Raw genomic sequence first — 144,179 nt, forward strand, 5'->3', positions numbered from 1 at the left:
TGTAGCTTAGTATGCACAGTCACTTTCTACAACTTATTTGTTAGATGACATTGGTGAGTATGTAATAGGAGATGGGACCAAACTAGCGCTGCAGATCATATTCCAATCCCACACCTCAATCTTTGCAGGGGTTTAGACCAGATCCAGATTGAATTTCTCAGCTCTGGCATATCTCTGAAGTGGGCCAGACTGGAACATCATATCTGATCAGTTTGAACTTTGTAAGAGTTTGTATTTGGCTCTGCATACATATCCTAATTTCAGACCCATCTCTAACAGAAATTTTTCTTTCTCGCACACACATATAGAATACACCAGCTGATTACCACATACATAATATTTATGCTTCCCTGGTCTTGGGCAGATAAAAGCAAATTAAATTTTGCAGTAACCTGCCTGTGGTTGGGAGCACTCCACTAATTTTTACTGAATTCAGATAAAAAAAATAAAAATATGTTAGTGCTAGCCTTGCATGAAAAGCGTTAATGGTGGTTGGTTGGTTCTGAAGCAACTACCTGTAACTGAACCAGTGCATTTTGGAATTTGCCTGACTCCCTACCTTTCTTTCAGTTGACTGACTGACTCAACAACCTTGTCTACACTGGGATTTTTTCCTACAATTTTGCACCGTGGATAGCACTGGTTCAGCTCTGCTGCAGTTAGCAATGAAGGGAGTGATAAGATAGGCGAGGCATGGGTGGACATTGATGTTTTAAGTACCATTTTTTTATCCCTCCACCTGTTAAGCCAGGTGCTTCAGCAAGCATGAGTCCAATGTACTAGACTCAGAGGGAGACATTAAAATGTCTAAAATAACCTAAAATAGCTTTTCTATATTTAACAATTTACATTTTTATGGTTTAAAATGTAGGGACCTTCCTGGGCTGTATGTCCCATTGGGAAACTGTGAATCTTCCCTTTCCTTTGAGATAAAACTCACATTCTAGCCCTATAAGCAGGGCTTAAATTCAGCTGGCGGTGCCTGGAGCAGAGCTTGAGTAAATATTTTCAACCCACCTTGAGTTTTTATATCATGTTGGGGGGGAACCATGGGGGGCTCCAGGAAATACTTTGAGAATGTAAGCCCTGCCTATAAAGTTATGAGAAAAAGGACCTTAAATCCATCAGTGGTTCAGGATTGAATCTGGTGCACACTAGCCCTCAGGCAGACAAAATTTTGGGGAGAAGATCCTCATGTATGAGGGGAGAAGGAAACACTTCTCTGAAAAGTTGCTTTTTAAATATGGCAGCTGTTTGAACTGCTAAGAGGTTTCGAATATTGCAAGTAATCTCAGAGAAGATGGATGAGTGGGCAGAGGGCAAGGTGAGGTAGTCAAAGATGTATAACTTCAGATCTATGTTATGGCTGTGCAAGTTATCATATGCATATCACCACCCGATGTGTTTGGGGGAAATCTGTCTGTCTATCTATCTGTCTGGATAGACAGACATATACATATATCAGCCCCAGGTCAGGAAAGCATCCCTATTCTAGAAAGCATTTTAGGACTTGAAGTCAATGGGACTTAAGCACATGCTTAAAAAGTTAAGCATGTATTTAAGTGTCTTTCCTGAATCAGGGCCATAGTTTGTTAGAGTTTCTCTCTAATCTTTTTAGTGGGACTTCATTATTGCTATTGATTTTATTTGAAGGAGTTCAGATCCTACATTGATTGGTGACAATATAAAACCCTAACATAGATAGTTAGAAAGTAACATTTACAGAATGTATTTTCTCCTTTCACTTCTGGTAAATGCTTTGCCTATGAAAGCAGTTTTTGCCAGCTGACAACATCCACTAGTCAGAGGGAGAACACAGCTTATGTGTTTGTTTACACACTTCCCAAACCCATGATGCTGTAATTCAGACCCATACAAGTGGAATGACATCATCTTTTGCTCTCCTAAGTGATTCCTTAGGAGCAACCACACTTGAGTCCATTTATTCCTGAGGACAGAAGTTAGCATCTTCTGAGCTGGGTACTCTGACTGCTCAAATCAGTTTACTCTCTTTTGCTCTGGGGAGAACAGAAATAATTTCATAATGTCAGAAATGTGGAAAACTTGCTGTTTGTATGAAGTTACCATTGGAAGTCTCAGAATAGCAAGGCAAGAAACATACCAAACCATGTCTACGCTTTATTCATTTTCTCTGAACCTCTGCCAGTCTGCCAATTTGAAACTCATATCACAGTTTACTGTATGGAAACTCAAATAAAATTAGTGTTGTCAGTTAGAAAATAAGCCAGCAGTGTGGAATAATAGAAGAATCTTGAGTCGGTTAGTAAATATTAGACTATTAGTAAAAAGTTCACAACCAGGCAGATTTACAGCACCATGACACTACAGTTACTGCACTGGAGATATTTTAGTTCTAAAATCCCTATTTTCAGGCACATACAACTCTTCCCCTCAGAACAATTGTCTTAGAGCTGAATCTTTTCATGCTCATTCTCAGCTGCAAAAGTGAGGTTTTTGAAATGCTTAGTAAAATTCTGTTATTTTAGAAAATTCTGAGCATGAAAAATTAAAAAAAGATTTTCCCCACCACTTAGGACATTTTTAAACACTTTGTTTTCTTGCACTCTGACACAGATGAAATCTACAAGAGAGTTCTAACAACTGGACTGCCATAGTCCGTTGGGTTTCTATGGCAATGAATGTCAGACCAGTTAAAATAAAGTAAGTGCTTTAAAATAATTACTATATGGTGGTTATTTAAAATAACGTGTCCCATATTTACTGATTCATCCTCCATTTCTATGGAAACAAGAATAAAAAAGGTAACCAGCAACAGAGAACTCTCTTTTGTATATTTCAGCTGTGGCTGTTTTCTGAATGCTGCAAGTTCTACTTTTCATATAGTACTAAAGACTGTAGGATCTAACAAGGTCTTCAAGTCTGCAATAGTTTGACTTTGAAAACAACAGTCCAAATCCTGCATGCTCTAGTCAAGAAAAATTCTTATTGACTTCAGTGAATCTTGACCCAGGGGTTTTTTTAAAAGCAGGGGAAACATCTTAGCATCCCCCCGCCACACCTCCTTCACAGAAGAAATGATCTCCGATGTGACAGAGAAGACAAAGTTATCTAACACAGTGGTTTTCAACCTGTGATCCACAGACTCATGGGGGTCTGCAAACTATGTCTAAGATATCAAAGGGGTCTGCACCTTTATTCAAAAAATTTTAGGCGCCCACAAGTGAAAAAAAAAAAAAAAAGACTGAAAACCACTGATCTAAAAAGTTCTGTGCTTTGTGGTTAAAGCAGTTCCCTGCACTGTCAGCTTCTTGCCCAGCTAATCATAACTTTCTAATGACCATGCCCACTCTGTAAGAAAGCAGTAAGACAGAACAGGGTGTGCGTTCATATCAGTTAGTTAAACCAATCCCCTTCTCTTTGGTTCCCTCTAAATCCCATCTTTACTCCCTCATTGTAGGGAACTTCCCCACCCTCCCATCACACTGCCACCATCACTGGCACCTCTCCTGTAATCGGATTTTTTTTTCTGATAGCACCCACAGCATGCAAGGCACTATACAAAAAGAAAGAAAGGCACAACCACTGTCCTTACAATCTAAAAGAACAAAACAAAAAGGAAGAAAGAAAGGGGTAAAACAGATATAGAGAGGTCAAAGTTTTGATTGTCCATATCTCAATAATTCAGAGCATTGATGGTGTAGATCATCCCCAATTGCTCCTCATTCTAGCTATTATTAGTCAAAGCATCTCTTGTGCCACCGTAGCAGTGTGCGTTCAGGAGGGATCAGAATGCAGGGAAAGTATGTGCCTTGCAGACCAGCTCGGAAGGACATCAGTAGGAGCTGCTGGGACCCAGCACATTTGAAAATCTGCCTACTCGTTGGTGCTCATTGTGTCATTGCTTGTATGTGCACTGATGCTCTTTTCCTCTGGACTGCAAGGGTTCAATGATGAATTTTGAGGAGATAATCAGTTTACAAAGTCAAAGTGGCTAAGGCTTCATGGTAATTTTATATTATTCTATTAAAATAAAGTGGGTTAGATTTTGGTATTTGTGTAAGCTACCCTTTCTCCTTTTCCTTTGTAACTCAACTACTGTGCGGAAGATGCCAGTGGGCAGAGGGGCTTATTCTATTAATTACAAGTGATTCCAATTGCTTCATCTTATACTGCTCCCTGCTCTTCCAGGTTTGCTCACTTCGTTTGCTGGTCCCCTGTCATCTTCCTCTGCTGTCCTGATCTTCCCCCCAGTTTTTGTTTTCTGGGCAAGCAGCCCAATTCCCAAACCATTCTGAGTCCTGGCTTGAAATCCTAGCATGTCCACTGCTGCTGACACTACAGCCAGGTTGGTTGCTTTGATATTGATATGGTTCAAGTGTGACAGTGAGGAAGATAAACCCCCATAAGTCATATTTTAAAATGCAGTTCTTTAGCTATTTAGAAAAGCGCTGCTCCATTTGAAACAGCTAAAAGACTGATTATATTATATTTAAGATTAAAACAAGTGGTGGTTTACCTACATTGCTGCAGCTGCTAATCCTTGTCAATAACAGAAAACCCAGCTTGGCTGCATTGGCTCAGCAGTGGAGACACATTAAAAATGTAATCACAGGCTGGCACTCCCAAAGGGTGAAATTTACCCCAGTTCCTGGGCCCACACAAGACCTATGCACTTCTTAAGCTCTGTGTCAAAGCCAATGTTTTCAGAAATGACTTCTAACTGGGTGCAGGGCAGGGCTAAAATCATCTCAGGCATGATGCTCAGAAGTGCTGAGCACCTACAGCTCTTCTTGGAAATGAAGGTGCTCAGTACCTCTGAAAATCTGCACCTAGGTGACTGATGTGGGCATCCAGAATTGGTGGGCACTTTAAAAAAATGTCAGCTTTAACATAGGGCTTATCCAATGCCTGTGTAGGGCCTCTTCATGGGGGTGAATTTCACCCAGTATGCTACAGGAGCTGGAGAGCTTACCCCAAAGTACAGATGGGAGTGGTGGAAAAAGAGGATAGTGTAGGTGTGAGTGGAGAAAACCAGTGACAGAGGAACAAGAGAGCAGCAAAGGAAAAGGAGGTCTGGGTTGAAAACAACTCTTACAGTTAACAGCATCTGCCTTGCCCCCGTTCTCAATGACTGCAGCAGCTGCTCAGGCACTCAGGGGAAAGATTAGTTAATTAAAAACTATTTTGAATAATATATTTTATAAAATGGCACATTTAGTAGCAGAAATTTTGTAGAATTGTGCACTGATCTAGTGGCAAGGTGATGGGGGCTTATAGTTGTGACGTAACATGAGCTTTTCTCGGAGATACTGTAATGAGGTGGGGTTTGAGCCATCCTAAGACAATTGTTAACTTAAAGTTGAAAGTGTCTCTCATCTCATCCAAAACACCTTAAAAGAATATTATCTATTTTCCACATTGTACACCGCTAAAGCTTTTTTGAGTTAAAATATTTTTTTGAAAATATACTTTCAATTTACTTACAACAAAACTTTAAGGTGGCATTAAGGTTGTTGCCACCCAAAAGAGAGTATTAGCACCAGCTGTTTTACTGAAGAACTGAACAATATACCTTTGAGTAAATATTTGCTCTGCTGCTTCAAATCCTGAATAAAACTGCTAAATATTTTATAAAAAACAAACAGAAAGGGAGGACCGCAAGAGCTCCAGAGCTGCAACTCGGGGGTTTTTGGTAACATTATGACAGTAGAGTTTGAATGGAGAATGAAGGTAAGCATAAGCCACAGGATGCCACTTTAGCCTTGTTTTGCAAAGTTCCTTTTTTTTTTTTTTTAAGTACATAGACCTAACATTTTAATTTATTACCCTACATATTTCCCCTTCTTTTCGCATCCCAAACCTTTCCTTTTTCCTCCTCTTTTCTTTTCTCCTTTTCTTATTCCACCTTGTTCCTTCTTATTTTGCCCCACCAACCATTTTTCAAAATGTTACCAGGCTGTCCTCTATGGAAATTAACTCATATCTCCATCCTAAAATTAAATTTCACTTAAGTAGCTGTTGACATTGCTCTCTTCGTGACCAAATATTTATTTTTATGGGATTATCTAAGGATGACACGACTGGCACAGAAATAAAAAAATATTAGTGCTTTTGGTTTTTATTAGTTACTTTTAAATATAAATCCCCCCATTTTGGACAGAAATGTAACTTAATTTTTGTATTCGCTACAATCATAATGCAACATCACGTCTTCTATATATCTCACCCTTGGTTTAGCTCCCTATGTTTTATATCGACAGTATATTGAACCAGATCTTTCTGTAAAATGGGAGAGCAAAAGCAATAGCTCTCTCAGCAGAAGAAGTGAGAGCAACTGAGAGGGAGTGTCAATGTAAGAGAAATAGAAATATATCCCTACAAGTGGTATGATCAAAAATAATAAATGCCTAGAACTAGAAAATTAAAAATGACCTAAGAACAAATGTCTTATAAAAAAAAGACCAAAGCCACATAGTTATAATCTAGCAGGTATTATGTCACTTATCCCATGCACCAAACTCTCACAATTTCCACCTTCTTTAAGACTGAAGAAATAGGAAGCTCTTTCTTATTTTTTTTTATTGTTTCAATGAAGGGATAATTTTTCCCCCTACACTGCATCCCAGTATCTATAATAAACCTTTTGGGCCTACTCCTGCAGTCCTTGGACAGTCATAACTCCTACTGACTAAGCCACAGAACCTTCAAACAAAAATATGCTTAACTTTAAGCACTAGAAGTGAGTGAGATTTACTGACATGACTGGAGTTAACCACAAGCCTAAGTATTTGCAGGGTTGGGGCCTTAAACAGGTGTTTTGACTACCTCAGCACTACAAGATCTGGCTCTTAATCATCACTCAAAAGCCAGAACACTGGAAGAAGGTTACAATTATTTTAGTCAAAATCTTGGCACGTCAAACAGTCATGTGTAACTTGGCACATCAAACGAACAGTCTCTACTTGTGTAAAATGTTGTTTTATTGAAGCCAATGGAGTTATGGCAATTTACACCCATTGAGGATCTCCGTTGCAGTCTTGTACCCACTGAAGACAATGGGACTTCAATCAACCTCGGTTGGAGCAAGGTTGGGATCTATCTGGAACAGAGGAATAAAAATACTGTCATTTTGCTTGAGGTATTCCTGAAGCAAATATATATGGATAACCGAGTCAGCATGGGGAGGGGAAACAGAGTAGAGAAGCAAAGAGTGAGTTGACTCTTATTTATAGATAAGTCCATGGTCTATATTTCTACATTCTAATGTATTGTGGCCATAGTAGGAATTTACAAAGCCTCCCTTTGAAGTAATTTTGTGTTCTGAACACCATGCAGGCATGATAATTTAACCTTTTCAACCTTAATAAATTTCAAAGAAACAGGTTTGCCATTAAAGAGATTAAAATTTGTGCCAAAATGGCAAAAGGCCCTCCTAGATGTATTTCTTGGAGTAATCCATTGCTTTTAATTGTATTTTAGTCCTGCTGATGTACTGTGGAGGGAACTATAAGGGCATGTATTGTGTATATGACAATGTGTATATAGCCATGTGATCTTTACACATGTTAAAATTCTTAATAGAATACTTCAATAATAAAGTTTATCAGAGCATTTCTACCAAGCACACATAACCCATTTTTTAGATTAACTGTAGAAGAAGGAATGTTGAAAGGGGTATATTCCTAATTGATTCACAGTATGAATGAACCAAATAGTCCTTCACAGACTTTCCAAGATTATAAAATCATATGTTTTAGCACAGGTTTCTAAAGTTGGGTGCAATAGCCCAAGTTTTTAATGTGATATGGTGGCTATTTTTAAGCAATGAGCACTTATGGCCTTGCAGTGTTATATTCTGGGAACTGTGTAGTTCTGCCAGTTTCTGCTTTTATAAAATGCCTAGGACACATGCTGTAAAAATGTTTCTTTGTTTTCTGACTGGATGTGGATTATTTAAAAAATTAACATTCCAATTATTATTATTATTACCGTAGTGTCCAGGAGCCTCAGTCATAGGCCAGCACCCGATAGTGTTTGGTGCTGGACAAATATAGAACAAAAAAGTGATCCCTGTCCCAAAGAGTTTACAGTCTCAGTATAAGACCATAGATAACAGATTGATACAGACTGATAGGGGAGTACAAGGAAACAATGAGACGATATTAGTCAACATGATCAGAAGCGGTATCTGAATCTAGAAGACGTCCTGGAATTGTAACAATGTTTTAAGGGAGTATCCTCACCTGTATTTCTTCATAAACAGACAATAGTACATTTTTTTGCCATCAGATCTTGTATGTTTCTTGATCCTGGACATATGCTGATGACTCACTGGCATTTTTGTTCTCTCCCCTGCAGAGCTCCCAAGCTCCCAACCCTAGCAGCTCAAAAATAATCTTTGGGTGATAACCCAGCACTGGAAATTTCAGGTGCTGCCCTTGCACCCCTCCATCCCCTCGAAAAAAGTAGAGCGTAAGGGGAAAGAGAAGGTGTATTGGAATAGAAATAGATCATCCATTTTAATAGGTTGCTCAGTAGCTTTTATATTCCTTAAAGCAGTGGTTCTCAAACTTTTTTTTCCCCCACAGACCACTTGAAATTTGCTGAGGGTCTCAGCGGACCCCTCAATGATCTTTCCAAATGTTGTTTGTACCATTAGCTAACTATTGTAAAGTGACAGGTTTCAGAGGAACAGCCGTGTTAGTCTGTATTCGCAAAAAGAAAAGGAGTACTTGTGGCACCTTAGAGACTAACCAATTTATTTGAGCATGAGCTTTCGTGAGCTACAGCTCACTTCATCAGATGCATACCATGGAAACTGCAGCAGACTTTATATACACACAGAGAATATGAAAGTGCTTTGGATAAAAGCGCTATATAAAAAAAACTTAATAATAATTAACATTTTTTTGTTCTACAAAAAAAAGCACACAACTCATATTTTAATATCAGTAGTCTTACCTTTCTAATGCGATGGATGTGCCCTCTCTCCCCTGCCACAGCAGCCCCTGAGCTGGGACTGGGAAGGAGAGCCGTCTCTCCCTGACAGCCGCAGCCCTGGAGCTGGGGAAAGTTGCCTCTTTCTCTGGCCAGTGCAGCCCTGAACGTCTAAAATTTCTTCTCATCCCACTGCCCCCTCCCACCTACCCTCTATTCCCCTCAAGGCCACCACCTCACCTAACATGTGTGTCTTCTCCAGTGTCCAGGCACCTAATTAGTGGAGCCACGCCTGCACAGCTCCACTAATTAAGTGGGTGGCTCTTCAGTCTCTCGTGTGCGGCCTCCCAGGTGCATATTTTAGAGGGAACTATCCATGGACCACCTGAATGGAGCTCATTGAGAACCTCTGCCTTAAAGTAACAGTTGGTGTATGTATGGATGCAGTGTGTATACGAACAGGTTGTATGAACAGAGCCTGAACAAAAGTTATCTGCAGACAAAAGTGAAGCCCTTACTTATGAGTCAGAAGTCTTTTTTTTTTTTTTGCCAAGGGCAGCATGCTACCATATACTCTTGTATAGTGTATAACCCTGGGGGGAAATCATTGTTTGGAAGAATCTAATTTGTGCTGCTAATGTTGTTTAACTTAATTATCCTGTAAAGAAGAGAAATGTAAGTATTCTACATTTATCTTGCAAAATTATTATTCCAGACTCACATTCCTTCAGACTGCTCTGATTCATGCTGGCATAACCTGTAGTCCCATGTTCTTGATCAGGGGTTCTCAAACTGGGGGTTGGGACCCCTTGGGGGTCATGAGTTTATTACATGGGGGGGTCGTGAGCTGTCAGCCTCCACCCCAAACCCCACTTTACATCCAACATTTATAATGTCGTTAAATATATTAAAAAGTGTTTTTAATTTATAAGGGGGGTCACACTCAGAGGCTTCCTAAGTGAAAGGGATCACCAACACAAAAGTTTGAGAACTACCGTTCTTGATGAAACCAAGACAAAACCCTGGTTTCAGTATAATTCTGGGAAACAACGAAATCAAGTCACTCTAATTATGGTGTTTCCCATGTTAGACAGGTTCTAAGAACACAACTGGCATAACTGACTTATTATTAGAATAACATCTTACATTTGTAATCATTTTCATTTTTATAATGGCTTCTACGCAGAAAGATCTGAAAGTGTGTTACAGACATTAACAAACTGATATGCATACTATGCAAAGAGATCACTGCAAGCAGCACTGATATGGTTGATCTCTGGGATTGAATGTGGTGACTGACTGACACCAAGCAGTAACTATATACAATAGTCCATGACAGGAAGTAAACAGTATATCTAACTGAGCTGCAGGGGGAATGTTAGGAACAGCAGCAGCATCACCAGTGGTGGACACCTAACTGGGAGGTGGGAGAACGACTCTGAGATGGGGGAATTCCAGGGTGGGGGGAATCCTCAAAAGATAGGAAAGGGGGTTGGAGATCCAGGGATATGGGAAATACCAGGAGAGAGAAGACCAAAGGGATAGAGAATTTGGGAGGAAAGGGAAGTGAGAGTGGAGTTTACAGTGGTTCTCAACCAGGAGTACTGCGTATCCCTGGGCGTACGCAGAGGTCTTCCAGGGGGTACATCAACTCATCTAGATATTTGCCTAGTTTTACAACAGGTTACTCAAAAAGCACTAGCAAAGTTAGTACAAACTAAAATTTCATACAGCAATGACTTGTTTATGCTACTCTATATGCAAATGTACTTACTGAAATGGAAGTACAGTATTCATATGCCAGTTGATGTATTATATAATTATATGGTAAAAACAAGAGTAAGCAACTTTTCAGTAACAGTGGGCAGTGACACTTTTGTATTTTTATGTCTGACTTTGTAAGCAAGTAGTTTTTAAGTGAGTGGAACTTGGGGTACGTAAGACAAATCAGATTCCTTAAAGGAGTACAGTAGTCTGGAAAGGTTAACAGCTACTGGTTTAGGAGACCACAGGGAAGAGGGATAATGAAAATGGAGAACCAAAGGTTGGGGGAGAGGAGTCCCAGAGAAACAACAGTATAAAAGAGGGAAATTCCAGGAGGGAGAGAGACTAGTAAAGATGCAGCTATGTACAATAAATTGGGATGGGGAAAACAGGAGTAGAAGTGCCTACATTCTTCAGGTTTCAGAGGAACAGCCGTGTTAGTCTGTATTCGCAAAAAGAAAAGGAGTACTTGTGGCACCTTAGAGACTGATCTTAGAGATCTGATGAAGTGAGCTGTAGCTCACGAAAGCTCATGCTCAAATAAATCGGTTAGTCTCTAAGGTGCCACAAGTCCTCCTTTTCTTTTTACATTCTTCAGGTTTCTTTAGAGGCTCACATACTACAGTGATGAGGGTTATTAAAACAGATAGATATTTACATGCCAGTGAAGTAGTGATGACAGATGGAATATGCCCCCCGCCCTTCTCGTATGGTTGTACTTAAGAGAAAGAGATGTTCCATCTCCCTGATTTAGGGCCCAATTCTGCTGCCCTTCTCTTGCTGAGTTGTCCAACTGAAATTAGCAGGATTCCTTGAGGAATAAGGCAGTACTCAGTATCAACCCTGCCTTTAGGGATTAAGATTAAAGCAGCCTGTACAAGATGTCTCTCTGATGAAATACCAGACACACATTTTTGTGATAACCTTTCCTGCAAGGATGGCCCTGCACGTCTCACTGAAGAAGAATGAAACAAACAGACACCCACTGGATTCCACTGATTTTTGCTGCTGTTGTTGGATTAGCCAATACCCAGAAAGCAGGATCTTTAGGGGAATTTCCCTTGTGTTCTCAGAGGCTTGTGAGGAACGTTTTCTAAAACTTCCTGCAATTGCTTACCCTGGTGGGAGGTGAGCCCTGGCGGGGCCAGCCCGCTGGTGTTTTAACATCATACCAGAACTGCTCTGACTGCCAGCACACGTTGGGCTCCTGCTGGAATCACAGAATATCAGGGTCGGAAGGGACCTGAGGAGGTCATCTAGTCCAACCCCCTGGATCAAAGCAGGACCGATCCCCAACTTTTGCCCCAGATCCCTAAAGGGCCCCCTCAAGGATTGAGCTCACAACCCCTGGGTTTAGCAGGCCAATGCTCAAACCACTGAGCTATCCCTCCCTCCCCCCAATCAGAGGGCTAGGCACTGAAGGCCGAACGCTGCAGTGGGGGCCTAATTCCCTGCCTCCTCCCGGGCCTAGGTAGATGTGCTTGGACGGGAGGTGGGTGGCCTAGAGGGGGCTTGGGCGTGCAACAGGGGCATGGGGCTGGGTGTCCAAGGGGGTGTAGGGAGGGCAGGGGCGCGGGCCCCTCTGGGGCTGGGAGACAGCCGGGGGCTTCTTCAGCCAGCGCTGGGCGGCCCGGGGCCCGGGCGCTGCCGGGCTGCAGTTTCCAGAGGACCGAGCAGGGAAGCGGACACAAGCCGCTTCCGGGAGAGCACAGGCCGGGCCAGCCCGCCGCGTGTAGCCGCCGTGCGCAGCCTGGAGGCGGCCGCGATGGGCGCCCCCAAGCGAAAGAGCCCCGCGCCCGGCCCGGCGGAGGCCAAGCGAGCCCGCGGCGCGGAGGGGGAGTTCACGGGCACCCACTTCAAATCGCTGCTGCGGGACCCCGAGACCGCGATCCAGGGTGAGCCGGGGCGGGAGCGGGGCTTGGGCTTACACGTGCTTCCCCAGGGGGAGCCTGCCGCCGCCGCCGCCCTTGAACTGGCACTGGCTGGGCTCCAGCGTGGGGCGCCCCCAGGCTGCTCTTTGAGTTGTCCCCGGCCATCGCCCCCTCGTGCTGCTGCCTTGGCACTCTGTGCTGAGGTCCTGCTGCGCTCGCCCCCTGCCCCGCGTTATTTCCCGGGCATCGCTGCTGTGTCCGCGCACCCTGCCCTGCTCTCCTCCCCTCCCCTCCCCGTGCTGCTCCAAGCGCCTTACTGTTCCCATTCATGTTGCTTTTATGCATGATGGGCCGTCCCTGCGGGGAGGGGGGATTGAGACCCACACCTAGGAGCTTGTTTAGTGCTGGTGCCCCAGTGATACATGAATTATTGTTAAAAGAAAAGGAGTACTTGTGGCACCTTAGAGACTAACCAATTTATTTGAGCATGAGCTTTCGTGAATTATTGTTGTATTTGTACTGTGGATCGCTCGCTGTTACTGTTCACAAAGATTTTGCATTTTCTCTCTATATATTACTTTTTCACTAGGCAGTCTTGGATGTAATTGGGTGCATTATGTGTATTTTCTATAGTATACAAGTATTCCTGTACTTTATGCAAAAAACAAAAAAAAAAAAAAGAGAAAGGAAAAAAAAAGGGGGGGGGCCTTTTATTACTCTCCAAAACTATTTTGCAGTTTTTGCATGTTTAAATGAGCTTGAAATGATATGAAGTAATTCAGTGTTCAGGGTAGAAATATTCTTGGATAAATTCTGTCCTTTGTGGGGATTTATTCAGTGAAGTGTAGTTGGTTGCATTGTGCGTTTGTAACTTGCCCATTCTGTATTAGTGGATGTATCTTTGGATTGGCAATAATATGCCTAGCACTCAGGTGAATATACAGGAAGAAAGAAAACGTTAACAAGTAGATGATATTGGTCTAAGTTTCTTCCCACACTGAATGTCACATACTCCGTATCAGGTTTCAGAGTAACAGCCGTGTTAGTCTGTTTTCACAAAAAGAAAAGGAATACTTGTGGCACCTTAGAGACTAACCAATTTATTTGAGCATAAGCTTTTGTGAGCTACAGCTCACTTCATTGGATGCATACTGTGGAAAGTGTAGAAGATCTTTTTGTACACATAAAGCATGAAAAAATACCTCCCCCCACCCCACTATCCTGCTGGTAATAGCTTATCCAAGTGATCACTCTCCTTACAATGTGTATGATAATCAAGTTGGGCCATTTCCAGCACAAATCCAGCAGGAGAGTGGGTTTGTGTGTGTGTGTGTGTGGGGTGTGTGTGTGAGAAAACCTGGATTTGTGCTGAAAATGGCCCAACTTGATTATCATACACATTGTAAGGAGAGTGATCACTTTGGATGAGCTATTACCAGCAGGATAGTGGGGTGGGGGGAGGTATTTTTTCATGCTTTATGTGTATAAAAAGATCTTCTACACTTTCCACAGTATGCATCCGATGAAGTGAGCTGTAGCTCACAAAAGCTTATGCTCAAATAAATTGGTTAGTCTCTAAGGTGCCACAAGTACTTCTTTTCTTACTCCATATCAGACACTTCTCCCATGAACCTGGGCAAATTATAATGCAATGTGCAGAGTTTGTGAAGCTGGAATAAAGGTTATATCTGTCATTTGAAAAGCATGCTTTTGATTACAGATGTAAACGCTTATTTTCTTTCAGGTTTAGAAAACTTCATCTCCACAGCTAAGACATTATCATCTACTGAACTATATGATGTAGTAGAGGGATATATAAAAATTTCTGTGGAGTGTGCTGAAATTTTCAGACTTTTGGATGGTGAAAGAAGGCCTGAAAGTGAAGTAAGTTGTCCACATGCATTGCATTTGTAATGGACAGCAGAGTGTGCATTGAATAGAACATTTAATAATTGTAGTATAAACACAGAATAAAAGCATTTATTTGGAGATCTGAGGAGCAGAAAAATCGGTTGTTAAGTTGGCAGTGGCGTTATAACTTTGTCATAAAACGTAAAGGCGTCCTGCAAAGCCTCTTACATGTGCTAAACCTAATGTATTCTGAATAGTCCCATTGAAGTCAAGCTCTGTAGTATTGGGGCCTTTGAATTTTGTTAAGAAAATCTTTTATAAAACTCAAGACCAACAGAAAAATTTATGCACACTTGCGCACACACAAATCTAATAAAAGCATTTGTTGTTAGATAAATAAGCTTTCCTTTGTAGAGTTTGATACCCAGCTATTGCAGCATTAAGAACCAGAAGGTAAAACTTATTGTCTGAGCTGAGAGAAATGCAAAACATAAACAAGAGTGTAAATAGTGACCAATAAACTGGATTTATAGAGCTCTCTTTCCGCTAATTATCTGAGGCATTATTAGTAATTTAGGTAAAGAAGTGTTTGTTTACAACTGATTAAAGTTGATAGAGCCCCTTTTAACTTTCAATAAACAATCTCTTTAATAAAGTATCCTCTCTGTCTGCATAACAGCAAAACTATGTATACATCATATTTTGCTTTGTTAGCTGCTTGCTGTGTAGATATTCTTCCACTTACTAATAAAACACAGAGTTTGAGATTTGTAAGGCCCTGATGCAGTAGGGTTTCACTGTGTGGAGCTCAGTGCAGTATTGGGCTTAAGTATAGTTTTTGAGCTCTGTATATAATGGCATTACAGTAGTACCTCAGAGTTACGAACACCTCGAGAGTTGAGGTTGTTTGTAACTGAACAAAATGTTATGGTTGTTCTTTCAAAAGTTTACAACTGACCGTTGACTTAATATAGCTTTGAAACTTTACTATGTAGAAGAAAAATGCTGCTTGTAACCATCTTAATTTAAATGAAACAAGCCCAGAGTTTCCTTCCCTTGTCAAATTTTTTTTTTTAAACTTTCCCTTTAGTTTTTAGTAGTTTACATTTAACATAGTACTGTGTTGTATGGTATTTGCCTTTTTTTTGGTCTCTGCTGCCTGATCGTGTACTTCCGATTTCAAACAAGGTGTGTGGTTGACTAGTGAGTTTGTAACTCTGGTGTTCGTAACTCTGAGGTTCTACTGTATATTTGAGTATTATTTTCCATTCTGTCCATGTGTGCATCCTAGTATCTTGTTTCCTTTATTGAATGCTGCTGCACTGTGAGCAGATGTTTTAATTGTGCTGTCCATATTGAGGCCTAGGTCTTAATCTTTACTGGTTACAACTACTTTAGAATACAGTAAGTGTGTGAGTAGTTCAAATGATTCTCTCTGATGTACTTTGTCTTGCTGTTGTCAACACTAAATTTCATGACTTTTGCAGCTGGAAACAAGGAGAAGAGTTGGTACCATGTGACCAGCCACGTCTCTGCTGCTCAGTAGTGACCCATAGACTATAGTATGGAAGCCTCTGTCCAAGCATATTATTTCAGTGTTAACCATCTGGAAGAGAATCAGTGTGTGTTACCTTGAGTTTCACATTTGGAAGCATTTCCTCTTGTTGCACAGTTACTTATTATTTATTATGTTTACTGTTCTAATTTTCTAATTTATATTTGCTTGTATAGGGATATTGGAGGAAAGTAATGGCAACAATATTTTAAAATATCTCTGAACTTTGCAGATGCTGTTAATTTTTCAAGCTTTGGAAGCCATCTTGTTGAGAACAGCAAGTGACCTGTCCCATTTTTCTGTTGTGGGGATGAACATAGTAAAGAAGTTGATTAATAGCTACATGAGATTAATCTATGCTGCTTTGTATTCTGAAAGTCACCGGTAAGCCTACTGCATACCAGAGGGAGAACCTGTGTTGGTTGCTCTGACACAGTTGCAATACGCTGCCTTGGGCCACCATCCTGCAAAAAGACCTAAGCGTGTGCTGAACTATTTGCAATGTGCAGAGTCGCATTGACTTTAGGAGGACTGCTCACAGTGTATAAACTTAGGCACATACATATAAGTGTTTGCAGGAATGCTACAGGGAGTAGTGCTGCGCTTGACTTTAGCTGAGTCTGTAATTTTCCATTCTCTTCCTCTGCTTGCTTTGTTTACCCTAACTACGTCATTTGTGGTATGAAACTGCTTTAGGTGCCAGGGAGGCGCAGAGAGAGGTTTCCTTTTCTATTGCTCACCGAAGCTGAGCAGACTACTGTAACTCCTCGCTTAACATTGTAGTTATGTTCCTGAAAAATGTGACTTTAAGCAAAACAATGTTAAGCGAATCCAATTTCCCCATAAGAATTAATGTAAATGAGGGGGTTAGGTTCCAGGGAAATTTTTTTCACCAGATAGAAGACCTATATATATACACACACACTATAAGTTTTAAACAAACAATTTAATACTGTACGCAGCAATGATGATTGTGAAGCTTGGTTGAGGTGGTGAAGTCAGAGTGTGGAAGAGGGTGGGATATTTCCCAGGGAATGTCTTACTGCTAAATGATGAACTAGAACAGCTGAGCCCTCAAGGGTTAACACATTGGTAATGTAACCTCACACTCTGCAAGGCAGCACAAATGGAGGGAGGGGAGCCAGCATGGCAGGTAGAGACACACACCCTGTTTGTGTGAGAGAGAGAGATGCACATTGCCCCTTTAAGTACGCTGACTCCACTCTAAGTACATTGCCTTTTTAAGTAGATCAGCAAGTGACCCTGACCCTAACCCACAGCCCCTGCTGCCAGCATGCTCCCTCCATCCTGAGCCCTGTCGTGTCCCTCCCCCCCCCCGCCCTATGGAAGATGGGGTAAGCGAGGGGCAGGAACAGGGGGGAGTGGAACACCCTGACATTAGCTCCCCTCTTCCCCAGCCCCTGTACAGCAAGCAGGAGGCTCCTGGGAGCAGCACATGGCAGTTGGGAGGGACAGCTGAACTGCCAGCAATTGATAGCCTGCTGGGTGGCTGCAGCACAGGGAACTTAGGGGAGCGGGGAGATAATAGGGGGGCTGCTGGTCCACCCTGATTTCAAGCCCCCACCTGATTCTAGCTCCAACGGGCTGCTCTTTCTGCAAGCAGTGGACAAAGCAGGCAGCTGCCAAACAACATTATAAGGGAGCATTGGGCAACTTTAAACGAGCATGTTCTCTAATTGATCAGCAACATAACAATGAAACAACGTTAACCGGGATGACTTTAAGTGAGGAGTTACTGTACCATGCTGATGGCAAGAAATGTTGAGTTTGATTGTTGCTTCTTTTTCCTAGTCTTTTCACAAAATATTGTCACATTTGTAATAGAATTTCTCCATCAGCCCAACTTTTCTTAGATACCTTTTCCTGTCTCTTAAATGTGACAACTAATTTTTTTGATTGAATTTATTTCTTAATTTATTTATAACCTAAGTCCACAGGAGGTACTTCAACAACCATTTCTTCTGCCTTGTCCCTCCATGGCAGTTGAGGTTTGGAGGGTGGTTCTTGTTTTACATCCCAGTATGTCATTTGGATGAGGGAAGGTGCTTATTGGTTCAGGGACCCTGTCTGTGGCATTCAGAGCTTTTTGTCAGCTCTGTGTAAGCATGAAAGCTTGTCTCTCTCACCAACCCAAGTTGATCCAATAAAAGATATTACCTCACCCACCTTGTCTCTCCAATATCCTGGGATCAACATGGCTCCAATAACAGTACCAACAAAATAATGTACCCTCATAGTAATGACCCCAAAATACAGCTACTGGAGAAATCCTTCCAGAGCTTGCCTAAGGGAAACTGCTCTGTTGAATTTCAGATAGGGTGTTTTGACTTTTAGTAGCTACATTGGCCAAATGGAAAGGCCCAGGGGTTTGGCAGTCACAAAACAATTATTTTCATGTGCCAGTTGCACCAAACGGGCATAGAATATAATGATTAGAATAATAATGAACATGTGTTGTCCAGCTGAAGCATAAAGAGGTCATGTTGTTGTGGCATATGAAGGCAGGATCTCTGCTTCGTATGCATCTCCTCCTCAAGATTTTTTATGAATGATAACGTTTCAATATTGGAACTTTAGGGCTTGATCCTGCAGCCATTAATAATGACATGTCTTCGCACATCAGTAAGGTCTGCAGAATTAGGCCCTTATGGCCCCAGTTTTGAAGTTAACAGCAAAATCCCGTTGACATCAGTGGATGCAGGGATTGGAGCCTTCATTTCTTGCACTCTCCCCCTTGTTCTGGAAAATCAACATCCAGCCTCCCAGTATATTTGTGTGTGTAAGCTGAGTAGATAGGAACAATGTAGATGTAAATTCCTTTGTGCCTACTCCCTCTACATCAGTACCTCTGACTTTTTCCTTTCATTACTCAGACTTCCACTCGAGTGAGTGAGTAAGGACTGAATATAAAATTTAAATGAAAACTGAGTAAGGACCTCAGGGTTTGATCCAGTGACAGGAACACAGCTCTTTTTCTGCATTCTTTAACAGAAAATAATAATACAAACAATTCTGTAGGAATGAATTAAGGCCCTGATCTTATAAACAGTTACGTTGGTGCTTAACTTTCCTGCCAGGGGTAATTCCAGTGACATTGCTCCCCAGACTAAAGTTAAGCACATGCATAAGAATTTGCAGGCTCAGGGCCTTGATCTGAGAAAAACACATTTTAAAACAGGCAATATGAAAATAAGATTGGCCAGAATTCTGTGTGAATTAGGAAAAAGTCACGTGCATTTTGCCTAAATTAATAACAGTGGTTGCTTTGTAAAGATGCTGGATCTTGCATTCCTTATTGAGCCGCAGCTCCCATGGACTGTGAGAGCTTTGCATGCAGCAAAATACAGGATCAGGTTCAATGTGGTTAGAGCTTAGCTTTCCTCACTGTCTTTGCTTACTCACATTGGGACAGACTCAGAGTGCTGCTCTGTGCCTGCATTTCCCACTGACTTTGGTGGAAGTTGTGGCTGGATGATTTGAGAGGTATAAATTCTCACATTATAACGTCTGTGTAACCATCATTCCTTCAATAACATGCATTTCCCCCCTATTTATTCATGTAGGATGACTCGAGTATGCCTCACCTTGCTGTCGGCCATGGTGGCACAGGGGCCAGACTCTGCAAGGGATGTCTATAGCCATTTTGATTTTAATAATAAATTCCTGCCTGGATTAGTGAAGAAAAGAGATAAGAAGGTAAAGTGAGCAAAGTTTCTGCAGGGGTCAGATGATCTGGCATGGAGGTATCTTCGGTTTACTTTTGCGAATTTTTAAAATAAACTTGCTAATGCGACTCCACTGTATTTTCATGCGCTACTGCTTCTCCACCTCTTCCTTCCCCTTTTCTGTCTGATTGTTTATAATAGGTACTAGCGCTGATCTCTGAAGAGTTTCCCATTCACTTAAATGGGAAACACCCAGGGGTCATGGATGTTTATAAGTGTCTGTCATTATGGGAGATCTTGTATAACATAGTCCTGGCACCTGGGAGTTGCTCATTTCATTTCCATGCCTGCTTGATCTCTGCTACCCTGGTGAAGTGGAGCGCCTGAAGATTATAATGCCATGGGGAAAACAGGTTGAGTTTTGCTGCCATAGTATTGGGTGGCTTAGTTTGTTATGAAACTGCATCATGGCTTATTATGTGGTTTGGTGGCCATAGGACAGAACTGCCATTAGACAAGACCTTTTAAGGCTAGAATGGAATGAAGGCAAAGGCAATGTTTTAATGCTTTTAATTTATGTTTCAGAGGGGTGGAAATTGTCCAGTTCTAAAATTAGCAGGTTAAATCCTGGCTCTGTAGAAGTCAGTGGGAGTTTTGCCATCAGTTTCAGGGGGGCCAGGATTTCACCCAATATTTATGAAAAAGCTACACTCTGCTTTGGAAATTGTAACTAATGGTTTTAGGGGAAAATAGGTTGGGTATTTTTAATGTTAAATTATCAGGAGTGTCAAGTCTGGTGTTCCCTGGTTTTTCTGTCTTTGTGAACTCTCACATCTTAATTGAAGGACTTGGGTGTTAAATCTTTATCCAGGATATTCATTTAACAATGTGTTCATTAGTCATGGGAGTAAATTAGATATTATTAACCAAAACAGAGTTTCAGACATGCCTGAAAATTCCTCCTCGTCTCAGTTGTTCAGATTTCACTCCATTGTGATGTCCTCATTTCACTCGTTCTCTAGTTGTAATAGTGTCTCAGCGTAGACCAGACCTGAATTTCTAATGTAAAAATCAGGCAGAAAACCAACAAACTCCCAAAATCTTTCATGTCCCCACTGCTATTTCTTTTCTTTCCCCCTTTTTGCAAATCACTTTTAAAGGGGAAGTTCTTTCTCATTGTACTCCAGTAATTATATTTTATTTGGGGATTTTTACATATAGTTTAAATGACATACACTAACGCAGTGGCTCTCAACCATTCCAGACTACTGTACCCCTCTCAAGAGTCTGATTTGTCTTGTGTACCCCCAAGTTTCACCTCACTTAAAAGCTTTCAAAATCAGACATCAAAATACAAAAATGTCACAGCACACTGTTACAGAAAAATTGCTTATTTTCTCCTTTTTTACCATTTAATTATGAAATAAATCAATTGGAATATAAATTTTGTACTTATATTTCAGTGTATAGTATACAGAGCAGTATAAACAAATCATTGTCTATGAAATTTTAGTTTGTACTGACTTCATTAGTGCTTTTTATTTAGCCTGCTGTAAAATTAGGCGAATATCTAGATGAGTTGATGTACCCCCTGGAAGACCTCTGAATACCCCCAGGGGTACATGTACCCTTGGTTGAGAAACACTGCACTAACAGGCTAGGGATTTCATTTTCCAGGTGGAAGTTAAATAATTAATCCTTAAAAACAATCATAATTTACAGTCAGATCCTGTGGCCTTTATGGAGACAGAACTCCTGTCGGTTTCAGCAGCATTGCCAATACAAATTGGTCCTGAGCAACAGCACCCTATTAGTCTGGTCCTTGGGTTGTCTTATGAGACAGCCAGTTGTCTTGAATAGCGCAACAATCTGTGGTGGTTTGGTGATATGCGCAAATGGGGATTAGGGTGTGACCACCAAACCACTTATCATTTGTGACCTAGGCCAGCTATTCAAAATTGAAAAATTAGTGAATCAACCAGCCTTTCTAACTAGATGCTAAGATATGAAAGGTTAATAGCCTGTGATTGACAAACTCATGTCGTTTTTCAGATTAATGTACTGCGGATGTGTTTATATAAAACATATCTATACAACTTATTACATATTTTATGATAACCAACTGCTGCTGTAATAATTTTGCAATTGTGTACAAGCTATATGCTAAAAGTGTCTTTTAATTTTCTTTTAGGGGAAACCAGATGTCCGTATGGCATATATTCAGTTTGCTCTCTCCTTTTTAATTGCTGGTGACAACACAATCCTAGTACAAGTGCTAGAGTTAAAAGGTACTTCACAGTTACTGCTTTTGTTAAAGGAGTATCTTTTAAAGGTGATGTTTGAAAATATGAACCAATTACATAGCATTGACAAGACAAAGGAAATTCATTTTTAAAAATTGACTTTAAATAAGCTTATGCTTTCCAAAACACTTGGCTGTACTGGCTGAAAATAATGGTGATGATATTGCTTATGCTGACTGCAAAGAAACTGCAGGATAAATAGGAAGGCCTAGATGACCCAGTTAATGATAAATAAACTTATACTACCTTCAGAACCACAAAGATCAGAAGACAGAGGAGACTTTATGGCTTTAAAAGTTGTTCATAATGTAATAACATTGGATGTGCTGCCTTCTTTTAAGGTTAAATATTTAAAAATCAGGCAAGATCTAGTTTTTGAACACAGTGAAATTAATTCCTGTGTAGACAGCCTGTGCAAGGCCCATGTAAGCCCTCTGAATGGATTGTTCTTGGGTCAAATGGCCACTGTCTCTGGCCGTTGGACCCCTTAAGCCCTTCATTTGGCTTCTGCAGGGAAGTGCCATCAGAGGGTGTTTGTACAACCCCCAGATATTGAGGAAGGGGTGGTTGTTCTAGCCCCACAGAACCGCAATAGAGGCAAAATCAGGGTTTTTAGCTAATTTAGGGTCTACGTCTGAAAAGACTTATCTACGCACTTGACTTAACATACTAAGAACTGGATCCAATGCTCATTGAAGCTAAAGGGAATACGCCTGTTGATTTCAGTGGGCCTTGGATCAGACCCTATAATTAATCCCATTGACTTCAGTGATTGTAGGTCCTTCAGGGCTGGGGCTGTCATTAACTATATATTTACACAGAGCCTAGCACAGTGGGGCTCTGACCTGGTTGAGGTCTCTAGGCGCTAGCTCAATATAAATATTAAATAATAATAACTGAGCTAACTGGCTAATAATTCTTACAATGAGTATTTCATAAAAGGCAATGTCACAGCAGTTTGTTTATCACTGTATTATCTATTCACTATGCATGCTAATACTGGTATTTTTGTTCGTCTTTAAATACAACACAGAGATGAGTGACATGACATTGTAGACAAACAAGTACAAATCCCCTGAAATTAATTTCATATTCAAATGTTGCTTGTCTTCAGATCACGACTCTAACATTTGAAATATGTTCTTAGATTTCATTCCAGATATTCTTAGGACTGGATTAAAGGAAGATAAAGTTTCTGCTATCAATCTTCTGCTTTCCACGCTGGGAACAAAGGTCTGATATGCCCTTGAAATGGCTTTGTCACTTGCTTTCTGTTTCTCTTGCTACTGAAGACAGCTTTACAACGCAATCCCAAAGAATATACACCTATTTATTACTCTGGCACTGTGCTGCAAAGGATCATCAGCATTTCTGTTGCTGAGCTTGTTCATCGGGGGTTTATATGTTGGCCATAAAATTGTCTCAGGGCTAAAGTTTGTAATGTGATATTTTTTAAGTAGAATTTTAAATGAAATAGCCAAGCTGCTGAATTTAAGAGCTAATTACTGCTTGTATGTAACGTTTCTCACACATCCCATCTCATTAACCTCCTGGAGAAGTGGGGTGGCATATCCACAATAAGTTATTACTCTTACTTTGAAAATCTAGCTATTGAACACACTGCCTCACTTCCAGAAGGAGTAGAGATTTTGTTGCTTTCATACTGGGAGCTGTTGGGGCAAATGGGGTGCAGAGAATTGTCCTTGTCTGGTGGGTGAAGCACCTTTACCCATAGGTTCCAATTAAAGACATAGTCTTGATGTGGTTCTGTAGCATCCCTCATCCTGACCTCCTGACTAGAGATAACTGTTGTGGTCTGGATCTGCTTGCTGTTGACACTGGGAGACTTCTGATATGGGGCTAGTGATGTTGTCTGCCAGGCAAAGCTGTTTTTTGATGGAAAGAGGAAAATGGTGGTTTTTATAATGAAGGTTTCCAGTAAAAACCCAGGGCTGCATCCAGGAAAGCTGCTGCAGGGAGGACTACTTTTCATGTGCAACGTAAACCCATTGAAAGAGAAGGGAGAAGTTGGTTCTGTGATGGGGTGTCATGTTGTCTGGTTCTATCATGGGGTGGGGAAAGCAGATTTAAGTTACATCAAGGCTGCTATGGAAGCCTGATAACAGAAGTAATTGAGAATTGCTGTAGAATCAGTTGTCTTCAGCTGCTTTGGCCACATCCCCTTGTGTATCAGCAGTTTCCACATTTTGAGCTCTATTGCCCCGTCTGTCCCTTTTCCATATGGAAGAAACCTAACAGGAAAGGGTAACTGACCATATAAATGAAAACTGTGCTTTTGCTTACATTAAATTAAACTTTAAAAAAGCTAGCATCATGATTGCAAAATCAGGACCTTAGAAATCAGGGAGTTCCAGAAATGAATTTTTCTCCTGCATTGTTAGCTTATCTGTGTTGCATATCTTATTCTGGTATGTATCATGGTTGTGTTAATAACATCATACATGAGGTTTACAATTTAACAAGGAAAACAGGAATAAAAAATGAAGCTACAAACAAGCCTCAGCTATCCAAATCTTGCTTAACCAAAACTCTTGGTTCTCCAAAAGTCAGATGTGTCCCTGAAGGTGTGATTGAAGCTCAGGTCCTGTAGAGCTGCAGAAGAGTCTGATTCTGCAAAGCTTATGTCTTAGCCTGGAACAAACCAGTCGCCATTGCTAACATCTGCTTGGTGCATTCAGTGGATTACTCTGGTAACAACTCTTGCCAGCTTCCCCCAGTGGATTTTGTCAGGTCCTGTATTCAGAGTAGAGCTTCCAACATACACAAACTCCATGTATAGCTAACACTCCCTCCTCTTCAGGTTCCATAGCTAGCAAGCTCTGCCAGTTTTTCTAACAGCTTTCCAGTTCCTTGTCTGGAGCTAATGGGGTTTTGGCATTCCAATGGTTAAGGCAGTTCCTTAATATGCTCTGACTTAAAGTAGATTGAAACAGGAGAGGCTGCTCGCGGTACACTAGCCAAGAAGGAAGAGGAGCAGTGGGAGAGGGCTGCTTCCCCAAGCCAAGGAGAAAAGGGGAAACACTTTTGCTCTAGTAGAGGAGAGGGAGCTGCGCAAAAGCAATACGAGTGCAAGGTGTGATGGAGATGATTATTTTCCATTTTGTTGTAATTTGCAATACACGAAAGACTTTCTTTTTATTGTTTTCAGGTGGTTCAAAATAAAAGTATCAGTAAGACGCAGAAGGTGCGCTTTTTTACTGTGGAAGTATTAGGTCACATTGCGTCTCTTTACCGTTGGAATGGGATTACCGATGTCAGGACTGAGGATGTCAAGGTCTGGTAATTTCTTTTGTGAGATGTTTCTCCTGACTCCCTTTCCTGTACGTCTTTCCTCACTCTCCTTGCTTGAATCTGTGCAGCTCACAAACAGGAGAAATAGACAGGTGGGCTAGGGCTCCCCCTGTTTATGATCCCAAGAAGAGGAGAGCGAACCAGGCTATACGCTGCTTTAAAGAAACCAACAAATGACTTCCCTGGGCTGGACTACTAGTGCTTCAGTTCTAGGATGAGTGGCAGTAGGGCTGCACCTTTTTTCTGATTACCTTCATGCTGCTTTGGGGGCTCTCTTTTCTGTCTCCCAATTTCTGGAGCTCCAGAGCAGAAGTGCTGCCTTTGGGGCATGTTGATACTTCAGCGTTCTTCTCTGCTTGGCTGTCGGGAAGAATTTGCTCCCTGCATTAGGGCAAGATGGAGTAGGAGAGAGCAAAGGCTGGAATGTGCAGTGCCTCTCTCGATACTCTTTCCACGTACCCAGTCTCCATACATCAGACTGGGCTGACTCTGAAATAATGCCCCAGAATAAAGAGCAGTCTCGTCTCTCGGCCCGACTCTGCTCTTGCTTCCGTCAGCAAATGAAGTCACGCTTGTATAAAACTGTCTTTAAGGAGTTAAGAGTCATTCTTCTCAAACCTAATACCTGCTAGCACTGCATTACTGCTGCGTACGTTGCTTTGTTTTTACTCTGCATAACAAGAATTGCACCTGTTGTTATCTTTTAGTTCCACTTTTGTGTAATGGAAATATCTGAGATGTGGGGTGTCTAAATTGTCTTAGTGCCTTATGGGAAGCTTATGGAATGGAATGAAAGACTCCCATTGCTTTTGATGGACTTTGTATCAGGCCTTTAGATCAGTATCCATAGATTTTAAAAGACCAACTCTCTCCATGAAAACTTCTACCATTAATGGGCTGTCGCTTTGTCAGCTCTTATCCTGGTACTTACTGTATATTTAGTTCAGGTTATAAGAAGCCTGTAAACTCCTGGCAAGGACCTGTTTCCATTAAGTGTTTAGTACAGAGCCATGCACACCTATGACTCTACATGCGTTTCAGCTGTGAATTATTCACACTGTTGCTGTGTGGATCAAACTGCTACTTTGTCAGTGATTTCCCAGCTATAACTTGACAATGAATTTTGCATTTGCAGAAGTCTTAAACTCTGCCATATCAAAAGAGTTAAAGTAATAAGTCATTGACCTGGTCTGGTCTCTCATTTTTTTGCTGTATCTGTAATGGAATTCATGCTTTTTTCATCCCTAGAGAGTTAGCATGTGCAGGACATTGGTAGCTATCCATCTTTCATGTGCTGTATTAAAATTGTTCTTGGTGTGGCCAACATCTTGACCCAGAATTGGTCCAAGGAACATGTTCTTTGTTTTGTATGCTTCATGCTGATAGCGTCTGTGATTTCTATGACAGCTTTCTTGCACTGATTCTTAGTAGTAAGGCTGAAAGTAGACGTTTCAAATTAAATTTGAAATCTTAATTTTTATGGTGCCAGCATATTGTTTGGCCATAATCCCTTTATAAAAGTGAGATACTTACAACTCTATTTAGCTTCATTTTTCTCTTTGTTCATCTGGCCTGGTTCTTTTTACTGTCCCTATTTCTTGCCAGAAAGCCCAAGAAATGCCCTGTAATTAATAAAAACATTCCCAAGGTATGCAATTTGAGTCCTATGAATAGAAGGAATCCTATATTATTGAATGTGTTTAATACACAGGTTAAAACTTGCCTTGTTAACGTAACCAAAATATAAAATGAGTGAAGTAGGAGTTGTCTGTGTATAAATCAAGCTGTATAAAATACAGATAAAAGTGAATTTGTTGTAAGATTTTCTTTTCATTAAACTAACAATTAAAATGTTTGTTTTTCACAATTCTCGTGTACTTTGTAGGTTACTCAAGATCCTGAAGAGGCAGGAAAGGTCATGGTAAGAGAACTGGTTCATAACTTCTTAATGGACCTGTGTTGTTCTCTGAAACATGGCATTAATTTCTATGATCGAAGCCTTGGGACGTCTGGCAGGTGAATTACCAGTGCTTTTTTGTCTATATATATATATATATATTTGGGGGGTGTTGGTATTGGGTTTCCAGTCTGTATTTCATAGATTTTTAGAATGGCCAGATTTTTAAGGCCATTCTAGTCGTCTAGTCTGACCACATGATAACACAGGCCATAAATTTTCAGTAATTCCTGGACTGAGCTCAATAACGGGGTGGAACTAAGGCATATGTTTTAGAATGACATCCAATTTCAATTAAAAGATTTCAAGTAATGGAGAATCCACCACATCCCTTAGCTATCTGTTCTAATAATTACCCTCCCTGTTTAAAAATGTTTTCCATTGGAATTTTTTAAGCTTCAATTTCCAGCCATTGGATCTCATTATACTTTTGTCTGCTAAATTAGAGATCCCTCTAGGATCAGGTAAGTATAGACTGTGATTTATATAGACTGCAAGGGTTCTTATAGACTCTGATTAAGTTGCCTCTTAACCATCAGGTATTTGAGAAGTTAAATAGATTAAATACCTTAAGTCTTTCATTGTAAGGTGTTTTTTCCAGACCTCAGATCATTTGTTAGCATAAACTAACAAAGATGAAATTGTTAATGTAGACCTTGCCATGCCGAAGTATCTGTTTTAACTTACTGCTTGTAGAACTACATATACATATCCTTGTCCCCCTAAATGTAATGTGAGTTTTGCTATGGACTTCGGTGGCACCGGCATTTGGTTCATAACACCTGACCAGGTTTTTCATTGGTCTCACAGTCACTGTTGGTTTACTGGATAAAATACTTATACATCCAGTTTATGAACAACAGGGAAAATAATCTAAACTTCTATGTTTCCATGGAGGGAGGCGGGTACAGTGATGTAGTGCTTCATTGTTAGACAAACCAGTGGCTGAAGTCCATTTATAACTCTTATATTCATGCAAATTGTTTTCTTGCTTTGGAGGAGCAAAATTTGAAGAGCTGTTCCCTTGGCATTTACAACATTCTCACTTGGCTCGGGTTCATTTAGAAGAAGTCATCTGCAATGCCACTACTGAACAGATTTTAAAATGAAAACCAGATTTTAAAAGAACCTATCTTCATAAGGGGGGGCTACAGAAAAATATTTTCCAGTTTAATATAATGCTATAATTCTATGTTTTCAAGTTTATGAAATTTGGTTGGAATATTTTTTGGAATGTCTCAGTGATACTGTGTTGATGAGGGTTCTGTTTTAGCTACAGTACATTATGTAAGAGACCTTCAGCTATATTCTGTTCTTAGTTACACCAATATAAATCGAGAGTGACTCTATTAATGTCAGTGGAGTCACTTTGGATTTACACCAGCAAAAATGAGAGGAGAGCAGAATTTGACCTCTTGCATTTTAACATTATTAATACTGGAGTTACCGAACTAGTGGAGTACTTAAAAATATTAAAATTGTGACCCCTCCCGCCCCCCACCAAAATTTGTCTTTGTAGAGGAGGAAATTTGGTGCTTCTGCGCTTTCTGCTGAATTTAAAAACTGCTACAGAGGATGAGATGGTTGCTGATCTTATGGTGAATATTCTTAAAGTGTGCCCAGATTTACTGAATAAATACTTTAAGGAAACCCAGTATTCCTTCATTCCCAGACTGAAGTCCACCTGGTTAGACAATATCAAATTGCTAAAAAAGGTAAGAGAGAGATGAAAAATGTGTGCTTTCTGTATATGGAAAAGCCTGGTTTTGAGGCTTTTTTTTTTTTTTAAAGATAAACAATTTTTTGTTTAAACAAGTACTATTATTTTGTATGATTGTGGAAGACAAATGACAGAAAATTCAAACACTCATGGCCTACCGAAAGCCACTTAACAAGGAAATTCGGTGCTATATTGGATAATTTGCCCTTAACTCCACCTGTTACAGCTGGGTCTTGCAGCACATTCTAAGTACTGTACTGTTAGTCCGGTGCAAAATTCACTGCTCTTGGAGTGCCATGCAATACATGGGCCCAGTCAGTTTTATATTGTGGAAATAATTTTTTGTGTGTGACTTCAGATTGAAGATCTTGGCCTGAGCTGGTGTAAATTGAAGATGCTCTGTTGACTTCAGTAAAGCTAAACTGATTTGCACCAGCTGAGGATCTAGCCTCTTATTTGAAAGAAACAGTAATTTGGTGTCAGAGGAGAATGTGCCTAAAGTGAGGCTCTAGTGGATGAAGGTGTAGTGTGTTCCCAGCTGTGTACACACCCTGGTTAGTGATGTTCCCTCACCAAAAAGGCAGCAAGGCACTTACCTTAAATAATTCATTTATTTTAAAAATCAAACCAGATCCGAAGGCCCAGTTACAGAGAAGGTAAACTTTTGTGGTTTAAATGACCTAAACAGGAAGGACAGGAGGGTTCTGAAATACCTTCAGAGATTGATGTTCTGTGAGGAAAGAAGAGGCAGGGTGCTGTAAAATAAATGTTGAAGATGGTAAAGAAAAAAGTCACACCCTGTTTTCTGGGAACGCTGAGGAAAGTGAACCATGGCCGGAGCCATGGCAGCTCTGAGAGGTGTAGCTGTAAAGTGAGTGAGAAGGTCGTTTGGTAAAAGGCCATTCTGGGAGTAGAAAGAGGTACAAACTTTTAGCTAAATTGGGAACGAGAAGGAGTTGGCATTACAGTCTGTGAGAAAAATCCCAGTGAGGATTTTGGTTTTCAAGACACAACAACAAATGGCTAGAGAATCCTTTTGTACTTGCTGTATACTCCTTTGTATTTTTTTATCTTAAAATAGCTGAGTGGGGTATACAGTGCCATCTGTTGAATAGAGCAGGGCTTCCAAGGATAATAGGCAAATTTTTTGCAGGTTTCCTGTATAACCGAACATAAAGTTGATGTATTCTCTGCAGGATATACTACTACTCCTTAGTAATCCTCATTGCAGAATGACTGTGTTTTAAGTATGTATGCTCTGTGGTTAACTTTCGAGTGCCCTTCTCTTTGTGTGGAACCTGACATTTAGTACTGTTGTTAGTAACATTTGACAAAAAATGTTGTGTTTGTAATGTGTTCTATAGAATTGGCTGCAAATCTGCACGATTACATCAGTCTTGGTTAAACTCTCTCATTTTTATTTCAGATCTATGAGGCTCAACCAGAGATTTCCAACTCTTTTAAAACTGCAGAGTTTATTCCACTCCCTAGATTGCTTTCTATGGTGATGGTAACAACAGTTCCTGTGGTGTGCAATAAAACTATGTTCACCCAGGGATTAAATGTAAGCGTTTTATTGTCTCCGGGTGGCTTTTCCCAAACAACCTCCCTGGGGTTAAGAGTGTGAAAGGTGATCATCCAAGTAACTTAAAATCAAGTAATTATCAGTTTTTATGCCGAATGCTCCAAATAGTGACCCCAATTCAGGAAAGCACTTAAACATGTATTTAAGTCGCACTGATCGTTGCTTCTGTTAACTTCTTGTAAGCTACAGCTGTGCAAATGCTTACTGGTTGTAAGGGCTGGTGTTTTTTCTTCTACTGCGTACAGTGAGAATGCATGCGGTAAAAGAACCCAACCCACGTTTTAAGAAAAAATTATTTTGTTTACAAATTTTGACATATACGCCAAAATAAGTAGTTTGAATACAATGCATAGGGAAGAAGCACTGTAACTTTGTTAATTCAGCTTCTCTTTCTTTTAGTTACCCAGCAAAACAGTGAAACACACCATCTTGTCCCTTATGTCAACTATTTTGAGAAGAGCCCTGAAAAATATTGAGCACTGTTTGAATGAGGAAATATGGCAAAAGTCAGAAATCTACACTCCATTGATGATGCAGGAATTTGTCCAACTGTACAGAGAAGCCCTTAGCAAGGTACAAAATAGAAAGTATTAACAACAAGGGGCCTAGAATTACACATTTGCAGCAGATAACTGCTCCAGTGCACTGGGGTACTCTGCCCCTGATTTATTGTATCCTGGGATCCAAGCACATAAAAGTTCCTTGGTATTTTATAGACATTTTTATTAAGTGTTAATAACCAGTGCTGTAGTACAGCATGGTAGCTAATAAATCTGGTCAGTGGAAATGCCAAAAAAATTCTGTTCTAAAATGAATTAATAACATTGGCAGCTGGTGTGCTAGTACTGAGGAAAACTATTAAAATTAAGAGCAGCTTTTTAATAATTTGGGGCCAAATTCTACACTCCCTTTAAGTAAATTGTAGTCAGTGGAGTTCATCCAGATTTACACCCTGGTGATCTATAGCAGAAACTGGTCCTTGGTTTGAAAATGTTTATTACATTGAAATCCAGACAGCCAAAAAATGCTAAGCACTTGGTAAACTTTTCATATCTGTTTTAATACAGTGTTCTTCTTTCATATGTATGTTCTCTGCAGAGCCGAAAATAAAAATCTGATTTCAGTCTGTATTCAGATTGCATCGTATAAGCAATTCTCCTCCTCAGTGTTAGGAATATTTGCAACATTACAGCATTGTGCAGCACTGAAGAGCTTTTGATTTTTTTCTCACATATATATATATATTGCCTTTAGCTTTTACCCGACATGAACAGCATAGTGGCGGTCTGGCAGTCACTTCTAAAACAAGAGAGAGAACAACATGATGGGGAGAGAAGGGAAGACACCATTTCCATTGAGGAGGAAATGACTGAGATCACAGAAACCAATGAACAGCACGGTAGGAAAATATTTGTAGGCATAACATCCTATATGTATATAAACAGTTGTGGTGAAATCCTGGCCCCATTGAAGTCAATGGAAGTTTTGCCACCATTTCATTGGAGCCTGGATTTTATCCTTGGTATTTGGTATGCAGTCAGTTGGGTCTTTTCGCAAGGACCTTTGTCTATAGCTGTGTTCGAACATTTTTTAAAACTGAGTCCCTCTACAGGAAAATGAAACCAGTCGTGCCCTCTGTAGCCTAGCCAAATATTGCTAATGGCCTACATGTCTTAATTGATATGTCTTCTGTGCACCCATTCTTACTTTGTGCCCTCCCAGGGTGGCATGTCCCATGATGAGAGAAACGCTTGTGTAGCTCTTCACAATATGAAACTTCCTCTCCTTTCATAGCAGTTTTGTGAGCAACGAAACAGTTAATAATATTGACACTTAAAGTATCATGACTGGCCTCTGATTTAGCACCTATCGTAACAAACTGGGTAGTTCACATCTAAAAAGCAGTTGTTTCAGGCTCTCTGCAAACTCAGACAGGCTCTGCTGCATCAGTTACTCGCAGGTCATGTTTTCAAGGTTTTCTTTGCAGCCATTACAGCTAGAGATTTCATTTTTAAAAAACTGTAAATTAAGAGTGTAGATAACAGTTGAGAGATGTGTCCTCATCTTCCCATCTAGTCTTTCACACCTGCTTGGGGAGGGGGGGGCGAGGGGATGTTCCACATTTTGGGAAATGCTGGCCGACGGGGAAAAAAATGTAAAGAATTGGTCAGCTATTTTTACTCTGTATTTATTTACTTCCACTAGCAGCTGTACAACAATTTGCCTTTATGCAGCCTCACATCAATTCAGCTGTCAATAAACCAGAAAAATAGTTTAGGCTGCTGAAATGCCTTTTGCTTTTAAGTGGATGGCTGCTGTATGTGAATGATGGTGTTTGTTGTACTTGCTGCACATCTTACAGACACTCAGTGGTCTCCTTCTAAGGCTTCATCTTTGGAGATTATTTTTTAAAAAACAACAGCAGGGAGAGAGAAACCTTAGCTGAAATAAATAGTGATACATTTCCAGTATATACTGCATATCCAACACCAATGTACCCAATGTCAATGACAAAAAGCATTTATATTGGTTAGCTGGATTCTTTGTTTTCCTATTTCTTTCTGACATTCAACTTTAGAGATTGATGGATGGTATAGAGTGTATGCTTTTTAAGGGAAGAGGTTGTATCTTCATATATGTGGGGCACTTTACAGGCAGATTCAAAAATCACAGTTCCCCATGTAAGAATTTGATAAACTAATCCAGATTTAAAAGTGTAAATATTGTACAGAAAAAGAGGTATGCACCTAGTTCTGCTTCTTTTTATTAGTCAGCTGGACAGAGCCTAGCTCATAGTGGATGCTACTGATAATACAAATAATAATTCACAGTGTGGGTTAGAGCAGTGATACTCGGACCTCTGTGGTTCAGGAGCCAAATTAACAATCAACGTTACCCAAAAAAGCCACAGTAGTATGAATGACGGGAAATATTTAGTATGTGTGTATATTGAAATATACCATAATAAAATATATTATTCTCACAGCAAATATGTTAATAACTTAGCGCAAGTTGATAATTTAATTAGTTGATAACATAGTAAAAACCTCCTGACTGGTTAATAAGTAAATCGCACAGTGCTTTAATATTGTGTGCTGCAAACAGGAGACACATTAAAGAGCCACTTGTGGCTTGAGAGCCTCAGTTGAAGTATCACGGTGTTAAAACATTGCGAGATTGTGGGTTTCCTTTGTCTGAAGGAAAAATAAACTAATTCTAAATATATTAATTCTATCTGTGTTCAGGCTCAGATGATGCAGAGACCACTCTTCTGAAAGCTGTGTTACTTCAGGTCATATGCCTTTGTCAGAAGGTTGTTCCCCATTTGGTAGCTCAGAGCAACTTTGATTTCAGCAAACTGCTAAAAGGTATGTTAAGGGTATTTAAATGTTCTTCAGCTGGCTAATGAAATCATTAAAAGCCTCTAGCAGGAGAGGTTGATTGCTTTTCTACTTAGTAAAAAGGAACAGGAGTGTTCTCAAAAGAGTAACCTGTTTTAGACTCTCCATTACATTACCATTTCGTTTTGCTGTTTATGCAGGGCATGGCACTTCACAAACAAATGTAAAATGGCAAGATCGCTGCTCCAAGGATTTAGCTTTAAAACTATACATATTAAGGGTTACAGGGGTGTCGCTGTCTGGAGTGGTTAATGATTGTAAGTGACAGCCAGACTGTCAGAAAAGCAGGGCAAGCTGGTGCTATGTTCTATAATTAGATTTCTCCAACCCCGTAACAAATGTGAACTTCTGTTTCACTGTAAGAGTGCTACCATGGAGTCACAGGCAGTCCCCTGGGGCACTCCAGTCTATCTTGCCACCCAGGCAAGCTGGATTTAGTGATGGATGGTCACTTACATCAAAAATCAAAACTATTCAGGTTGCTCCCAGTCTCAAGAGACCAGTCACTTACCCCAGATCAGTTTGTACCTTAGATCTAACACCAAAGACAACCCTGGTAGCCAATCCTGTAATAAACTAAGGATTTATTAACTAGGGGGAAAAAAGAGAGGGTTATTTACACTTTAAAGCAGGCAACTTATAAGCACAAATGAGTTACAGTCTGTGGTTCCAGAAGGTGACAGAGATGTAGTAATCTGTCCATTTATGTCTTTTAGGGCTAACCTAGGTTGACTCTGGGGAATCTCTGCTTTTGTTTCTTAGCTCCAGCCCTTGTAAGAGTCCAAACAGCAAAGAACTAACCATTTCCTCTTGAGAGCATCTTTATGTGCCCTTCCCCCAGAGTTTAAACTGGTGGGACAAGAGCTCCTGCATATAACTTCTTCATGGGTGGATTGGGCAATCCACAAAGTTTCTGTCCTACAATGGCCTGGATAATCTTTCTTGGTGGGTGGGGGAACCACTCTTCCTGCTGAGGCTCACAAGTTTATAGCAGGCATTTTTAAAATTTATAGAACAAAACTTTCATATTACCTTACAGCATGGGTTACAGACATTAGAAGTAAGATCAATGTGCGGAGCAATTTATAAAGATTTTATAGAGTCTAAACAGATTCTTACAAGTCTAACACCTATCTTGAACAATACTAATATATAGGTCTGGTTTCCAGATATGAATTTGTCAGTGCTCAGCTGATGCCTTCAGACTTGGCAAATGCTGGCACCTGGTCTGCCAGCGTCACAACAGGAAAAAGATATTTTTTTCTTAAATTCCATATATATTTTGTCACATCCACTCCTATTTTTAAATTTTAAAAATAATCTTCTAATCTACTTCTTGTTGTTGTTTACAGAAAATTTACTTTCAAAAATCTGGAATTTCTAGGTGCCTAACTCATAAGAACATAACATAAGAATGGCCATACTGGATCAGACCAAAGATCCATCTAGCCCAGTATCCTGTCTTCTGACAGTGGCCAATGCGAGGTGCCCCAGAGGGAATGAACAGAACTGGTAATCATCAAGTGATCCATTCCCTGTCGCCCATTCCCAGCTTCTGGCAAACAGAGGCTAGGGACACCATCCTTGCCCACCCTGGCTAATAGCCATTGATAGATTCATTGGACCTATCCTCCATGAGTCTATCTAGTTCTTTTTTGAACGCTGTTATAGTCTCAGCCTTCACAACATCCTCTGGCAAAGAGTTCCACAAGTTGACTGTATGTTCTGTGAAGAAATACTTCGTTTTGTTTGTTTTAAACTTGCTGTTTATTAATTCCCAGTGACTTTCAATGGGATATGGGCGTCTAACTCCCGCAGGCCCCTATGACAATCCCAACCTAAATAAATTATTTTAGAACTCTTCATATTAGTAACAACATTGCAATCTCTTAAAGGGACAGGGTAATTCATTAGAGGTTTAAAAAAATCACTTATCAATGCAGTGGTCTCTTCTGGAAGTGTCAAAAGTAACCCTTTCTTCTTCTACTGCTCTGTTTTTTCAATCATGCTTCCTTCAGTCCAAGAAAAGAGGGATGGAATTCTACATGGTGTTGCTTCTGAGGGAAGATCATAATAGGAGATTATTAACAGTAATATGAGATGGTTTGAGTTTGTCTCCTATGTAACAGTTGCCCAAGGAGTGTTTCTTTGTGCAGCAAAACTGAATAGAGAAGTATGTAAATTTTCTGTACTCCATAGAGCTAGAATAATTATCTTTACTATGTACAGTCCCTTGTTAGGTATATAAGAGTAAGAGTTACATAAATTAAAAGTTTGTCAAGAAAAGAAGAGCCAAAAGTCTTTAAAATAAACACACTAATGCATGGGCTTGCTATTCCCCTCTTCCCCCAATCAGAGCGCACTGCAATGGTCAGTGTATTCTGTGGCTGCCTCACAAAATCACGTGCCCTGTGTGTCCCAGTATTTTTTGCATCATAATGGATTGATTTTTCCAAAAAACTAAAGGAGGGACATGTATCTTGATAAGGCAATGACCCCTTGGTATTGTGTTTAGTTATAATGTGACAGAAGGAATAAAATTTTAGCACTTCACATTTCGTGGCAGCAATGTACATTTAAAAATTAGTCACAAAACTCCCATCTTCCTGCACAGAATTGAGCAGTCTGCCCGTGAGACTGAAGACAGGCAGTCTATTTTTGACTTGTAACAATCTGTATGTTTAACAGCTGATCCCACTTTATTATTTGGTTTTGCCGCTGATGGAACTTTGGAGTTTTATTAGTTCTGCTATCTTTTTTAAATGTGCTGTTCCATATACAAATTACACAATACAAGAAAAGAGAACACTGAGCTCACCCCATACCAGAGTGGAGTTAAAATATGAGGCAGCTGCCACAGTGCGGAATGTATCGCCAGTACGTCTGTGCTCAGTGAACCAATGGTAGCATCACTAGTTTTGTGAATTATATGGGTAGAATTTGATCTCTGGTTAATTTAGGAAAATTAAGTATCCTGTCTCAGTCTGTTTTTTGCTTTAGGTGAAAAATACAACTTGTTGCAAACAAATGATTAAAAGCTACTTTTGGTGAGATGTAAGCCCAAAGTTCACTTGTGGTTACTAAATATGCCACAGCACATTTTGTAACAGTACGGGTATAATTCCTCGGTCAAATTCCATGTCAGAGTCTTTGCTAAATTTCCCACTGCAGTCTGAAATGCACCTGGGTTTTCTTTTTCACTTGCTGTGGAAAACTGTTTGCAGTTACTATGTGATAATCCGATGGGCTGTGTTTTCAGGGGTGGGCCTAATGATCCCTACAGTGTGAACTGGTTGAGGTCGTTTGGATTGTGTTACTCAGGAGGTCAGACTAGATATTAATCATGGTCCCTTCTGGCCTTAAAATCTATGAATTTCTTGCTTGCTCATTTCATAAGAGTGCTTTGAGGCTTAAATAATGGATGTTTGTGAAGCTCTCTGAGGTCCTTGCATGACAGTTCCTCTAGAAATGCGAAATAATATTATTACTAACTGTTTTCCAACCCCAGGTATTGTCACTGAAAAAGGGTTGCGAGAGGCGATCCCTCCTGTTCTACAGCACCATATACTAAAGGTGGCCCTGGAACTGCCGGCAAATAAATTTGCTTGGTTCAGAGTACAGGTAGGAGAATTGCAGATGTTTATCTGTTTCTTTTGCCAGTTGCCCTCATGTCTTTGTCTCTGATGCTGCATGTCTTTAGTGCCAGTCCTATCATTTCAGCATCTGTTTCTATTAGGCAGGATCCCCTCTTTATTGCAAACAGGAATCATTGGCTCAACATCAGATATGCAGAGTCCCAGCCTAGGGCCTTTTGTCCATGGGAATAGAAATTCCCTCCTCTGCTAAGAAGGGTTAAAATGGGCATCCTAAAATCTGTTGCTCCCAGAGGCAAGAGTGAGAATCTTCTGGACACTGAGGATGAAAAGATTGTGGCTGCAAATCAAGGAGATGAGCAGGATGCTAGGGTGCTGCTTCTAAACACCTGCTGAAGAAGAACCTTACCCTAGGTGGCTCCTTGCTTATGCAAGTAGAGGCTTTCACAAACTCCCCTCTCTCCTCATTTACTCCAGGCACATATAGGAAGAGAGCCTCCTACAGCTGGCTGGAGAAAGGATTTGAACCTGCCTTGAGAGTTGGCAGTGGGGGAAAGAAGTGACTCAATGCTGCCCTGGTTGGAACCCCCCATGATAACAGAGTCTCCATCATATTCAGCCAGTCATAGAGAATAGGGAAGAGACTTAAGAGGGAGCAGGAAAGATCTTTGAAACGGGCAAAAAAAACCCCAAAAACCCTTTACTTCTTGCCAGTTTCAACAGCAATGTAATTTTTCTGTTTTGCACACTACTAGTGTTAGGCAAGTGCTTAAAGGAAAAGTTAGAAGGCCCCATTCAACAGTGATGCACAGGGTTTTTGTATTTTTCACATTGAGTTGGTCAGAAAAATAGAATAAGCAGTAAAGTAGTGCACTTTGTAATAATTTGGCACCTGTCAGAACAGAAGCAACTTACACTGGTTTCCCTTTCTTCAGGAGCTAAATTCAGCCCTGGGATAAAAGGATTTATTTCCCCTTGAGTCAGTATTAGTGTGATGTCAGGATTATTGGTGATGAGTGAAAGTTAAACAGTGTGGTGAAGAGACTGCTCTATTTAGACCCTTTTGTTAGTTGGTTTTCCTATTAGACACACTCTTTCCACTGCTCAAAAGCTATTACACTCCTCTTGCTCACCCACTAGTTGCAGAATTTGTTCAAATCACGCTACTTCCACTTGGCCAGCCCAAAAAAGCTATGGCCTGCAAAGGAGTTTTTGCTACTCTGCTGCCTCAGTGTAACTTATTCCTGTCCGTGTTACCACACAAGGGAGTTTTAAACCCATTACTCTTTTAGGATGTCTCGGAAGCAGAAAAGGTTCATGGTGAAAGATCAGTATTTTATTTACTGATGAAAATGTTTGTAACAAGTAACCATTCACAACTGAAAACATCAACAAAACAACTGATCATCAAGGTAAGTGTTTTTTGTTGGCCTCAAATAATTAAACACATTTATTTAGCTTGTGCCAACAGCAGGGTTTTGATGTTGATCACGCAAAGGTTGTTTTTCTAGCACTTTGGTTTTAAAGTGTCTCTAATTTAATTTGACTGTAATTATTCACTCCTTCCTGTGTGGAGCATGGCACACAGCCAGCCTGTTCTGCTCACATGAAATAGTCCCATTGGCCACAGTCTTTTCTGGGTAGCAGTAAATATTATTTACCCTTTAAAAAACAAATTTTGGCACCTAAATAGAAGATGCCTGATTTTCAGAAGTGCTGAGTGCCCACAAATCCCATTGAAGTCAATGGCAGCTGCAGGAGCTTGGTGCCTCTGAAAATCAGGTCAGTTCTAGTTAGATGCCTCAATATGGATTTAGGAGCCTAAATTAAAAAAATCTGCCCTAGGCATTCCTAGGCCATTACTCTGCAATCAGGTCCATGCAGGTGGATCATTGTGGCTGTGCATAGCCCCAGCAACTCTCGGGACTTCTGCACAGGTCCAGGAACTTGCTCCAAACCAAACTGATATGGCATGTGATTACTGTTATCAGGTTTAATCACAGGTTGCATTCTGAAAGCTAGAAACAGCTGCTTTTATCAGAGAAATTACATAAGGAGTTCTGTTGTATAGTTCATGGCAGCCACTGAGATGCACATGAGTCTGTTACCCACTAGTGTGCTCCTCCTGCCCATGGTACTAGCATTGGCTGCCACTGTCAGCAAAGCAAGGTGCCAGATCACAGATGAATTTTTAAGGACTTAAGCTACAATCCAAAGCCCATTAGAGCTAGTGAGGGTCTTCACACTGAGTTCAGCGGCCTCTGGATTTTAATGCTTGCATGGTAACACCACGTCTGGGGCAGTGGGATTCAGTACAAAGGTTTAAAGACAGTGAACCTGCTCCCAGCGAGGACAGTGAGAGAACTCCCACAGATGTTATAGGGTTCAGGATCAGAGCCAGAAATTTGGGACCCAGTAGAATTTCTGTTACAGTTACTCTTGGCAGCTGCATAGGAAAAGCCTGGTTCGAAAACATGGAGTCCTTAATGGTGGTGGGTAAGCTCCTCTTGTGTGAGCCTCTGGTGCTTAAACATATTTACATTTAAAAGCAATAGTGTGGGTTTTTTTGGTAGTATATTTGGTTGATGAGCAGAGATTTGGGCTGCCTGATTCACTTTCTCCTTTCAGTTTGTTCTATTTTCTTTGAAAGGGAGACATAAGTGGCGAGGTCAGGACAGTTGTATCAGTTCCAATGGGCTTTTAAAAATTCTTAACTTAAAAAAAAAAAAGATTTTAATGAGTCTTTTTTGCTTTATTTTTTAACATAATGGAATATAAATTGCAGGAATGTTTTCAAATTTTGCATTCTGTTCCTGCCTCTTTTCATGAGGGCTGAAAGCACTGTTCTTTTTTGAGAATCTGCCAGAAGTAGTTAATTATTTAAGAGTGAATCATTTTTTTGGATGAATTGTCGTGTCAGATTCGTGTAATCAAAGATGCTATTTTTGTATCTGCCGGTATAGCACACAGAGTGAAAGCTGAACAAACTGAGCCCTGAAAGAGAACTGTTTTCAGTATATCTTTTGCAAAAGACAAAGCTCATAAAACTGTATAGAAGCTTGTTATTTGATTTTTGGTACAATAGTGTCCTCTCTCTTTCAGTAACCTCAGTTAGTTTAATTATTACATGATTACCTGTGCTACTATTTTAAACACAAAAGGTCTGATTTTGATTTCACTTAACTCTGGTTTAACTTTTTTGACTTCAGTGGAGTTAGAACTTGCCTACACAGTTTTTGTACTGCTTTCATTATATTGGCTGGCAACTGATCACCAGCGTGGATGCAGTTGTAAAAAGGACCTCGTCCCTATAGCTTGTTACCCACCATTTCTGGGAATAACCTATACGGCACCTTTTCAGTGGTAAAACTATGTCCCCATTAGGGGTTTACTGATTTAATCATTTTGATAAAAAAAAAACACCCATAACTGAAATAGTTTAATCAGTACAAAAACTGTGTTTAGATCAGGCCTGAGTTGCTTTTGATTTATACTGCTGTGAGATTGCAGTCAGGCTGTAGTTTAGCCAGATCCTTGCTTCCCCAATGTTACAAACACTTTAGTCCTGCAGACAGTTGCCCTTATGAATAACTTTACATGTACGAGTAGCTTCATGTTGTTCAACTGGATTACTCGTGTGCATGATATTAATTGTGTGTGTAGCTGTTTGCAGAATCAGGGCTTAAAATGCATAGATCCAAGACAGTAACTGCAAGACTAAGAACAAATTGGAGTTGTATCTGAGTGCTGTATAAAGCTGGGCAAAAAAAAAAAAAGTATGTGTTGGGAAAAGTTTTGGAGGAGAAGACAGCTGCTTTCAGCAAAGGGGGCAGCATGAATATAGACATGGGGCCTGATTCTCATTTACATCAAGGCCACTTTACACAGCTTTGGCAATGTAAAGTGGCAGTAAATAATATTTACATCCACTTCGGGGCCCTTTTGTGGAACTGGGGTGGTCTGAAGCAACACTGGTATATGTAAGAATCAGGCCCCTTCTGTCAGAAGTTAGAGAGGGGGACAGTGTTGGTGTTCAGCAATCTGCTGCTACTCTGTCTTTAGTAAAAGAAATAAAAATGAAAGCTGCTGTACAAAAAGCTATAAATAGACACTATTTCTTTTCTCTTTCATGCTGCTTTTCCGGCTAGGTTTTGCATGACAGTGGAGTATTTGAGCACACGTGGAAGGAACTTGTACTGTGGCTGGAACACTTGGATAATACAATAGAAGACAAAAAGGAAGCCGTGATTCAGTTTTTGGAGAGGGTAATTGTTCAAATTACTTAGATAAACAATGTCAAGAATAACATTAATGGGACGCTAATTACTTTGCTGTTATTGAGGAAAATCCTTTCAAAGGCTTGTGAATGAATTCTGAGAAAGGCTGTGACTAAATCCTTTACACAGAACTCATATCTGTTGTCCTTGGTGAAGGGGTGGATGAAAAGGCTTGGGGGGAATTGACTTCCTGTAGGATGTATTGTTACCAGAGCAGTGCTGGCATGAGGAGAAAAGAGGCTAAGGTTATTGGGCATCCCACCCGCTAGGCTCCTTTGAAACTCCCAGATAAAATTAACTAATTCCAATAAAATCTAATCTTTAAAAGAAAACATTTCTTTTCCTGCTCACCTTTTCCAGATGTTAAATTCCCAAGCCCTTCCTTTTGTTTCACTTAATATCCCTATAACTAGCATTTTCTGTATAGAATTGCAATGAGCATGCTTGTTCATGGGTCTATGACTGACTTTTATCTTGGTTCGCAGATTTTAATGAAGTTGGTGACAAACCCCTATCCATACACAGATAAAGCCGCCGACCTTGTCCAGGAAGCCAGTATGCTCCAAGTCAACTTATTTAAACAAGACGTGGACAGTGTTAGCATACCCATCTCTCACATTGATGGTATGTAATGATCCCAAAGTGATGTCTGCTCCCTCTAATCTTGCAGTCCTTAATCAGGCAAACCTGCTACTGATGCCCGTGGAAATCTTGCCTGAGTAAGGAACTACAGGATTAGGCCTTTTAATTGTATTCAGCTCTGTAAGTAAAAACTAAATGGCCAGGGCGTCTCCTCACACCAGAAGGTAATCTGTGACACAGCTTTGCAGTTTTAAAAATGCAAATAAAATCTTACTTTTGATCTGCTTTCAGTTCAGTGTCCCACAGTACCAGTTTTTAATCAAAGTCAAATCCATTGCATTCATGCTTTCTTTTAAACCACAGGGCCAGCTCCCCCTGCATATATGAGCAAGGGGCAAGGATCGTACCAGAGCCCCTCCCACTTCTTGTGTTCACACTCAGTAGGCAGCTGGAATCTTGCTGCTTGCGCTCTTTAGGCTAAATCCTGGTCCCATTGACTGCAGCATCAAAATTCTTATTGACTTATTTCATAGAATATCAGGGTTGGAAGGTACCTCAGGAGGTCATCTAGTCCAACCCCCTGCTCAAAACAGGACCAATTCCCAATTTTTGCCCCCTGATCCCTAAATGGCCCCCTCAAGGATTGAACTCACAACCCTGGGTTTAGCAGGCCAATGCTCAAACCACTGAGCTATCCCTCCCCCTTCAGGGACTAGGATTTGGCTAGCTGAGAATACAGACATGGGAATGTTAGTTCCACTTTGGGAATTCAGGGCTCAGGAGAATGAACATGGCTCACACACATTTCCCCCCGCCCCCTTTTTTTTTTTTTTTTTTTTAAAGAGTATAGCAGCTGCCTCCCCTGTATGCGCTCCCGTCTCCTCCAGAGGTGCTCTGACTGCAGATGTTTTGGTGCGATGCCTTCATCCACTTCTGCTTGTGCTATTTCCCCTTTCTCCATACTTCTCTTAATGGGGCATCAGCTTTGAAAGCCACCCACAATGTAAACATGCTATGAGTGCCATCAATTTTACCATCATTAGGAGCCAGATATACCTGTCTTTCACCCTTTGTCTGATTTGTACCGTTAATGTATATTCAAAGAGACATCTTATTATCCCTGGGTTGTTGGACCCCCAAGCTGTATTATATTGTTCCCTTTCACTTGCATACAGCACTAACATTGGATGCTCCCTTTATTTTCTCCTGAATTACCCATGCCTTTAAATGTCCTTTTATTTCCTGTGTACTTGTATCCTAAAAGTAGTGTCTCCTTGAACTCAGAACCCTAACATTTTTTCATTGGTAACTAGATGTCCTGGATATGGTTGATGTCCTTGTGGAGGGCAGCGAAGGCCTAGATGAAGAAATTGGATTCAGTTTAAATGAAGACATGATTCTACACACTTTTCCATTCAGTGCTGTTGTCCCTGCTGCGTTAGAAGCCAGGAATAAGTTGTTGCTTCACACTGAAAATGAAATGGGTACTTACTGTGTTTATATATGTCCCTGAGAGTGGCTAAAAAGATTCACACTGTATGTGGAAGGGGGGGAATAGTTTATCATTTTCATGCAGTGGTTACTCTAGTTATTGTGTATGAAAATCAATGAACCATATTGTACTCTCTGCTTCTACAAGTGGAGAAAAAACAGATCCAAGGAATCCTAGCTCCGAGAAGCATTAAAGGGTGCAAGATGCCTCTACCCTCTTCTGGCCCCAAGGAAGATGCACAGGGTATAGAATCTGATCCATGAGGGCAGTATGAAGGTGATGACTGCTCTTTACAACATTAGTCCCACCACCACCGACTTTGTGGTACTCTTGTGGGAAAGCTACATTGGTCATATCAGAAGTAAAGAGCCCACCTATCCTCTGATGCTGTGGAACCCACATCAGTGGCTGAGGAGAGAGCCAGAGAAGGGAGCCCCTGTAAGCACAACTCTGCTGACAAGGGGCTGGGAACCAGGGCAGAGGCAAAGTGTCTCAGCATAGACAGCCCTGTCTTGAGAGGCCCCCAAGATTCTTGCAGCATAAACCTTTACTTCCTGTTTCTTTTGTGAGAGAGGAGTGCATGCCTTCCTCCCTTGCTCCTGAGGTAAGAACATATAAAAAAGTCACCCAAAGGAACTTCCTGGAGTTCCTGTCCTTTTTATGCAGTGTAGCCATGTAGGAAGCAATATTGCTCACGTTAATTTGTGGCCTTATGGAAAATGTAGAAAACCAAACCTCCCCTCCCCCACCCTCACCCCCCCAAAAAAGCTCATTTGGGGGAAGAATGATGCAAGTTCATATTCTAAAAGCACCCCGTTGATACTTAATGACGACTATGTTACAATAGCCGTGACTGGGAAAAGGAAGTGCTTAAGTGAAATAGAGCTGAATGGTTTTAAAGGATTGTGTTTGGTTTAACAAATAGTGGGAAACTCTCCCATTGAAACCAGTTAGTTGGGACTGGAGAATTGGACCCATGGGGGAGGGAATTAACTTTTTTTTTTTTTTTTAAAGAAAACTTCCATTTTAATCCTTGACTGACAACATTATTTTTTGGGGTTCATTGGGAGCATAAATGACAAAATGGGCTAAACTCTGCTCAGACCTGAATTTATTAAGGTTGCACTGGGTATAACTTTAGGACAGAACTTGGCAATATGTGGTTAAATGGTAGACTTAAGGTAGAAGTGCTTTTGTTTGTATACAACTTCAAAGAGTTAGAAATTTTAGGTATAAATTCTTACTGATCCTGCTATATACGTGAGGTAGCCACGATGGGTAGTTATTGGTATAATTGTTGTGCACAGATCAGGATTCTCTCCCCATGCCCCATCCGCAAAGCTGGCATTCTCCAGGTCCTGCACATGGTGAACTGGTGAGTAGCCCAAAGGATGGGGTGTCCAGAGTGATTTACGGGCCAAGATCTGCGTATTTGTGCACAGCTTCCCCTCTGAACTGCACTCGTGTATGTAGATTATGTCTGCTTCTATGTGCAGCTGTGCTGGGGCCTATGATCAGCCAGAACACAGGTATAATATAACACTGCAAAAAGCACTTAGTTTTGTGCCAGGTTGGGGGTTGAACCCAGTAGCAAGCCTGAGTGTAATCTGGCACCATTTACCTTACTAAGAACTACAGTATGTAGGATTTTCACTAGCACCTCAAGAAATTAGGAGCATAAATCCATTTGACATTCAGTGGGATTTGTACTCCTTAGGCATGCACTTGTGAAAATCCCACGCTGTGGTCTCAAAGTGATTCCTATCTAAATACGGCTCAGTTTAGGTGGGTGAGAATGGTGTTGTGGCTAGAGTTACTCTGTATACTTACCCAGATTGTTACCAGTGAGAGAACCTCTGTCTCAAACCTGTTGTTTGCTTTTGTAGGAGGAAGTATAGTGGAGTATCTTGTTGCTGTTTTTACTGATCTCCTGCACACACAGAGAGATCCCCTGGCCCTCTGTCTGATGTTTCAGCTCTTCGATAAAGAACTCCAGTCACTGAATGCATCTCAGTATCCTCAGCTCTACCAGTTTAACCAATACTATAGTCTCTGGATACCACAGCAAGCTAAGGAAATCTTGGTAAGGGATGCTTAAAATCATTTGATTGCTAGCTTTAGGGTTGCTAAAAGACCAGTAGATTGTAGAAGGCTTTCATTTCCACTCTGCAGTACATCTAGGCTTTTATCTTCCAAACCCAAGTTTAGGCATCCTCGTTTTCTAACGTGTTGCAGAACCTTGCTGGATTGAAGGGTGTTGGAGACTTTTAAATGAGGTGCAAATACGTTTTAGCTGGTGCAGGGTCGAACTGTTAATTGAATCCTTAATTACTTTTACATTAGCAGCAACTTCTTATCGAATTGCAACAATAATTTATATGCAGAATCATGTTTAGCAAGTGGCAGGAAAGTTACTTACATGCACCAGTGGCCTGGGTTGCAAAAAAAGTAGGGAAATAGCTGTAATACCTTGACAATGGCCATCTTATTATCTATCTATGGCACTTGTGGCCCTCACTGCAGTCGTATCTGAGCATGTCACAATCTTTAATGTATTTATCCTCACAAGGCCCCTGGAAGGAAGGGAACTGTCCATTTTACAGATGGGGAGCTGAGGCACAGAGAAACTAAGGGAGTTGCCAGAGGTCACACAGGAAGTCTTTGGTGGAGCAAGGATGTAAAGTCGGTCTCCAGAGTCCAAGGCTAATGCCCTAACCATTGGGCAATCTTTCTTCCCCAGTGAGAGCATCACCGCAGCTCCTGTCATGGCATGAGCAGATCAGCCAAGACCCTGTGAAGGGAGTGCCTGCAATTCCAGGCAGCCCTGTGGTGCCCGCCAGGAGTGCTAGGCTGCTGCGAGTTCAGATCCTGCTAAAAACAGATTTTTGCATTTTGCTTTTTAAATGGATTTGTTATTTATTTGTTCTGTGTTAGTTAGAACTATTGCAGGTGTCATACTGGTGTGAATAAATAATGTTTATAACTCTAATATGTAATTAAGTTTAATTATTTCAGATTCCTTTCGGAGCAGGCAGTAGTAGTGTGAGTGTCCCTTCCCCAAATGGGGAGGCAGGTGGATGAGGAGCATCCCTGCAAGGGCAAGGAGGAGAATGGTTGTGGGTGCTTCCCGTCTCCTCCAAACAGGAGCAGCTGGTGTGACAGTGATTGAGATGCAGGGCTAGATAGGAGCGGGGGTTAGGAGTATGCAGGCCATCCATGATAGAAGCTGCAGTGTTGCTCCCTCAGCCAGCCAGAGAGCATATGAGGGACACTTGGATAGAAGCCTTCGGCTAGCATTGATCTGTATGCTCTGATAACAGTACAGCAGTATTGCACTGTGGTTGCAGGGTTGGGCCCTGAGAGCATGGTTCTCTGCTTGGTTATGTGCCTTATTGCATTGGGAATCGTCCCAGCCTAGATGCAGAGCACAGTTTGGCCCTAAGAGTTTGACATACACATTCTGACTTTTTTTCCTCTCCGTATTACTTCTATTTTCAACAGTTGAAACATACTGAATGCATAAGCAGGGAGCCCATCCTACCACCAGATTCTTCGTTCTCCTCCTTGCTGAAGAATGCCTTTGAGAGAGGTGGCACTGTCCTGCTGGAAGATGGTGTCCAGGCAAAGCTGAGAGTGGCAGCTTCCCAGCTCCAACTTCAGCAGCTTTTGCTAGCAGTCAAGCACGTGTTGCTATACCTAAAAACCACGGTGGAGAACTTTGGCAGTGTAAGGAATACTTTGGGTTCTAAGTATGGCATGCTGAAGTGGTGCAAATGTACTTTGGTTGAGTAGCCTCTCCATGTGCACAAGCCCCACAGAAGGTAGGGAGCAACTCAGGAATCTGGCCCAGATTGTAAACCATTGTATCCCTTGTTGTTGAGACTGGCTGCCTTTACAATAGGATTCTTTACAAATGTGATGTGTTGTATATACTGCAAATGAATTGCAGCTTTCTTTCCGTCTCTTGTTGTCTTTATATCAAGACTAGTTGCCTGTTTAGAGGATATGCTTTAGTTGTGATAAAATTCTTTGACCTGTATTATGTAGGAAGCACACTAGATGATCTGATGATTCCTTCTTCCCTTAAAATACATGAATATTGTGTTTAGCCCCCCGGAGGCTTTGATCAGGATCCGGCCGCTATTTTGGGAGCCATTGTATATGGTCCCTGCCCCAAAGAGTTTACAATTTAAGAAGATGTTAATTTAAACCTGTTGTTCGTGCACAGTTTTCTTCCAGCCTCCTACACTTTTCTCCTCATCCTCCAGTGTGTTTACTTTCACAGCTCAGTAAAAGTTCTGGTCCTCGCCTTCTCGGTCTCTACGTGGAACTGCTGAGCAGCTTGCTGTGCCGATGTGATCAGATGAAGTTGTGCAACCAGCAGACACAAGAAGGGGCCCAAACTGAATCGGATCTCTTTATGGATTTAGAGTCTGTGGCCACAGTGGAGTCTGCAAATGACAAGGTATAAATAGGCTTGGCAGAATTCAATTTTTATTTATTTTTTGTATAATTTTGAGAGATAATATCAATGTTTATTTTTAAGCAATTTTTTTTCAATGTTTATTGATTTAAATTTTCACAAATGTGCAAAATTATGGAGGGGGAGGGTCATACAAGAATTATTTAATGACAGTGGACATTGAGATTAAAAAGATTAAAGCTTTATAACCCTTAAAATACAAATTGTTAACATCACATGCCAAAGTACACAAAGTAAATATTGTCAAACCTCAAGCAGCTCCGTTTTTACTTTGCCTATCTGTAAATTTCAGTTATTATCAATGGAAATATATTTTTTTGTCAGTTTCTGTGTGTATGGTGAAATCAACTTTTAGCAGGAATTACCGATAAAAATCTGATCCTTCCAAGCGTAGGTATAAATCCCTTGGTATACTCATAATGAATGCTGCCATATTAGTCAGCACAATTAAATTGGGCTCTAGTAAGTCTTTCATCAGTTTTGGAGAACTGTTTACTGAGGCAAAACAGACAAATGGCTCTCGGGTGCAAACTATATTAACTAATTGTCATTGGTAGCTGAAACTTTTAGCATAGAGCTGACCTGTATTCTTAGTGAGACACACAGTGTGATAGAAGCTGAAGAAAGAAGGGGGGCTTCAGTGAATGCTACAGTCTAATGTGGAATGTGAGGGTTTGACTCTTTCTGGTATTTATTCGTGTTAGGTTGTTCAATTAAGATTAAAGGTGATGCCTGTCTGATAGGGAAACATGCAATCACTTGCTGAAGGGCTGTGCAAGATCTGCACACTAAGTGGAAGCACTACTGTAGCTTTCTGTAGGGTGACGGGCGGGATGCAGGTGGGTTGTCGCCACATGAATAGTGGGCTTCATACACAGTGTTCCACAGAAGGGTCTTTGCGTCAGGCACAGATAGATTAATGCAGAGGTGTGCCATTGAAGGAGGTCTGGGAGAGGGACCAATTGATCTATGAGAACATGCCTCCAGAGTCCCTAAACCAGTGGCTCTCAACCGGGGGTATGCAGAGGTCTTTCAGGTGGTACATCAACTCGTCTAGATATTTGCCTAGTTTTACAACAGGCTACATAAAAAGCAAAGTCAGTAGACACTAAAATTTTATTCAGACAATGACTGATTTAGATACATTTTAATGTATAGTATGTAGAGTAAGTACAATATTTATATTCCAATTGATTTATTTGATAATTATATGGTAAAAATGAGTATGTCAGCAATTTTTCAGTAATAGTATTCTGTGAAGCTTTTGTATTTTTATGTCTGATTTTGTAAGCAGATAGTTTTTTAGTGAGGTGAAACTTGGGGTAAGCAAGACTGATCAGACTCCTGAAAGGGGTACAGTAGTCTGGAAAGGTTGAGAGCCACTGCTCTAAACTACCACACAGGTGGGTGGCTGGGCAGCAGCCTCTACTATTCTAACCCACAGGCTAGAATAGTGGCTGTGGAAGGGGCTGCACTGCAGATCTACAGCTCACTTGTATATTGAGTGAGTGAATGCTGTTTATCCTTTCCTTTTGGACCCTGGCACAAAGTTTCATTGCCCACATTTTGTGGAGGGGGGGGGTGAATTTTCCCCATAGTGTTAGTTTTATCTGATTCCTGGATTTGAGAAGATTAGAATGTCGTGTATCTAGTTGATGAAACCTGTGATACCTCCCCTGGGAACATAGTTAAACTTATGGAAATGTACAAAGTTATGTTCTGAGATAGGTAAAGTGGTGTCTTTTCCCTCACATGAGAAACTCTTGACTTAGGACTAAGACATTCTGATGTCTGTGTAAAATTTTGCCACAGACTTTGAAAGATTCAATCATGCTTGTCTGAGTGAACAAATGGAGAAGGCATTTGGCTTTATCCCAGAAGCAGCAGAATAGAAATTGAGATGAATAACTTTTTGAGCTATTGTTTAATGTTTAGAATCTTTTTTTTTTTAACCACAGAACAAAGGCTTTTTTTTTTACCATACCATAAACATTGAGATAAACATAATTGTATGTACCTGTATTTCATTAATTCTTTTGACCAGTAATAGGCAATTAATGTCCAAAACTACCGATTATTAGGTTTCAGTAAACATGCATTATAAGTAGAAGCAGATAAATTATTTTAAATTATCTTTTTTGTGATCTCTTCATAACTGTGTATGTTGTAGGTGCTAGAAGATATGCTCATGTTGATCTTCAAACATCCTATATTGGAGACCTGGTTCTTGGCTTTAGAGCAGCATTCTCTTCCCCAACACAACTTAAACCCTGTCATGGTGAAGCTTCTGTCAGCTCATGTAAATAATGGCATCCTTCAGTTACTGAAGGTGAGTGCTCCAATGTTGCAAAATATGAAGCACATAGACACGCTATCTAAGTATTTTGAAGCCATCACTAAAAGCGTCTTGGAAGAGTTACGGGCCAGAAGAAAAGAAAAGAACAAGGTATCTCCCAAAAAGTCCCAGCAGCTGGAGGCTCTGCAGCAGTTACATGTTTATATGTATGCGGCTCAGTTAAAAGAAGTCACACTAACCATGCTCCAGCTTCCTGAGGCAAGCCTGACCATTCAAAAATCTGAAAATTCCCCTAAAAAAGAGAAACATTTAAGCTTCTATGGGAAGACACTGCTGCAGCTCCTCACAGAAAGCTACCAAAGACAGACCATTCAGGGAGAGCTGCTGTTATCAACAGAGCACATTAAAGGGGTGGGGACTCTGCTGTCAACGTCAAACAGTGAGGATCTGGAAAAAGTCTTCCTGCAGGCTCTCTCTCAAGAGCCCCTCTTTGCCCATGCAGTTGGTGTAGATGTACACGTTTACTGCCTTAATCACATGACTGAAACTTCCCTTGCCATTGTGGCTTTGCTGATCCGGCATTGTAGGACTCATCTGCTGCAGTTTGAGCTGTGGTGTCTGAATTGTGCAACTGGAAAGTACCTAAAGAAAAATATGGACATCTTTCTTCCACTCATCAACGTGTATTTGCAGAGTAGAGAGCAGTATGACTTTACACGGCCATCAAAAGGTAAAACCAACAACTGATCAATATTAATGATGTAAATATTATCTGGGGATTTTTAACTGTTCTCATCAGAGTGTTCAGATAAAATGACGTGTCTGTCATTGGGTGCATTGGGAAGAGCATTTTCAGGGAATGAAACTTTCACTGGCCTAAGGTCTGGGTGAGTTCCATGTGGCTCTTTAGAGCACCACTGTGGCTCTCACTGAATCCAAAGATATGATTGGCGCACTTCTTGTTCTGCTTGATCTCATGAAGAGCAAGTAAAGTATGGATAAACAGGAGCAGGCCTCTCCCTGTCTGGACACAAGAGGCAGCATAGACATGGTATTCTAATCAGATGACCCAGAGCTCGCTCCCTGTTTCTTCAAGATGACAGGTGGGAGACAGAGAGGAGAAACCTTTCATTGCTCCTATCTCGCAGGAATGGGTGGACAAGAAAGAAGCACTCTCTGTCTGATCAGAGAGTGAGATGGGGAGGAAATACTGTGCTGAATGGAGTAGTAGAACGCTAGAAAGTAATCTTGGTGTAGTGTCATATGCTGGGTGGATAAAAATCAATGACTTTTTTAAAAAGAAATTTTAAAAAATTACTTATTTTCTTTTAAATTTAAATTAAATGCATTTTTGTTTTTAAAAATAAACCTCCTTAGAATGGAATTTGAAATGGACAGTCTATGTTAAGGTCTAAACTTACTATATCATCTATTAAAAATAATTTAAATTAAATTTAAAAAAAAAGAAGCAATGCATGTTTGCTGTCAAAGTTTTAAAGAAAATCAAACCACTGAACTGGTAGAAGCCATTGGCTGAGCACCTGGAACCAGCGGTGTTGAAGAGCTAAACCAGCTTTTGACAGCAGTAGCCTGCGCTGCAGGTGCAGAGAGAATATTTCCTTCATTGTGTTCATCTAGTTCAGTTCAATGACTAGTTCATTCAAAGTTAAAAAACAGATTGGGCGTTGAAAAATATGGAAAGCTTGTTCTCCTCTTCCAATTTATGAATAAAAACTAGGTGTGAGAGGATGAGGTCTATTAGTTCTAAAATCTTGAATAATATGGCGACCAGAAGCAGTCTCTTCAATTCCCAAACTACAGATAATAGTTTAATATTAAAACTATTCCTTTGTTTAATAAACCAGTTAGTTTTAAATGAAAAACTTGTTTTGATAAACTTTACTTTTTCTCAGTATATCCAGCACAGTTAGGGTCATTTTATTTAACTGATAAAATAAAAATGAAAACTCTGTTTTTGGCATTTATAGAATTCCAGTTTTGTTTCTTGAACAGAGCTTGACAAAAATCGCAAGTAAAAAATTAATCGTCTAGTACATATGAAATGCATCATTCATCAGGTTCTAATATAATAAATTATAAAAATTAATAATATAAATAAATGTATGTTAAGCTATATAGTTGCTTAAATACATGTGTTTTGCCCTGGTTAGCAAAAAGTAGTACCAAATTTATTGTAAAAACTAATTTTAGTTGCAAATCAGCATGTATTAATGATTACTAACTAATGAGAACCAACTTTTCTTTGGGAAAATAACTAAAAAGTACAAATGCAAAACGCACTTAAAATGATTTAAATCAAGGTTTCCTGCTTGCTGATTTAAATAATGATTAAAATCAGTGATTTAAATCACTTTGAATAGATCAGTCCACCCTAGCCATGAGGTTTCATTGTCATTTTTGCATTGTGGTGTTGCTTCAGTATGTGAGAAATGTGTTTCATGACAAGGCAGTGCAATGACATTGATCACTCTGGTCATTTTGTGGCTTTCTGCTGTTCTTTTTGATGGCAAAGTGGCCCTGCTCCTCTTTGTGTTCTCATCGCCTGGCAGAGTTAACCTCGTAACTCTCCATCATATAGTAGCAGTAATTTCCCAAAGGCAACCTAATAAGTTAATTGAAAGCATAGTACAAAAATGAATAGGCATGCTGATGAGTACCATCAATCAGCAGGAATCCCAGCAACAGTTGAGTCATTTACCTACATCCCGAATGCCGTAACATGACCCATAACACTGAATATGCTCTGGCTTCGGGGTTCTCACACTTCATTGCACTGCGACCCCCTTCTGACACAAAAATTACTACACGACCCCAAGAGGGGGGACTGAAGCCTGAGCCCCACTGCCCGGGTGGGGGGGGCCCAAGCCCCATCGCCCCGGGCAGGGGGGAAGGGGACAAAGCAGAAGCCCAAAGGCCCCCCCCACCTGGGGCTGAAGCCTGTAACCTGAGCCCCCGCCACCCAGGGCTGAAGCCCTCAGGCTTTGGCCCCGGGTGGTGGGGCTCAGGCTTCAGTCCTGGGCCCCAACAAGTCTAACGGCAGCCCTGGAGACCCATTGCAACCCACTTTGGGATGCCAACCCACAGTTTGAGAACCATTGCTCAAGCTCAGCCAGAATATGGACTTCCTGCAGGAGCTTTTTAGTGACATTCTGTGGTCTGTGTTTATGCAGGACATTGAACTGGGTGATCACAGTGATGCCTTCTGGACTTAAAAATCTATGAATCAGTCTGTCTGCACCGTGAATGGAACAGCAGATAATGAAAATCAGAGACATTTTATGATTATTCTTTAGACTATTATTGCAGTAGTGCTTAAAGGGCCACAACCAGGTTGGGCCACGTAGACTCAAATAGAACACTGCTAGTTGCAGTTGCCCCGGGCTCTTCTTGAGCCCTGCACAGCTGTTCAAAGCATAACACATCTTAAAATCTGTCTAGATACTTATCCAGTTTAGAATAAACCCTATTGATCTAGTGGTTGGGTGTGAAATGTTGGAAACTATCCATTTCAGCAGAATTTTATCTGTCATGTTAAAAAAAAAAAAAAATAAAAATGCTAGCCCTGGGGGTGGAAAAATAAATTTCCAAATATAAATGAATACAGTGATGCCTTCCTGAACCTCAGACAGTTCCAGTAGCTCTGCTGCTGCTCTGAGTTTTTCCAATCAGCAGCAGAATTAACTGACACAAATCTGGTCAGTGTCACAGTGGCATTTCAGAAAATTAGGTGCTGCAATTAAACTAACCAGGATCATACCTGTTTCATTCTCCTACTGATAAGGAAGGTTACAGGCAACAGCAGAGGCAGACATGCTGTAGCTGTCGATGGGGAAGGATGCTTGTCTCTGGAAAAGGTATAAAATAGTGCAGAATCCTCAGCAGCAGCCAACAGAGTCTGGGAGGGGTAGAGTAGCAGACCCAGCTTACAGGAGGTTCAAGAGAGGTGTTGCTTGGTGAAGGGCCGGAGGAGGAAGAGAACGCTTTCTCTGCCTAGTGGGTGTTTGAAAGAGATACCAGACACTTTACAGAACGTTTGTCTTTCAAACACTTCCTAGATCTGTTACTGTCTCAAACTGTGTGCGCTTTCTCACAATAGGCCCACAGTCTGTGTTCTATCATTCCGTTGAACACATAAAGCAGTTTGAGTTGAGAGCACTTCCAGAGAGCTCACAATGACATCCCTGTATCTCTTTGCACTCGTTCTTCCTACAGTCTCCTCAGCTGTTGTACCTGTCTTGAGAGTAGCTTTGTGGAAAGAACTGTCAAAAATAATTCTAGATACAGAGCCATCGCAAGAACTCAAAGCCGTGAAGTTGCAAGTTTTTTCCAAGCTGGTACAGTCTTCAGAAATTGAAGCGCTAACTCATCTAATTGACCAGTTACCTGGAACTCTTGAGCGAGCAGAAAATTACGAGAGGTAGGCAAGTTCTATTTCCAGATTTTGCATTTTCAGTAATGTAATGCCTGGAATTGTCATTTTGTTGCATAAAACATTGTTATAGACACTGTACATGAACACACACACATGATCTACAATGATAGTCCCTGCTTCAAAGAACCTACTGTCTAAGTGTGATAGTATTTTTAAGCCTAGGTATCCTTCAATTTATGTAGATCATTTAAAAATATTTTTAAAAATCTCAAAAGTCCCCCAAAACTTTAAATAAAACATTCCTCATTCATGAAGATGTACAATGGTTCAGTGATATTAAATGTGTGTGGGGAAATATCAGGAATTCAAAGCCTGGTGTTTTCTCCATTTTAATTTAATTGGTGTGCTTTAGAAATAAACTGTTTATAGCACAGCAGAATAAAGCTACAACAGCCTCACATATCTTGCTGGGAAAGGGAGCCACAGCACAGATACTCATGTTAAGTTTTATTTAAACTTTGGGGAACTTTGGAGCCATTTTTAAAGTTAACATTCAATAGCATAATAAACATAGTGACAAAAAATATTGTAAGGACTTATGCGTTAAGGTCTGGTAGTACTTAGCTGGGACCAGTAAAAATACTTTCCTGACCAGTACACTTCCACAAGCTCTGTTCTTGGGCAAGTGATCGAAACATTTTCTATCCCTGCTTAAGCTGATGGCTGGGTTTATAACAGATGTGACAGTACTCCTCTCTGGGGGAACATGGGGGAAGAACTGGCCATGTAAATTCCTAGGTGACTAACTTATTACATGGTTATCATGAGCTTTAGAAGAGAGTGATTCTTTGGTCATCTGGGGCTTAGGTGTCCCTATGCATAAAATCAAATGATGACAAATATGTGGAGAAAACCAGGGTAAAATTAACACAAACAAAAACATTCTTCTAACATTTGAATTTTCTGCAGTTGGATTGTGGCAGATTCCATATCAAGAGCGCTGGAGAACTCTGCTGAGGAGTTGCACTCCTGGAAGAAAAGCCTCTTGGCAGCCTGTATAAAGTGGTTAATCACCACATATAACATCAGTAAAGAACAAGAAAACAACCAAGGAACAGAGAGTTCCATGCTGTTGAGGCTAGAAGAGATATTGGTGAGACTCCTTTCCATTTGCTTTAATCTAAACCTTGATTGTATGGACTTTTCTTACTGCAGTAGAACATTTACTGTGCTTTTATATTTTATATTATGTAAATGAAGTTGTTGCACTTGGTTTCTTTGGTATTTTGTGTGCAGCTTGTACAGTATGTAACTGGCCTTGCAAGATCCTAATGCAAAAGAATTTTGGGTCTTGTTGGGAGAAGTGCTGGACACTTGCAATTACCATTGAAGTTAGTGGGATTTTGAGATGCTCAGTACCTCTCAAGATCAGTCCCTGGTGGTATTTAAAAAGAGAGAGAGAGAGAGAGAGAGAAAATGCTGTAAAAGTAGAAGTGTTCTTACAAAGTGCATGAATCTGCTCCCACTGAAATCAACGACAATCATCCAGTTGACTTCAGTGGCAGCCTGGTAAGTTCCTAATTATGTATTCCTTGGGCACCTCAGATTTTCTTTAGGTGTGTAAGGAATACAGGATCAGGTCCTAAATAGTAAAAGGAAAGGATGCTTTTACAGATACTGGGCTAACTGCCCCTGTTATCCCTTTGGTCTCTTTGTGTGCACTTCCTCTCAGGCCATCACCTTTCTCTTGAGGTGTAAATACACAATTCTCCCACTCTCAGACAGGGCTCTGGTACTAACAATGATTACGTCAGCAGGTCTGACTTGTGGTGGGCACCTGCAGTGCACTTCTCTCTAGGAGCTATGACCCATGCTACTTTGTGATTGGACAGCTTTATTAAGCAAAGTATTGTTTATTTAGAACTACAGCATTTCAGAGAAAAAGATCTTAAAACATGCATATCTAGCTTACCAGGTGTCAATCCAACTTCCACTTGGGATCCTGGTAGGCCTAAACTTCCTACAGACACCCCCAGAGCCCTCGGGGCAAGTGGCATAATCTGTTCTCTTAACCCCCAAACTAGTTTTTCTCTCTACTTCAGGGACAAAGTCTTGAAATCCTGTTACATTTTTGTCCTCCTGCCCTTTGCAGGCAACATGTAACTTTTTAACTGTTCGCAAAAAGAAAAGGAGTACTTGTGGCACCTTAGAGACTAACCAATTTATTTGAGCATGAACTTTCGTGAGCTACAGCTCACTTCACTAAGGTGCCACAAGTACTCCTTTTCTTTTTGCGAATACAGACTAACACGGCTGTTCCTCTGAAACCTTTTTAACTGTTAGCTACCAGCACTGGCAAAACAAGACTTGCAACTTAGTTGAATGTAGCCTCCGGGAAACTAATAGCTTTCCCCATTGTCTTTCAAGTGTGTGCTGGAATGTTCTTATCCAGGAGCTATTGTCTTCTTCCTGGAGACAGCTCCCATTGACTTAAAGCAATACAGGCATATAATAAACATTCCACTAACCCAGCATAGTTCTAAACTGTATCTGTATGACTGTCACACATGGTATTCATTAAAATTATTACATAGCTGCTCCATGTCCACTGTAGATCCCACTTAAAGGTTTTCCACAACTGATCTACAGATAAACTCAAATGTACTGTATCTTTGTAATGTTCTGTTACCTAAATTGACTAAAGATCCCTCCTCCCCCTGCAAAATGAAGTGTTAGTTCATAACAGTAGTAAATATGGGTACTGCATTACAGTGGTGGGCTGCTACATTAACACAAGCTAGAAACTTCTGTTCTAAGGAAGTCAGAATTGCTGCTGTCTCATATTAGCCAATGTGATTTGGATTATGCTTCTGTTTGTAGGGCCTGGTTATATTGCACGTATTGTAACATCTCACCTATTCCTTCTTGCTGAGCTGTAAAAAAAAATAAGGGCCCAGTTCTAAGAGGTAATGAACACCCTCAAATCCCACGCATCAGCGGGAAAGGAGAGCACCTCACAGCATCAGCCCTTTTATTCTTTTGGGTCCCAGGGAGAAGGAATAGGTGAGAGGAGGTTCTGATACTTGCAGTGTAATTAGGCAAGGGAACATATAACTTAAAACGAAAGGTGTGATTAATATTTGAAGTGCTGTGGTATGAAAAATTCCTTTGCAGCTGAAGATGGAATACCCTGTAGTCTTCCCCCTCCACCCCTGACACGGAGTTTCTTTCTGGAAGAAGTTGGCTGCAGATGCCATGTTGTCCCAACTTCATATCTGTAATTTTGCTCTAAAAATGTTTTGCTTTTACATTATTGCATTTCTCAGGGAAATAGTTCTGAGTCTTTGAAATTTTGTGTTTATCTAAAGCAGGGATCGGCAACTTTTGGCACGTGGCCCATCAGGGAAATCCACTGGCGGGCCAGGACGGTTTGTTTACCTGCAGCGTCTGCAGGTTTGGCCGATTGCAGCTCCCACTGGCTGCTATTCACTGTTCCAGGCCAATGGGGGCTGCGGGAAGCGGCAGCCAGCACATCCGTTGGCCCACGCAGCTTCCCGTAGCCCCCATTGGCCTGAAACGGCGAACCACGGCCAATGGGAGCTACGATTGGCTGAACCTGTGGATGCTGCAGGTAAACAACCCATCCCAGCCCACCAGCGGGTTTCCCTGATGGGCCGCGTGCCAAAGGTTGCCGATCCCTGATCTAAAGTAACAGCATAGGCTATGTCTACACTGGCACTTTTGTCGGTAAAACTTCTGTTGGTCAAGGGTGTGAAAAAAAACCCACCCCTGTGCTGGTGTGGACAGCACTATGTTGGCAGGAAACGCTCTCCTGCTGACATAGCTACCGCCACTCCTTAGGAGTGGTTTAATTATGCCAGCAGTAGAGCTCTCTCCCACCGGCACAGAGCGGCTACATGGGAGACCTTACAGTGGCTCAACTATGCTGCTGCAAGGTCCGTAGTGTAGACATAGCCTTAGACCATTGCTTGAGAAACATGGGAAGACTAGCGAGTACCAGATAGTAAAAAAGGCATTAAGGCTTGACATAAGCAGAACAGTTGTATTTTGCTTTTGGTACTTTTTAAACCCTTGAAACTGGTTGGACTCTGCTATCGTGGCTCCAAAGTGTTCAACAGAAAATTGAGGTCTTGATGTTCTATGGAAACTTTGCTCTGCTTCATATTGAATGTTACATATCACTACTTGTTGTTTACTACCCATACAGCATTTTGTTAATGAAGTGGTTCCGGCTGACTGGCACAGTCTTGTGAAAATGGGACTTAAGTAAGTAATTTTGTATTGCTGTTGAGATGGAGCAAAGATGGAATAGGCACTCTCTAATGTTTGCTGGGCCACATCCTATCAGTTATGGCCTAATCCTACAGTGTACTAAGCACATCCTAAAAAGTACTAAGTGCCCTCAACTTCTACAGAAATCAGTGGGACTTGAGGATGACAGTCACTTTTTAGGATTAGCCCCATTGATAGGCACAATCTCCATTCACTTCAGTACAACTCCATTGACTTCATGTACAACTGAGGCCAGACTTGGCCTTCAGTTAGTGTGGGGTAGCAAATTACTGGAACTGCTCCTACTTTCTTAGTTAAACTAGTGTAACCCATGATTTTTAATTTAAAATATTCCTTGTTTACTCTGGTATGAAGTCAGGATTAGGCACTTTCCCTTTACCAATGAAAAAGAGAGATGAGAAGAAATAAATAGTTTGGGGGAGTCTTCTTACCTTATGTGGAAATAGAAATGTAGGGCTGAGGGATTACTATCAAATGAAGGTTTTAATATAAAATTTGTGAAATGCTAACCTGTAGTAAAGCCTGTAGAGCAGATTGCTGTTCTGGCTGAAATAGTCCTTTCTTCTGAAGTTTAAGATGTGGCTAGTTCACAAACTGAATGAAATATTGGGCTATGTTTTTTTATTTGCTTTCTATGCTGTGTTTCACTATTTTGAATAGCAAATTTGCCTTTGGTTGAAATCTGAGTTTCCTCTGATCGTTGTTTTTGAAGGTATCGCTACAGAGATCATGGATTTCTGAAAACTCTTAATGCTGCTGTGCAATTGTTGTACACAAAAGAGAGCCCGCTTAGTCAGAGATTAGTCAAGCTCTCCAGGCTTTACATGATGATCACGCAGCACTCTTTATTTTTGTCAATCATGCTGAGGTCAAGAGAAGAAGATAACACGAAGATTCAGACAAGAGGTATCTCTCTTTCTTTTCTTCAGCTATATATAGTAATAGTGTCTTGTCAGTGTTGTTTTCCATCCATCCAGTTACCTACTCATCTACATATTTACCAAGCTACTAAAATAACTCCCAAATTGTTATTACCATTTCATTTCAAAGCCTGCCTGCTCTCCTCTGCTTGAATTTAAATGTTGTATTTTTCCTCATGAATGCCAGTTTTAAACATTAATATCTTTTAAAAGCATTCTTCGGTATTATTTCTTACTGATAAAGACTTGAGGTGAAATCCTGGCTTCACTGGAGTCACTGGAAGTTTGCCATTGATTTCAGTAGGACCAGAATTTTGACCTTCATGTAGATTAGATCAAGGAGGTAGAAATATTATTTGGCTAAGTATTTATTTAAGCAATTGCTTACATAAGAGACGTTAATTTTAAAATAGGTATCTGTGTTGATATAGAGGATTTAATATTGCTCTTTGCTGGTTGTATTTCAATTTTTAATTTCTTAGCTTGTGTATTTGATAGAACAATCCTCCTATGAGGAATCTAGTTCAGTCCTAACCTGAAGGAAGTAGCAAGGTCTAATGGATAAAGTATTGGGCTGGGAGTCGGGAGTCAGGAGTCCTGGGTTCTATCTTTGGCATTGCAGCTGAGTTGCTCTGTGACCTTGGGCAAATCACTTACCTGCTCTGCCCTTCAGTTTCTCCAACTGTAAAATGGGAATAACATTTAGCTGCCCTTTTTAAAGAACTTTGAGATAAATTGATAAAAATTGCTATGTATGAGATGATGATGAAATTCTAAGTAGAACAGGTTGATGACAAATGTGTACTGCCAACACTGATAGTCATGAGCAAAATCTAGACAAACTTCAAGGCTTTTAAATGCCTGACAAGATGAGAAAGCTCCAGTGATGCAGTAGGAGGAAGGGATTGCCTATATTTTTCATGAAAGTATATCCGTTATTCCATGCATTTGTCAGTTAGACAGTATTTCCATAGGACAAGGAGACTGGCTCTTTCAAAAAAGCTAGCCTCAATAATTCAGAAGTTTACTGTCATGAGTTCATTCATCTATACCTCTATCTTTCTCTAACTCTCATGAAGAGGTTGTTACTGTTTTGCTTTGATTTATGATGTGGATGGCAGGTAGGGGAGAAAGGATGGGCTTTTGGCTCAGGCAATGGACTGCAACTCAAAACATGTGGGTCCAATTCCCAGCTTTGCCTCTGACTTCCTGTTTGTCCTTGGGCAAGTTTGTCCTTAATTTATTTGGGCATTAGCTCCTCATCTGTAAAACGGGGATGGTAACACTTCTGTATGTCACAGGATAAATTCACTAAAATTTGTTATCCAATCAGATCTTGCAGTGATGGAGTCTGTGTAAATACCTAGATAGGATGGTAAATACCAGGCTGGCTTCTACAGAGGTTGTTCAAGTTGAAGCTACTGTATCCTATGTGGCCTACATCACTGATAGAGAAATGTTTTGCCTATGTTGTGTCACAACTGTAAATATTAATGCAAAGTCTTAAGGTGTTTGTTTAAATGTTCTCTCTCTGGCTACCATCTGATAGAGAATGCAAAAACTAAAAATAAAATTTCGTATTTGTTTCAGAGGCATTAGTGGATGTATTGTCAACTATAGTGAAACTCGATCCCTCAGTCTGTGAGAGCAGCCACTTTGCTGTGTTACTAGGATCCTATGGTGCAACACTGAGTGGTGTCGGTAAGTGTATAGGACTGTTAAAGATATTTTCTATTGGATCTTTTTTTAAAATTCTTAATGTATGTCTTACTGATTTTTTTAGATCAGAAAATATTACTGCTTCTTCAGTTATATGAGAAGAATGATCTAAGTCTTATCAACTTTAGGTAAGTTGATTGCCACCTTTTGTTTTGCTAGCATATGTGCTATATAAGCAATCTGAAAGTTAATATACACTTGGCACCTTTTTTTTTAATTGAGGACCAAAACTCAGGATGGGAATAAATTGATGTTGGTGCACGGTGCTGGATTAATAGAACCTGGGCACTATTCATAGAGCAGGTGCAGAACAGCATTTCAGCTCCCCCTCGTGCCACTACACTGGTGTAGAGAGGACCACACTGGGGGGTGAAAGGATTGCTTTGTCTCCCAGTTCTTTTAGTCCTTGGTCTGCTGCTCAGCCAGCCCACTTTGCAGTTATAATGGCTCTGCTGCCTTTAGCATTTTGCTGCTTATTCATTCTGTTTATTTTCAATGCACCTTTCTATCATTTCACCTGCATAAGCATTGCTAACAAAGTGCATACAAAGTACAGATTCAACCTATGTCCAGCCCCCTCGCCTCCCATCTCCAACAAACTAAGGGCTTGTCTATATTTGAAATGCTACAGCGGCACAGCTGCAACACTTCAGTGTAGACGCTACCTAATCTGACAGGAGGGGCTCTCCTGTCTCTGTGGCTACTCCGTCTCCCTGAGAGGGGTGGTAGCTACGTCGATGGGAAGAATTCTTCTGTCAACCTAGCACTGTCTACACAGAGGGGTTAGGTTGGTTTAACTACGTCGCTCACGTTTGTGGATTTTTCACACCCCTGAGCGATGTATCTGGGTCAGCCTAACATTTTAGTGTAGACCAAGTCAAAGACTCTCCTTTTTCTCACCTACTCTACCCCATCCCACCCATGGAAAAGCCTGTGGGAACAGATAAGCCTTGTCACCTGTCCTGAGGGTCAGCATATTTGAACTCAGGTGGAGTAAGGACAGAAGTTCCAGAGTCAAGGACCCTGCCACTAGTCTCCTGCCTGTCAGCTGCTGTGTTATCACAGGGGCAAAGAGTGGCCTCTGAGGTACCTAGTACTGTAAACCATCTAGATCATTATAGGTGAGAAACAACACTTTAATATTGCACTCTGAAGTAAATTGGTAGTCAGACACTTAGAAAGACATGGTCCCTGCCCCGGCATGCAGGGAATACAGACCAATGCAAGGAACATGCTTGAGAGTGGGACTCAGCAGAGTCATAGTCAATCATTGATGGGAGCCTGAATAGCTTGTAAGCGATTAGTGGCATTGTCTTTGTCGTCTTATGACTTCATAAAGTGCCTAGCGCATTGTAGGCCCTATCTAAATAATAAACAATAAGCCACAGCACAATAAGTGGATTTCTAAGGAGAGGGTGGAAGGGCTTGGTTAAGGGGGTCATGGAGGCATTTTGGTGCTGGCTTGAAAAAACTAATTGAACTCCAAGACATTCTGGGGTTTGTATAGTTTGATCAAGTCTCGGTCAGTGTGTGAGGAGGTGGTGGTGCTAGGCACTGACACAGTCAATAAATCAGTCTCCTGAAGCATGTACAGACTTTGATTTGTAGGCTGGGAAGTGGCTAAAGGGACACCATCAGGCTGAATTTCGAAAGCCTTTGGATGGATGAGAAAGGTGTTGCCAGGGAAACAGATTCTAGTTTCAAGTTTCCACAGGATAATAAGTACAAGTGAGGGGAAAATTTAAATACTAAGTTATATCCTTTATAAATTGAATCCATCTCCATAATTGCCTTTCTCTCCATGCTAATTATCTGTTAACTAAGGGCTTACTTTTAACAATATTTAAGGATACTGTTGTGGGGACCGGCAGCTGTGGAACATCACAAGACTTGCAAGAGTCTGGGGAAGTCACTATGGCAGCAGCCAAGCATGGAGGAAACTTTGTGTCTGCTAGATAAAGAGAAGATGATGAAGACTATCTTACATTTCCCTCAACATCGCCGTCTCCTGCCACCAGAGGTGCTTTGGATCAACTATTGATTATTCTCTTTTGATGTGGAAAAGCCCCTTTCCTTTTAGTAATTTATTAATCGTGCTGTTGTTAATGTGATGTAGTCCACTGTTTTGCATTGAGAAATATGTAACAAGGTGGCTAAGATTAATTAGCTGGTATCATTTCACAGAACATGTTTTTACTGTTCTGTTTCCAACTGTGCCAGTATTTTTTTTTTTTTTTCAGATTAATTTCAGTGTAGGACCACATCTTGTCTGTAATTAAAGCTATGCAACACCACTGAATTTAATGAGGCTGCCAAAGCATAACCGAGATCAGAATTTGGCATTTAGTGTCTCACCACATTTGACTGTCTAAACCACATCTGTGCATCGGCACAGTTGCACTGGGTTCTCTCGTTTAGTCTCTCGCATAGTTTGCTAGCTCTGCTCATATTGGTCAAGGACAAACATACTGGAACCGTGGCAGCAATAGCCATATTTAAACACAGCAGTGGTTAAGCATGATTCCATGCCTTGTATTTGCAGGGCTTTAATGTGAGCTGCCATGATGATATTGTCAGGGCAGTTTGAAATCAAGCTGGTTTAAATTCAAGTAGTAGCTCTCTATTTTGGATTTTGTTTCAGGAAGGACAAGTGCCATTGTATAGAGATAAAAGTGAGAAGGATCTTGATGATTTCTACGACCCCTGTTTTCTACTTCAGCTCTTCAGTGAATTGACCAGACCAGGTAAAGTATATATTCATCTCACATTTTAGGCCCAACTGTCAGGAACTGCAAACATACATCTGAAGGAAGAATTCAATATTATTACAAAGAAAGAGTTTACACCATATTTGAGAGGAGAGAGATTATGATATTTGCACTTGCTCAATATTGCTTTTCTAATTTAATATGACACAATTTCCCTGTACACCCAACTGCTATACTGCAGAAAGGGCTTTGTGTCTGTTTATAAAATGTTTAAAGATCAAAGTGAGACATTTATCACAGTGAATTTACCAACCACTTCTCTCCTATGTCCATCATGATGTTCTTTTCTGGGTAAACTTTGGATTGCTATAGCTGGCTTTTGTTTGCTGTAGCAATAACATCTTCTCAAACAAAAGGCAATCTGATAATATAATTGCTTTGAAAGGTAGAATAAAAAGTGCAGATGAAGAGAGAGGAAATATAAACCTGAGGAGTACAGTATCTGTGTAGGTGGAAACGAGTGAGGGGTTGCTGTTTTAAGTTGGTGTTGCAAATTGACCAATATGCTTTTGACAGTAATAAAAATATAGAGTGTCATCCTGTGTATATTTTAAAAAAAAAATTAAGCTATAGAAATTCAGGATGCCCCCTGTGTTCTAACAGGATCAGTGTCAGATGGCCTCGTATTTTTGGCTGTTATTGACTAACAGGCGGGATTTGAAAAATGCCTGTGTGACTTAGGATCCCAAGTCCCAATATATTCCTAAGTCACTTGAGCCATATTTGAAAATATCACCCCTACTGTTTTGTGCCTGCTCCCTGCACTTGCTGTACAGCATCATGTGCACAGATGTTATGTAGTGTATCGGTACGTATTTATAAACCTACAAATGATTACTGCTTGCTGAGTAAAGGCCTTGAATTGTGCAAGTACTCAGTTCTCTCTAACTTTAGATCTGATAAACATCTTATCAAAAGCTTTCCGACTGTGGTTCCCAAGGTTCTTTAAACAAACTGGATGTCAAACATACATTTAACTTTTTTTTTTTTCAATAGCTTGTTATTTCACATCAATTTGTTGATTGCCTTTTCCAAGGGCAGCTTGGTTGAAAATATTTCCATGCCATGCGTGCAGTGGAAGAGGAGTTTCTAGATAAATCCTTATATGAGTTACATAGATTATACCCTTGAAATAAGGTTTTATTATGGGACATGAACATGGGAAATGATCATTTGTTGTTCATATATGACAGAAGTGCCCAGAGACTCCACTCTGAATTGGGGCCCCATTGTGCTAGACTATGCACAGGCATATAGTGAGGTGCAGTCCCTACTCTAAAGAGCTTCTGGCCTCGCATTTGCACTTCAGGCAAGAACTCTGGATCAGCCACTACTAAGGGGTGGATAGAGAACCCTTCACAGACTGGTTGGCTTCAGATCATTCTTCTGAAGTGTGTGTTAAACGCACCAGGAAAAGTTCCTTTCCTTGGGCTCTACAGGCACCCTGCAGCCCAGCCCGAGTAAGCGCAGCACATAGCCACTGTACCCCAGGAAGAGGGCAGAGAACAGAATCGAGCAGGGAAGGAAGTGCTGCCAGCTATCTTCTGGTGCCCCTGGTGCTGAGGGAGAGGGGGGAAGAGCCAAAGGTCCTCCAATTTCCTCAGAACCTCTGTGAGAGCAACCTGGCCGCAGCTGCTGTTCCTGCCCTGCACAGACTCTGGCGATGTGGACATCCCATGCGGAGGAGTTGGGAGCATGAAGAGCCCCCTCTGCACAGCTGTGCATCCAGGCTCATGACTGAGCCCCTTATGAGGGGGAAGACTGAGGCATTTTGAGTACTGCCAATTCAATATGATGGATCTAACTTAGCCAGGAGGCTCGTGGGGAAATGTACAGGAATTGTTAGTGCTGAGAACAGCTGTTGACTCTCTCCAGCAGATGGTTTTGAAATGCGTTTCCAGTGGTGCTGTTGCACAGGTTGTTACCCTGTCATGTGGAATAGAGCTGGCCAGGGTGCAGAGTGGGGCAGGGAAGATTCTACCATTGGCTGTCCCACCTTCAGCAGAGCTATGTGAGCCGAGAGACATGCCAGCCGAGAGGCAGAGATAGGGTGTTCTGGCAGCTGAGGAGGGAATGAGCACAGCTGTTGGGATGGGGACATAGATAATCTGTGATTTTTGGGGGCGAGGAGGAGGAATTGCCATGGCAAATATAAACCTTTAGTAATCAAAGGGCTAGGAACGTACTTGGTTTAGAGGGAGAGCAGAGCTGGTAAACATTCACTAAAGGTTTCATAGGGGTTATAACCTATGTGGATGTTGCCACTAAGTAAAAAAACATTTGTTATTCAGCTGGGAAAAAAATACTCCTATGCCTCTGTTTCTCCTTGAAGATTAGCATAGACAACAAGCCTGGAGTGTTTACATCAAGTTGATGTGGAGTTATGAGTGGATAGAAATGCTACCACTTTTCCAAAACCTCATTAAAAACGTCTTGATTAATCTCAAAAATCCCTTAAAAAAATTCAGCCCCAGGTGGGGCGGAACTACACAAGAGAAATTTTATGCAGAAGGTAGGTTTATTCAGAAAGTTAAAGGGGGCGTAAATTGGGTTTAAATTAGAAAGTGCCCTACATGTTAAAATCACTAATGGGCCTATATTGTAATTCAAACTAGTAAACTAGATTCTGTGCCCACGGCTAGTAGCTTAAGAGGGAGGATCCATGTCTTATTCTGGTATCCTTTTCAGTAAAAGGATGCTTTTCTTGGAGGTGCTTTTACTCACCCCACTGTTTCTTCATTCAGACGCAGGATATGGGGCGTGCCCAAGAGGTTTGCTTTTTCCCTACAGTTAACATTAATCAAACATTGAGCTCCATAGAGTCTTCCCAGAACTTACTCGTAACTTTACATGGTCTTCCACTTACAGCAATGTCCTTCCCAAATAATGAGCACTGGATTGTGTCCTGCTGCTCTATGTGTGCAAGAGGGGCTTGGCACAAGGAGCCTCCATCTCCTCGTGCAGCCTTGGGGCACAGATTGTGTCCCTGCATGTAGGAACTGCTGGACTGCTCTCTCTGCACGCTCTGAAGTACATGACACTCCGAAATGAGCAGGGCCATGGCCCAAACTGCCCCCTTTCCCGCCCCGCCCCCCATGTCAGAAAAACTTTCTGAAACTCCCCCTTGAGCAAGGCAGCTCTGTGCTAACTCTAACTCAAAGCTGTGCCATAAAGGGACAACTGCCCTGAACATGCTACGATGAGTACATCATTCCAAAAATGACAAAATCTACAGAGGTACAGCAGATTGCAAGAATTGAAATCTAAATAAGGCAATTTGAAAATGTAATACCTCTTGATTTTGGGGGTGCACTCTTATGGATAGGTGCCCATAAACACTGAAACACTGTTATATACTTGTTGCACAAGGCTACAATTCCTAGCTACAGAGTTGAAGCCCAATTCAAGACCCACTGAAATCAATGGTGATCAAGAGAAGAGAAAAGATAGCAAGAGATAGAAAAGGGGTGGGCAAGAGTTGGTTTATTAGTTAAATTCTGCCCCTGTTCTTTGAATTATTCTATAGCCTGGTCTTCCTTACAGTTGCTGTTTGGCAAGCTAAGAATCGTGAGCTGAACAAGCCACTCTACCTGATCCCAGGCTCGGCCAGCTTCATGCACCAGGCAGAATTCTTTGAGTTGTCTTTGAAGATGAGCTCTGGTGCATCACTGCACACCAGGAACTGGCCAACATGACTTCAGGGAAACTAAAATGTTCCTGTTTAGATGGATGTGTGTGTGCAGAATGCCCCTTCCTAACTTGCTGAGTGGATTGTTCACCATGCATTGCTACAGTCAATTAAATGTACAGTTTCTAGTTCATCTTTCAGAAATTATGTTTTTAAATGAAGTTAATGTGAAGAATTGCATTGCCACATGTCCTTTGTAGTGTTGCTTTTACAAATGTTAACTTATTTCCTTTCCACAGAGTGTGTAGTGGCATGCCATACATTTGTGGAAGTGAATGCTTTGGGCCTAACAGTAGCTGCCCTTAGCAGCTATGATTCCAATATGCGAGCAGCAGCGTATTATATTCTGGGTTCCTTTCGTTCTCACCTGGAAGGAGCTCGCTTTCGAGAACAGAGACAGGTACAAATGTTCTAGATTTAATTTATCCATGATATTAGAACCTGCTGTGGTAGGCACATTAGGGCAAATTCATTCCTCGAAGGGACCCATTCACCAGCCTCTACTTTCCACTTGCCCTTGGGTGGGTGAGTAAACTGGTTTCTCAAGCCCTGATTCAGTGTGTAGTATTATTATTAGTCTGTCCTCAAAGATGGGATTGTGTTTCTCGCACACTTTCACTTGTCCCAGAGTTAGCAATTGCCATCTATAGAAATGTGTACTTCAGAGTTGACTGAATTCATATAATGTTTTTTTAAAAGATCTGTTATCCGCTTTCCTATTCTATTTTCTTTGTTCTATGTTTATTATGATTAGTGAGCTTTAAAAAAAACCAAAAACCATTTGGAATTCTTAGAACAGTCATTCTGCTGGGATTGTGGCTTGATTTTTTTACTTGTAAAATACAGTTAAGGCCTATTTTCTCACGCTCCCATTGAGGAACGTCCTGCTGTATTAGCTGGTGATGAGTAATACTAGAGCTTTCTTTTCCTTTTTCTTGTGCTACAGCTGCTCTATGTTATGGATGTTGTGCAAAATGGAATCAGACAACCGAATCTCAGGTTTACTTTCTCTTTGACCCTCTTCGTTGCTAGAGTGGTGCAGCAAATGCTGAAGCCAGGTATTGTAGATTAAATTGTGTGTTCTGTGGCTTAGCTTCTGGGGCTAAAGCAGGGAAAACAACACTGCATAGAACGATTAGCTTCAGTGACACTGTAGAATCAAAGCATACGGATAAACATAGAAACCATGAGACATGCTATAGCACGGTTGCCACTCCAACGTTTCCCCTAGAAGCCAGATGTAGTGATGCTGCAACTCTACCGCAGGTTCCTCCACTGTCCTTTTACCGGCTCCAGCTGCGGGCGTGGTTTGGCCCGACCACTTTACAGAGTTCGGCTCCTTGCAGTGCCTTAGAGACTCTTACAGAAATGCCAACACAACTGTATAGCCCAGCCAAGCTCAACAGGCCACCTCTTCCTCACAGGCACACCTCATCTGCTATAGATTTTGAGGGACAGGCTCCTGAGTCCCAAACAGCCACTGTCCAGGGGCTGGCGCTCTTCTTGCCTCACTCAGGGACAGAGGTGGTGCTAGGCATTTGGGAGCCCTAAACAGGAATATTCTCCTCTCCCCAACACATGCTAAAAAAGCAGATGGGGGTCCCCTTGAGCTGCTTGGGGCTCTAAGCAATTGCTTAGTCTGCTAATGCCTAGCACCGGCTCCGCTCAGGGGTTCAAGCATGCAGGTCATCACAGTTCCTGTCTTCAGTCAGGCTTCTTGTCATCCACAGGACAGCCTGTCTGCTGTACTCCCTCCACACCAGCCTCCAGCTGCTAGACTTCCCTCTTTAAACTTCTCTTTCAGGCTTAACAGCCAACCCTGATGTAGCAGAGTTTGACTAATTAAGCCTCAAATTGCTGCTTAATCCTTTCCAGTCAGGGACAGAGTTTATGCACCCTATCACGCAGGCCTTCAAATGTTTTGAGGAAAAACCTTCATTAGAATCTAAATCTTGTGCACTGACTTACTGGAGGAGTGGAAAGTGTCGTGCCTTGTGTGCAAGTGGTTGCCAGTTCAGATCCCGTCTAATCTGTTGCAGAGGAGATGGATATTCTCTTCACAAATTTTGGGCTCAATTCAGGAATAATGGGGTGAAAATGAATGGCTTGTGTTATACAGGAGATTAGACAAGATGATCTAATGGTCTTTTCGGGATTTAGAATCTATGTGTGTATGCCTGACTTGTCATGTGAATAGCCTGATCTCTGTGCAAGCCATGTGGGATATTTGCATGCTTAAATCCAGGCATTAATGCGTGCATCTCCAGATTTGGCCATAATACAAAAGTTAAAAAATGTGGTCTGTGGAGACCTGGTAATTTGCATGATGCTGGCTCTCCTCTGTGTTTACATCTAAAAATATAGGAAAATACTTTCCTTGTATTACTTTTCCATTTGGTTAGTTACTGTAATTGACACAAGAATGTTTATAGGATCATATATGGGAGGAGAGGTGGTCTATAGTATTGCAAGTAGGATCAGAGGTGTCCACTAGACAATCTCTTCTAGGCTGTGGTTCACACTGTGGAAAATGTTGGAGAATCCCTGCCCTAAATGGCTATTTTTATCAAATATATAAAATGTGGAATAGCTGCATAATGTTTCAGTGAAGTGTTTCTTCGGTACCGATGTTTTCCTGTAAGTTAAAACCAATGATTGCATGGTCTGGAATTTGTCCATGATTCTGAGTTTGCTTTTCCTTTGACACTCTTCACTGTGCTTAGAATCCTGTATTTTTTATGAGATTCCCTGGGGCTTCTCTGTGACTATCACTGTGGGGTTTGCTTTTAACTCTGTAGTAGATTTTTATTTCTGAGTGAAGGGTAACTTTGGAAGTATTGAGAATTGACCAACGTTAAATATTCATATGATCATCTGCTTGGGGCATTCTCTGGTTGTGTATTTTTGTTTTAAGGAAAATTAAGGGTGATCAACAATACCTTTACTGTTACAGTATGAGAACATCATACTTGCCACAAGTGAAATATTTCTGACATCTACGGAGGCAATACAAGGTGTAGATCCCACTTCATCAGTGAGGTTGTGAATGTGCACACTTAAATTTTCCTCCTCAGAAATAACCACTGAAATCTGTTCACAGAGGAGCACATGTACACAAAGATAAATAAATTCCTTCTGTCACATCAGTATTTGGACTTGAAGAAAGTACCGGGATTTTATCAGCTTTTCTACAGCTTTGATTTTGAGGTAATGTGAGATTCATGTCCTGTATGTTTCATAAACCTTCAGAGAGCAATATATTGCCTGGCCTAACTAGTATTATGACTTGAGGGTGTTAATGTCTAGCAATCAACCAAAAAATCCCAGAAATTTTCTCCTCAACATTTGTAATTATTTACTGGCATTTTTGTTTCATTTTTATTTTCATGTAAATATTTATTATCTCTATTGTGGTAGGGCCTAGTGGGCCCAATTAGGAATCAAGGCTCCATGGTGCCAGGCACTGTGCAAACACAGAATGAATATCTAATCCCTGCCCTGAAGAGCCTATAGTGATCGTCTAACCTAGTTATTAATGCTGAATTCAGTGAAGATATTTTAGAAATAGCAACCTTGTAAGTTTTTTGTGTCTGATCACATTTGCCCCGTTGACCCATTATTCCTGCAGAAATCTGTCTGTTGGTTACATTTTGTGGTGGTAAAAACTGAAAAGAGGAAGTCAGGAAAAGTTGATGTTGCCACTTGTAGGAAACCATATTGTTTGTGCTGAGGCTTTTCCCAGCATGCTTTAAAATCAGTGACTATGGTACTTCTTCTGTGTGGTTTCCAGCACAAAACGGAACGTGAGTGGGTTCTTGGGCTTCTTGGAGAAGGACTGCGAGACGAGCACTGCTATGAGCTGTATGACTATCAGAGGATTTTCCATGTCATTTTGTGCTTCTTCAACAGTCCACTGTGTGATGAAGCCTCCCAGGTAATTAAAAGAAGAAAAATGTAAAACTTCAAGCAAATTAAGAAGGGACATGTAGATGCTCTTCTTTCAAACTTACTGTTATTCAATTCTATGGGGGGAAATACCCACTTACATCAAGACTATGTGCCACAGTCTCATCATGGACCTGCACCATTTTTCACCAGCTGACAGTAATGGTCAATGGCCTCATCTACACCAGTGACACTAACATTCAGAACTCTAATTTGTGCACTTTCAGTTGCGTAGTTGGGCCTTTGTCCTTTTTAGGATGGTTCATAATCATCAATTCCACCTTCACTGTACCCTAAAGATATAATATTAATAGCTTGCTTTGTTATTGAGTCATTATACCTGAAATGCAACCAGTTTATAAGTTTGTCAGAAATAAAGGGCTCAGTCCTATAGGTGATTGAATTGTTCCTCCAAGACATGGGTAGATACGGAGTGGCCAGCTGACACAGTGAGCTAATGCACTAGTTTTATATCCTGGGGAAGCAGCCAAACAGAATTTAATGAGGTCAGTCTAATTCCTTCATTAATTTTACCTATCTCCAAATAGAAGCATATTGGCGACATACTTTCTGTGATGAGCATCTGGTCCAATAACAAAGGGGCCATCCTTACAATGGAGAAAAGTGGAGGCTTATGTCAGCATTTTTAAAACTGAGTGATTCTGTTTCCTCAATTTTTGGACACCCAACTTGAGTCATCTTAAAGAAGCCTAACTTTCAGAAAATATGGAGCATCCACCCTTGGAAAATCAGGTCCTTTATGGTGTCTCAAGTTGGGTGCTCAGAAATGGAGGTATCCAAAATCACTAGTTGCCTTTGAAAATCTTGACCTAAAAATAAAAAAGTATCTTGTTGCCTGGGCACTGCTTCTCTTTAATGATTCTAATATATCTGCCTAAAAATTAGAAAGTCTGCTGTCCTTTGGCTGTTCTGAAGAACTTGAAATGGTTTGTTACAGTGTTTGCCTTTATTAGATTAGATACTGTCCACCAATTTTTCAAATAGTTCACGTTTTTTATTTCAGTATTATATTTACTTCTGGATGAGTGGGTATTTTAATAGCTGCCTCTATTAGCTATCCCTCTAAAAATACATTTTACAAACATTTTTGTTTACTTATATCACAAAATGCATAACGATTGGCGGTCCAAGTAGAGGAATGTCATAAGTGATGCAACAATAACAAATACCTTGAACTCCTAATAACAGTGCAATCCAGGCACTTTACAAAATCTCAAAACACTATATAAAAATTAACTCATTATGCCTCACAACACTCCTGGAAGGTAGGTATCATTATTGCCATTTTATAGATGGGGAAACGTGAGATGTACTGAAATTAAATAGCTTGCCTCTGGTTACATAGCAAAAGCTAAACATAGAAGCCATGTCTCCTGACTACCAGTTCTGTGGTTTAACTTCTAGACAGACTTCCTTTCTATGGCCCTATTCAGCAAAGTACTTAAGCATGTACCTAGCCTTCAGTAGTCCCATTGACTTTTGCTTTGATGCTGCTTATCTGTTTAAGTTCAGTGAGGAACGGGTGTCTACGTCTCTGCGATATAGCATCAAAACTAGTGTCTGTGTGGAAGGTTATAGGGTGCAGTCTGGCATTCTCCCTGTCTTGTCATTGTTTTCCTTTGAATAAAAGCTTACCAAACAATTAGATTCCTATTCTATCATTCCTAAATGTTTATACTAGTGAACTAGCCCACAGCTATAGTTTATTGAAATAAAAGTATATTTTGTTTTCCGTTTCAGAGTCACATTCTGGAAATACTGCAAAATGCTGCATGTATCACTAAAGCTGCCTATCAACTGATACGAGACCATAGCCTCTTAACCTGGATATTATATATTCTGGAGAAGAGGTACATAAAAGGGGGATGTTGTTATAATGAGAAATAATTGTACTCTTTGTGGAGTATTTGTGCAATTGAAAATGAATAAAAAAGGGATTATTCACCCATCTGTATATGTGAAAGAGACTTACATAGAGGTATCCCGTGAGTACTCGTGGTACTTCCACACATAAATGCCATCCTTAGGGTGAAAGAACTTGTTGAACCCTAAAATGTTATCTCGTGTTGTTTAAATTTTGGGGGTTGTTTTTTTAGGAGTTCTCACAAAGGTACTATCAAGATGACATATTAGGATAGCGCATTAGCCGTTTACTTCTTCAAATGTTGCCTTAGGCACCCAATCCTGCAATGACCTCTGCATGGCTGTTAATTTGATCCTCTATCCTGAACTGGCTGTAATCTCAATCTCTCTCTCACACACACACAATTTTTACCAGCTACAGGATCAGGAGAATCTGTGCTAAAAACAGACTGAGCATGCTCCCAGCCCCCACCTCCAGATAGATTTGCAGAGCATAAACCCTGTAGGTTTTTCAAGTGCCCAGAGCAGGGCACAACTATTTATATCCCTTTTAGGCACCTTTCTTCACACCTGTCTGGAAGTGGAAGCATGGATTTGGCCCAATATGCACAATACTTATTTTGTGATTAGATTAGAAAGCATCTTGCTTGCCTATGATCAAGCAATAGGGGTATTCTTTCTAATTATGTGGGATGGGTCACTGACCTCCAAGGTAATGAATAATTGACATAAGAATAGCTTTTGTTGTGTTAATAAAATGCAGACAATTGATTGATGATCAACAGTGCAGACGCCTATAATAGATCTTTTAATGGAAAAAGAAAGATTGATTGACCTGTCCTCCTAAAGCAGTGGTGGGCAACCCATGGCCTGCAGGCCGCATGCGGCCTGTCAGAGTAATCTGCTGGCCGGCTGTGAGACAGTTCGTTTACATTGCCTGACGGCAGGCATGGCCGCCTGCAGCTCCCAGTGGCCGTGGTTCACCGTTCCTGGCCAATGGGAGCTGCGGGAAGCGGCTTGGGCCAATTTATCCAATTTGTTTTTAAAAGCTTCCAAGGATGGTGACTCTACTCCCTCCCCTGGAAGCCTATTCCAGAGCTTAACTGTCTTTATAGTTAGGAAGTTTTTCCTACCATCCAGCCTAAAACTCCCTTGCTGCAGATTAAGCCCATTGCTTCTTGTCCTGCCTTCAGTGGACATGGAGAGCATTGATTACAGTGCTTTTTATAACAGCCCTTAACATATTGAAAGAGTATTATGTTTTTCAAGACTAAACATGCCCAGTTGTTGTTTAACTTTTCCTGATAGGTCAGGTTTTCTAAACCTTTTATCATTTTTGTTGCTCTCCTCTGGACTCTCTCCTAAATTGTGGCACCCATAACTGGACATAGTACTCCAGCTCAGGCCTCACCAGTGCCACGCAGTATGGGAAAATGATCTCCTGTGTCTTACATACAACATTCCTGTTAATACACCCCAGCATCATATTAGCCTTTTTGCAGCTGCATCACACTGATGACTCATATTTAGTTTGTGGTCCACTGTAACCCCCAGATCCTTTTTCAGCAGTACTACTGCCTAGGCAGTTATTCCCCATTTTGTAGTTGTGCATTTGATTTTTCCATTCCTAAGTGAAGTACTTCTCACTTGTCTTTATTGAATTTCATCTTGTTGAATTCAGACCAATTCTCCAATTTGTCAAGGTCATTCGGAATTCTAATCCTGTCCTCCAAAGTGCTTGCAACCCCTCCAGTTTGGTGTAATCTGCAAATGAAAAATCCTTAATACAAACCATAAGAGAAACTCTTGTTTTAAACACTAATTGATTTAAAACAGATGGTGGCCGTTGCGTAGTTTTCAGTTTTATGGATTGCTTTGGAAAATTATTCAGATTTAATGAAAGATATAGTTGAGTCAAATATCACTAGTTCTATTTATGGACCTTTGCCAGAAAGCTCTGTCAATTCCTCATAATAATAATAATTAATATGTAGCTCTTATAAAGCGTTACAAAAGAGGTGACTTGTCTGAGGTCACTCAGTAGGCCACTGGCAGAGTGGGGAATAGAACCTAGGTCTCCAGAATTCCAGAGCAATGCTGTATCCACTAGGCTACACTGCCACCCATAGAAGTGTTTTTTATTATATGCCATCCAAACAGGAAATGTTGGGCATTCTCAATGTATGGGTGAAGCCTGGCAACCAAGGTCTCAATCCTGCAATGAGTTCTACCTGGGTAGAATCCTCAACCCACTTGGAGCTCCATTGAATCCAGGTCTGCCTGCATGTTCAGGGCCCCAAATGCCAACATGCATCTCCTTCTAGGAGATGGATTGGATGGTGATCGGGTCAGTTTCTGCCTTCCACAAAAGCATTTTTGTTTGTCTTTCAGGTTTCTAGAAAACAAGGTGCTAACCAGTGTCATCTCCTTAGTCCACACTCTGTGGATAACAAATTTAGGAAACAAAGGAAGGGCGATGCCACTTCAAACTCCTTGCAAAAAAAAGCCGCAGGAGAACCAGAAGTTCCTTCCTCTTCAGTTTATAAATGAGTTTCTGTATGTTTTGATCATGCTTGTTAAACACATTCGGTAAGTCTTTTCCAATCAGGTTTCCAGGCTTATGTGATCACGTTGTTATTCAGTTTGAAATATATTAGGCCAACATGAATTCACCTAATCTCTGATAAATTAGCCCTTTCCCCTTAATTTTAAATGGTGATAAATGAACCCCGGGGGAGAAACTTCTGCAGAAAGATTTTGCTTTTAAAAATATTAACAATGAAGTGGTGACTGTAAGGTGACTCATGTTCTAAGTACTGGATATGTAGTTTTTAAAAGGGCAGCATTATGTAATTTGTCCTTTTCCTGCTAGATCAGAGCCTAAATCCAGCACTTCAACTCCCTGAAAAGCTTCAAGCTCACTCTGCCTGAGCAGTGGCCACAGTCTGGACAGCGAGTGGCGCAGTCTCCATGGATGGGTTCTGCTGGGCCCCTACTTGATGTTTGGGCGACATCCTCAAAGATATTTAGACTCCAAACTCCCACTGAAATCAATGAGAGCTAGGTGCCTAAATACCCCTGAGGAACTGAGAGTTGGTCCATACCTTCTGAAGACCCCACTGACTGGGTTTGCATGCATTACCTGATGCAGCCTTGGTTAGCGAGTGGTCTGTGTGGGAGAATCAGGCTCGGGCAAAGTGGTATAGGGAAGTATAGGCTAACAATGCAAAATTTTCAAAAATGACAAAGTGTTTCAGGTGCCTGAGTCACTTTTGAAAATGTTACCCAGAAAAATTTTTCTCCAGCTCTGGCAGTTCTTCCCCTGGGGAAGCCTGTCTGTGTGCTGGCAGCTGGAAGGGGGTTGGGTGCAAATTTCCTTGGATCTGGACTGACTACCAGCTGCCCGACTGACAGAGGAAGAGGATTTATTACTATTATTTATCATTTGTCTTCTCTGTTTAGATCATAAGCCCTTAGGGGCAGGGAGTGTGTCTGTTTGTACAGCATCTAACACAGTGGGGCACTGAGCTCAGCCTCTAGTTGCTACCATACAAATAATAAATAGTTATAGTCATCGTTAAGCTTTTTAAAGCTGACACTAGGGAGTTAGCTCCATACTCGTGAGTATGTGGCTGACTCACATAGTTGGCTTTGAAAAATCCTAGCCAATAATAGTAGTTGTGCGAGATATAGAATACAGATGTAATAAAAAGACAGTCCCTTTCTCAAAGGATTTACAGTCTTCCCCGATGTCTTTTGACATTTATGCTGAGAGAACAGACAAACCAGGTCACGGTGAGCAAGGAGAGATGACAAGGAAACTGGTGATGTTTTGAACAATAAGCAGTGGTGTAATTTCACCATAACCATTCAGATGGGTGTTTGTCACATCATGAAAAATAAATTTTTTGTTCTTCCCTCTTGAAGTTTGAAAACTAATGTAAAATAAATACTTTTAGATGAAGCACCAGAGCATTTCCCACACTACTGTGTGCTCTTTGGCTTCTACTGTTACCTTTTCCAGGCTGCAGGTAATCTGCAGAGCAGATTTTTGGTGTATGGGGTTTTTTTGTCTGTCTGTCCCATCAGACATGAATGGAGAGAAGCAGCAGACATTCAGTCAGAGTGAGATTAAATGTCTCTTGCATTCTAAGAAACTAAATTTAAAAAATCAGAGGACTTTAAATAGCCGTGTATTTAGCTTTTTTCTTTTGGTTAACATGTAGAAAAATATATTTTGTGAATTTTTTTAAAATCTCCTTTTCCTTTTTGAAATAGGACCAACTTGGATTTTGCCACGGTCACTCAGTTTTTCAGTACGTTCAGTTCTGTGCTAGGATACCGAGCTACCGTTATTGAGGCCTTCAGACAAATGGGCAGATTTACTGTAAATGAGAGTGTCCTTTCAAACAAAGATGTCCTCATGCTCTTGCATAAGTGGAGCATCATTGAAAGAAATCTGCAGCTCCAAGAAGATGTGCAAACAGTTGCTCAAAAATATCAAGTCAAAGAGCTGCTTAGTAAGTATTAAAAATGTTGGTTTAAAAGCACATCGGTTGCAGTGATTTTTAACATTGTTTAAACAAATAAAAGTGGATTCTGAGAGCTTTTAGGAACCCAGATTTCCAAAGGAAACCACTTTTAAAGTAAGAAAAAAATCAGTAATAAATCAAGTATTGTGGTTTGTTAAATATATTGTATTATATTTTCACATGAAAGTAAATGCCGTTTTTAAAAAATCGTGTGGAGGCTTAGTCATCAGCTTGCCATAATAAACTCAAAGTGTTCAAAATATTCTGTCTGACAAAATGACATAATGACTGTGGCAGATTGTGTGGACAATATTTTCTGGAGTTTTGGCAGCCTGTTTGTATCTGTTGCCTGTTCTGTTAGTGAGTATAAGCCTTGCAACAGAAATATCTGATCAAGAAGCCAACTGGTTAATCAGCTGGAATGATGAAATTCTGACCCAAACAGTTTTGCTGGGTGGTCTCCTCCATTTAATAAAGTTGCAGCATTTGCAGCCAAAGCCTTGCAGTGTTCTGAGAGTGCATGAGAACCTAAAAACAAAATTGATTTGAAACTGGGTATAGGGAAATTGACTAGTCTATTTTCGTTATCCCTGCTGAGAGAAATACAAAAAGTAAAGGAACAGCACAATGAGTGAAAGGCAAATTTAAACTTTTTACCGCTCTTTCCATTTCAGTAATATATAAAGATATTGGGGCGAGAGCGGGAAGAGGTGTATATTTTTTTTAATCCAGTACAGCAGGATCAGCGATACTGTAGTTTTTACAGAATGTGTTGTCACTTAACAAAGTGTGTACAATATATTAAAAGCCCATCAAATTTAAAAAGATGTCAAAATATTTTTTTTAGGTATTTCTAGGGATTCTGTATATTTGCCTGTGCCATATTATTAACATACACACACACACACATAAAATTTTAGTTTAGTGAATTATGTTTGCATTTGTTACCATTTCTATAGTTAAAGATCAATTATTGTGTCCAGTTTCATTCTCCAGCCCTCAGCAGTTTATAAGACAGTCACAAAAATTCCCTTTGACATGAAATGTTGCTGTTAAAATCACCTGCTGGGGTTGATATTAATTTTTTTTTAGTAATCAAAATTGGTTTAAAACCATTTCATTTATTGCAAAATAGCGATTTCTGATGACTTTCCAGCTTTTTCAGAATTAGGATCTCTGACAATACCCCATTCAATACTGATGCAGTAGAATAAATGCATTGCTGCTGTTTACAAGCTTTACTGCTTTGATAATATAACTAGCAATGAATTGAACTGAAAGTTTCACATAACCTTACATGAAAGTCTAAGCTTTTGCGAGATCAGGGCCAAACTACATCCTGTGGATGTGGGGCCCAGTGAAGTCAATGGAAAGACACCCATTGGCTTCACTGAGCTTTGAATCAGGGCCCTAGTGAAATAATTTCACCCTTTGCAATTAGAGGCTTTAATTCAGCAAGGTACCTAAGCATGTAACTTAACTTTTTAGGTACACAAATACTTCCATTCACTTAGGTCGGGTTGTTGAATCAGGCCAGAAGCATGTTCTTTGCAACCTCCCAGCAGCTGTAATGACACAAGGCCATCCTCCCTGCATTATAGTGACAAGAGAGGTTTTTGGAGGGCTTGAGACTTGTTTTTATTTTTCCCATTTACAGAAAATATTAAAGAAAAGAACAAAGGTCAAGTCCCATTTCGCCCTTCATCTCGCCATGTTCGGAAAATGGATGTGGTAGAAATAGAGGAAGAAACTGACTCAGAGCTGAAGGTCTCAAACTTAGAGAAATGCAGAGACCATCTGGAGTCCATATTGGTTCATTGGGAGCCTGTTTATCCAGCCCCGTTTGCTAAACTTCCAGAGGAACGGCTTGAATCTACTGATCCAGAGAATGAAACTATCAGTCTTACATGTGCAATTGCTTACATAGTAACCAAATGGCTAATGAAGTCCATGGTGGATCATAGCCTCAATATACAAAATGTATTTTTCACTCTCAAGTGGCTAAACAGTAGCATTTTGCCACACCCTCCAGTAGTGCGGGAGATTCTTAGGGATGCCACACTGAAAAGTAGTATCTTTAAGCTTTACAACAGAATCTGTGAAGCCAACAAAGAGAAGTCATCAAACATTGAAGAGCTCTGTTTGTTTAGTACAATCATGCTTCACTTTCTGGATACTCAGGGGTTGACTAACGCCAGTTGTCATAAGGTGGTGAAAACGTTCTGCCTGTCAGCAATGAAAGAGAAGGACGAGATCAAGAAAGGTAACTTGTCCTTTTTTTGTTTACACTCAGTAACAAGGCAGAGGAGTAGATAACAATAGTTGTGAACTTAAGTCTTTTTCATTCATCAAATGTTTTTGAAATCTGTCTTCGCTAAGATGGAGGATCATCACTTCAGAAGGCTATCTTTTTGGGAAAGATTTGGCTTATTGGTCATTAATTAATATAGAATATGGTCTTCACCTCACAAGAATATTTGATATAACATTAGTCCCAGTCCCCAAAAGAAGCTGTTGTCTTGGATTAAATTTGCCTTGCTGAATTATATACATGAATATCTGAAGTTGTATTGGGAAAATATTCTTGCACCAAAAGTCACATTAGAGGTTCTGATTTGCATGACACCAGTTCTGTCCATTTGTTGACAAAAGTGGTTGCTAAGGGTATAATTAGCTATATTCAAAGATGTCCGAGGTTTCCACGAAAAAGAGGGTATTTTCTATTAAAGGTGGGAAGCGGATGGTCCAAGATGAGCACAAAAAATTAATATCACCTTAAAGGAAAGGATTAGCGAACTCTAGCTTTAAAAACTGTTTTGAAAGGGAAAGTTTGGTAAAATAGATTTTCCATGTTACTGTTTTGAAACTGAAGAGTATCTATTCTGATTCCTTTTTTCCTCACTTTTGTTTCACAGCTTCTTGTGTATTCCTGGCTTCTGTTTACATTGGGGACATTTGGCTTGGAGCACAGGAACCAGATATGTTTATAAGCCATGTCAAATTGATCTGTGGTGGTACAGATGGTAAATTAAATGGTGATGACAAGAAAATGCACAGACAAGCGGAAGAAGCCATGGTATCTCTTTGCAAAGACATTTATTTAGCTATTTTGGGGCATTAATTCTCTATACTGACTCGTACTCAAAATGTCAAACCTATGTCATCACTGCTGGTAACCATGAAATCCTCTTTGAATTGTACTGTGTACAAATCTAACTTGTTTTTTCCATACACTTCTACAAGCCCAGAAAAAGAGAGCAAGACTTAAAAGAATTCTGTACATGGAGAATCTAGCAGTAGAATATTCAAGCAGTGTTTGCTCTTTCTTTCGCAGACAAGGGCAAGGTGGGATGCTGGAGCTATGATGTAACTTATACTGCAAACATTTTTTACTTTCTAAAATACTAAAAAGAAAAATTGCTGATTACTGCAGTGCCTCCAAACTCATTTTCATTTCCCCACTGGCCAGAGAACACAAGTCCTAGCCATCAGAACCAAGGAGGAGACATTACTATGGCAAAGACCTATGTTCTCACACTTCTGAAGAGATGAGGGGTGGTCTTCTATGTGCTTATCTGTGTCCTAACCGCTGCTTTTCCAGAGAGTGGGGATGAGTGTTTCTGAAGCAGACCCAACTTCTGCATCATAGAGAGAGAAAAATGTGAACCTGAGTCTCCTGTGTAACAGTGACATGCACTAGGTTACTCCTGACTAGGACAGTCTAAAGACTCAGATTTCAATCGGATAATGATTGGTCCTTCTGCCTGTTTTCTCAGTAAAAGCATAAGGCTTTGGTACTGCTTCACTTATGTTAAATCCAAGTGTTGCTTTCTTCAAATTAAGACCAAAAAAAATAGTATAATTGACCAAAACAAGACCTAAATGAATTGTTCCTCATCAATTCAAATTGTATTCTGCTGCACATTGTTCATGAAATCTAATTAAAGATTTCTTGAACAAGACCTGGAAGGGGCAATTTAATGTACCATTTCAGATATGCAAACATGGAGGTACTGCATTTCAAGCTTTGAAATGTAAAACAGGGTTTTTTATAATGCCTCATATGTGCTATGCATAGGTATAGATTTGTACAGATTTCTAACTCAAAGTGAAATCAGATATATACACTCCATTTAATGTTTATAGAATCTGTTTTTAATACAAGTGTAACATTTCATGTTCACATCGTAGTATGGCATTATATTTTATATGTTAATATATTCTGAAATATAATTTATTTTCTTGTAGTTTTTATTCATAGTATCAGTCTATTTGAAGATGATTTTTAAAAAATATAAAACCATTCTCTTTGCTTGTTCAGTGAAAATATATTTTATTCCAAAGGGCCCATCAGGGGTTGTGCAGTCATATAACTTAGGCCTAAAATTTGACAACCATTTAAAATGATGGGAATGTTCTTTTCAATTAAAAAAAAAAGCATTTTTTTTTTTTTTTGAAAAAGAAAGTTCACTGTTGCCAAGAAGTAGGATATTAAAGCCATAGCTGCCATTTTGGTGTGACATACCAAAAATAACGTGTGAGCTGCACCCAGCAACCAAGAGAAAACTTTATTCTCAGACCTTTATGTAGTGCTAACACAGGGATCAGCAACCTTTGGTATGTGTCCCGTCAGGGAAATCTGCTGGCAGGCTGGGATGGTTTGTTTACCTGCCACACCCACAGGTTCGGCCGATGGCAGCTCCCACTGGCCGCAGTTTGCCCGTTCCAGGCCGATGGGGGCTGCGGGAATCGGCAAGGGCTGAGGTATGTGCTGGCCGCTGCTTCCCGCAGCCTCCATTGGCCTGGAACGGCGAACCGCGGCCAGTGGGAGGTGAAATCAGCGGAACCTGCGGATGCGACCAGTAAACAAACCGTCCTGGCCCGCCAGCGGATTTCCCTGACGGGCCGTGTGCCAAAGGTTGCCAATCCCTGTGCTAACACATTGCTGTTGTTTATGCTGGTACAGAGACACATTTCTTTTTTAAATGGTACTTTCAAAAACATTAACCAGAAGGAAACTCCTTATCATGTAAATGAGCTGACAAGTTAAAATTATTACAGTTTGGCCTGTGAAGGACATACAGTTCACATAGACTTTTATCAGTGGGGCTTATCCAAATCTTCATTTGGGCACTTTTAAAAATAAGGGTTGATTTCCAACTGGTGAGCTGCAATCTGTTCTACAAATGTGGTAATTAGGTACTTTTAAAAATACTGGGTAAGTGGCCAAACATCTTTAAAAGTTCATATGATCTGTTGAATGATTTGTTTTACTGCCCCACTATAAATGCTTTCTGAGTAAACGGTTTATGTGGGCACTTAATTTAACATTTAAAAATATATTAAAAAGATAAAAACAATGAGGAGTCCGGTGGCACCTTAAAGACTAACAAATTTATTTGGGCATAAACTTTCATGGGTAAAAACCCCCACTTCTTCAGATGTGGAGTTTTTACCCACAAAAGCTTATGCCTAAATAAATCTAAAGGAGTACTTGTGGCACCTTAGAGACTAACCAATTTATGCCATAAGTACTCCTTTTCTTTTTGCGAATACAGACTAACGCGGCTGCTACTCTGAAACCTAAATAAATCTGTTAGTCTTTAAGGTGCCACCAGACTCCTCGTTGTTTTTGTGGATGCAGACTAACATGGCTACCCCTCTGATATTAAAAAGATATAACAGCAATGTCAATAAAAAACAAATGCAATGAATATACCCAAGAAAACTAATCTACATTTTGAACCAAGGAGCTGCACTACTTTAAATAAAGTAAGTCACCAATTTTGGCCCTGGTCCTACAATGAGAACTGTGTTGACGGATCACCACTGAAGTCAATGGGGCTTTTCATGAGAGGGTCACCCTTAGTTCTCATTGTAGGGGTCAAAGCCTTTAAAGTTCAGTAAAGATGTGATCCCATTGTCCATTGATGGATTCTGTGGACTTTGAATTGGATCTAAAAGTACTTCCCTTTGTGTACCGTGTGTGAAATGGATTTCTAGTTTTTAGCAGCAGTTGGTATTTCTCAGGATTTAAAGTAGACCAGGAAAGATGTGGCTCAATGGTAGTACTTCAGCCCTGGGGCATTCTGACTGGTTCAGCAAGGGGTTGCTGAAGTAACAAGAGAAAGGGAATTTTAGGCCTCTAGAGTGGAGGTTTCTTAATAGGCTGATTCAGTAGAAATTAGGATCCTTTGAGAGTCATTTGGCATTAAGATTTTTTTTTTTTAAGGAGCTCAGCTTGATTTTGAAGCATATAAAGGGACTGGACTTGAGTCCTACTGCTGTGGAGTTTGTAGCCTACAGAAGGGGGTAGAACTCTAGCAAACCATGAAACCTGGCAAACCACGAGGAGGAGCATTCACCTTCAGAAAAGTATGTGAAGAAAACTCCACACTGAGAGGATTGGTAAACTTGAGATGCCCAGAAATTGGTGTAGGTAGGAATGTCACCAGAAGGGAAGCTATTCTTCCCCAGAAGTATTTAGCATTTTTTAAGGGGTGGATTGCATTTTAGTATATTTAATATTAGTTTGTTTTCCAGGTTAGGTTTATTCTGTATATAATGCTATTGTTTTCTTAAAGTAATTTAAAAACATATTTTATTTCCTTGTTCTTTGGACTTTGTATAAAAAATAATAATCCATCTTAGGTTTCCATATCACACTGAACTGTTACATATAATGTCAAAGAAATAATAGAGTATAAGTAACTTCAGTGGGTCTGTGCTTGAATCATGCCACATTGTAACTAAAAAAGAGAACACCAGTTGATTGAGTGATTAACATACTTCAGCAATCCCCTTAGAATCCATCCATTGCGAATAGTTCTTGATACCAAGTAGATCTCTGTCACAGGCTATCATTAGTCAGTGAGGAGGATATCCACCAGTTCAGACTGAAGGCCTGAGCAGGTCAATTGGTGCAATGATCTGTTAGCACCACTTAAGCAGAAAAACATCCAGGGTGAAATCTTGGCCCTGTTGAAGACAATGGAATTTTGCCAGGATTTCATCCCAAATATTTATTTATTATGTCAGCCATGAACCCTGCCAAGTATCTCATGCAGTACTCTCCAATCTAATAAAAGAGGAGCACGTCTGAGGAAAAAAGGGGGAAGGCTGCCTATTAGAAAGTGAGGTGCTTTGACATTTCCTTGCTAATAACCTGCCTTCAATTCCTGCAATCATTTCCACATTCACCCACCTGGTCCATGACTCAGTGTGACTCAAGCCACTTTAACCCCTGGTTTTTCTGAGTCTATTGCTGATAGATAGACTTGCTTTAAAAAATATTCTACAGTACTATTTGCAGTATCACCAACCCCCAACATTAAATCATGACAAGATTTTTTTTTTAAAGGTTATGTTGTCTGGTCTCTCTGATTTTTGAACTGCCCTTGTCCATCCCCAGTGTGTGTGAGACAATTAGAATTGCCAATTCCCAGATTTGTAGCATATGGTGATTCCATGGCCTGCTTGATGGTACGGAGCTTCCAGCTTCTCTCCAAACCCCACAGTTCTAATTAATTAATTGACAGGTTTCAGAGTAACAGCTGTGTTAGTCTGTATTCGCAAAAAGAACAAGAGGACTAGTGGCACCTTAGAGACTAACCAATTTATTTGAGCATAAGCTTTCGTGAGCTACAGCTCAAATAAATTGGTTAGTCTCTAAGGTGCCACAAGTACTCCTTTTCTAATTAATTAATTCTGTGTCCCACTCAGCCCAGCAATTATTTATGCAACCCTTATATCGGTACTGCTCCCTAGCCCCCACATCATCTTGTCCTTGCCAACCTCGCCTCTGCTCATCCTACAGCCTTAAGAGTTCTTCACCCCTCTCCCCCAGGCCCTTCCCCCTCCTCCTTCCTACGCCTGGGGGTGGGGAAGCTCCAGTGGTCTTCATCCACCTTTTCCTTCCCAGGCCTGCTGTTGTAGGAATGGAATGGGAGGAGGAGGGGCGAAGACTAGACTGACCCATTGTTCACAGGAGGAAAGAGGAAATTCCCTCCTTCTTAATCCTGTCCTGTAAGAATGGTGTCGGCTGCTCCCTCTCACTCCTACCTGACCCAAAAACCTATCTGGCTCCTGAGAGCAGGAGGAGTGAAAGTTATGCCTATCTGCTGCATCAGATCTGATTGGCTGCTCTTCCCCAGGAAGCAGGAAAGTTGGAGGGGGTTTTACTTTTCCTCCAGACAGAGGGTTGGAGTTTCTCATATCATCACCAGACTGGCTCCAGCCCTGGCCAAAATCACTTTGATTGTGAAGAAATCCCAAGAGTTGGTAACACCGCAAGTTGTTGCGCTAATAATAAAACAGTCAGAAGTAAACGTCTACAAAGTTTTCACCTGACACCAAGGTAGCAATCAAATAATGGCAGAGTTTCAGAGTTAACATTTTCCTTCTGGTCATTACTTTGGTATTAAAGCAGACTAGAAATTGGTTTATACAGTCTTTCAGAGGGCTACCGGGTCATGATTAGCATCACTTGCCAGCTTTATTTACAAATACACTTCAGTTTGTTTTTGGTAAGAAATGCTGCTTTTGACCATTTATTCTAAACAGAGCAGGTAAACTTTTTTTAAAGTAACCAGATATTTTTAAATATAAACCAAAGTAAATAAAACACATTCTGTTATACTTAAAAGAATAGCTGAATTTGAAGCTGGTGGAGCCAGGTGCAATTCTCTGCTCTGCAGTCACAAGGCTTTTAAATTTGATATTGCTCTAAAAGTGGCCAGATAATGCAATGTGCTAAGATGAGGTTGGCAATGAGAAGATGAGCTGAGGACAGGCGCCTGAGGAAATAAGATTGATGACTATGGTCATGATGCAGTTCATAAGGAATAAGTATTGCAGGAAAAATATTTAAATCTAAGCTGTCCAATACCGTCAAAGGGTTCTCTTCAAATTAATAAAACTTTTGATCCTGCAAAAATTTACACTTATCTCCATGTACATGAACAGCTTAGCTGAAGATGATATCTAGTGCATAAAGGCAAGCCCAATACATAACAGTTTGCAGGATTGGAATCTACTTTGGTATTCTACACCAATGGTTCTCAACCAGGGTATGTGACCCCCAGGGGGTAGGCAGAGGTCTTCCAGGGGGTACATCAACTCATCTAAACATTTGCCTCATTTTACAACAGGCTACATGAAAAGCACTAGTGTAGTCAGTACAAACTGAAATTTCATACAAACAATGACTTGTTTACGCTGCTCTATATACTATACAGTGAAGTACAATATTTATAGTCCAATCAATTTATTTTATTTGGTGAAAATCGAGAAAGTAAGCAATTTTTCAGTAATGGAGTGTTGTGACACTTTTGTATTTTTATGTCTGATTTTTGTAAGCAAATAGTTTTTAAGTGAGGTGAGACTTGGGGTACACAAGACAAATCAGACTCCTGAAAGGGGTACAGTAGGCTGGAAAGGTTGAGAACCACTTTTATATACCTCTATTTGCCGGAACAGCCCCTGCTCACAGCCACACTGGAGTAAATCAGAGTAATATACTTGACAACACAAGAGTTGCTTCAGATTTACAACCATGTAACTGAGAGCAGAATCTGTCCCTGATTATTTTTTTAAGTTTTTCTTACATCCAGTACATTAGTAACTTGACAATGGTCAACATTTGCAAGATCTGGGATTATTCAGCACCTCTAATAATCAGCAAGTCTAGCTAGGTGCCTAAATGGCTTGAGAAGCCTAACTCATTAGGCATCGAGGTTTGAATATTTTGAATTTTAGCCTTTAGTTTTTAAAATTATTTTTGTTCTCTTTTTCAGGGCTAATTTAGTTTAATTTTACACAGCTACTAATAGGTATCAAGAGCATTCTTGTGTCTTCCCACTCTGATTGGTTTTTAAGGAATCCATTTCCAGCTGTCACTCAAGCCGAGATACTTCCATGAATTTCCATGATACTTCCAATTTCATCTGAAAAAGAATTACGTAGTTCAGTAGCGATCAAGTCTGAGTTCGGGCTGCTGAGATGATCACAATGCAGCTGCTCAACATTGGAGCTACTTTCTTCCAGATGTTCTATCCGGTTCCCTACAAGCACTTGTCTGTAATGTGTGGAAAGGGGAAAAAAAAGCGTTGTTAGAGAGGACTTCAGTTTTGGAGACATGCTCCAGATCTCATGTAAATATAATTAGAGTTTATAAACATTATAGATTATTATATTCTAACACAAAAGGTATTGCATCCAACATGAGAACTGTTTTGGACCTCATGATGATGGATAAAGATGAGTTAATTACTGGACTGGAAGCTAGTTGGTTGTCTAGGCACTCGCGATCATGACCTGATTACATTCAATATGGGTGCACAGAGGACAGTCCCAGCCACTAATCTATATACTCTTGGTGCTTCAAAAGGGCTAATTTCCCCAAACTGAGGGAAATTATGAGCAAAATTGATTGAGAGGAAAATTTTAGACAAATGTGTTTGAAAACTGGGAGCTCTTTAAGAAGAGTTTATTAGATGCCCAAAAGCCATGATTCCACTATCAAGAGGACGACTTTGGCTAAAAGATCCTCTGAGTTCAGTGGCAAAGCAAAGGCAGCAATAAGAAATAAAAAAAGAACATATAACAAATGTAAAAAGGGAAAATTAATATCAATCTATATAAGCTAGAAGTTATGACGTGTAAAAAAAACAATAAGAAGTTAAAGACAGCAGCGAAAAGTCCATGGCAGTCAGAGCTAAGTAAATTAGTTAGGAACAATTGTTAGGAACAAAAGAAATTCGAGCAATGGCATAGGCCCATTACTAGGTAAATATAGTGTGATTGTTAATGATGATGCAGAAAAGGCAGAAGTTTTCAATAAATATTTCAGTTCTATATTTGGAAAGAAGCAGGATGATGTATTCATATCACATGAGGTTGATTAAGTATTTTCCAATCTATTAGTGACTAAGGATGATGTTAAACAACATCTAGTTGGGATAAACATTTTTAAATCAGCAGTGTAGATAACTTGCACCCAAGAGTCCTAAAAGAGTTGGCTAAAGAGAACTACGGCTTGCTGATGTTAAATAAATCTTGGAATATTGGGGAAATTCCAGAAGACTGGCAGAGTGCTGATCTGCCAGTATTCAAAAAGGAACAAACTTGATTTCATTATTTCATGAGATTATGAATGTGGCCGAAAAAGGTAACTGTGCAGATGTAATATACTTTGATTTTTACCACACAACATTTTGATTAAAAAATTAGCATTAGACAATAAAGCATACATTAAATGGATTAAAACCTAGCTAATTGCTAGATCTCAAAAAGTAGTTGTCAATGGGGAATCCTCATGGAATGGCAGTGTTTCTACTGGGGTTCCACAGAGAAAGGTAGTGGGCCTTCTATTAAACATTTTCATCAATGATCTGGAAGTAAATATAAAACCATTACTGGTAGAATCTGTGGATGACACAAAGAGTGGATGAATGGTAAATCATGAGGACAAGGCAGTCATACAGTGGAATCTGGTTACTTAGTAAACTGGGTCCATTCAAACAAAATGCTTTTTTAATACAAGTAAATGCAAAGCTATACAGTTTAGGAACAAAGAATGCAGACTACACTTACAGAATGGGAGACTATAGCAGTGCCTGTGAAACAGGTTTAGGGGGCATAGTGGGAAAGTAACTCAACAGGAGCTCCCACTGTGATGCTGTGGCAAAAAGGGCTAATGTGATCCTTAGGTGTATAAACGGGGGTAGTGAATAGGGGAGAGAGAGAGAGAGAGTGTGTAGATGATTTTACCTCTGTATATGGCATTGATAAGTCTGATACTGAAATAGTGCATACAGTTCCGGTATCCACATACAAAAGAATGTTGAAAAATTGGAAAGGGTGCAAAAAAGAGAGACAAAACATTATTCAAATGCTGGAAAAAATGCTTTACAGTGAGAGACTTAAAGACTATCAGCTCCATCTGCTTATCAACAAGAAGATTGAGAGGTGACTTAATTACAGTGTATAAATATCTTTACAGGGAGAAAATACCACTACTACTAAAGGACGTTTTAATCTAGCAGAGAAAGGCATAACAAGAAGCTGGCTGAAGGCTGAAGCCAGACACATTCAAATTAGCAATTTTTAAATTTAAATAAATTCTTAATGGTGAGGGTGATCACCCATTGGAACAAACTACCAAGGGAAGTGATACATTGTCCTTCTTTTGATGTCTTCAGATCAAGACTAATGCCTTTCCGGAAGATATATTTGGGCCAAATACTAATTATGCTTTAGTCAAACAAATCTTATTGTACTCAAAACAGGGCTAGCTGGATGAGATGTAATGGCTATGGCTGTGAGTTTGTCACGGAGGTCATGGATTCTGTGACTTTCCATACTTCTGCAGTGGCCACTACGGCTGGCCCAGGGGCAGCCTGAGCAGCTCAGGCAGCCCCCAGGCCAGCCACACCAGCCAGTGGTAGGGAAGGCTTGGGCGACCCCCTTTTTCCCTCCCAGCAGTGGGAGGGGGGTGAGCGTGCTGAGTGGTGCTTACGTCGGGGGGCTCCCTGGAAGTGGCAACATGTCCCTCCCTCAGCTCCTAGCAGATGGCTCCGCACCTTGCCTCCCCTGCAGCTCCCACTGACTGCAGTTTGCAGCCAATGGGAGCTGTGGAGCCGGTGCTCGGGGTGGAGGCAGTGCACGGAGCCCTCTGGCCGCACCTTCACCTGGGGGGAGCCGCGAGGAGCCAGGTAGGGAGCCTGCCAGCCCTACCAACTGCCCCCTCCAGCAATAGCAGGGGTCCTGGGCCGCACACTGCCCCCTCCCCAGAGAACCTGCAGTGCTCCATGGGCTGTTTCCCACAGAGCACCAGCAGCGTCTCCCAGGCCACCCCAAGATTCGGTCAGGGGTATATAATACAAGTCATCGACTAGTCATGGGCCATGAATTTTTGTTTACTGCCTGTGACCTGTTCATGACTTTTACTAAAAATACCTGTGACTAAAACATAGCCTTAGTAATGGCCTGTAATATACAGGAGGTCAGACTAGATTATCTAATAGTCCCTTCTGGCCACAAATTCTATGAAACCCTGGGCTGGTATGGCTGGCTATGGGATTTCAGTGTTACTGGATATATTATGCATAATTCTACAGAAACATTTTTCTTAGTCTGCCTTCCCTGTGAAAAAAATAAAACAGAAAAAATTAAAGAAAGGGATCCGGATTCAAAGTATGTTTCTACCCAGAAGTATATTCATATTTTAGTTACCATTGCTGTCTTGTTCTGAAAGATGGTGAGGAAAGGACTGAAAATATTAGAAACCAAGTATTATATCCTTATTAGGCCTTGAAACTTAGTGCACTTCCCTAGGAAATCCAAACCCTTCCTTTCTACCCTCTATACCTTGTTGCAAAGTCTGAAGCACCGATTACACACTAATAAGTTTCAACAATATCTTGAAATACCAGGGAAGGAAAATGCATTGGTTTAGAGGAAGAAGGGGAAGTATTATAGTGAGAGCTGTATTTTTATTTTCGTAGATTTTGGGGGAACCTTTATATGAATCCTGCCAAGAGTTTTCAAAAGTCTTTGCAGGCTGCGATCCCGAAACTGACAACCAAGGGCATGCTGCCGCACCTGCTGAATCCAACTGAAGTCAGACTGCACACGGGCTGGCAATTGCAGCATCAGGCTCTTAATATTTAAAAACAGTGAAATTGTTCATGACACGTTAGTAATAAAATGAATGGTGTTTTGTGGTTAATATTAATGGAACATTATGTCACCTTTTGATGTTCCCCAGTACCACTTTCCTCCTACACAATTCCCTTTCAGGACTGCACCCCTCTTTAAAAACATTGTTATTGCAGGTAGCGCTGTCTTATAAGACTGTTTTCCTTAGTGTGCAAGTAAACCTTTGGTCTCGGTAAGACATGCTGTGCTGCTGTTAACTTTTGTTTTGGGTAGAGGGAGCTGTGCAAGTAACACAAGAATTTCCCTTCATCTCCGATTACAGTAAATTCTTGAGGCAGGGTTGCCCCCTGAGAACTTGGCTTTGGTGTTGGCTGAGATTCCTGAAAGAAGAGATTGCCCTGAAAACTGTCTGACCACCTCTGTTCCAGGATTGATGTATATGTGCAAATAAAACAAGTTACTCTTAATGCATACCGAGGTGCCATATCACTGATTTCATCTCCACTGGGAAACCAGCCTGCAAGGCCCTGGATATCTGCTTTTGCTCACAGAGAGAGAACATTTCTGTATTAATTAGAAGCTTTAGGCCCTGATCTTGCAACTGACAGCATGCAGGCAAACCCTACACCTATGTGGAGATATCTGCTGACTTCAACAGAGCCCCACTCAGGCAAAGGGGTATGTCACACCCATCCAATTGCTGGACTTGGGCCCTAAAGAATGTTTTCTGCTACCTTTTCTCCTACCTAGTGGCTATTTTTTTAACCTTACCCTAATGATCTAGCAGTGGCAGCAGGAAGATCTTTGTCCTTAGTGTTACCAACTCTTGTGATAGTTGGAAAGAACTGGAGTATATGGTGAAACAGAATGAAAACAGGTAGAAAGTAAATCAAAAAAGGGCAGGTGTGTTGGGCTGGATAGCCTCTCCTGTTCCTAAAATTTCTTACAGTATGTTTTAACATCTAGAAAAACAATACACAAGATTCAGAGTAACAGCCGTGTTAGTCTGTATTCGCAAAAAGAAAAGGAGTACTTGTGGCACCTTAGAGACTAAGGCTCAAATAAATTGGTTAGTCTCTAAGGTGCCACAAGTACTCCTTTTCTTTTTGCGAATACACAAGATGAACTTCAAACTCTAAATAAACAATCCATCATCCAGTGTTCCTTTCAGTTATTGACACCTATAGTTTGTATAAAATGCCCCTAGGGTTTAATTGGTTACCATAGCACTTTCAATGGGTTACATCGGAAATACTAGTTACACTAGAGATTAATATGGCAATATTGTAATACTGCACAATACATGTCCTACGTGTTCTCTCTCAATGGCACAGTATAAAAGCTCACCTAATGTTTAGTCTTTTCCGTGTCAGTCTTGCAAGTACTCTGTTTACAACGAGGACTCTCTCTTTCCTGGGAGAATATTACTTGTGTACAATTTCTCCCGCCAGTTCTTTAGGCACAGTAAATTAAAGGGAATTTGCCTCTGTAACCATGTAATTTTATGTTGGATGTGTTTCTTGTATTCAGTATGTCTTATTTGGAAATTAGTTTGCCTCCTGCTTTGCAGTTTCTTTGGGAAAGCTGCCTTTTTGTATTGTTGTTACCTTTTGTTAATGTCCCAAAGGCCTTAGCATGCTGATATATTAGACTGTATTATTACTCCCTTTTACTATTATATTACACTATTGTTTGTGTCTGCTTGTTTGTGATCTAAGCTGGAACTTCTCTCTGCCTAACGGCTGAGCTGAATTTTTTGCCTCCTGATCAGCTTATGAAAAGCAGTGGGCACAGCCTTCCAGATTCATCCATGTTTACACAAAGTTGTTTGCTCAAAGAAACCAGCAGCAAGCAAAGTAAACTAAACATGGACTGCATCAAATAAAAACCTTACTTAAGCAAAGTTCAAAATCTCCAGTAATGTTAGGTCTACAACCCCACTAAACAAATCAGTGCTATGTGTCAATGGGCATCACTTTCGTTTGGTCTGTGTCACAGTCACAGAGGTTAGAGATGGAAATGAATGGCTAGATCACCTAGTTCTCCTACTTTTCCTGGAGAGTTCATAGAATCATAGAATATCAGGGTTGGAAGGGACCTCAGGAGGTCATCTAGTCCAACCCCCTGCTCAAAGCAGGACCAATCCCCAACTAAATCATCCCAGCCAGGGCTTTGTCAAGCCTGACCTTAAAAACCTCGAAGGAAGGAGATTCCACCACATCCCTAGGTAACGCATTCCAGTGCTTCACCACCCTCCTAGTGAATTTTTTTCCCTAATATCCAACCTAAACTTCCCCCACTAAAGGAACCACTACACTCCCGGAAAACAAGCCACCACTGCACGAAGAGGGATGAAAGGGCATGCAAAAGCCTAGGATTGAACCAGGGACCTTTAAATCTTCAGTCTAATGCTCTCCCAACTGAGCTACCTTAGCAACTACAGAAAGGTAAGGTGACTTGCCCCTGGTCACACAACAGGTTAGTGACACAGCTGGGAATACAAACCAGGTTTTCTGAATCTGAGTCCAGTACCCTGTCCACTAAAACTTACGTTTTTTTGATGTAAAGTCACTTTTCACTGACTGGGAACTGAACCCAGGCTGTGGCAGCGCCAAATCCTGACCACTAGCCCACCAGGGAGGCAACTGTCCCCTACTTTGTCAAGTCTAGCTTTAAATTACTCAAATGATGAACTGCATAATGCTAACATGAGTCCATTTGTGATCTCTCTCAGTGTATCCTGGTATGTCACACAGGCCCATGAGACGGAGAAAGCTATTATGCTCTGCTGTGTCACTAACTCAGAGCCTGACTCTAACACCAAGTAGTACCTTGTTCTGCAAGCAGTCCCTTTGAAATGGGACATCTCATACATAAGGAATTACACAAAGTGAGTAAGGGTGACAAAATCAGGCCTTTGAGCATCAGAGGCTACTAATGAGTAAACCCAATTTAAAATGCAGCCTTTCACTTCCAGGCTGACCAGGACTGTGAATACTACAGAGGCAACATACTCAGCTCCAGTTATAAGAACATAAGAACAGCCATACTGGGTCAAACCAAAGGTCCATCTAGCCCAGTATCCTGTCTTCCAACAGTGGCCAGTGCCAGGTGCCCCAGAGGGAATGAACAGAACAGGTAACCATCAAGTGATCCATTCCCTGTCACCCATTCCCAGCTTCTGGAAAACAAAGATTATGGTGGGCAAGTGATTCAAGTAATTTCACAGCAACCTGTCCAACTTATTACAGACCATCCAGCTGGTCACCGACCACATGCCACTTCGATGGCTTAATGGTATGAAGGACACCAATGCCAGAGTCATGAGGTGGTACCTTTCACTCCAGCCATATGACTTTCAGGTCATTCACCAACCCCGAAAGGCCCACGCAAATGCAGACTTCTTTTCCCGGGTAGGAGGGGCAGATGAGGAGGAGGGGCCACCACCAGACACCCTCTTAAAAGGGGGTGTGTGTGATGGGGTGTGCATACCCTGCACTGGGACTGCGGGGGTTAACCCCTCACTGTGGGCTGAGGAAGCCATGTCCCATGGCCCTACTGGGCATGCTCAAAGTGCAACACCAGGATAAGAGGGAGCAGCCTGGCTCAGTCTGGGTGGACTGGAGGGGAAGGAGGTGTGTTGCTGGCTCCTGCTGAAGGGCTGCGGGCACTTTATGACGCAGAGGCCAGCTAGCTGACAGCAAACCTCAACCCCCCAGGGTCTGGACATGACTGAGGGAGGGGGAACTATGAAGCCACAAGATGCAGAGAAGCGGGTAGGAAGTAACCCAGGGAGTCTTTGTGTGGAGTTGGTTGGACAACTGGAGGCTAGCATGGTGTGTTTCAGCCAGATCCCTGCTGAGCTGGTGGCAGACAACCCTGCCACTGACGGGGCCCTAGATTGGGACTCGGAGGAGAGGGAGGGTCTGGGTCCTGCTATCCTGGCTGTCGCCCACCATGAGGTGGTGGTCCATCCTGACGGTGACTGACTCTGGCTGGTAGGTCGCATTGCCCTGAGCCTGGGGGCAGTGATTGATTCCAACCACTAGACTACGCAGCCATGGCTGGGGGTGCGCAGGTGTGACCGTGGGCTCAACCTGCAACATGGTCTAAGAAATGCTGTCTGCAGAGGTAATATCACCCTCATAGTCCTACTCAGTATTTCCCTGTTTATCCACTCCGTTATCACAAACTCTTAACCACAGCATCACACTGGGAACCCTTGTTTAGTTGCTTGTTCACCATGACTCCTAACTCCTTCTCAGACGCTGCTTTTCAAGATATAGTCCTCCACCCTGTACATATGACCTACATTCTTTGTTTGCATGATATATGACTTTGCATTTGGTTTTATTAAAATGCAAATTATACGAGTGCACCAGCTCATCAAGCAATCCAGATGGCTCAGAACAAGTCGCCTATTCTCTTCATTATTTCCCAATCTTTGTCTTGTCTGCAAACTATCAGTTGTGCTTTTATATTTTCTTCCAGACCATTGATAAAAATATTGAATAACATTGGGCTGAGAACTGATCCCTTCCATAGGCCAGCTAATAGAAAAACATGTCCTGCTTTATGCACTGATATATATAAAATTAAGAATGTAGTCATTCTGTCATTTCAAGGTGAGTCAGAGTTGTGACAGATATTGCAACCCATGCAGTATCTTTGGGGACCATTTGATTAAATTTATGAATGGTTTAGTATGATAGTGTTCTGCTCTATGGTGGAGGGTTACCACAGATCTCCAGTGGGGAGTGATTAAGGTGAGCCACTTAAACTGTAAACAGCCCCCGATGTACCATCCCCTAGGGGTGTTTCTTGCATATACTGGCTCAAAGTGGGTTTTCAGAGACTAAGAATATATAAAGGCTGAGGTTAAATGGAATCACTGTCTTCCTTCTGATTCAGCAAATGGACAGGACCTTTGGTCCTAAGCAGACCCCAAACCTTGCTGAAGGGTTGGAAGGGATGTTGGCCTACCAGACTCACCATGTGGAAGGTGGGTGATTTCTGGTATGTTTAGTAAGCATGTAGAACTTGTGGTTTTTTTTATATTTGTTGTGTTGTCTCTGTAATGGTTTTGCCGTGTGAATAAATGTATTTTGCTTTGGAAGATCTGCATGGTACTTGTAACTGCTGGTACACACTGGGCATTGTTCTCCAAGAGAGAGCACAGACCAGGTGCTGGCATTTAGGTAGACTGACTTGCTGAGGATACCACAGAATATGTCAGGGGGCTGTACAGTCTTTACATCCCAGTCTGAAGGAAGTGGGACAAGGGTCCCTGCTCAGAGACTAGTGACAGCTGGAAACCTGAGACCTCATTGGGCACCCCTGAAGTGCGACAGAGGTGGGATACAAGTGCAGTTACTCTGAAACTGAACAAGTGTTACATGCTGATTATAATGTGAATTAAACATATCATCTGCAGTATAACAGCCTTACTTACTTGACTGGTGTTGACCCAGATCGGGACATGTAGAGCAATATAAGGAACAGAAACCCCACAAATGCAGCAAGCCCAACCCAAAAGGCTATGACAATTGAATCTGTTAAAAAAGAAAAAGAAGCATGCAGCATCAACAATAGAGTATCAAATAAAAAATGTGCAGAGAAAACTGACCTCAAAGCATTTTATACCATTTAATTAATTAAATTTTACATTACCACTGAATGGTATTATTCTCGCTATTCATGATGGGGAAATTGAGGCACACCTTGCTTAAGTGACTGCCCAAAGTCATATTGCAAGCCACTGTATAGTGTATCTGGGAATGAAATAATGCAGGGATCGGCAACCTTTGGCACACAGCTCGCCAGGGTAAGCCCCCTAGTGGGCTGGGCCGGTTTGTTTACCTGCCACGTCCGCGGGTTCGGCCATTCGCAGCTCCCACTGGCCGCAGTTCGCCGCTCCAGGCCAATGGGGGCTGCGGGAAGCGGCGCGGGCTGAGGCATGTGCTGGTCGCTGCTTCCCGCAGCCCCCATTGGCCTGAAGCGGCGAACCGTGGCCCGTGGGAGCTGTGATTGGCCGAACCTGTGGATGTGGCAGGTAAACAAACCGGCCCAGCCCGCTAGGGGGCTTACCCTGGTGGGCCGCGGGCCAAAGGTTGCTGATCCCTGAAATAAAGCAATCCTAATTCTAGCCCCCTGCTCTAATCACTAATGTGACAGCACTACATATATCTTTGGAAAAGCAATATATTACACATAAGAAGGTTTTGAGAATTTTATCCATTTGCAGATTACACAACTCAGTTCCTATCACAGAATCTTGGAACTCCAGTGTATGCACCTGTTATGTTAAAGGAAAACTGCACCCATATTGCTCAGCCTAACAGTCTATGAAGCAAATTCTGCCCTTAGATGCATGAGTTCCTATTGAACTCAATAGGAGCTCTGTGAATGCATTCAAAGGATGGAATGTGATCCTTAAGAAACTCTTGCCAGCCAGGAATTTTAAAATTGACCTTTCAGAGCCTAAGGATGGAGGGAACAGCTTGTTGAAAAGTGCTAGGCTCACAAGCGACATCAATGTGTCAGTCCAATGGAAAATTCTGTACCGTAGCTTGAGTTTTAGCACGTGCTTGACTGTCAGAAGTGTGTTTTTAATATTTAGATGGCATTTCTAGGACTGGCTGCTCTCTTCTGGGGTCAGTGTGGAACTGTGCTACCCAGCCTTAATATCGTGAGGTGCCAGGGGCAGAACATCTGTGAAGTGTAATGAATTTATAAGCAGACGTTAACTTCTGTTGAGGTGAAAAACAAGGGTCATTGACTCAACAGGCAAATGTTTACTAAGATAAAATAAATGTTTATCTCAAAGAACAAAAAACTGACGTTCATTGAAATAAACTCAATATGTAGGATTACGTGCTTCTACTGAAAACACCTGGAATATATCAGCAATTAGAGCCATAAATTAATTTTACATGGGGTACCCATTTTATTCCCTATTAAACTATCTATCTAAAGTTAGAGCTCACCTATTTAGGATTCTTATCAGGCCATTGAGATTTGGCCACACTAACTAGATTTGCGTCACTGACTAACAGGATGGTGCAAAATGATGGCAAGAAAATTCCAAGCCTACTAGAGTTTCAACTCATTTTGGTTTGAATTTTGAAAGCAAAATTCAACCCAGGTTTAAAGAAGGAATTGCCAAGTGGAGTCAAGGCTCAGAGTTTTGACTCAGATTCAGGATGCTGTACTGCTCCTTCAAAAGACCCTTGCCAGGCTCTGAGGAGGTATAGAACACCTATAATGCAGCCCCCTGAAGACTAAAGTTGGGGAAGCAGCCATCTACAGCACCTGAAGATGCCAGACATGTGATAAACAAGCCAGACAGTGCCCCAGAAATATTAGACTGCAAAGCAGGGATTATAGAGCACTGGCCTGACCTGTCTCCCCAGTAAGTCTTTAAAGTAAGGAGGGAGGCTCTTGTATTGGGAGGAGACAGAGTGTTCATACTCCAAGCAAACCTCAAGGGCTTGAAATGATGAAAAACAGTGTGAACTGCATCTGGTGGTTTGCAGTCATAAAACTCAACACAAACCAGAACTAGAGGGGATTGTCCAGCTTTAATAAGAAATAGTGTTATTCATGGAGCTCACTGGAACCAATCAAGGTACAACTATTTACATATGTAATGGAGGATAACACCACTCTGGATCTCAGGGTGGTATTTGAACTTGGGAGATAAACAGTAGACGTTTCCTGTTTTCAGCCTTTCACCAATTGGGATTTTCTTCTTTTCTTTAACAGATTTTATTCTAACAGTTGATAAAAGATTTTTACATGACTATATTTTTCACCTGCCTTTTTATAACTCAATTACAGGGTCCACTTAATTCATTATTATTTTAGTAAAAAATGGGTAAAACTGCCCAATGCTATTAATAGAAAGAAAAATCTTTGAGTAATTCTCTGAAGTGATGCATCATTCCTCTTGTCCTCATGGCTGGCTTCAGATTCATCAGCAAGAGAAACTCAGCCCTGTAATGTTCATATTGGACCAAAGGAACAAAAGCTGGCATTAAAATTGATCTGCACAGGAGAAAAAAATTGCTTATTTCCTTTTTTGCTTTGTTTGAAGTTGAAAATTCAGGTTTAGTCCACTCTAGAACATTGGCGAATAGAAAACTAGTGATATTATGACATCTCACAAGAGACTGAAGCTCAGATGCAGCAATGCACTTAAGCCTGTGCTTAATATAATCCTGCATACGAGGCCCATTGGCTTCAAATTGGGTGCTCTACTGTCCCATTTTTGCTGATCCAGCTGTGCAAAGGGGACTTACAGCTGGTTTATGGCAGCAGTTGAGGGTTCCTTTAGTCTAAGGTAATCCTCAACTTTGCCCATCCCTCCAGCACGAGCAGAGTGACCTTTCCAAGGCAGGGCCAGAGCACAATGGGGCCTTGAGGACCATTATCTGCCAACAAGTTAGTAGCTGTGTCAGACCAGGGCAACTGCCCCAGTGGTCCAGCAAGGGCATCCACTCTCAGGCTTTCAGCTCCCAAGCTCTTGCCTCTCTTGAGTGGATACATGCATCCCTGCCTTCACTGTGTTATTCCCAGCACAGAGTTGCTCACACACTTGTTTTCTTTCTCTTTATAGATTGTTAACAGGTGTAATTGCTACACTTATAAGTTACCCCACAGCACTTCCTATGCAAGCCTACTTTATTCTTAAGGTAAAAAGCATTTCAGAGAAAATATTAAAAACCATAAAAGACCCTACATACATGCTAATATGTTTACCACAGTTCACTCTAACAGGGATTCTGGCAGGAGCACTCCTTTAGTTTCCTCACCCAAGGAGATTCCTTGTGGTTACAAGTTCATCACAGCTCCAGCTCAGAACAAGCACCCAGACCATCCAACCCTACCCTAAGGATTGGGGTCCTTTGTGGACCAGGGGTCTTGTCCATTTGCTAGAGCAGGATGAAAGGCCCGAGCCAGTTTAAAACTAGGCTATTTATCCAAATAGCCTTTCTTTGTCTGTTAGCCCCTCAAGGTCTATGCAAACCTCTCCAGAGGGGTGGCTTCAAAGGGCTGATAACAGAGGAAATACATTGGCATCCCCCTTCCTACTAGAGAAGGTACCATATAATTCCACAAGAATCTTACACTATTGCATTTTTAATACAATGTACACAAAGGTATTAAACCTAATTCATTAAGGTTTAAATTAATTCAATAGTTTACTTAGGATATAGCAAGATACTGGCAGTCTGTCACAGCAGTTCTCTATCCTGTGCAAGGGTGGTTCAGCCTCCAGCAGTCCCGAAAGTCTTCAGAAGAGGCTGAAAACAGATGTAAAGCCACCTATTCCCCAGCGCTTCCCAGGTGCACCAAACATTGCTCTGCTCCACCTGGAGGTTAACCCCAGGATTTTTCAGATGTTACAGTTTCAATATTATCAATTACTTTGCACTACAGAGAATGTTTCTTGTATGGCTGTTATACAAATAAGCAGAAGTCTTTCAAGACTATAATTTATTCTTTGTAGACTAGATCATTGATGACAATATGAAGTTTTTTGAACCTTTAATATTGTACTCGTATATATTCTAACATTTCTTTGGTAACAGTAAGTTAAACAGGAACCAATAATGCAATAATATATTTGTCTTTTGTCACTTAACCATAAATTCCACCTGTCTGATACATATCAGTTTTTAATTCATCTCTGGTGAATTTATCCTTTTGGCTTCCATAGGATGAAGACATGGAGTTACACTAGGAATGAATTTGACCTATCATGTTAAGTAATAATTTAAGATTTCATTAATATTTATTACACTCAAAATGGAAATTCTAATTTTCTGTAAGTGGAGTTATTATAATTGGATGAAATGAGTGACATCTTATTTCTTCATCAATTGAAAATAAACATCAAAGGCTAAAGGAATCTACTTCCATGGCCATACTGTATATATGATTCATACAAGCACTTGGTCTTAGGTTTGCACAGCACCCAATGATGCCCATTAATTAGTAATAATGCATTATTTTTGTTATGGTAATAAACATCAATATGATTAGTTAGAGATGAATGTCAGATAAACTGTGTGTGTTCAGCTTCTTGTTACTAATTAACCAAAATTTAACTTGTTTCTCCATTAAGATCTAAAAACTTATATAAATTTTAATGCAAGCCTGGCATTCCATGAAGAAAACCACTATTACTGACAAAAAAAAATCTATATGGAGTAACAAAAGATTATTTTGTTACTCTATTATGCAAACAGTTAGGAGTACAACAAACTACTGATTAACATCTCAGAATAGGCTTCCATTTAGTAAATTGTTTTAAAAAAAATTTCTTTCCAATTAGATGGGTTAATATCAAAATCTTTCTCAAATATATATACTGTACAGTAAATGAAATAATATTGCAGTATTAGTATCAACTATCATTAGAACCTAATAAGTGTTGTGAGCATTCGGAAATACAGAGGGTCATCTATACAAATTATGCATATATATAACCCACTATAGTCTATGTTACAAAGAGAAACATGATAGTGAAGATATAAAGGGAGCTTATTCAACATATTTTATTCTTATCTAACTCTTAACGTACTAGATCAGCAGCTGTTACTATGCAATACTTACATTTATTAGCCTTCAACTTCCTTTCATCTACAGGAACTGGATCCAAATAGTCCCAGTAATATTCATAAGACCAATAATACTCAGATGAGTTTGTTCTGATAGCCATTTCAGTAGCGCATTTCAATCAGCTCAGAACTCCAATCTAATACTCTTTTATTTTCCACCACACTTCAGTTTCCTCATATAGAGATTGCATAACTGATGCCTGTGTAAATCATTCTGGAAGTCCTCAGACCCTGCAACTCAAGGACTGCTTAGATACCATTTAGTAGAAATGAATGTCAGACTATGACAGACACCTAATAGCAACATCTGGGGCTGGTGGGCAATTATGTACTAGCTATTTTGCACCCTGCTTTGTATTGATATGGATGTCCAATAAACAGTAACAGAATGGACAAAAGCCAAAATGACTTATAAACTATTCCCAATGAGTAACTAGCATCTGTGAAGCCCTCAGCATGAAACAGATTCTTGACCCCTGAAAAGAGCTTTCCTAAAAATTAATCATGACTCTATGACACATATACCCTAGAGGGCCCGATAAATTACTCCTTAAAAAAAAGCCAGTATTGGAACAGCTGGACATCGTGTATCAAATATTTTAAATGATTTGCCTTAACACCAGCCACCCCCAACAAATGATGTAAAAATAGGCCCCTGGCAGGATGTAAGTAGAAGAGATTCAGTGCTTTCAACAGTAATCTTTGAAATGCCTACACAAACACATATGTGCATATGCAAAACATTTTATCAGAAGAGAAATTACCAACATTAACAGGAAGACAGATCCTCCATCAGTTTTTAAATGTATTCCTGAGAACTACACCGTACATCATAGTTATCCTAATCAGAGATGGCTGTTTATTCAGGCTAAGGTCCCAGAAAACTTCATCTCAAAAGACACAATATTTGCTGATAGGAGTTTGATAGAGACTAAATGTGATTTCTGAATAGTGCCAGATTTCTCCTTTTGATATCTGTGTAGCATAGGGTCTCTACCATTATCTCTAAAACAGACTGACTGCAGAGGAGCATTTGTTGTCAGCCTGAAGCAGGAATCACAAATACAGCAGTAGGAGGCAGATTAGTTCAAATTAAATCTGTCAGTTTCAAAAGTATTACAGCTACTTGTTTATCTTATGTACTTATATAGTCCCCATCACCACAGTAGTTGAGCACCTCACAATCTTTAATGCATTCATCTTCACAACACACCCTGAGAGGCAGACAAATAACATTATCTGCATATTGCAGATGGATAACTGAAGCCCAGATTCATAAAGATATTTAGGTTCCTAACTTCAACTGAAATCAATGGGAGTTAGATGCCTAAATACCTTTGAGGATCTGGGCTAGAAAGACTAAGGCCTGGTCTATACTTAGATCAACCTAGCTAAGTTACTTGGGGCTGTGAAAAATTTCATGCCTTGAGCACTCCTAGTTTGGTCAGCATAAACCCTGATGACAGGAGTAGGTCGAGGGAGAAATTCTTCCATTGACCTTGCTACCACATCTTGGAGAGTTGGATTAATTACATTGATGGAAAACCTCCTTCTCTTGATGTAGGAAGAGTCGACACTACAGCGTCACAACCACAGTGCCTCAGCTGTGTGCTGTAGCGTAGGCATTCCGTGTGTGTCTTGCCCAGAGTCACACAGGAAGTCTGTGGCAGAGCAAGAATTGAATGCACACCTCCCACAGCCCAGGCTAGAACTCTAACCACTGATCCATTCTTCCTCCCTGAGACTCTCCCTACCAGTTTTTGTGAGTTTACAGTCATAACTGTCCTATCTTTAAGATGTTTTCTCTCTCCTGCTGCTTTGTGAAAGACCCACATAAACAGGGGGAACTGACTGAGGAGAAGTAGTGAAAGTGACTTTCAACAAAGCTGTATCAAATGCTTGAAGTATGCAAAAAAGTAAAACAGAATTATTTTCCCGCTAACATCTTTAGTTACAGTAAAGTAGTTCATACAAGAGAAGGCAAAATCAAAATTCAAAAGTTTGATTCTGAAGTTGTGTGTTCCTTTTAACTTGGTTTTCTTCTGGCAGGCCTGTTTTTCCCCACCCAATAGTAAGGCTCTTGCCCCACTAAGCAGTTACGACCATGCGAAAGCGTGCACAGACCATTCTTCAAATAAGTCAGAGGTCACTATTTCTATGTGCATTTTAGTGCATGTTAGCTTACACTCTGCTTAGAAGGGAAAATAGAGAAAATAACCTAAAATTTACATTGCATCATCAGCCCCCCAAATGCCAGCTTATTTGGAGGAAAAACTTGAAAAATGTTTCCCTCCCCCAACCCTCCCAATGGCTTGCTCACAGATCTTTCACGGCTCCCTGCTTTCCTCCAGTGGCTCCCATTCTGCTCCTGGACCCACTTAAGGAATGGCTACAACCTTATGGCTTGTCTTCACTGGCAAGTTTTGTCGCCAAAAACTGTCTTTTGGCGACAAAACAGCGATAGCATACACACTGCAATGGGATTTTTGTAAAAAAAAAAAAAAAAAAAAAAAGCCCAGTTTTGGCAACAAAAAACTTCCACTCCTGCGACAGACTTTTGTCTTTTCCCCTCCCTTTATTGTCGACAAACAGCCACCGTAGACACCACGCCTTTTCCCCCCAATTTTATTGGCCTCCAGAAAGCGTCCCACAATTCCCATGCTGCCACTCTGGTCAGTGGTTTGAACTCCGCTGCCCTGCAGCCAAACCACCCCTCCCCTTTGCAAACCCTGGGAATTTTAAATCTCATTTCCCACTTGCTGGCTTCCCAGGTGAGCATGGCTGGCTATCACACCAAATGGGCTCCCACTTGGACCACCGCTCAGCTGTTGGATCTGATCAGTATATGGGGATAGGAGTCTGTTCAGTCGCAGCTGCGACTGACCCGTAGGAATCGGGACACATATGGGCAAATTTCTCGAGGCTTGTGCGAAAAGGGCTATGATCAGGACACGCAGCAGTGCAGAGCGAAGATACAGGAGCTGAGGCAGGCGTACCATAAGGCAAGGGAGGCAAACCATCACTCCGGTGGTGCACCTAAGACCTGCTGCTTCTATAAGGAGCTGAATGCTATCCTCGGTGGTGACCCCACCTCCATCACCGATAGCCCTGTGGATACTTTGGAGGCAGCAGAAAGGGTGGGTAACCCAGAGGCTGAAATTCTGGATGAAGAAGTGGAGGTAGAAGAGGATGCGGAGCTCCCAGTGGGGTCGCTCGGTGGGGCAGGCAGCCAGGAACTTTTCTCCACTCCAGAAGTGCTCAACGGGGAGCAAGAAGCAGATGAGATGTTGGGTAAGTTGCTGTGGCTTGTGTAGGGAATCAAAAAGTGGAACGTAGGTAGTGTTTTATGTGAGCTGGACATTGCCCTGTGTAGCTAATCTGCATAGCCAAGCAGGGTGTCGATGGACATCGAAACCTGCAGGGAATCCTCCAGAGAGAGACTCTGGAAAGTTTCCAAGAGATACTTGTTAATCCTCCGCCGCAGATTCCAAGGAATTGCAGACTTGTTAGTTTCCCCCATTGTAGGAAATGGTACCACGCCATTCAGCAATCACTGGAGCTGGGACCAAAGCAGCACACAGCTGAGCTGCATACAGATGGGGGTGAAAGCATGCCGTAGCTGTGCCCTGGTTTCCCTGCTCACCCGCAGCAGTGAAATGTCAGCAAGCAGGTTGGCCGCCTGTGGAAAAAGTGTGCGATAATTTTAGAATGAGTTCCCTGCAAAGCTGCCCTGCAAGCCATGACCGTTTTGTCCATATGCACAACCGCCTTCCCCCCACTCCCGATACTCACTATGATTGGGGTGCTTGCGGAGCTATGTGCCTAGAGTCAGTGAGAAAGTGATTGCTAAGTTCCAAAAGGCCCTTGTTACTGAAATGTTTCAATCATTTGTTGGAATGTAACAATCCCTCTTCTGTGCATTGCCCTCAGCAGCCGAGACCTTAAGGAACACACCACGCACCCCTGCCGACTGGCTTTGGCAGATAAGGAAGAAGCCGAGATGCAGCAAAGAAGACCTGTTCAGGGAGGTGCTGCAGTGCGATGACAGATGCACCAGGGAACGCAGACTGCTGGGAAGCCAATGCAGCATTTACTAGGCAAGCGACAGAGCAGATGATAAAAGTGATGGAGGATCAGACAGAGCTGCTCAAGTCTTTGATACAGCTGCAGACTGAGCAGATCAGCGGTTGACCTCCACTGCAGCACATGCACATGTACAATTCTTTGCCAACCCGCCCCCCCCCATGCCCACATGTTCCTTTTCACTTCACAGCCCTCCTGAGTTTCCCCATCACTCCACCCCCTCTCACAGCTTGGACAACGATAGCTGGAGCTACACACCGTTGTGAGGTTTCACCCTTTTTAACAATAAATAAAGGCTAAGGTATTTAATGGTACTGCGTTTTTATTCTGTGTTCTACAAAAGCGTATAGCAATTAATTCACTCTCGGGAACAGGCTTCTAAAGCATTGTGTTGCATGGATCTAGGGCCCTAAAATTGTACATGGATGCACCCGGGAAGCAACTCCAAAGCAGACATGTGTTACTGCCCCTCATTGTCAAAGTGGTTCCTCAAAGCCTCTCTGATGTTAATAGCAGCCCTCTGGGCTCCTTTGACAGCCCTAGGATCCGGCTGTTCAAACTGCGCAGCCAAGCGCTCTGTCTCAGTGCTCCACACCTGTGCAAACACTTCACCCTTAGATTCACACAGATTATGCAAAGTGCAGCATGTGGCACCATGGAAATATTACCCGCTGTGAGGTCTAGCCTGCCATTGAGACACCTCCAGCGACCTTTTAAATGGCCAAAGGCACATTCGACTTCCATGCGGCACCTGCTCAGCCTGTTGTTAAAACCCTCCTTGCTGCTGTCCAGGTGCCCTGTGTAAGGTTTCATGAGCCAGGGCTTTAAGGGGTAAACTGGGGTCTCCCAGGATTACTATGGGCATTTCCACATCCCCCACTGTGATCTTGTGGTCTGGAAAGAAAGTCCCCGCCTGCAGCTTTCTGTACAGGCCACTGTTCCTGAAGATGCGTGTGTCACGCACCATTCCAGACCAGCCTGCACTGATGTCCATGAAATGCCCCAGGTGATCCACAAGCACCTGCACCACCATGGAGAAGTATGTTTTCCTACTGATGTATTCTGAGGCAAGGTGGTCTGGTGCTAAAATTGGAATGTGTGTGCCATCAGTCACCCCGACAATTAGGGAAACCCATCTCTGCAAAGCCATCCACTATTTCATCATGAACATTTCCCAGAGTCACAGTCCTCCACAGCAGGATGTGATTTATTGCCCTGCACACTTGGTATAATACAGTTCCAACAGTGGACTTCCCCACTCCAAATTTATTTGCAACTGACCGGTAGAACTCTGGATTTGCCAGCTTCCATACAGTGAATCATAGAATATCAGGGTTGGAAGGGACCCCAGAAGGTCATCTAGTCCAACCCCCTGCTCAAAGCAGGACCAATCCCCAACTAAATCATCCCAGCCAGGGCTTTGTCAAACCTGACCTTAAAAACTTCCAAGGAAGGAGATTCCACCACCTCCCTAGGTAACGCATTCCAGTGCTTCACCAGCCTCCTAGTGAAAAAGTTTTTCCTAACATCCAATCTAAACCTCCCCCACTACAACTTGAGATCATTACTCCTTGTTCTGTCATCTGCTGCCACTGAGAACAGTCTAGATCCAACCCCCTTTCAGGTAGTTGAAAGCAGCTATCAAATCCCCCCTCATTCTTCTCTTCCGCAGACTAAACAATCCCAGTTCCCTCAGCCTTGCCTCATAAGTCATGTGTTCCAGTGCCCTATTCATTTTTGTTGCCCTGCGCTGGATGTTTTCCAATTTTTTCACATCCTTCTTGTAGTGTGGGACCCAAAACTGGACACAGTACTCCAGATGAGGCCTCACCAATGTCAAATAAAGGGGAACGATCACGTCCCTCGATCTGCTGGCAATGCCCCTACTTATACATCCCAAAATGCCACTGGCCCTCTTGGCTACAAGGGCACACTGTTGACTCATATCCAGCTTCTTGTCCACTGTAACCCCTAGGTCCTTTTCTGCAGAACTGCTGCCGAGCCATTCGGTCCCTAGTCTGTAGCGGTGCATGGGATTCTTCCGTCCTAAGTGCAGGACTCTACACTTGTCCTTGCTGAACCTCATCAGATTTCTTTTGGCCCAATCCTCCAATTTGTCTAGGGCCCTCTGTATCCTATCCCTACCCTCCAGCGCATCTACCACTCCTCCCAGTTTAGTGTCATCTGCAAACTTGCTGAGGGTGCAATCCACACCATCCTCCAGATCATTAATGAAGATATTGAACAAAACCGGCCCCAGGACCGACACTTGAGGCACTCCACTTGATACCAGCTGCCAACTAGACATGGAGCCATTGATCACTACCTGTTGAGCCTGACAATCTAGCCAACTTTCTATCCACCTTATAGTCCATTAATCCAGCCCATACTTCTTCAACTTGCTGGCAAGAATACTGTGGGAGACCGTGTCAAAAGCTTTGCTAAAGTCAAGGAATAACACGTCCACTGCTTTCCCCTCATCAACAGAGCCAGTTATCTCGTCATTGAAGGCAATTAGATTAGTTAGGCATGACTTGCCCTTGATGAATCCATGCTGACTGTTCCTGATCACTTTCCTCTCCTCTAAGTGCTTCAGAATTGATTCCTTGAGGACCTACTCCATGGTTTTTCCAGGGACTGAGGTGAGGCTGACTGGCCTATAGTTCCCAGGATCCTCCTTCTTCCCTTTTTTAAAGATGGGCACTACATTAGCCTTTTTTCAGTCGTCCGGGACTTCCCCCGATCGCCATGAGTTTTCAAAGATAATGGCCAATGGCTCTGCAATCACATCTGCCAACTCCTTTTGCACTCTCGGATGCAGCGCACCGGCCCCATGGACTTGTGCTTGTCCAGCTTTTCTAAAAAGTCCCGAACCACTTATTTCTCCACAGAGGGCTGGTCACCTCCTCCTCATGCTGTGCTGCCCAGTGCAGTAGTCTGGGAGCTGATCTTGTTCTTGAAGACAGAGGCAAAAAAGCATTGAGTACATTAGCTTTTTCCACATCCTCTGTCACTAGGCTGCCTTCCTCATTCAGTAAGGGCTCACACTTTTCTTGACTTTCTTCTTGTTGCTAACATACCTGAAGAAACCCTTCTTGTTACTCTTAATATCTCTTGCTAGCTGCAACTCCAAGTGTGATTTGGCCTTCCTGATTTCACTCCTGCATGCCTGACCAATATTTTTATACTCTTCCCTGGTCATGTCCAATCTTCCACTTCTTGTAAGCTTCTTTTTTGTGTTTAAGATCAGCAAGGATTTCCCTGTGAAGCCAAGCTGGTCGCCTGCCATATTTACTGTTCTTTCTACACATCGGGATGGTTTGTCCCTGTAACCTCAATAAGGATTCTTTAAAAAACGGCCAGCTCTCCTGGACTCCTTTCCCCCTCATGTTATTCTCCCAGGGGATCCTGCCCATCAGTTCCCTGATGGAATCCAAGTCTGCTTTTCTGAAGTCCAGGGTATTCTGGTATTCTGCTGCTCTCCTTTATTCCTTGTGTCACGATCCTGAACTCGACCATCTCATGGTCACTGCCTCCCAGGTTCCCATCCACTTTTGCTTCCCCTACTAATTCTTCCCGGTTTGTGAGCAGCAGATCAAGAAGAGCTCTGCCCCTAGTTGGTTCCTCCAGACTTGCACCAAGAAATTGACCCCTACACTTTCCAAAAACTTCCTGGATTGTCTGTGCACTGCTGTATTGCTCTCCCAGTAGATATCAGGGTGATTGAAGTCTCCCATGAGAACCAGGGCCTGCGATCTAGTAACTTCCATTAGTTGCTGGAAGAAAGCCTTGCCCACCTCATCCGCCTGGTGATTGCAACATGCTTCTCTACCAAAGGGCAGCTCTCATTCTAGTGTCCTTGCGCCGCAGGTTGGGGGCCAGTTCAGCACATAGCTCCATGAAGGTTACTTTACGCATCCTAAAGTTCTGTACCCACTGGTCGTCATCCCACACGTGTAGGACAATGCTATCCCACCAATCAGCGCTTGTTTCCCTAGCCCAAAAACGACCCGGTCTATCGTATGCAGCTGCTCTGTGAATGCCAAAAGCACTAATAAGTTGCTCCTGTTCTTATCATATTTGGGTGCCTGTGATTCATCCTCTGCCAGTAACTTTGTGAGTAACTCTGCTGCCATGCACGATGTCCACATGACAGTTAACAAGGCATAGGAGAGAAGTGTGGGATCCATCCTCTCTCACTGCAGATGCTGGTGTGCAGTACTGACTGATGGAAAAACAGCACGAAAGGAAAGCCAGAACGGTGCGAAAAGAAGCCAGAAACCATTGGAGGGCTGGGACACAAAGCGGTACAGGGCAGGACATTTTGCACATCCCAGGATGTGCTGCACTCCGTTTCTGCCTTCCCACAACACTTAGCAACAGATGGTGCCACCAGGTACTGTGGGATACATACCCACAGTGCATTGCTCACGTTGTCGACAATGGTGCCCCAAACGTGGACACGATCTGTCAACAGAGAGAGCAAATGTAGACTCACATTTGCTTTTGTAGTTTTTTTCGTGTCGACATTAGTTCCATCGACAAAACTTACCAATGTAGAGAAGCCCTTAGATTCTTCCTACCTTTTTCACACAAAATTCACCTTCCACCCTGGGAGACTGACTTCCTCCCTGAAGGCTGCTGCTGAGCACAGCTGAGAAGCAAATGTAGTGGAAAGAGCTAGGAGCCTTGTATCTGAAGGTGGCAGGGTTGGGAAAGATGCTGCTGTAACAGGATTACTGCTGTCTGTCCAGTGCTGTTAATATTTGACGAGACAAATTACCTGGGTGAAATAACATCCCTCCTAAAAAACTTCATCACAATCCCACACACTGCTCCTTCCCAAATCCTTCAATCATTCCAGCCTACACTAGCTCTCCTTCAGCAATGCCTTCCCCTTCTCCAGCACTACATGAAGCCTCTTCACAATAGCTCCCATAGCTGCCAGTTGATAGTGGCAGAAGGTGGGGTGGGCTGCAGCCTCTGCTAGCAGCAGTATATTACATGCGGGAATGTCTTGCTGGCTAATCTGGCCGGATGGGGGTCAAGTCCCTCTGGCCATGCTCTGGCTATTTAGCTGGGTGATAGGGCCCTTTCGGCTCTTGAAGTGGGCAGAGCTCCCCTAGTTCAGGTGGGGCATAGTCTCCTTAGGCTGGCTGAGGAGGAAGGAGGCCCGTGCTCTATCCCAGTAGCAACTCTTCAGCCCGCAGGCCTGCAGAAACCAGACCAGAGGGAGGCAGGCCGGTTACCGCGCCCACAGCTTTCCCACTGGCTGCGCTCGGGGTTTCAATTGCCAAGCCACACAGAGAAGATGCAGTCCCCCTCCCCCGGTGGCAGACGTGAGGGTGGGAAAGGTAAGGCCTGCCGCCCCAGCCAGCCCCCGGCGCTGCGCCCACACGGGGTGGGACTCGGGAGAGCCACCGCCAGCGCCCCGAGCAGACTGGAAGCACGTGCGGGAGGCGAGCAGCAGCCCTGGCCGGGCAATCCGTGCTGGGCACCCCCTGCAGCCTCCCCGCGCCCCGCACTGCGGAGACTGGCCGCGCCCCGCCTGCGCCCGAGCCGCCCCCGCTGCCAGGGGGCGCGCTGTTACTCCCGCCCGGGGCACAGCGGCGGCGGAGCAGACACGCGCCGCGGCAGCCCCGCCCCCACACCACGCGCCGGAGCCGGGAAACGGCGGGGCTCTTCTCCGTCCCCGCCCTTCGGAGACAGGAAAAGGGGGTGGGGCTTTCCTGGCGGGGCTTCCTCTTTGTCCCCTCCCTTCGCGGGAGGGTGGGGCTTTGCCCGGGGCAGGGCTCCGCGCGCTGCGCGTCGCTTCCGGTTCCGGCGCTGGGAGCGAGCGGGCGGGCGGTTTGAAGGCGGGGGATGGCGGGCGCGCAGTACGTGCCGCCGAGCGCGGGGCTGAACGCGTCCCTGTCGCTGCTGGAGGCGGAGAGCAGCCAGGGGCCGGCGGCGGGGGGCCTGGAGGAGCCGGAGGAGCTGCCCATGGTGTTCCTGTGCGCCGGCTGCAAGCGGCCTGTGGGGGACACGCTGGGCTGGGTGGCCAACGACGAGGAGACCGGCTGCGTGCTGCTGCGCAGTGAGTCCCCCGGAGCGTGCCCGGCTCCAACCCCTGCCCCGCCGCTGCCCGAGCCCGAGCCTGTTCCCGCGGCCGGTGGCCGTTAGTGACGGTTGGTCCCCGTCTGTCTGTTGCAGGCGCCTCCCCCAACGTCTCGGTGGAGAAGGAGCAGAAACTCTCCAGCCGGCCCGGCGAGTGCGGATGGTGAGTGACCGCGGGGCGGGCTCCGGCAGCCGGGGGCGCCCAGGGAGACGGGCACCCCCGAGTCAGGGCTGGGGTACGCCCGGAGCAGCCCCGCCCCGGCCCCCGCCTGATCCCTCGGGCGGGTCAGCCTGCACGGGTGCCGCTTAAGCCGGCGCCAAGCGGAACCCCCCGCCCCGCCCCGCCCCGGGGTCCGCTGAGGGCTGGTTTCGAAACCGCCGGTAAAGGTGCAGCGTTGGCCTCGCTGCTGAAGAGACTCTCCCAATCCGAAGGGTTTGTGGCTCGGTGACTTCAAAATTGCCCGCTGCAAAGCATCTTAACCCGGGAACAAAAGTGGAAGAAATTTTGTTCAGTTAGTTCATAATCAAAAAGGCCCAACAAATCTCAGCTGATTAATAAGCAAACTCGCCTGTAAAAACCCATATAGGGCAAGTGCAAAGGATCTTGCCGAATATGACATGAAACGTAGATACTGCTTGGGAGGGAGGCAGGGAGTTAGGAATAACCTAAACCAGACCACCCGTTTGGAAGTCAGTCTCATCTAGGATAGTCTAATGTGCTCTGCTATAGAGATGAGGAATGTTCCTTGCTAAAATCATGGTTAGGGTTCAAAGTTAGGGTGTATATTTGGAATACAAATGAAACAAAGATATATATGAATCTAGTCTAAGACTGGGAGTGAATGAATTAGAATCAATTTAAATGTTTTCTAAAGAAGTGGTTACATATTTGCTTACAGTATGATTGAAACTTTGTTCTGCTCTGGCTGTTCAATGACCCTTGGGAACATCTACAGATGCACCCCAAAACATCTTGACTACAAGCGAGACTTATTTTGCTTCAATGTTGACTCTGTTGAAAGGTAAGGATGAGACCTAAAGGTCCAAGTTGTCAGATAAATATGCTAATTGGTTTTTGCCTTTTAGATTGAGACAAATAGTTTGGGATCATTACTAACACTTTTAGCAATCAGATAACTGTGCAAAACTTGTGTTAGGGTGAGGATGGGGGTGGGTATTTGGAGAAGGTTATGGATTACTTCTCTAAATTCCTTTTGTTCAAGTGCAGTGTTTTCTGTTAATGTCTCCTATATCGCAGCACTTAAGTTGTGAAAACATTCTATGTACAGTATAATATTGCATAAAACCTGATATTTACATATCTTGGATGTTCTTTTATATAATACAACTCACAAGTGCATAAAATTACACTAGGTACCCAACACAAAAGCCAGAAGGTACCTCTACTTCCAATCTCATTCCAGAGACACTGCACATAGATACCACAGTGATTGGTCACTAAGTGCGAATGGATTCAGATCGATCTTAAGTAAAATTTGTTCCATTTAACCTCAAGGACAAAGTGAGCAGGATGACAATGTGGTGGTGAAATGTAGGTGTGCTGATGCATTGGCCTTATGCTTAAAGCCAGAAGTTCAGGTGCTGACATAGCTACAATTGTGGTAAATAGTGGTAAATAGTTGATTTAAAACATTCTTCAGTATCTAAATCCTGGATTAAGTTGTTTAACAGTGTGGACTGATTTTAAATCTCCCTTAATCTTGTTTTGCATTTGTACTTTTAATTCTTTTCCTAAGGCACGGTTCATTCTCATTGGTTGCTAACCATTAAAACAGGTTGATTTGCAACTAAATATAGCCTTTATGCTAAATTTTGTGCATTTTGCTAACTAGGAGAATACGCTATCTATATGTTTAACCAGTTATAGCTGAATATAAATTTATTTGAGAGTTCATTTTTTACTTGTGATATAAGCATTATTTCTGTGGAAATTCAGTTAAGATGCACAAAATAGTTAAATAAAACTACCTTAAATGTGCTGGATACGTAAGAAATTTGTATTAAAAGAGTTTTACATTTACAACTAACCTAGTAAACAAAGGAAGTACTAGCTTTAGTTAGTGAATTGAACTGATTTGTTCTGGTCACCATGTTCTTCATGAGTTTAGAACCAGCAGTTCTTCTTTGAGTGCTTATACGTGTCCATTCCCACATAGGTGTGTGTGTTTTCCCCGAGCACTGTTGCTGGAAATTTTCCCCCTAGCAGTATCCATCGAGTTGGGTCTAGACCACTCTGGTGCTGTGCGCACATGATGCTGGTATAAAGGGCCCTGCCAACCCCATTTCCCTTGCCTGTGACGGTTGGCTGGAATCCTTCATTGCTCTTAAACCAATAGGAGAAAATTGCCTTTCGTGCCTCTTTTAGTGTAAATAGTTGTTATAGTTTTAGATAGCTCGGATGCGTCCGCACTTAACTTGCAGGATTGTCTGCCTTGTTAGTGTCGGGGCATCCCAGGTTTCAAGCCCTGCACTTAGAGCTGTCTCAAGTGCCTGTGGGCAGTTCATAGGAAAGACCGCTGCCAAATCTGCAAACGCTTCAGTCCGCAGACCAAGAAGGACCAAGTGGCCCAACTGAAGGTCCTCATAGATGCAGCCTTAAAGACTGGCTTCGGAGCTGCGCTTGGACCCAGCACCAAGCACCTCAGCTTCAGTGTGGAACGTTTCTCCATTGACCTGGGACTCTTGGCACCTATTGCCCTCCCCCTGTGCCTAAGAAGAAATACCGCAAGCACCAGGTCTCCAGTGTAGACCAGGTCTCCAGTGTCAAAATCGAAGGGAGGCAGGGAGAGAGCAAGATCCGCTCTGGACTGCTTGTCTCCCCTGGCACCACAGCATCAGGTGTTGGCAAGTCCGATGCTGCTCTGACACCTACAAAGGAGCAATGTCAGAGTAGACAACATACTAGCCAGTTTGCGGTGCCGTCAACTCCTGAGGCGTTCACAGCAGCCAGGGACCATCTCACCCTACTGGTACTGGGATCCACAGAGGATCAAGACTCTGTACCACCAGTTCCACAAAGAGGCAGGGAGCCACCCCCTGAATCTCACCTGGTGCTGTGACCACTGTCTAGGCAGAAGCCCCTGTTATCAGCCACAAGATTGCCTCCTCGACTGTCTCTGGCTTCAAGCAGCACGACATTGCTCTGGTCTCCATACTACAGCTCAGAGCCTTGGTCAGGCTTGAAGGTCAGATCCTATTCCCCTCTGTGACATAGTTGACATTGCGGCTCTCTGGGCTTTTAGTACTTACCACGGTCCCATGTTCCACAGTACCACCAGGAGCATGGCCATAGGGCCATGACGATACAGTGGCCCTTTTGGAACCCTTGAGGATTTTCCTTCCTCATGGCACCCCCTCAAGGCACTCATACTCCATTGTTTCGGAGGTGAGAGCACCCCCGGCATTGTGCAGGGAGACTCCGGTACCGAGCCTTGGGAGGAAGCCCACTGGGCCTTGGCGGACACTGAGGAAACTACGGAGGCTATGCAGTCGTCCTGCACCTCTCCAGACAAGGCATTAGTGACACCAGGGGCCTCCCATCCACAAGACAACCAGAAATCCTCGTACTCCTTGTGAAAACAGGTAGCCTCCAACTTGAGTGTCCAAGTAGAGGTGGTCAAGGAGGTTGCGCATAGACTCCTGGACATCTTATCACCAGTGGGACCCTCTAGGATGGCCCTACCTCTACATGATGCCATCATGAAACTGATCAAGGCACTGTGGCAAGCCCTTGCCTCTCTGCCTCTGACAGCGAAGTGCACAGAGCCCAAGTATTTTGCACTGGACAAGAGGTCTGAATTCCCTTTTTTCTCACCCTCACTGGGATCCCTGGTGGTTGTGGCTGCCAATAAGAAGGACCACCAGGGAAAGACTGCTCCTATGCCTAAAGCAAGGGAACCAAAGAAACTGGACTTGTTTGAATGGAAAGCATATTCCACAGGGTGTCTTCAACTTTGCAAAGTGAACCAGCAAGCCTTGCTGGGTTTCTACGATTTTAATATGTGGGAGTCCATGATTAAACTCAAGGACCTTCTCTCACAGGACTCCATGCAGGAGTTTTCCTCCCTTGTCAAGGAAGGGAAAACTGGCTCGTGCCTTTCTGCATGCTGCTGATTCTGCAGCCAGATCAATGGCTACTGTGGTGACAATGCAGAGCAGTTCGTGGTTGCAGTCCTCAGGGCTACCTGAAAAGGTGAAAGAAATGATTCAGGACCTCCCATTTGAGGGAACATCAGTCTTTTTGGAGCAAATGGATCACAGGCTGCACAGCCTCAAGGACTCAAAAGCAACCTTGAAATCCTTGGGACTTTACGTGCCAGCAGGGTCGAGAAAGCAGTACAGGCTACAAGACAGGCTGCTACTTCTGTGAGCCTCCTACGCAGGGCCAACGTAGGAGGAAAAATATGGTGTTTAGACTCAGACCTCCTCCCCTGTCTTTGTCAGCAGGCCTCACTCAACCTGGACCCAGGCACTCGGGATCTCTTTTGAGGAGATGTTCCAGGTTGGCACTGCTATCCCCCCTGCATCGGATCCAGCTACCCCCCCTTATTTTCCAACCGCCTTTCCTACTTCTCGGATGCCTGGAATGAGCTCACATTGGACCGCTGGGTCCTTAACAATAGAACTGGGTTACACCATCCAATTTCTATCTTCCCCTCCATTCCGTCCCTCTTCAGGGACTCTTCGCATGAGCATCTGTTGCAACAGGAAGTCCAGTCCCTCCTTTGCATGGGAGCCCTAGCAGAGGTTCAGGTTCACATGAGAAGGAAGGGGTCTTACTCCATTACTTCCTAATCCCAAAGCCACAGGTGGGCTCAGACACATTTTAGACTAGTACCTCAAGAACTTAATGTTCTGCATGGTCTCCTTGGCCTCCATCATCCCCTTGCTGGATCCAGGGGACTGGTATGCCATCCTCGATCTAAAGAACAGTTACTTCCACATTTCAATCTTCCACTGCCACAGATGCTTCCTAAGTTTTGTAGCGAATCAAGCCTATTACCAGTTCCCGTTCTCCCATTAGGCCTGTTGGCTAATGAGTCTTCACCAAATGTGTGGCAGTGGTAGCAGCTTTTAAAAAAAAAGGGGGGGGGGGGAGTCAACGTCTTTCTGTATCTCTACAACCGGTTAATCAAGGCCTGCTCCAGAGATCCCATCCTGCCTGGGGCTTGAGCCTCATCCTATCAAAGCTCACTGGGCCCCTGTTTGAACTATTAGCATCATGCTCATTGTTACACCTTTCCTGGAAAGTGGCCTTCCTGGTGGCCATCACTGTGGCCAGAAGAGTTGTGGAGATCTGGGCCCTCATACTGGAGTCCCCATACACATTCATTGTTAAGGACAAGGTACAGCTGTGGCCACACCAGTTGTTCCTTCCAAAAGTTGCTTGACTACAGTGGAACTGTGAGACAATCGCTGGTATTCTACCCTAAACTGCATGCAAATAGAGAAGAACAGCGTCTCTACTCGCTGGATGCCTGGAGGGTCTTAGCTTTCTATGTGTAAAGGAGCAAGCCGTTCCGCATGTCTTCTCAACTATTCATAATGATAGCAGAAAGAAAGAAAGGTCTCTCCATCCCTGCACAGAGACATTCTTCGTGGATTACCTTGTGTATCCAGGAATTTTACAAGCTCACAGACATCCCGCCCCCGGCTATCCTTATAGCTCACTCTACAAGATCCCAAGCTGCCTCCATGGCTTTCCTAGTGCAAGTTCTGATTTAGGTCATCTGCACGGCAGCGACCTGGTCGTCCAGTCATGCAGTAATGATGCACTATGCCATTATTCAACAGGCTACAGAGGATGCTGGCTTTGGCCAGGCAGTTCTGCAGTTAGCCTGTCCTTAAACTCCAAATCCGCCTCCTGTATAACTGCTTTTGAGTCACCTATGTGGGAATGGACATGTGCAAGCATGCAAAGAAGAAAAAACAGTTACTTAACTTTCCATAAGTTGTTTTTCAAGATGTTGCACATGCCCATTGCAAGACCCATCCTCTGTCCCCTCTTTGGAGGCCATCATCAAGAAGAACCTGAAAGGGAGCGAGGTAGGCAGTGCCCTTTATACCAGTGCCCTATGCATGCAGTACCAGAGGGCACTAGAGCTGACCTGATACCAGTAGGGGAGAAATTTCAAGCAACTGTACTCAGGGTGCGCATGTACCTACATGGGAATGACACGTGCAACGCATCTCGAAGAACAGCAGTTACAGAAAGGTTAGTAACCATTTTCTCATTCTCTTATACCTAGTTTTTTATTCATAGGTTGGAAGAGGAAACAGTGTCCTTGTGTTTTGTTTTTTTTTTTCAACTCCCAACTAGTTTCTTAACTTTGAACGAGTCAGTCATTGAACTGAATTAGATTGATAAACTGAAATGAAGAAAATGTTCTCTGCACCTGCAGAAGAGGCTACAGCTGTTAAAGGTGGTTTAGCACTTCAGCAGACTGTTCCAATATAAAGAACAGGAGTACTTGTGGCACCAATTTGTTAGTCTCTCTAAGGTGCCACAAGAACTCCTGTTCTTTTTGCGGATACAGACTAATACGGCTGCTACTCTGAAACCTGTTCCAATATACTTATCCAGTGACTTCCACTAGTTCAGTGGTTTGAAATTCTTTAAAACTTCACAGCTTACTATTACTTTAATAGATCATAGTAAGTTGAGGCCTTAACATAAGTTAAGGCAGGGAGGGAGGGAGAGATAGCTCAGTGGTTTGAGCATTGCCCTGCTAAACCCAGGTTTGTGAGTTCAATCCTTGAAGGGGCCATTTAGGGATCTGGGGCAAAAATTGGGGATTGGCCCTGCTTTGAGCAGGGGGTTGGACTAGATGACTCTTCCAACCCTGATATTCTATGATTTTAAGTAGTCATAATTAAACATTTTACATTTTTTAGTTAAAATAAACCAGTATATGACTTAATTCTGTTTTTATTTTAAAAAAATCAATATTTTACTCTGTGATTAATAGCATGAGTTTTTTTGATCAGTGCAGCACTTCACTCTGTCACTGTCATAGAGAGCTACTTTTATTGCTAAATGGTCCTTTAAGTTGGCTTCCTTGTTTTGCATTATGACTGACAATCATGTGAACTGTAACTCTACTATATTAGTTACATCCTAGGATCGTCAGAAAAACAAGCTGTAACTGATGATGAACCTTTAACTCTTGAAAGTCGAGCTGGCTTAGAAGAGGCAATAGAAAGGGTAAGATTTCATTTTAAGTAATTCAGGGTTAACTACAATTGAGGAAGATTTACAGCCAAATCAATAATAATCCCACTTAATCACCTATGAGTTCAGCCAGAGTGATCTTAATTTTTATGCATATTATCATGTTTCATTTTTAGACAGTTAACTATAGCCTATTGTGTGTATGTAGTTCAGAATTTCCCTCTAGATACAGTTTTTACAAACAAAAAACTTTTCACTGATGCATTTTTGGATTTCTGACCAGCTTGGTTTGAAGCCATAGAGTAAAATAATTGTACTTGAAATATTTTTCCAGTGTTATACAACAGAAATACAAAATATTTTTAACTATGGAAATGCCTTCTTTTGAGCCTGTAGTCTGGGCTCCTATCATTCTTGCATTCTCCTATCATTCTATAATCTTGCAGCCAGGACAGTGTTGAAGAGAACACATGAACAAAACTTCTGAGAGAAGCTAAACTTGTGTTACAAAAGATGAACACAGTGAAACTTTCAGCCAAGTGTCAGATAACTCTAGGATAGTTGTGGTGGCTACATTGCTATAGTAGTTGTCAGAAGTAACTGAAGCTCCAAACATTATGTATCCTCTTACTTTTAGAGAGGATGGTGAGTAAAGATTGAAAACAGAAATGTAATGGATCTCCTGTGGTCAATACTAGTTATGTAGCTATTATTGAGCTAGCATTATGGTGTTGATTTGTTTTGTCTTGTAAATTCATATTTCTGGGAAACTATTTTTTCCAATTTATTTAACAGGCAGAAACTATACTGAAAGCACTGGAGGCAAGACTGTCTGTAGTTGAATCAAGTTTTGCATTACGTCATAACAGCTGAAAGAAACTTCATGTATGTAGCTTATTAGTGGGAACACTTCATGGAAAGCTTGCTTTTATAATCTCCAGAATCTGTTGGAGTGCTGCAAAAGCCTTCCAGTGAATAGCGCAAAAACTGCATCACTGACTTGTGGGATGATGTATGTGAAATTGAAATATTCCCTTCTGCTGACATCCATGCTACCTTTATGTATGGGGTTTTTTTCCTGTCTCCCGGCCCATGCTCTGGGCAACTTCTACCTAAAAGGGTAGTTAAATAGATTCTCCTGAAGCAGACTAGTGCTGTTTGGATTTCAGCTGGCATGACTCGTATCATGGTATAATTTGGGTAGGACTTTTGCCAGTATCTGAGAGAGTCATCCAGAATTATCTGCTGAACTGACATCTATTAAATTTTCTAAAACTAAAGTAACAAGCTAACCCTGAACTTTCTTAAATGATGATTGAATTGTTCATCATTTTGTTTTATTTTTACAGCCTTCCCTTGACCTGTGCTGCTAGGCATTGAGCAGTAGGATTTAAATGTAGCAGGTTCTGCATTCTAGCCTTGGGCTGGCCAGAATTTATTAACTTTCTTTACTGGAGACTTTAAAAACAAAACAACTTTGCATAGAACATCTTGGGGGAAAAATGCAGTTATTGTGGAGCTTAAAAAAATATTGTGAATAGCCCTTCAACCTTGTTTGAGATGAAGAACAAGTTTAAAATGTATGCTTAAATATAAGCTAAACTCAGTACATATAGTTAAGTGCTCTAGTCTGAGTGTTAACTGGTTCTGATATCAGTTTTGTAATTGTTTGATTTTTATTTAAAGGGTTGTGTTCTAATATCTTGCAAAACTTAGAATTAGTTTATAAATTTGTTTATGAAACAGATACTTGGACAATCAATGTAAAATGTTTAAAGTCTTGTAAATGCATTTCTAATAAAAATAAAGAAACTAGATCAATGATTTGCTGGCTTTCTTACTTCAAGACTAGATGCACTTTCTGTCCCTTGAAACTTTGTGCAAATTGTCAAACTACAACATTTTTGTTTCAAGTATAACCTAAGCTGTGGTAGTTAACACAGATTTGTCAGCAGGCAGCGACACACTCTATTCATAACCAATCAGTGAAAGCAAATCATGCTGTTTATCTCTCTCTTTCTGTTTCTCTTTCAAATAAACAAACACCATTTTATCTGCAAAAGGCTCTCTGATAAATTGAGTATATAGATTATAATTAGGCTATAACTAATTTGTGGCTGCATTGTGTAATGTACAACTCAAATTAACTGCTTCACTGAAATTATTTCCTAGTAGGAATTGCTGTACAACTTCTCCAAACTCGAGTGAAATTTATTTTCCTTCAGCATTAGCCATGTAAGATTTTTTTCTTCTGATCACAACAGTTTTATTTTTCCCTTACCCTTTTAAATACTCTTCTTGAGTTATCAACTGTCATGGCCCCATAGTGATTATTTTTGTCCCTCCTCAGTGTTATTTTACTGAAGTTGAACTTTGTGTCTTGTGATCAGATAATCTTTTAGATGCTGCTTCAACTGCTTTTCTGTTTGTTACACTGTTGGAGGGCATGTGCCCAATGCACTCTGGATTCTTTAGGCCAGCGTGGCCTGAGTGTCTTTTTCCATCCTACCTGATGGCATAAAAAGCTGGGCCACCCCAACTGCCCCTCAGTTTCTTCTCACTGCCAGTGGTTATGAGTCAGAACTTGCAGTGTATGAGTGTTTCTCTCTCTCTGGTCTATTCATTGTATTCTAAATAGTTTTAAACCTAAATACCTAACGTTAATGATTAACTAACTGCTAGCTTTTGATATTTCAAGTGTTTGCTTTCTACTTTTAAGAAGACTTTTTCTCTTTGCCTGTGAGACTTCACAAATCTCTAGACTTCAAAAATTGCCCTTCATGCAAGGCAGCAATGCCTCTTAATGATGGACATACCAGCTGCTTGTGAGGGGGCTACACACTTTTTAGGTTCTGTAGGCTGAGTTTATTATACACCAGGGGCTCCTTGCATTCCTCAATTCCACCCCACAAATGCCCTGTGTACCACCCTCCGGTTGTCCTCCTGCCAAGGGTTCTGTGTACTTATTCCCCATATAACGGGGACCAGCATTTTCTCCCTATGCCCTCCCCACAATTTTTTATGTGGGAGATTAGTATGGTGACACCCTCACAAACTTAATTATTGAGAGGATGAGCAGAGGTGAGATGGAGTATTGTTATGCTGGAAGGCATTAATGGGTGCCATCAGTCAGTTTGATCTATAGACAGTTGCAGAGGTGCTTGAAGCTATAGGTGTGCTAAATAGATAGCAGGAGCTTCAGGTGTCCCCCATTTTTCTACAGGTTTTCTGATCCCTCTCCCCCCCAAATCATCAAGATTCCAGCCATTGATGCTTAGACTAGTACATTCCCTAAAATGTTGGAATTAACCGGATTTGGCCATTCAAGGTTTATCACATTATATACAGACAGAAGAAATGCCACAAGTTGAATGTAAGGCCTTCAGAAGTTTAGCCAGTTTTTGTTTTGGTGAGGGACACTTCTGTAAAGTGTCCTCAAAAGGAACCCAAAAGGCTAGAGAATTTCACCTAGATTCATAGATACTAAGGTCAGAAGAATGAGCACAGACTCAAAAGGCAAGAGATCTAGACCCACTAACTTAATCAGACTTTATTGAGGTAGCGTTTTCCAGTCAGTCAGTGTTGCCAGCTGCTGTTCTGCTGAAGTGTACAACTAACAGCCTAGATTCAGACTTGCATATGGATGTGTATGTATACTATCCCCTGTAGTTGAAATTACATATTTTATCGGTGATCAGCTAGTAACTCCATCTTCAGTTAATTAGTAGTCAATGCAACAGCCAGGTTAAAGGTAATGACTAAAGAAATTTTTCTGTTTAGGTGTAAAACAACTGTTTTAGTACATGTGAACACTCAAAATCTTAAACATTGTAGTTGTGAGTTAAGATCCACGTATGTCTCTATTTAAAACTTACAGCTATCACTTTCAGTATACTGTGAACCATGCTATGTAGTCTCTCTGAAGTTATGGTATTGCTCATTGCTTGATGGGCAGTATGTGGTGTTGGGCAATTGTTCCTGCATTGTTTTAGTTCTCTCCTGCCTCCTCAGTTTCTCTCCCTGAACTCAGGATAAACAGTAAGCTCAGCTTTATGAAGTAGGTCATATTCAAAATTTACTACTCTAAATTTCTTGCACTTGTCCTATGTGCTCATGAGAACATGTCAGGGATGGCCTAGGTATACTTGGTCCTGTCTCTCCAGTGGGCTGGACTTGATCTCCTGAGGTCCTTCCAGACTTACATTTCTATGATTGTCATTTATCCTTGATCAGCCCAGAAAACAGTGTACAGTTGACAGAGCCGTGATTCAGCTTAGGCATGTTTTATTTTGTAGTTCATCTTGAGTATATGCATCTAAACAGATATGTCAATAGAAAAACTTCTTTACAGGATCTAAGGATTACATATTGAGATCTCAGTCTCAGAAAGTGATCTGGTCTGGAATACAGGTAGTGAATGATATATTCTGGGGAGGAAAAGTGATAAAAGTAGTAATCAATAATAGACACTTAAGGTATCAGTGATGTGGCCCTCAGGCCAATGTACTAGTCTTCATGTGGCCCTCGTGGTGATTTGAGTTTGAGATCCCTGGTTTAAAGACTTCAAGTTACAGAGAACTCACCATTTACAGTAGTTCAAACCTGCAAGTGACTTGTACCCCATGCTGCAAAGGAAGGGAAAAGACTCCCGTGGTCTCAGCTAATCTGACCAGGGGGAAAATTCCTACCCAACTCCACATATGGCAATCAGTTAGACCAGGGGTTCTCAAACTGGGAGTTGGAACTCCTCAGGGACTCATGAGATTATTACATGGGGGGGTCATGAGCTGTCAGCCTCAAACCCAAACCCCACTTTGCCTCCAAGCTTTATAATAGTGTTGAATATATTAAAATATGTTTTTAATTTATAAGGAGCGGTCGCACTCAGAGGCTTGCTATGTGAAAGGGGTCATCAGTACGAAAGTTTGAGAACCAGTGAGTTAGACGCCAAACACATGGGCAAGACCCACCAGGCAGTTACCTGGGAAAGAGTTCTCTGTAGTAACTGAGAGCACTCCCCATCTAGTGTCCCATCTCCAGCAGTAGGGGATTCTTGCTAGAGGCAGTCGCAGATAGGCCATTTGCCATCATACCATCCCCTTCAAAAACGTCAAGCTCAGTTTTGAAGCCAGTTAGATTTTTTTTGCCCCCCCCCCTCCCCCCCCGGAAGGCTGTTCCAGAACTTCACTCCTCTGATGGTTAGAAACCTTTGTCTAATTTCAAGCCTAAACTTGAGGTTTATAGCCACAGTGGACAGCAGCAGCAGGGGCTCCCCGGCTAAACCAGCCCGTCCCCCGGTAGCCCCAAGTAATGCACAGCCCATCACAGACATGGGAGCACCTGCCACTCCAGCCACGGAGGAGAAAGCCAGCAAGCTAGAGGAACTGGCTTCAGCATGTCCAAGATGTGTCATGTCTGTGTGTACGGATACTTAGACACATGTCGCTGGGTCAGCCCCTCGATCACCTTTTGCATTTCTCGTTCCCACAGGGACACACAAATACATGCACATGCATTAGACACACACACACAATTCCATTCCCGCCTGTCTTGGCCTAGCAAGTTGCATCCACATGACCAAAAGGGAACAGAGGCTGAGCCCTCAGGGTCCCTGTGCAAGATCCCAACAAACTTTGGGACAGGCGCCTGGCTCTGTAGGCCAGCGATGACTCCACAGCAGGCCCAGCACTGCATGCCTCAGACAGGCACCAAATTTGAACCCCACACATGGCCCCATTGGCCTGGCTGGAGCTGCCCTCCCAAATATAGAACTCACACTATACCTCTGGTCAAGAGCTTCCTCTAGCCTCATTTCTTGCCCATGTGTTCAGCATCTAACTCAGTGGTTCTCAAACTTTTGTATTGGTGACCCCTTTCACATAGCAAGCCTCTGAGTACGACTCCCCCTTATAAATTAAAAACATATTTTAATATATTCAACACTATTATAAAGGCTGGAGGCAAAGTGGGGTTTGGGTTTGAGGCTGACAGCTCATGACCCCCCAATGTAATAATCTCATGAGTCCCTGAGGAGTTCCGACCCCCAGTTTGAGAACCCCTGGTCTAACTGATTGCCATATGTGGAGTTGGGTAGGAGTTTTCCCCCGGTCAGATTAGCTGAGACCACGGGAGTCTTTTCCCTTCCTTTGCAGCATGGGGTACAGGTCACTTGCAAGTTTAAACTACCGTAAATGGTGAGTTCTCTGTAACTTGAAGTCTTTAAACCAGGGATCTCAAACTCAAATCACCACGAGGGCCACATGAGGACTAGTACATTGGCCTGAGGGCCACATTGCTGATACCTTTTCATACAAAGATACAAAAGCCACCCCCCCTCTGACTCTGGCTCTGGCCCTGGCCCTGGCCCTGGCCCACCTCTTCCCGCCCCTTCCCCAAAGTTCCCACCTCAACTCTGCCCCCCTCCCTTCCCCAAATCCCTGCCTCCTCCCCTAAGCACGCAGCTTCCCCACTCCTCCTGCCTCCCTCCTGGAAAGCTCTAAGTGCCACCCAACAGGCAGCACCCCAAGCTGCTGGGGGGAAAAGAGGAGGAAGTTGGGGGTCAGGTGGGCTCCTGGCAGGAGCCTGTCCTGGTGCATTAAGATAAGTGCACTGAGCCTCGCCTCCCTGACCACAGCACCCACCCATAAGGTTAGCCCTGTCGGGGGGCAGGGGGGAACACCTCCCACACACTTTCCCCCCAAACTATACCAATGATGTTAACTGCATAAAGAAGATAAGTAAGGGTAGATTACACATCTTCATTGTTTTTGAATAAATAGAGCTTTGAATATTCACTAGGAAATAGTGACAGATGCGTAGCATGATATCACCTGCTTAAAAGTCCTTAATGCGCTTACACAAGAAAGAGAAGCATACATTAACTTAGATGAGGTTGATGCTCTAGTCTAAACACCTTGGAGGAGGGTGGGGAATAGAATGGCGAATTTGTATTTCAATAAAAAGTGCAATTACCAAGCAGATGATTCCTGAAGCAGATCTTGAACATTTTCTTATCACCATACTTTAACAAATTTTGGAGCAGCAGTTTTGTGGTAAAGAAATACTGATTTGCCCAGATCCATAGCAAATGCTATTTTACTCAGGTTCTCAGGTTTGTCCTATCATTGCCTTCCTGATTTGTTCCTTATTCGATTAGCTGCCACTATTCCCCAAGTGTTGACTGCAGTGTTGGTATCTTTAAAGCTCTGGTTGGTTGGTTGGTTGGTTGGTTTTTTTAATTCTCACTATTACCCTGCCCCCATTACGACTCCAGTGGTGGTGTGCCAATAGGAGAATTAGTATGGAGTGCCTGCTGGCATATTAACCACCATGGTATTTACTTCTGTGCAGAGAAGGTCTGGAGGATGGCTCTGGCTAAGCTGTCTAATTGGCCTACCACCATGAAGAAATTTTTAGAAAAACACTAGTGTAGACAAAGTCAAGGTAACCATTGGAGCAGTGTTTTTAAAATGAATGATTAACCTTCCTGTAACCCATGTTGTACTTTGACCTAAGTGCCTGTATGAATCTCGCTTCAAAAGGCATTAGGACAAATTCAAACTATCTGCCAAGTATAGCTAAATATCCTGAAGAATAGTAGCAACAGCTGGTAGCTTTGACTGTGATGTAGCTGGGGTCATAATTAATTGTCATGGAACACACAGTTAGGGCTGAATCTTTTTGTTCGCATAAAAATTTCAGGGTCACCCTAATGGGGCCCCTTCAGATTGACCTCACTGTCAAACTCATTGTTTTTTAAACTGCCAAAGTTATTTTTGCTACAGCCTCATAACCTACCCTTTGAAGGTCTGTCCAAAATAGGCAGTACCCAAAAAAGTGGTTCTTGGCTAATAATTGAAATAGTTTTAGCTCTTGGCTTCAGGCATGAAAGATTTAAAAGTTGACCTTCTCAACATTAGATGTAAACTCTCCTGTCTGGAATAGACCTTTTTCAGCATATTAACAGCAAGAAAGAGACTGAGCTGGATACAAGCAAGTAACAAGCATTCGTGGATATGTTTTCTGATGTGAATAGGATCAGAAAGAACACAGTCACAGCTGGTTGTGCAATAAGAGCTCTAGAATTAGCAGGTAGTGGAGATGCCCCAGAATAGACCTCCAGGAGCCAGCAATAGTAGTGGCCCTACCAGTGTAACTGTTGATGCCAAGATTAGGGGGGGGGCAGGAATCCTGGGTTCAAGGAAATAAATTGAGGGGACAGGAGAGGAATAAAATAAGAAAAGAGGCAGGGTGAATCCTGGCCCCCTTGAAGTCAATGGCACAACTTCCACTGACTTCAGTGGGGCTAGGACTACACCCAGAGAGAGTAGGAAAAAAGAGGGGCGAGGTGAAAATTGGGATGAAAAAAGGGGCACCTCTAAGGCTGCATTTACACTAAGGAAGTTCGGAGAAAAAATTCCCACTGATGCCCAGCAGTTTCACTGAACCCTTGGTGACATTAGCCTAGAGGGTCCCAAGGGGTGGGCATTGTTTTTCTAACAAGACTTATATAGCCTGTCGTGAAAGGGAAAGGCCTACACTGCAAGAAGTTTGCCAGAACAGAGGGGACAAAGCAGCATAAAGGAAAGGAAAGGAAATTAGTAAACAGTATACGAAAAGAGAAGAACAAGAGGGGAAAAACGCTGTGGGAACAATAGGAGAAAATACAGGCTGGAATTCTGAAAGACGTGTAAAGGAGGTAGGCACCTAAATCCTTTTGAATTCCAATGAGAGTTGAGCAAGTAACGCCCTATGGTAGTGGTCCCCAAACTTTTCAGGGTTGTGAGTGCCCCCCTTCCTCTGTCCACACCCCCCCTCAAAGCCAGGCCAGGAGTGGGCCCAGAGCTCCAGGGGGTGGGTGGGAGACACAGACAGTGGTAAGAGGGCCAAGGCAGGGGCAGGTTTGGGCCTGGGACCAGGAATGGAGCTGGGGCTGTGGCTGTGGCTGGAAGCGGGGCCGGAGCAGGCCTGGGAACGGAGCAGGTCTGAGTGGCACACCCTCTTTGCCCCCGCTGGCCTGGGCCCTGCTGTCTTTCTCCCCCCCGCCTCCCGAATGTTCCTCCATGTTCCCCCTAGGGGGGCGCGCTCCACAGTTTGGGGACCTCTGCCCTAAGGCCTTGTCTACACAGGGAAAATGACTGGTGCAGTTATTGCTGAATAAGCTCAACAAGTGGAGTAAAAAGAAAAGGAGTACTTGTGGCACCTTAGAGACTAATAAATTTATTTGAGCATAAGCTTTCGTGAGCTACAGCTCACTTCATCGGATACATTGAGCTGTAGCTCATGAAAGCTTGTGCTCAAATAAATTTGTTAGTCTTTAAGGTGCCACAAGTACTCCTTTTCTTTTTGCCAATACAGACCAACGGCTGCTACTCTGAAAGTGGAGTAGTTATTCTTGAATAAAAGTGACTTTTATTCTGCAATAGAATGTCCACATGGGGAGCTATTCTGGAATACTGTAGCTACTGCATAATAGCTTATACCGCAATAGCTATGCCAGTAAATTTCCCCATGTAGACAAGGTTTTATGTTCCTTTGAAAATCTCAGCCAACAGATTTAAGAGAAAAACAGAATCACAGGAGAATAAATTCTATAGCTGAGAAGAAATGAGAAAGATAAAATAAAATGAAACAATTGGAAAAATTCATACTGAAGAGATCATCAGTGTGACGGGTTAGATCACAGAAACCCCCCTGGGGCTGCCAACTGATGTGCATATCTCACTACCCGAAGCTGGCCAGGCCTGGGTGTAACGTAAGAAGAAGAGGGGGAAGGGTGGACAGGAGTTCTGTCCTGTGCACACAGGTCGTCCAGGGTCCGCTGTTGATCTCCGAATTGCTCCAGCTCTTAGGAGGGTTTTAAGTCCTGGGCTTCTTTGGGGGTGTTCCATTTCACGACCTCTGTTCCTGGTGCTCTTTGCGCCAGTTCAAACCGGCTTTTTGTGGTCTTCTCCGCTTTCCCAAAACACAACAGCTCCAGGGACGCGAAGCTCTGCTCCCCCTGCTCATTGTTTCGCCAGTGTTTTTTATTTCTGCAGCCCTGGTTCAGTGTACTTTTTTTTTTTATGGCTGGCTGTGGCTGGGTAAGAAATAAACACAGCTTCAGACTTTTTGTTTAGCACCGTGACCTTGGACTGAGGCCAGCGTTTTATCGTTGGACTGAGCTTGCTAGCTACAGTGTTGAGTTAACCCGTTCTCTGCTCTCTTTCTCCTTCCCCCTTTGGCCTCTCACAGCCTGCAAAAAAATCTTCCACTCCCACCTTTGACCCTTCCCAAATTGCCTTGCAATGCAATATACAGTGCTGATTTGCCTCCCCCAGGGGACCCCCTGAGGGGGGGCCCTTGAGATGTAACAGCTTCTGCCTGAGAGAGCCTGTCAGGGAGGCAGTGGCAGCCTGCTACCTGCCCAGGCTTGGCTGCAGGGGGCAGGGGCCAAGCATGCCAGGGGATGGAGGAGGGGCTCCAGCTTGCTTGTCCCCGGCAACAGGTCCTGGGCGGAGAGCTGCCTGCTGCTGCCCCAGCTGCCAGGGAAAGGGGCCGATCGAGCTGGAGCCCCGTCTCTCCCTTCTCCCTCCCCCCAGCATATTTCTGGCTCACTCAGCCCCTGTCCCTGGCAGCTGGTGCAGCAGCAGGCTGCACCCCGCCTGGGTCCTGCTGGCAGGGACAGGGGCCAAGCAAGCCAGACCGCTCTCTCCTCTGGCATGCTTGGCCCCTCTCCCCTGCAGCCAAGTCCGAGCAGGGAGCAGGCCTCCGCTGCCTCCCAGCCAGGCTCTCTCAGGCAGAAGTGGTTCTGCCCTGTCCCTGCCCAACTGCCAGGGAGAGTGACAAACATGCAGGGAGAGGAGCAGGGAGAGAAGGACAGAGCCCCTGTCCCGCCCCAACCCTGGCAGGCCAATCCGGAGGGGGGTGGGGCACTTGACCCTCCATTCCCCCCAACGTGTCACCTGTGAAAGAGACAGTTAAGAGAGAGACTTGATCACAGTTCAAAAGTACCTATATGGGGAACAAAAATTTGATAATAGAGGACTCTTCACTTTAGCAGACAAAGGTATAACAAGATCCAATGGCTGGAAGATGAAGATAAGCAAATACAGACTAAAAATAGGTGAATTTTTTAACAGGGCAATTAACGTTTGAAACAACTGTGGAATCTCCATCACTCGAAATTTTACAATCAAAATTGTATGTTTCTCTAAAAGATATTCTCTAGTTCAACCACAGCTATTCGATTTCAAGAGGGAACTAATTCAGGGAAGTCTTATGGTCTGTGTTATACAGAAGGTCAGACAAGATGATCACAATGGTCCTTTCCGGCCTTAAAATCTATGTATGTTCTGTGCTCAGATATTGTGGATGTTTAAGTTCTTGGTGCATTGATGATTTTCTAATCTAGATACTATTTTTGGCTGTAGAGCTATAGGGACCTTCCCCCCTCCCCTTTTTTTTCCTTTTTGAACTCTAAATAATCCTTTCCAGGTTTCTTCTCTGAGGCCATGATTTTCAATAGTGGCTGCTTAAAGTTAGGCTCTGAAATCCATATTTAGGCACCTGAATATAGAGCCTGATTTTCAGAGGTGCTGAGAACTCAGCAACTCCAAATTAAGTCCAGGGGAGTTGCTATGTGCTCAACACTTCTGAAAATGAGGTCACTTATATAGGTGCCTAAATATTCATTTTAGAACTTAACTTTAGGCAACTGTTTTTAAAAATCTTGACTCTAATGTTTCAATTTGTTAATAGTGTGACCCACTCAATATCTATCTGATTGGCTAATGTACCTGTGATTTTCCAGACTTCTTGAGACCAGTACCTCTGATCTGAGAAGGGCTCTAACCTGCCCTTAACTGGGCAGTGACTTCAAGATCTCTCATGTAATGTAAATTTCCTTCTTGACAATTCTTACCAGTTCTGTTATTTCTTAGTTGGAACACAAGGGGGCATATTCCACCATCTAATTATTCCCTTTACGGTCTCACAACCTTCCTGTCGCCATTCCCTGAAGTAGATCGTACAGTTGACCTGTTTTTCACTGGAGGTATTAGCTCGTCAGACTTGCAGCCAAATCCAAACTGATAACAGTATGAGTTATTTAACATTTATTTCCAGAGCTGTTTTCATTTCAACTTCAGAAATTCCTTAAGAGATTTCTTCTTAGCAGAGTTAATGAGGATTTCTTTTTTTCTCAGTAAATTATTCTGTTTGTTCATGACTCAGGTTCATTCTATACAGCACTGCTTTTCTTGCCTTCTTTTCTCTTTTTGCTCAATGATGATTTGCTGGGCTTATTTGGGGATTGCCAGCTGCCCTGCTTTGTTACTAACTAGGTAGGAGATGCAAGGTTTGTTGAATGAATACCATTTAGATTCCAGTACTATTATGACTGAGCCACAAAGGAGAATCCCCTGGAATCTCATCTAATATTAACCCTAGGAGTTCTTTATGCAGGGTGGACTATTATTCCTTTGATGGCTTCTCTAAAGAACATTAACAGGCATAATAAAGATTTTTCTAATCTTTAAAGTAAAATGAGACTCACCACTATATTTTGCTGCAAATGTGTAAGATGTTACAGAATCAACAAAATGTACTAAGCACACATTAAATCTGTGTGTCAAAGAAAAAATGTCTATGGTCTGACAAACAAAAATGATTTACCCCTTTTTACAGAGAGAAATAGGCTGAGGTAGGAATCATGAACACTTGCCTGTTAAGGCTTTTACAGATAGCCTGTAATCTGGTATTCTCTGACAGAATTAGTCTGCCATTTAAAAAATGAAGCTCACAACCTAATTTTTGAATGACTACACTGTACACCATTAACCACTGAATAATTAACATTTCTGGTTGGATGGCAAATCTTGAATAGTTCTCTGAATGAATATATTCCTCACAGAACTAAAATATCGGCCCACAAAATGTGTATTTAAAAATATCTTGGGACACAGTGACTTCAGACAATTAAGTATCGGAGCGTAGGACTAACAATAGGCTCCTCATTGCTCACACTTAAATTGTTTTCTTCATTTTTCAAACCACCAGTTTCTGGGACTTGCTTTAGTCTTCTTCCCAGCTATGAGTAACATGCACCCATGTAAAGGCCCTCAATTTAAGCCAGAATCCTTGCAAATCCATGTCTCCCTAAAACTTTTGATTACTGCCCTATAGGCCATACATAAGTGAATATCTAAGTTATGTCAGGACAGCATAGCATTACAATACTGATCCGAAAGAGGGGCTAAGCTTATGAAGTGTCAGAGTTGAAAAGGAATTAGCAAACTTTGGAGGAGGTTTATTTAATATTTACTTGCTTAGATTTGTGTGCTATCAGAATTCATCTTTTTTAAAGTCTGTGTAAACCTCACCCAAAATACATAGGATTTTGGACTCGTAGCTACATAAATTCCCTATATAATGAAGCTGCTAAATTCCAGGAGCAATAGCTGTTGCTTTATCTATTACAGAGACCTGTTAGAAGCAAGTGGGTCCCTATTCAAGTACTAACCAAGTCCTTTGGGTAATTGTAAAGGCTGGGTAACTGGAGCTGCCTTTAGAATCAGAACTTGCAGTCAACATTCCAGCCTAATCAGATGCGTTGCTTGACTTCGAAGTTAGTAAACCCATAGGAAAGGAAGCAAAGTTCTTTCCAAAGGCTCTATTCAGCAGAAGTGATCCACATTGAGTCATCCTGTCGAAGATAGTTGGACCGTATTCCTCCTGGGCTGCTAGCCACTCTCCTTGGCAGAAATGTGGCTGGGTGTGTTTACATTTGTAATTGTCTGTCTTTGCTGCTTTGGGTCGCAGATAGCCACATGAGGGTGGAGAGCTCTTGCAAAACATTTCTCCACCTCTTGTGTTAATTGAGGTCTGGTGCAAAGGAATGAAAACACACATGCACACCCATGCACAAATAAACTTGTGTGGTCACAGCAATTCGTTGGAAAGATTTGAAAAAAGAAAACACCCAAAGGTGCTCTTGCATCATCCTGAAAAATCCATGAACATGCTTTTTCATGATGTCCAGATTTCTAAAGTAGTGGTAGAGTGGGTTGATTTTCACCTCTCTAACTGAGAGTTCCTGAGTGTTGGTCCAGCTTTTGATTGTTTTGGTTCATGTTTTGTGCCTTGCAGCCTCATTCTTCCTCAAATCTGTCCTGAAAATCCACATTTTCTTCTTCGGGTACTTGCTCATATCGATTCCAGTTAGGTGTGTGCATGCCACGTGCACAGTCGTTGGAAAGATTTTCCCTTAGCAGCACCTGTCCGGTTGGCTGTGGAACCCCCTGGAGTGGCGCCTTCATGGCGCTCAATATATGACCCTGCCAACTTGGCGCCTCCTCAGTTCCTTCTTACCGCCAGTGATGGTCATTGGAGGTGGCTTGCTTGGCAAGTTCTCCTCATTTTTCCTAGCCTTTCAGTTTAGTGTAGTTTAGCATTAGTTTTAGTTTAGTTTTAGTTTTATTGTAGTCACTACTGTTAGCTGTTGGGAGTGGGGGTTTCCCCTCCATCCCAACCACATATTCCCCCTTGGGGACGCGGGGCTTGCCTAAATCTCAAGGGTTCAAACCCTACAAGTCCTGTGTCAAGGTTCCTTCCCCACTCTGAACGCTAGGGTACAGATGTGGGGACCTGCATGAAAAACCTCCTAAGCTTATCTTTACCAGCTTAGGTCAAAACTTCCCCAAGGTACAAAATATTCCACCCTTTGTCCTTGGATTGGCCGCTACCACCACCAAACTAATACTGGTTACTGGGGAAGAGCTGTTTGGAAACGTCTTTCCCCCCAAATACTTCCCAAAACCTTGCACCCCACTTCCTGGACAAGGTTTGGTAAAAAGCCTCACCAATTTGGTAAAAAGCCTCACCTCACTAGGTGACTACAGACCCAGACCCTTGGATCTTAAGAACAATGAACAATCCTCCCTACACTTGCACCCCCCCTTTCCTGGGAAATGTTGGATAAAAAGCCTCACCAATTTGCATAGGTGACCACAGACCCAAACCCCTCGATCTGAGAACAATGAAAAAGCATTCAGTTTTCTTACAAGAAGACTTTTAATAGAAATAGAAGTAAATAGAAGTAAAGAAATCCCCTCTGTAAAATCAGGATGGTAGATACCTTACAGGGTAATTAGATTCAAAACATAGAGAATCCCTCTAGGCAAAACCTTAAGTTACAAAAAAGATACACAGACAGAAATAGTTATTCTATTCAGCACAATTCTTTTCTCAGCCGTTTAAAGAAATCATAATCTAACACATACCTAGCTAGATTACTTACTAAAAGTTCTAAGACTCCATTCCTGGTCTATCCCCGGCAGAAACAGCATATAGACAGACAGAGACCCTTTGTTTCTCTCCCTCCTCCCAGCTTTTGAAAGTATCTTGTCTCCTCATTGGTCATTTTGGTCAGGTGCCAGCGAGGTTACCTTTAGCTTCTTAACCCTTTACAGGTGAGAGGAGCTTTCCCCTGGCCAGGAGGGATTTCAAAGGGGTTTACCCTTCCCTTTGTATTTATGACATCCTGCAATAAGCCCATGCCAACAGGCGACGCCCACGACGTTTGTCTAAAGTGTCTGGGGGAGGCACACCAAGTGGACAAGTGCAGGATTTGTAAAGGTTTTAGCTGTAGAACAAAAAAGGAACAGGACTTCCATTTAAAGCAGCTCCTTATGGAGGTGGCTTTGAGACCGCAACCCACCTCGGCACGGCAAGACCCGGCACCGAGTTCATCGGTGTGCAGCACTCCAGCATCTATAGTAGAAGCTGCATCGCAGAAGGACTCTGGGCACAGAGACCCATGGGTCCCATTCCCCAGCGCCACAGAAGTGAATCTCCGACTCCAAGACCCACTCCTTTGGAGCCGGCCAGTGGGGCGTGTCCCAGGGAGGAGCACCCAGCACCAAGAACTTTGGAGCTGGCACCATCGACTTCGGCCCTATAAGGGGGGCCATCAAGTCCAGTGCCGTTGGACTTCCCGAGCCAGGTGGTCGAGGAGGTGGAACTGCCATCCACCCTGGACACCTTAGAGGCCGCGAGGGACTTGATCACCATGACGGCGCCATGGTCCCCAGTGCTCTGAGACAAGCCTCTGGTGCCACAACATGCATTGTCCTTTGGCACCGCCAATGGAGGCAAGATACCACTTGGAGTCCTGACACTGCTGTGGCTTGCAACACCGCTCAGACTCGCAGCACTGCTCCCAGTTGCAGCACTGATCTTCGCAGCACCAGTCCCCCTCATGCAGCAGGTCCCGCTCCCGGCACCGGTCATCTTGACACCAGTCGTCTTGATATCGGCCAGCGTCTCCATGTGGACCCTACTCCCGGCACTGCTCCAGGTCACAGCACTGATTCCCAGCCCAGCTCCACTCAGCACCGCCCTGGCCATCACAGTCCTGGTCCTCATCTTTGGACTTGGAGGTGGTATCTAGATACTCAGAGTGGAGATGGCATGGGTTGGCCCATAGAAGACCCAAAGTCAATGCAGGTCTATGGCCTGCGCAGTGGCAGAGACCAATGCAGTGGCCATTTTGGACCCTGTGGGCATACCACCAAGTCCAGGGCACCCAATTCAAGGGTTCCTGTTTGGTGGTATCCAAAGCAAAGGTGCCAGAGGCATCAGCCAGTCGTCCCACCCCTAGGGGTGCCGAGGTTGCACTGGTGACACTACCTCCCCCGAAGCCAACCCCCATTCCCGGGCCAGACCCCAGGGTAGTTGGTCCAGAAAAGAAGGCTGTGCAGGAGACCCCTAGGGACTAGAAGGGTGAGGAGGACCCATTCCCCTCTTAGCCTCCTTGTCGTCCTGCCCGGATGAGGTAGTTGCGGAGACCTCCACCTCAGAGCCACCCTCCCCCCAGACAGCCGTGCCCACCAGGACCTGTTACGCAGGGTGGCACGAAATATGGGTCTGCAGACCGAGGCGGTGGTAGAGTCAGAGGACCCTATGGTGGACATCCTAGCCCCGGAAGGCCCATCAAGGGTGGCTCTATCTCTCATTAAAACTATCCAGGCCAACACAAAGACCCTTTGGCAGACCCCGGCCTCCATCCCGCTGACTGCAAAGGGTGTGTAGAGGAAATATTTTGTTCCCTCTAAGGGGTACAAATACCTCTACACCAACCCGCAACCCTGCTCATAGGTGGTGGCTGCGGTGAACAAGAGGGAGAGGCAGGGGCAGCAAGGTCCCACACGTAAGTCGATGGACTCCAAGCGCCTGGATCTGTTCAGGCGTACGGTGTTCTCCACTGGGGGTTTGCAACTCAGGATTGCCAACCAGCAGGCAATTCTGAGTAGATACAGCTTCAGTTCCTGGAACTCTACACTAAAATGTAGGGAGCTGGTGCAGCGGAGTCCAGGGAGGAGTTTGGAGCTATTGTTGAGGAGAGCAAGGCAGTGGCACGGACCTCTTTACAGGCCTCACTGGATGCTGTGAACTCGGCAGGGCGCTCCTTGTCCTCCGGAATTGACATGAGGCATAGCTCATGGCTGCAAGCCTCGGGGCTTCCACCCGAGGTCCAACACACCCTGCAGGACCTGCCTTTTGATGGGACAGGCCTGTTTGTGGAGCAAACAGACTCCAGTCTGCACAGCCTAAAAGACTCCCGGGCTACCATGAAATCATTGGGCATGCACACCCCAGCAACCCATCGCAAAGATTTTAAGCCACAACAACAGCAGCAACGCTCCTATCCTCCTTGGCCGAGGCAGGATTTCTATATGAGGAGGGATAGGAATGGCAGGCACAAGCCTTCCCATCCTCTGCCCGGGCAGGGCCAAGGCCGACCAAACCATCATCAGGCTCAAAGCGGGCCCGAGGACAGCGCACCTGAGGACGGTGCAATAGCCATGACACCGGATCCTTCCCTTTGTTTCTTGAATTGTCTGTCCCACTTCTGCCGTGCTTGGTGCCAAATAACATCAGACCACTGGGTTCTTCTCACAGTAGAGTGGGATATTCTCTCCAATTCTGCTCCTCCCCTTCAACCCCTTTTCCGCGTCCCTCTTCAGGGATCCTTCTCATGAGCAACTCCTTATCCAGGAGGTGCAGTCACTCCTCGCCGCAGGGGCAGTGAAAGAGGTTCCTCAGGAGCTAAGAGGCAAGGGGTTCTGCTCCTGATATTTCCTAATCCCCAAAGCCAAAGGGGGTCTCAGATCCATTCTCAACCTGCGAGGCCTCAATCACTTCATGAAACTGAAGTTTCTCATGATCTCCCTGAACACCATCATTCCATCTCTGGATCCAGGAGACTGGTATGCCACCCTTGACCTCAAGGACACTTCCTTCCACATATCCATACGTCCAGCGCACAGATGGCTCCTCCTGTTTGTGGTCAACTGCAACCATTACCAATTTACAGTCCTCCCCTTTGGCCTGTCAACAGCCCCCCCGAGTATTCACCAAGTGCATGTCGGTCGTAGTGGCCTTCCTTCGTGAAAGGCAGGTGCAGGTATACCCCTACCTCGATGACTGGCTGCTTTGGGGGCACTCCAGGGACCAGGTGGAACAGCAGATTTGACTAGTGAAATTCACCTTCGATGAGCTAGGTCTCCTCCTCAATGAGAGCAAGTCGACCCTGATACCAATTCAAAAATAGAATTGATCGGGGCAGTGCTAGACGCAACTCAGGCTATGGTGTTCCTGCCGGAGGCCTGGTTTCAGGCAATCTCGGACATCATATGCAGTCTCAGACAGTACCCCACCACCACAGCAAGGGGCTGCATGAGGCTACTTGGCCACATGGCATCTTGCACATACGTGGTGCATCACGCCAGGATGCTACTCAGACATCTCCAGGTGTGGTTCGCATCAACTTTTCACCCAGGACGTGACAGACTGGATTCAGTGGTCACCCTAGCAGTGCAGGTTCTCCAGGCCCTTGACTGGTGGCTCAATCAGCAGGAGGTGTGCAAAAGGGCCCCCTTTCACAGGCCCCAGCCTTCCCTGTCCCTGGTAACAGACGTGTCAGCGCTGGGTTGGGGCACTCACCCAGGTGACCTGCAGGCACAGGGCCTCTGGTCCCAGGATGAGCTCTCACTCCATATCAATGTCAAGGAGTTGAGAGTGGTGTGGCTAGCATGCCAGACCTTCTAGGAGCACTTGCAGGGTCAGTGCTTGGGAGTCATGACAGATAACACAACTGCAATGTTTTATATAAACAAGCAGGGTGGGGCCCGTTCCTCTCCCCTATGTCAGGAAGCCCTCTAGATGTGAGAGTTCTGCATAGCCCACTCCATTCACCTGGAAGCAACATATCTCCAAGGATCTCAGAACGAGCTGGCAGACTACCTCAGCAGGTCCTTCCGCAACCATGAGTGATCCATCCGGCTGACATCTTCCAGAGGTGGGGAACTCCCCACATCGATCTCTTTGCCACTTGAAGCAACAGGAAGTGCCAACGGTTATGCTCCTTCTGGAACCACATCCAGGGTTCCATTGCAGACGCCTTCCTCCTGTCATGGTCGGACCATCTGCTGTACGCATACGCCGTTTCCGCTCATACACAAAGTCCTGCTGAAGAGCTGCAGGGACAAGGCAGCAATCATACTAGTAGCGCTGGTGTGGCCACACCAGCACTGGTACACCACACTCATGGAGCTGTCGATGGACGCCCTGGTCACGTTGCCGCTGTTCCTGGACCTGATCATCCAGGACGACAGTCACCTTCGTCACCCCGACCTCCAGTCTCTCCACCTCACAGCCTGGAAGCTTCATGGCTAAACCCCCTGGAGCTCACATGCTTGCAGCCAGTCAGGGAAGTTCTGCTCAGTATCAGGAAGCCCTCTTCTAGGGCCACCTGTCTGGCAAAGTGGAAGAGGTTTGCGATCTGGTGCTCCCAGGGCCACACTCCACCATTGAAGGTCCCCATTCCTCTCATCCTGGAATACCTGTTACACCTCAAGCAGCAAGGTCTTTCTGCTTCTTCCATCAAGGTACACCTTGCAGCTATCACTGCATTTCACCCAGGAGCAGCCAGGTGCTCCGTCTTTGCCAACCCCATGGTTGCCCACTTTCTCAAGGGCCTGGAGCATCTGTACCCACAGGTTCATCAGCCAATCCCTACATGGGACCTCAATCTGGTTCTTTCCAAACTGATGGGACCTCCCTTTGAACCGTTGGCAACTTGCTCACTCCTGTATCTATCATGGAAGGTAGAATCATAGAATACCAGGGTTGGAAGGGACCTCAAGAGGTCATCTAGTCCAACCCCCTGCTCAAAGCAGGACCAATCCCCAATTTTTGCCCCAGATCTCTAAATGGCCCCCTGGGTTTAGCAGGCCAATGCTCAAACCACTGAGTTATCCCTCCCCACAAGAAATGTAGCCTTTCTAATTACCATTACTTTGGCAAGGAGGATCTTGGAGCTCAAAGCCCTCACTTCTGACCTTCTATACACAGTACTCTTCAAAGACAAGGTGCAGCTCAGGCCTCACCCGGATTTCCTTTCAAAGGTCATGTCCCAGTTTCACTCCAACCAGGACATCTTTCTGCCTGTGTTTTGTCCCAAACCTCATGCGAGCAGCCAGGAGCAGAGGCTCCAGTCTCTGGATGTTTGATGGGCGTTCGTCTTTTACATCAAATGCATGAGGCTGTTCTGAAAGTCGAACCAGCTATTCGTGGTGGTGGCAGACCGTATGAAAGATCTCCCGGTCTCATTGCAGAGGATCTTTGTGGATCACCTCATGCATCCGCACCTGCTGCGAATTAGCCAACATTCCAGCCCCAGCTCTCATGGCTCATTCCATAAGAGCACAGGCCTCATCGATGGTGTTCCTGGCCCAGGTGCCGATTCAAGAGATCTGCAGGACGGCAACATGGTCCTCGGTGCACACTTTCGCTGCTCACTACGCCATCACCCAGCATGCTAGAGATGATGCAGCCTTCAGCAGAGCAGTGCTCCAGTCTGTCGTACCATAGCTCCGACCCGACCTCCGAGGTGGGGCTTGGGAGTCACCTAACTGGCTACTGGAGCCTACTGATAGCTGCCTTGTTTATGTATAGATACTATATCTCTATATTTTTTTAGGCAGGGATCCTTTTTGACTTGGAACCATCAAGTCATGCATATTGCTCCTTATGTAACCACACATTCCTATCCCTGTCATCCCTCCTGCATTCCCTCCTTTTGTTTGTTACACCCACTTCCATTAGACTGTAATCTCTTTGTATGTTTGTACAGCTCCTAGCAAAATAGAACCATGATTCTGACTGGAGTCACTTGGTGCCACTGGACCATAGATATAACAACATCAGCAACAACAAACATGACTATGTTATTTGACATGGCCATACCAACAGTCAGAAACATCAAAAAGAAACAGGAAGAGAAGAGGGTGACGTATGAAGAACTCTGCCATGAAGTGGAATGATTGTGGAAAACTAGAACTAAAGACAATCCCAGTCATTATTGGAGCACTTGGAATGATCCTACGGGTATGGATGAGCAGCTCAAGAACATGTTAGGAGTGCAAGATATCATGATCAGTGACCTCCAGAAGACAGCAGTGCTCTTAGGTACTGTGAGAAATTTAAGAAAAGTCAAAGGAGAATGAGTGCATTTGAGCACCTAAAAATGCAGGAATTTTGTGGAGGGTTTAACAAAACTCCTGGCTACCCAAATCTACAGACAGTTTGTGGTCGGGATTTTTTGGTGATTTGGGGATAAATTTTAGTAGCTTTCCACTTTTTATGCTTAAATATCTTGTATGTTGTGAAGGCTATTTGTTGTAATACTAAGAGATAATAAATAACATGGTTTTGGGTTCAGGAAATGTCTGGTAAGAACTATTTCCACACACAACTCATGTTAATGTGTCTAATGTTAGCAACATTGTATGGAACCTGACAAAATAAATTATCTTTATTTATTTTCCAGGTTTATTTCCATTACCCTGGTGAGAGGGGGAAAAAGGAAATCTGCTATTAATTATTATTTAGCATGAGATTCAGAAATCTCTGTTTCACAGACAGCAGGGACACACATGTGAATTGTATCTGAAGGGCAAAAACTTTTACAGCTCTAAAGGGTAAGCAAAACTCTCTGCAGGTTCACAAGCTCTTCAGACATTGTATTTCTCTCCAGTAAAGAGTTGTCTACTTCCTTTAGTCATGTTAACAATGTTGTCTTCAATACTTGTGCCTCTAACCTGCTGTCTGTCTACTTGACGTATGGATTTCTAATGCATCCAAATCAAGGATGCCAGATTCTCAGCAGAATCATTCTGCCTGTTAAGGAGCTACACTGATTTATAGCAGCTGTGAATCAGGCCCATTGTATCTAGGGCCTGATGCAATGCCCGTTAAAGCTGTCACTCCAAGGCATCTCTTCTGTTGTCTGATGGAGTTTTTCTCTCAGCTAGATTTATAGGAAAGCCTCATGGAAAATCCCCATCTGGTCAGAAAGAGCTGGTGGATTGCTTCTCATCCTTTTCAATCTTCCGGGTAGATGCTTGACTAAACTGGAGTAAATGGAGATATAAAATGGACACCGTCAAGAAAATAAATCAAATACATGTGTGTGCATGTGCAGGTGTATAATCCTCAATATATATTAGAAGCCAAGCAATATATCTATGAACTAACTAACATGGTAGGCCAGGTGGGTGAGGTAACACAACTACACCAACCACACTGCATATAACATGGTAGGCCCACGTTTTCAAACATGGGTTCCTAAAATTAAACTAAAGAAGAAAAGGAAAGCCCACGAAAGCTCCTGCTCAAAGAAATTGGTTAGTCTCTAAGGTGCCACAAGTCCTCCTTTTCTTTTTACAAAATATAACGCGTCAGCCAGCAGAAACACCACTCTGAGCCACTTACTCTCTTCCTATCTTCCAGGATTTCCCTGTTTCAGCCATTCTATCTGGAATTTTTCCAAGACATGGAAAAGATGGCATCCTTTGGATGTTCTTTTTATTATTATTATTATCAGAGGTTCAGCACAGGTCTTTCCTTCTCCTTTCAGTCAGATGCTCTCAGAGTTCAGACATAGAGCATTTATAACACAATGAAGCAGCAGCAGCAAAGATTGCTTAAAGAATTATTCTCTCACTTCCAGCCTTATATTCATTTGCAGCAATTCTCAGTGCCATTCATTAGAGGTGTGACAAGAAAGTGTCAATTATTTTATTGTGAGCTCACTGGGCAAGAACTGGAGCTGCACACGGTAAAGCCAGGCTATTAAGGTAGACCTGTAGCAAAGGCAGGATCACAGTTCTTTGGATCTCTTTTTAACAGCTCACAGAAGCCTCACTTTAAATGTTTTTGACATGAATTCGACCAATTCTTGTTCATGGTTTTGGGTTGTATAGTTACAGGTTGTATTTGTCTCCTAACATAAAACTAATGTATTTATTATAGTGTATTTATTTATTGCCACCATAGCACCTAGCAGCCCTAGTCAAGGACTAGAACCCCATTGTGCTAGGCACTATACAAACACAGGACAAAAAGGTCCCTGCCCCACTAAGCTTACAAGATAAGTGGAAGACAAGAGATAATAGGTGGAGACAAACTAGGGTTGCTAGGTGTCTGATTTTTGACCGGACTGCCCAATTGAAAAGGGACCCTGGCGGCTCCAGTCGGCACTGCTGACTGGGCCATTAAAAGTCCAGTCAGCAGCACAGCGGGGGCCACCGGGCTAAGGCAGGCTCCCTGTCTGCCCTGGCTCTGCACAGCTCCCAGAAGTGGCCGCTAGGCGCATGGGCGGCCAGGGAGGC

General features: G+C 42.5%; 3 protein-coding genes, 1 long non-coding RNA gene and 1 other non-coding gene across 7 annotated transcripts; 2 read left to right on the forward strand and 3 right to left on the reverse strand.

Moving 5' to 3' along the window:
• Window positions 1–6,944: 6,944 nt before the first annotated feature.
• On the reverse strand, window positions 6,945–12,826 carry LOC142073403 (uncharacterized). 3 transcript variants are annotated; one of them, XR_012670272.1, is made up of 3 exons: window positions 12,612–12,826; window positions 11,801–11,890; window positions 6,945–7,081 (listed from the first exon to the last, which is right to left on the reverse strand). It is a non-coding gene; the product is annotated as an uncharacterized LOC142073403 (long non-coding RNA). The 3 variants fall into 3 exon arrangements; XR_012670273.1 differs by having other exon boundaries at window positions 11,801–11,893; XR_012670275.1 differs by lacking the exon at window positions 11,801–11,890.
• URB1 (URB1 ribosome biogenesis factor) lies at window positions 12,291–83,057 on the forward strand. The gene is made up of 39 exons (XM_075133132.1): window positions 12,291–12,578; window positions 14,299–14,438; window positions 16,193–16,344; window positions 19,545–19,677; window positions 21,838–21,934; window positions 23,097–23,182; window positions 25,119–25,244; window positions 27,147–27,277; window positions 28,738–28,933; window positions 30,365–30,502; window positions 30,923–31,096; window positions 31,778–31,922; window positions 33,769–33,891; window positions 37,433–37,545; window positions 38,810–38,929; window positions 41,666–41,782; window positions 42,280–42,418; window positions 43,690–43,860; window positions 45,755–45,951; window positions 47,370–47,594; window positions 48,154–48,333; window positions 50,522–51,377; window positions 54,881–55,085; window positions 56,010–56,193; window positions 59,269–59,327; window positions 60,067–60,260; window positions 61,865–61,975; window positions 62,058–62,121; window positions 63,842–64,013; window positions 64,635–64,737; window positions 68,689–68,849; window positions 69,396–69,507; window positions 71,550–71,656; window positions 72,240–72,383; window positions 74,156–74,265; window positions 76,670–76,867; window positions 78,557–78,798; window positions 80,468–81,073; window positions 81,726–83,057. Exons 1-39 carry the CDS (start codon window positions 12,449–12,451, stop codon window positions 81,929–81,931), a joined length of 6,867 nt encoding a protein of 2,288 aa, XP_074989233.1. The 5' UTR covers window positions 12,291–12,448; the 3' UTR covers window positions 81,932–83,057.
• Window positions 83,058–87,279: 4,222 nt separating this feature from the next.
• MRAP (melanocortin 2 receptor accessory protein) lies at window positions 87,280–105,378 on the reverse strand. Its single transcript, XM_075133139.1, has 3 exons — window positions 103,090–105,378; window positions 97,922–98,021; window positions 87,280–88,885 (listed from the first exon to the last, which is right to left on the reverse strand). The coding sequence occupies exons 1-3, from the start codon at window positions 103,193–103,195 to the stop codon at window positions 88,708–88,710; spliced, it is 384 nt and encodes a 127-aa protein (XP_074989240.1). The 5' UTR covers window positions 103,196–105,378; the 3' UTR covers window positions 87,280–88,707.
• TRNAF-GAA (transfer RNA phenylalanine (anticodon GAA)) lies at window positions 94,832–94,904 on the reverse strand. The gene has a single exon. It is a non-coding gene; the product is annotated as a tRNA-Phe (tRNA).
• A 7,619-nt stretch (window positions 105,379–112,997) lies between the features above and the next one.
• On the forward strand, window positions 112,998–122,289 carry MIS18A (MIS18 kinetochore protein A). The gene is made up of 5 exons (XM_075133136.1): window positions 112,998–113,253; window positions 113,370–113,436; window positions 114,173–114,295; window positions 120,405–120,498; window positions 121,261–122,289. The coding sequence occupies exons 1-5, from the start codon at window positions 113,040–113,042 to the stop codon at window positions 121,336–121,338; spliced, it is 576 nt and encodes a 191-aa protein (XP_074989237.1). The 5' UTR covers window positions 112,998–113,039; the 3' UTR covers window positions 121,339–122,289.
• Window positions 122,290–144,179: the final 21,890 nt, after the last annotated feature.

This window comes from Caretta caretta, chromosome 1, assembly GCF_965140235.1.
Source record: "Caretta caretta isolate rCarCar2 chromosome 1, rCarCar1.hap1, whole genome shotgun sequence".
Classification (NCBI taxonomy): Eukaryota; Metazoa; Chordata; order Testudines; family Cheloniidae; genus Caretta; species Caretta caretta.

Excerpts from the sequence above, each read along its gene's own strand:
- URB1 (XM_075133132.1), top strand. The coding sequence starts at position 12,449 with ATGGGCGCCCCCAAGCGAAAGAGCCCCGCGCCCGGCCCGGCGGAGGCC. Across the intron at positions 23,183-25,118 it reads TTTCCACGCTGGGAACAAAG|GTGGTTCAAAATAAAAGTAT; the intron begins GTCTGATATGCC and ends TATTGTTTTCAG. Across the intron at positions 45,952-47,369 it reads AGCAAGCTAAGGAAATCTTG|TTGAAACATACTGAATGCAT; the intron begins GTAAGGGATGCT and ends TATTTTCAACAG.
- MRAP (XM_075133139.1), bottom strand. The coding sequence starts at position 103,195 with ATGGCTATCAGAACAAACTCATCTGAGTATTATTGGTCTTATGAATAT. Across the intron at positions 98,022-103,089 it reads GAAGTTGAAGGCTAATAAAT|ATTCAATTGTCATAGCCTTT; the intron begins GTAAGTATTGCA and ends CTTTTTTAACAG. Across the intron at positions 88,886-97,921 it reads TCTGGGTCAACACCAGTCAA|ACAAGTGCTTGTAGGGAACC; the intron begins GTAAGTAAGGCT and ends CACACATTACAG.
- MIS18A (XM_075133136.1), top strand. The coding sequence starts at position 113,040 with ATGGCGGGCGCGCAGTACGTGCCGCCGAGCGCGGGGCTGAACGCGTCC. Across the intron at positions 114,296-120,404 it reads AATGTTGACTCTGTTGAAAG|TTACATCCTAGGATCGTCAG; the intron begins GTAAGGATGAGA and ends CTACTATATTAG. Across the intron at positions 120,499-121,260 it reads TAGAAGAGGCAATAGAAAGG|GCAGAAACTATACTGAAAGC; the intron begins GTAAGATTTCAT and ends TTTATTTAACAG.